This window comes from Acomys russatus, chromosome 1 (assembly GCF_903995435.1).
Source record: "Acomys russatus chromosome 1, mAcoRus1.1, whole genome shotgun sequence".
Classification (NCBI taxonomy): Eukaryota; Metazoa; Chordata; class Mammalia; order Rodentia; family Muridae; genus Acomys; species Acomys russatus.
In genome coordinates, this window is record NC_067137.1 from 57,449,860 (window position 1) to 57,594,038 (window position 144,179).

A 144,179-nucleotide genomic window follows, 5' to 3' on the forward strand; every position below is an offset into this window, starting at 1 on the left:
AATAGCATTGAGGACAGGGCTCTATGCCAGCTAGAATTTTGTATACCAGGACACACAGCTTAATTTTCTACGCACGGTAAGCTGAGATAGTTTTTTATATTTTCAAATAGTTGGTAAGATAGATTAAAAAAAGTATGCTCCTAGGACCACTGTAATAACATGCCACAAGTTAGACAAAAGAAATATATTCTCTTAGATTTGCAGGTGCTAGAAGGCCCAAATCAAGTTGTCAGCAGGGCTAAGCTCCCATGACCCAGAAAGCAGAACTGGTAAACTAGACTTGTTTCTGCCAAGCTTTTGGCAGTGGCTGTCATCCCACGGCTTTATGTTGTGGATTATTATTCCTCTCTGCCTTTGTCTTCACACAGTATTTTCATCTCTGTGTGCCCATATCTTTAAATGATGCTTTCCTGCTGTTATGAGGACACTAGCCATTTGTTGTAGTACCACTTTGTTCACTGTTTTAACCTGATTACATCTTTAGAGACTTTGTTTCCAAAGTGCCCCATTTCTGGGTGCAGGTCTAAGACTGTGTCATACCTTTTAAGGGGTGTAAGCCAATCAGTAACAATCATATTTCATTTCATAACAATCATAACATATAAAAATCATATGAACTTCACTTTCAGTATTTGTAAATATGGTATACATTCCACAATTATTAATTAAAATATTGCATATAGGGAAACTAGGGACATAATTCAGTTGGTATAATGCTTTCTTATGATGCAGAATTCCGTGGATTCTATCCCCAGCACTATTTAAGCAGGGTATGTGAGGGGTTCACCTATAATTCTAGCACCTGGATGTTGGAGGCAAGAGGATTAAAATTCAAAGTCATCCTTGGCAACATAGAGAGTTTGAAGCCAGCCTGAGCTACATGATACCCCCTTTCTTTGCTGTCTGACTATCTGTCCATCCATCTGTCCACCCACCCACCACCCATCCATCCATCAATCCTTTATCTATCTATCTATCTATCTATCTATCTATCTATCTATCTATCTTACAGACTCTCACTTATTTTCTCTCTGATCCTTACTAGGAAAGTTTCCTGACACCTGTTTTATATCACCATTCCTCAAGTTCTGAGAAAGTACAAATTAGATTTAGCTGTTGCTACTGAGAGTACATGCTGCTCTTAGATGAAGACATATTATTGCGTGATACTCAAGGGAGCATGAACTAGAGAAGCCAGGTGAATCAAATGAAGACTTTCTTCATGCTCCCTGCCCTCTGTGTATAATGAATCAGCATTTATTAAGTGAGTTTAAAAATAGTAACAGCAGCAAAATCACATCTGAGATGCTGAGAACCTGGTAGTTACTTAATTCATGGAACTGAATGTCTCAACAGTCAGAGCAGTCCCACAATCTCTCACAGGGGACAATCATTGGGTGCCACAGCAGTCCCAATCCAGTGAGGGAAGCCTGGAAAGTTTCTGGGGAGCCTGTGGCCCTTGGTCCATGATGAAAGCTTGGAAACACTAGTTAGGATGTCAGTGAAGGAATCAGCAGCAGTGGCAACAACAAGGCAAATCAACTTGGAGGCAAGAGGGAAGGACAAGCAAGCAAAAGGCAAGAGGATCTTCCTTTTTTCCATGTTATTTTTCATCTGGGCTGTTGCCAGAAGATGCCGCCTGTGTAGGTGCTCCCACATCAATCAAGACAGTCAGAACAGTAATTCTTCAGGTATGGCCTCCTACTCAGGCAGTTCTTCTAATTTACATGTTGACTTTAGAACCAACCATAACACCCAGTGAAGTCAAAGAACAACCCAGGCCATCATGCAATGCACGAAAAATATGTGGTGACGCTTGTGTAAACAAACCTATTGCACTTCAGTCATGAATGCCTAACCATACAATTCGGCATAGTGAACGACACTGTGTATACACAACACATTAGTAATAAGAGGCTATGACTGGCTTACATATTTACTACATCATCCTTTAGTGATTATTTTAGGATGCTTCCTTATTCTTATATAAAAATAGTTACTGTAAAACAGTGTGCTATGTTACTCCAGCAAAAGCCTCATCTGTCTTTCATTTATCTCTTCTCTTGACTGCATCAAGTCCACATGATGTGATTGACCTAAACTACGCTTTATTTTCTTAGTCTGTATAATCAATCTTCCCACACTGTGGATAAAATGCCCTATTTGGCTTAACGTAACCGAATGAGGGGTTTCTGGATGGTCTGAGCAAACATTAATTCAAAGTCAGGTGGGTGGTTTGAGGCGTGCCTGGCGGTGCCTGTGATGCAGCACGTGATCGTATTGAAGCCTTGGTTCTGAACAGGTGGCAATGAATGCTGCCTGAAGCACTCTCATCATGCTTGAGACTACTACATGCTGTGAGGTGCAGTGCTTTTTACTATACACAACAAGTTTTTTGCTATCACACAAATACGATTCTGGGAGCTGGAGCAATGATTCTTTCTACGGCCCGAGTTTTACTCCCAGCACCCATGCTGAGTGGTTCCTAACAACTGTAACTCCAGCTCGAAGGGATATGATGCCTCTGGCCTCCAAGGGCACCTCAGTCCAACGCTCATACAAATACACCCACATACACATAATTAAGAAATAAACATAAATCTTTCAAAAAGAAACATAATGTTTATATTATGGAAAACAAAGACCATTCAAATATCAGCTGGTGTATCTTTGTACTGTGTTGTGTTAGAATGTTCAGTTTTGAAATTACTGTTTGGGTAGCATACTTTAGGTTTACATTAAAAAATTGTGAAGTGAATTTTGCCTTGGGATTTGGACAGAATCTCCAACAATTTCTAATACAGCCTGAAATGTGCTTCTGCCTCTTGGCATTTATGTGATCAGCATGTTGAGCACGCACTAATGGTCATAAAATCTGAATCGATCAACTCTAAACAGTTGAACACAAAAAATATTCAGGAACATCCACTTTGTTAGTATGCAAACTTGCTTTTCCCTTTGAACAACAGTAAAATTATACGCATTGCAAATAATTGTTTTAAAATAATTTCTTGAATAGATGAATGTAAGTTTTTCTTTTGGCTAAAAGTAGAACTCTGTCATTCTGAATTATTTGGTATGTACATCATTAGAATTCTTAAGGTTTTCACAGTACCCTATATTTTTACATTTTTACCATGGGTGCATGAGTGATCAGGGTCTTCCACATCCTGGACAGCATTTGGTGATGTCACTTTTCATCTTAGGTGTCTGGTAGGTTTGTAGTGACACTTCACTGTGCCTTGTTTTAGATGGATGGCATTGTTCGCATTCTCATTTGCATTTGTGAGTTTTCATCATGGATACTTTCACTTATACCACTGCCTGTTTCACGAATTTTTATTTATTTTACCTTTTTTTTTTTTAATGAGAAAAATAAATCTTTATTTTAAGTTGCTTCTTCAGGTAATTTGATTACAACAATGACAAAGTAACTCATGCATGAAAATATTGATTAAATGATACTCATAGATTATAGTCATCAAAGCAAATGTGTTTTCTTTAGCATTACCTCCTCCCACCCCACCCCCACCCCAATCTCATTCTCTTGGTTGTTCCCTTGCTCTAGAGCTTTTGGAATTTTAAAAATAGTACCAGTCTTAGACATGCTTTGAGGTGACAATTAGTATGATAATTAAAGACGAGGTCCTGACCCTGAGAGGGAGTGGGGACATGAGAAGAGTTGAAAGAGGAGAGAATGGAAAAAAAGAAAAGGAAAACGAAAGAAAAAAAAGAGTAATTGTTCATGATCAAGACCTTAGGACCTATGGAAGGACAAATGAAAAGGAAATAGTTTTGGCTCTTATCCTACATTTTCCATTGAAATATATAGCAATGAAGGTAAGTGTGGAGAAATGAGGAAGACAAGAAAGTGGCCTCTGCTGGAGATGATCCTACACTGAGTGGGAAGAGACTAGGAGCTTACTGATTTTAATTGCTACTATAATTTCAAGGGATAACTATGTCACTGGAGAAAGAACAATCATATCTGAGATCCTTTGTTTCTTCCAACAATGTGCCAGCAGCCATACTTAAACATGGCATCTGAGCCGGTATAGGACTTTCTCACTACTGTGTCTCACAGGGAAAAAAATCTCTGGATCAGCAGGCACACAGGTTCCCACATTAAATAGTATTAACAGATATTTTACAATGCTATTTTTATTAAGTTTGAGAATTGTTTTTATTACTTTTTAAGACTTGGGACTTTTGTCAGATCCAGGGTTTGCAAGTTTTTCCTGCCAAGCTTCAGCTCATCTCTTCATCTGCTTGTTTGGCTCTTTCACAGAGCAGAAGGATTTTGGAAACCAATTTATTTATGTTTCTTACTGGGCAAACTTTATTGTCAAGTCTAGGAAATAGCTTTATATTTTTACTGAAGTCTTGAGTTCTTTTTGAGTTACTCTTGGCCTCAAGTGCTTAAAGTTTAGAGCAAACTTTGCCTTTTGCCTTTGGACACCTACTTGCCCCACATTACTGCTGGGGAGATTCTCCACCCAATAATCACTTTGCATTTTGTAAACAGCTGTGCTCTTTTGTGTGGCTGTATTTTGTGTGGTTCTGCATTCTGTTTTTTTGAACTAAGTCGCCATTTTCTCACTAATGCTAGGCAATCTTGATTATTATTACATCCTATGTTGAACAGATATTTCTCACCTTGTTCTTTTTAAAACTTGTTTTACAATTTATTGCCTTTTTATATTAAATCTTAGAATAATTCTATCTGTATTTACAAATGGTCCTGCTAGAATTTTTGCATGAGTTTTGTTAAACCTGTATACTGAGAAGTCTGTGAGCCAGGATATAATTATTTGTAACCTTCTCTGTTGTGTCATACATTCCAAATGATACTCATTATGTCACAGATACCACAAACCATGTGCATATGTGCACATGAGACGTGTGTGTGTGTGTGTGTGTGTGTGTGTGTTGGTGGGGGGAGGGAGGGAGGGAGGGAGGGAGGGAGAGAGAGAGAGAGAGAGAGAGAGAGAGAGAGAGAGAGAGAGAGAGAGAGAGAGAGATGGAGTTTTACTTGTTTCAATGTCTTTCTGCAGAAAGGATTATGTACAAACAACCCAGTGAGGGCAGGCTTGGGAGCCCTGATGACAAATTGCTAGATAAAACCTTAGTATACTGACAGTTTGACATGGTTATTTTGATGGAGGGAATTTAGTGCAGATCAACTAAAACAAAATGTCTCTTATTGGCAACTTGTGTTAGGGTATCTCTATGTGACTTCTAGTCCACATTTGTATGAGAGGGAATCCTTTCATAAGGATTTGGTTTTGGTTTCTGTTTATCTTGTTGTCCACCTAAGATATTGTTTAGTTTTAAAACATAGGTAATACTTTCATAATGGTTGAAATAGAAAATCATATATAGGAAATATATTAATCTGCTTCCATCTGACCTGCCCACAACTATTCAATGCTATCCCCAAACAAGTCACTGTTTTTGGATTTTTAAATAATTCCAAAGAGTGATCAGCAAATACATCTCTCACATAACACACTTACACTGGAACCTTGTAATAAAAGTTTGCACGTGAATTCTAGTTTGATTTTTGGCTTATTATTCTGTATTTGGCCAAAGATCTCAATCTGCTTCAGTTTTTAATTAAGGCAGTTTATATTTATGTATCATGGAAGACTTAAGTTAAAACATTTTAAAAAGTCAGTTTTTGGTTTGTAATTTTTTTCTTACTCCAGGATTCTAAATAACAATAATAAATATTTCAGTTTAAATTTGGTATTCAAAGAAGGGTCTTCTTCCCTAGTTCTGAAGAAGTCTCTGAACAGGAGCACAGAAGGAGCTCATTCACGACCACACTGTCAGTCTGTGTAGACCCAGAGATAGAACAGATGTCCATCACTGGGCTGCCCACTGCACACACCACATGAGATGATTCAGATGAACTGTCACAAGGGATAAACCCCATTGGAAAGCTTCTTCTCCTCCTCCTCATTCTTCTTCTTCTTCTTCTTCTTCTTCTTCTTCTTCTTCTTCTTCTTCTTCTTCTTCTTCTTCTTCTTCCTCTTCTTCTTCCCTCTTCTTCTTCTTCTTCTTCCTCTTCCTCTTTCCTCTTCTCTTCCTCTTCTCTTCTTCTTCTTCTTCTTCTTTCTTCTTCTTCTTCTTCTTCTTCTTCTTCTTCTTCTTCTTCTTCTTCTTCTTCTTCTTCTTTCTTCTTCTTCTTCAACTGTCTCAACTCTCTGCATGTCACCCGACCTATCCTTTATAAATGAGGATTTCTTCCTTTTTGCTGATGGCTTTAAGTTCTTAGTTGTTTCTGCTCTGTTGGCATCTGTGTAGTCCGTGACTAATTTTTAAAGCCTAGGCTGAACTAATATCTTGTCAACTAGAATGAGGAAGTGAGTAATTGGAAGTTTTACTAAGAATGAAACCTCTTTATTTTGCTATGCTTATTATACACAATAGTCTAAAATTTCTTAATTTCTCTTGTTAAATTAATTTTTTCTCATTATCTTCTTCATGTAATGTTTAATTTAAGTAGATAGTCTTATGTTTTTATACAGGAAAAAACGTTAGCATGCCCTTCAAACAACTTTTAAGGTTGTGCTTGGCTCATATTGTAGTCGTCTGACCCCTAGTGGTGACAGGAAACATCTGCACCAGGCTCATCGTAGGAACAGTTTGACAGCATTTTCTAAAGGGAGTTTCAGAGAGTGAATTACTTTTCCAAAATTCTGTGTCCTTGCTGGTTTTAGCAATCATTTCAGGGCTTCACTTACAAACACAATGTTTCAGAAAGCTGTTTTGTTATTTGTGAGAACCTGACCATGCATCTCTTATATGAACACTCCTGTGTTTTTGTTGTTCTTGAATGGTGCATTCCAGTCGGTTTTGGCAGTGGAGTTAGACTTCGAGCTGGGTGAGATTTTTGTTGTCTGACATTTAGAGTCCCCTAGTCAGGTTGGTCACAGAGTGAATCTGTAAAGTGAGTCATCAGAAATTGAGCTAGCAGTGTTCAGACCAGGAGGGCCTGAAGCATGGCAGAGGGGTACAGGCTGGTCTGGAGTCTTTGTAGGTGGCAGATGAAGTTGTGTTGTAGGGAGGCCAAGGGCTCCATGGAGGCCAGGCTTTGTGAGGGAGGAAACAACTGCAAGACTTACACATGTGATGTATTCATTGTAAATCACAAAATAAGGAACACATTCCCCAGCCTATAGACTACAGTGTGGATGTACTTACTATTGTGCAACCAATAGATGCTATTTTTAGGGACAGACAGACACACACACACACACACACACACACACACTCACACAGATGCACACAGATATATACACTCAAGCACGTATACATTCACAGGAACACATTTTTAGAAATGGGTTTATACCACGCATGTTATTTCAAAACTTGATATATAATAAAAAGACCACATTGGACATCATTGCATGCCAGTATATTTTTATTGCCTGTTCCTTCTCTAGTGTTTTCTTTTTTCTTTCCCCTTTCTTTCTTTCTTTCTTTCTTTCTTTCTTTCTTTCTTTCTTTCTTTCTTTCTTTACAGGGATTCTCTGGTTAGCTTTGGCTGTCCTGGGCTCACTTTGTAGACCAGGCTGGCCTTGAACTCACAGAGATCTACCTGCCTCTACCTCCCCAAGTGCTGGGGTTACAGGCGTGCACCACTGAGCCTGCTAGTACTTTCATTTAATGACATAACCTAATTTATTAGCTGCCTTCAATTAATTATATATGTTTTATATGTAAACAATGTTATGATGAGATCTTTAACATATGAATACTGACTTATACAAGTACGTCTGTGGAATAAATTTTGCTATAGTGAAATACTTTTGGTCAAAGCTTATACGTAGTTAAGAAACATATATTTCCTTTTTTACATATGAATGTGTTGTGTGTACATGTGTATATTCATGTTCCTGTGTGTGAGGGCAAATGTGGATGCTGTGTGTGATATTTTCCTCAGATGCCTTTCATCTTACATGTTGAGACAGGATCTCTCCCTGAACCCTGAGTTTCAGCTGGTTTGGAAAGCCAATTTTTTTCAGGGCATTCCCTGTCTCTGGCTCCAATTGCCTGGGGTTACAGGTGAATCAGTCATGAAGTCAGCATTCATGTGGATCAGGGTACCTGGCTCAAATCCCTGTGGTTACAAGACAAGAGCTTTACCTGAAAGGCATCTCTGCATCCCTAAAAATGCATTTTTAAAGCTACCCATGGCTTCTCACATTGTTTTCCTGATACTTAGGAGGCTGAGAAAGATGCTTGCTCTGATCATCAGGGCAGCCAGGGTTACAGAGTGAGTTCCATAAATAAATAAATAGGGGAGGCCTGGTGGAACTCAGAAGAAGGATAACAGGTCACCAAGAAGGGACTCAATACCCTATGAGCATTTACAGGGGGAGGAGGTCCCCCTCAGTCACAGACATATGGGAGGGGAGTAGGGGGGAAGCGGGAGGGAGGGAGGAATGGGAGAATACAAGGGATGGGATAACTATTGAGATGTAATATGAATAAATTAATAAAAAAAGAAGTTAAACAAACAAATAAATAAGTAAACAAATAAGCAAACAAACAAAGATAGCCTCTTTTGAAAAACATGATGTTCAGTTCAACCATAAACTTTATCCTATTTCCTCTCCCAAAGGCAGGCCTGTGTGTCCTCCCAGCCCCTTCCTCTATGCCAAACCTCTTTGGTTTTGTGGACTATAGCTTGGTTATTATTTATTTAATGGCTAATATCCAGATATAAGCAAATACATTCTATATTCATGTTTTGGGGTTTGGGTATCCTCACTCAGGATGATTTTTTTCTACCATACATTTGCCTGCAGATTTCATGATGTTCTTTTAGAGTTGAGTTGGGTGGGAGTGATAAGAATGGAAGGATCAGATGGGAAGGGGGAACAGAGATGGGATTGAGGGACAGAATGAGAGAAAGAGCCAGCTGGCATGGAAGAGCATTTGGGGAGCATTTGAAAGGTGGTTGGAAGCTGAGTGTAGTGAAAATTTCCAATAATATAGACAGGAGACTGTAATGAAGACTCCAATTAATGAAGGACCCATATTGGCTATATTTTGTCACTAAATGAAGCTTCCTGTGGCAGGACTAGGTTTCATGCAATTGAGTTGTTGGCCAAAAGGTCCCATGGAACTCCTCAAACAACACAAGCTATTTCCAGGATAATAGGTTGCTTTCCATGAGGCTCTATTGCAGAAGACAACACCCACACAACTAATCCAATATGGAGATATTGAACTAGTGCCTATATAGAACCTTCACTCTCATGTTCTAGTCTCTATGACATGGAAAGGTACTATCCACAGGCTACCAAAACAAAAAAATTAAACACCAAACCAACCACAAAACCTTTGATCTACAATCTGTACTGCCAGTAAAATATACTAGGGTAATAGTGGCACAAATCTTGTGGGAGTGAAGAAAAGATACCAGATTTGACTTAAGGCCTTCTCCATGGTGAGATGGAACCCATATCTGACACTTTGTGGGTGACCAAACATCAGAGTCTAGATAGCCCAGACACCTAGCATAAATCAAATACTATTGGTCTAAAAACAAAAAAATTAATAATAAAGAAACTTCTAATGATACTTTGCTATGCTCACAGACTGGTGCCTTAAATGACCATCATCAGAGAGGCTTCCTCCTGCTGCAGATGGAAACAAATATAGGAATACATCACTGACACACAGAAAGAGACCTTGGAACACACAGCTCTAAATATACATATACAGTATGTATATGTAGATACATAATGTCCTTTGCATATACATATATGCTTTTAGTTTAGAACTTTTATGGACCTCCTGAATGTGAAAATGAGGGGTGTCTGATTTTTGTACCTTCTCTTCGAACTCTTCTATTTTTCTGTTGTCTTATCTTGTTCAACTTTAATATGATAGTTTTCATTTTATCTTGCTTTATTTTGTTTAAAAATGAAATGAAACACTTAAAAAATAAGAAAAAGAAAAAGAAAGAAAGAAAGAAAAACTATGCTGTGTGTCCCTGTGAGTGTTCTCTGGTCTCTTTCTTGGTATAGATTTGATGCTTTCCCTTACTGTTTTCTTCATGTCTGGTGAAGCTCTTGCCTTCTTTCTGCTGGCTTCCTTCCTGCTTGTCTTTACATTTCCTGAAGCCTCCATCACCAGGTGTCTTCCAAGTACCCACTAAGCCTGTCACTTATCCTGTTTCTCACATTCTTTTTCTCGGGGCTATAAGGTTGTCTCCCTTGCCCCCTAAGCCATGTTTTCCAAAGTCTATATAACATGAGTCTTCATGATCAGTGGAAAGATGGCTCATTGTTACATTGTCCCATGCACTACTGCAACGTCTTAGGCAAGTGTGTGTTCTATAGACACAGAACCCAGTGCAGCTTGTTAAAAGTTCCAAGAAAATCTGCAATAGTAAAATCTGCTTGCTGTTGCTTTCAGCAGCATATCTCAAAATCATTTTTACATCTCCTTTTCTATTATCCTGTAATGCTTATACATGCATATATGTATGTACATACACACCTACATATTGCACATATTCATATAAATGTATAAGCAGCCATGCCGATGAGACTTCATGTGTGTACTTTCTCTGATGTCTCAAGGAAACAGTCTCACAGTTTCCTTACATTTTTTATGCACGAGTACAATGGTCATATTGACCAGCCCTACCTCCCTACCTTCTCTTACCCACTGCTATTTCTTTTTCCAACTAGCCCTTTTCTGTTCTTTTTATCTTGTTGGTGAACTAGTATTTTTTTCATTAAGTCATTACTTTATTTATTCACTTTACATCCTGCTCCTACCCGCCTCCCTCCTCTCCACCTTTCGCCCTCCCCTACCTTATTCCTCGGGAAAGGGGAGTCCTCCTCCCTCCCTACACACTTCACCTCATCAAGCCACATCAGGAATGAGTTCATCCTCTTCTCTTGTGGCCAGGCAAACTAGTCCCATCAGAGAGAAGGGATCGAAAAGCAGGCAAGAATCCATGTTAGAGACAGCCCCTGCTTGCTTTCTTTACTAGTTGACGCACATGAAGCTTGAGATTCCCATCAGATACATCTATGTAGAGGACCTAGGTCCTGTCCATGGATGGTCCTTGGTTGCTGACTCAGACACCACAAATGCTTCTGGGCCCTGGTTAGTTGGCTCTGCCGTTCTTCTTTTGCAGCTCTTGATGACCCAGTATTTTACATCAGGGTTGTTTACAGGAGCATTACACCATATCAGAGTCTACATCACTGAAGAAAAGCTCTCTCCTTCCTCCTCCAGCAACCATTAACCAATAACAATCTTCAGGGATTGGTGGGGTCTCATGAACTCTTCCCACATCTATAACGGTGTGGGCAGATCCAGTTCTGTGCAGATCTTGTGTAGGTAATTTCAGGAGTTGTGAGTTCCAGAGTACAATGACTATGCCATTCCCAGAAGTCAGTCATTACAATTTTTTAAAATCATCATTTAAATTCCCTCCAAATCTTCCTCCTCCTCTGATTACATAAGATATAGAATATACTGGCCTTTTTGTTCCTATTGGTGATTTAGCTGGTCTGGCAAAAATTCTCTCTCTCTCTCTCTCTCTCTCTCTCTCTCTCTCTCTCTCTCTCTCTCTCTCTCTCTCCCTCCCTCCCTCCCTCCCTTCCTCCCTCCCTCCCCCCAACTACATTCCTTGAGCTTCATTATTCAGTCTCTTGTGCATGTTGATTCAAAAGCTGTCACACTTTGGCAGAACCTTTTATTGTACTTTTTGCCTGTTTGTTTTCAAGACAGGATTCCACTCTTTGTCCCAGGCTGCTCTCAAACGTTGATCCTGCTGCCTCAGTCTTCCTTGTACTGGAGTTATGGGCACACATCATAGTTTCTAGCACTTGATTATGTTCCTTATCATAGACCCACTTTTAATGTTTTCTGATTAACCTTGATGAAGTATAACTTCAATGGTCTAGCATCCAAGTGCCTCCACAATGTCCCTTCTGCTCACCTCATACTTACATAGGAATAATTCCTTCAAATATTCCTGCCCTGGATCCCAGTCACCTGTAATCTGCTCTGAAGACCTGCTGGCACCTCCCCTCATCTGTCCTGTGTTTTGGCACCAGCTATATTGTTTTTGTTTTCTGTATACATTTAGTAGCATTTTACTTTATGAGTTTCCCTCTGCACATTTTTATTACAATTAACAGAAAAATACTACCAGCTAATGAGTTAATTTGACCTAATCTCTTGTTTCTACTTCATGTCTTTCTTCACTGTTACTCCCAGTGGTAATCCGGAATAGTACAGATGTCCGGAAATGCATTGCTCTTTACCCTTGAGAGTATCTGGATCCTTTAGAAACTGAAACCAGTAACCATACTTACCTCTTCAGCCAACTTAATCAGAAGAAATTCACATTAGAACAAGGCACAATGATGATGACAACTCTTGAGAAAACATCTCAAAATACTTGAAGATTCTGAAGCACAAGGAACTTCTGAGGAAATCGTTGACTTGACTGAACAACTTTATGGCCACTTATGCTTAGATTCCTGTCTAAGGAAACAATAATGACATTTTGTTACTGAGGCTTTTGGTTTAATGGTATATTTACATTTATAATTGATACACAAAGCTCTTATAACTTTTCTTGTCTTACATGAGGTCCCAGGAGCTCTCCTATTTGTACTTTCCTTGTGGTATCTGGGGATTCAGACAGTTTATGGAAATCTGATAGCTAAGAGGAAGACTATTTATTCAAGAAGTGGAAAGAAGGCAGACAAGAGAAGCAATAACAACTTTTCTGTAAGTTGGGGATTATCTAAAGATAATGCAGAACTCAAGTATGAGATCCAGGATCTCACATCTATCTGATTGAACATACAGGAGTAGGATAGAGTAGAGGGAGAAGCTAATTGTCCAAATGTTTATTGCTTAGTGTCTTATTCTCTGATACTTTTTGTAATTAATTTTTAAAAGGATATCTGTCATTTTTTGTTCTCATTGGTGGAGCTTTTCTTATAGAATATTTACAGTATTTTTGAATTACTGTGTTGTCATCGTTTGTTACTTCTGAAAGGCACCGACTTTCTTAAAAAGACTCTTCTGTGTTTGTTCAAACATATGTTTCCATCATAATTCCCTGAAGAAGTTAGACTCTGCCAGACCTTGATTGCTAATCTGTGAGAGAAATCCTAGGCTAGACAATACCGGTTATCAACTGTTAGAGACAGCTTGATAAAGATAAGAGCTAGGAAATAAAGTTGAAGGTTGGGGAAATCTAACAGCAAAGGAAATGGGTTGAAAGGTCATGGTCTCGTGTTTTTAGAGATAAGAGTCGAAAAAACATCAGCCTAGGCCCAGGCTCTTAGATGGAAAATTATCGATCTTTTTTGCTTGATGCTTGCCTAGGGAGAATATTGTTTTGAATGTTTTAGGAAAATTTTAATGTTTTTTAAATTTTATTTTTAAAACTCTTCCATGAATTTTAAAAATCTCAACTATTCCATTAAATCACCAGATCATATTGCTGAAGTATGCCTAAGTTTCAATGTGCTGGCATCTTTGTCTTCATTCTATATACATAAAGAAATTACATGAGGGCACACACACACACACACACACACACACACACACACACACACGCACACACACACCGGCAAGTTAGAGATGGTATTGAAACACACACACACACACACACACACACACACACACACACACACACACACACACACACCCCTGCAAGTTAGAGATGGTATTGAAATCTGCAAGAGTCTTTAGATATTGTGGGTGCTAGAGTGATAGCTCAGTGGTTAAGAGCATGGACTATTCTTGCAACGGACCCAGGTTCAATTCCCACCACCCACATGGTGGCTCATCACTTTCTATAACTACAGTTCCAGGTGAGCCAATACCTTCTTCTGGCCTCTGTGGGCACGAGGCACACAGGTTAGCACAGATATTCAGGAAAAACATCTATTCTCATGAAAGAAAGAAAGAAAGAAAGAAAGGAAGAAAGAAAGAAAGAAAGAGAAAGAACCAGAGTTTTACCACTCACAAGCAGTGGTAGAAAGCACTGTTTCCTAATCCTTTATCTGCAGAACTTGTTTCTACATGTGAGAATAAGATGGCAGAGAAATTCAATTTCTCTTTCTCTGTCATCATTCCATCTTCTCGGTGCTTTTTCCTGAACTAGAGTTATATAAAAATCAATCCTATTACCTGGTGGTATGGGCCATCCAGCATTAAACAAAATGTCATTAAAGGGAATAGTGGCCTTTAAAGGGCTTTTTATTGATTTTCAATGGTTTTTACTACTGTCCTTAGGCTCCCAGACAACATTATCTCTTCCTATTGAAAATTGCACTTTTTGTTCTTAAGCAGAACTTGCCTAGCACAAGGAAACTTCTGGAATCAGTCCTGATATAAAAAAATATACTGTGGAACTCATAGGTATGGTACATTTTGGATACACAATAATGGCCAAAAAAAGTGATGGGGAAAGGAAGAGGAGGTGGAAGAAAGCTGAAACTGAGACAAAGACAGCTGTTGGAAGAAGTGCTAATTAGAGCTACAGCTCACTAATACGTGTAGAGCAGAGTGGCTTGCCTGAGACTCTGAGAGCTTACCTTCATTAGAAGACTGTGCCCAGCACCAATCATCTATGGGTGCTTAAGGAAGACAAACTTAACTTGAAGTGCTCGTGAGCCCTGGGAAGATAGAACAGCTATGGTCCTGGTTCTTCTCTGTTCTGCTCTGAGAATCTTTGAAGAAGTGGACGAGGAAAGGAGAAGCATTTCACTTCTATCTGGAGACCATTAATATGCCATAGACACTGCTGGGCCATTGATCCCTTATGAACACCCTCAGGATGATGGAGGTCTGAGACCAGAATTGACAGAGGAAACTGGGCATGTGGACTGCAGATCTGTGAGTACTTGTTCTGAACCACACCACCCCTTTCCAAAGCATTCCAAGGATGTGCATCTATCATTGGATCATTTGTTTGATTCAGGACATAGCAAGATGAAGAGATCATTTAAATGGCACATGTGGAAATTTTAGAAGGCTATCAAATATAGAATACAAACTCTATACAAAAAAGTTGACAATTGTGAAGACTTTGAATGCTCCAAACATAAACAATACATGCCTGATCAGCATACATTGTATGCAGGTATTGAAATGACATACTATTACTTGCAAATATACATGAACGAATATGTTTCTCTCTGTCTCTGCTTGTCTCTGTCTCTGCATATATGATTGAAAAAGCTGAAGGCTTGTGTTATTCTATGTCCTTAAGAATTTGGATTGTGAGGATGGAGTTATTCTTGCACACACAGTCCTATTGTGATTTCTCATTTATAGCCTATGTCATGAAACATATAGAGCAGATATGTCCTTTATGACCCAATCCCAGCCTTCCTTGTCTTTCCTACAAAGATGCTCCTGTATCTAGATTAACTGTCATTCCCCTTCTATACATTGCCAGAAAACATTTATAGTCCATTTTCTTGTTTGCAGAAACTACCTGTTTTAGTCTTACATGACAGAATAGGGAGAAGGAATATGTATGTGGCAGGAAGATGGAGTGAGAGAGGAGAAAGTTCTCTGTCTTTTCTTATATGAGTTCTAATTTCACCCAAAGGGGCTCTATCCTCATGATAAAGGAAGAGGGAAAGGAACAACATGGGGAAGAGATAAACCAGAGGGGAGAGGGTATATAATCCTTTTTATAAGGCAATGGCCTTAACACCCATGAACAAATTATCTTGCAAAAGTCTCATCTAATACCATTAGAGGGGTTTAAGTTCTCAACATATGAGTTCTGGGGCACAATAGTGGTAAATTTGGGCAGGATAGAGGTGCATATATTTGATCATTTTAGTGAGGAAATTAGTCAGTAGCATACACCTAAGTAGTATGAACAGCTTTATTGCCTTTTGTGGTGCAGATGTAGATGGTAAGTGCTCTTAGGTGTGGTGGTTCAATCCCTCCATGAACCCTAAGGCTCTCATTAATGATTTCAGGCACCTGAAGGCTAGGTCTGAGTCACAACATGTGAACGTCTCTGAGTCTCTTCCCCTTTGATTGACCTGAGATAAATTGTTCTATCCGTGTGCTTGCTCACTCAGCAAACTAGCCAGCTAGAGAATACATAGGCACGTACACTTGGACCACTTTGAAATAAGTCTTCAAGGTCATTGAAAGACAATGAGTCAACTTCTTTATACTACTATTGTTTCTTCCACTCCAGTACAATGAGATTCCTCACTGAAACAGCTCTAGGTAAAACTCTGGGACTTTAAAAGTCCAACTTAAGGCCAATCCCTTTCCTATTGCTTTTTGGGTTAAAATTGGTTCAGATAGATGAAATGTTAATAGGTTGAGACTGGCTTAAAATCTTCTGGCAGATTTCAGAGTGTGTTCCCCTTTTTAGTGGCTCCATCCTTTTCCCTTGGAGTGCTTTTAAGAACTCAGAGAAATTTTTGGAAGGCCTAAAGGAGGATTCCTCATGGTGTTCCAGCCACAGAAAAGGACTAAAGGTGACTAATTACTGTTGAGAGAGGGAGAACTAGTATTTCCCAGGAATCAGCCCCCTAATTGGTTATACAGAACAATGTGGTCTACACTGAAAACCTACACATGCAAGTAACACTAAATGGACTCAGTGAGTTGTATTAATATATCTATGTACATGTGTGTTTATTTAATATAAATATAAATGAATAAAAACTTATGCACATATATTGTTTTTTCTTTAATTTATTTATTTGCTTTACTTACTGATTGCAAGCCCTTCCCTTCCTTCCTCCTAGTACTAACCCTCTTACCCACATTCCCCTTTCCATTCTTACCAGAGAAAAGAGCTCCCCACCTCCAATCCCCACCCTCTACTCCTGCCTCTCCATTCCCACTCATTCACTTAGGTTCATAATTCAGTCTTTGTGAGCCCCTATGGGCCTAGGTTAGTTGTCTGTGTTGATCTTCTTGGCCCCTTTGGGTCCTTCTATCCTTCTCTTGACTTTCCCACATGATTCTTAGATCTCTGTCTAATGTTTGTTTGTGGATCTCAGCATCTGTTTCGATCCACTACTGGGTTGAGCCTCTTAGAGGACAGTTGGGTTGACTCATGTCTGCAAGCATAGCAGAATATTAATAATAGTAACAGGGACTGGCTTCGTGAGTCTCAAGTTGGGCCAGTAATTGATTGGCCATTTCTTCAAACTCTGCTAAATCTGTATCCCCACTCATCTTGAAGGCAGGGTAAATTTTCAGTCAAAAGTTTTATGAGTGGGTTGATATACCCCTCCCTCCATTGGAAATCCTGACTGGCTAGAGGGGGTGACCATTTCAGTCTCCATATGCTTTGCTGCTAGGAGTTTCAGGAACAGTTGCCTCCTATCCTTCCAGATACCTACCCTGCACAGGTCTCTAGCTTGTCCCAAAGATCTTTATCCATCTCTGTCCTAGCCCTACTGCCTCCCAACCCCACTTTGCTTTCCCTACACCTGGTCCCTACCCTCATTCCCCTCCACCTGCCTCTCCCATCCAGTTCCCTATTTCCATTTATTTCTGATATACATTTTATTTCCTCTTCTGAATGAGGTTCAAGCTTCCTCCTTTGGGTCCTCCTTGTTACTTATTTTCTTTGGGTCTGTGGATTGTGGGTCTGTACTCTGTGGCTAATATCTAGTTATAAGTGAGTACATACCATGTGTGTCTTTTTGGGTATGGGTTACAGAATGATCTTTTCTAGTTCCATTTATTTGTCCACAAATTTCACGATTTCCTTGTTTTTAGTGGCTGAGTAGTATTCCATTGTATAAATGTAACACAGTTTCTTTATCCATTCTTTAGTTGAGGGACATCAAGGTTCTTTCCAGTTTCTAGCTATTACGAATAAATCTACTATGAACATAATTGAGCAAATGTCCTTGTTGTATGGTGGAGCATCTTTTGGGTGTATGTCCAGAAGTGATATAGTTGGGTCTTGAGATAGAACTGTTTCCAATTTTGTGAGAAAGTGCCAGATTGTGTTCCAAGTTGTACAAGTTTGAACTCTCACCAGCAGTGGAGGAGTGTTCTCTTTTCTCCACATCCTTGCCCCATGTGCTGTCAATTGAGGTTTTGATCTTAGCCATTCTGACGGGTGTAAGATGCAATCTCAGAGCTGTTTTTCTTTGTATTTCTCTGATGGCTAATGACTTTGAGCATTTCTTTAAATGCTTCTCAGCCACTCGAGATTCCTCTGTTGAGTATTCTCAGTTTAGCTCTGTACTTCATTTTTAAATTGGATTATCTGGTTTGTTGGTATTTAATATCTTGATCTCCTTATATATTTTGGATATTAGCCCTCTGCTGGATGAAAGGTTGATTCAGATATTTTCCCTATCTGTAGGCTGCTGTTTGATTTGTTGACAGTGTCCTTTGCCTTACAGAAGATTTTTGGTTTCATGAGGTCTCATTTCTTAATTATTGATCTTAATTTTAGTCCCTGAGCTGTTGGTGTTTGGTTTGGAAAGTTGTCTCCCGTACCAATATGTTCAAGGTTATTCCCCACTTTCTCTTGTATTAGATTTAGTGTATCAAGTTTTATGTTGAGGTATCTGATCCCCTTGTCCTTGAGATTTGTGCAGGGTGATAGATAAGAATGTGTTTGAATTCAAAATACAAAAAAATAAAAAAAATACAAAGTACAAAATACATAAAAAGGAGGCCCTGAGTTTGAGAGGGTCGGCAGGGGTGAATGTGTTGGAGGGGGGTTACACGGAGAAGGGGGAGGGAGGAAGAAGGGAATAAATAATGTAATTATATTTTGATTAAAATAAAATTTAAAAAACAATGGTCTTTCATGTATAGAATACTCTCAAGATGCGATTGTTTGCTATGGATTAGTTGGTTTCTGAACTTTGGACTTCTGCTGCTCACAAGTTTGACCTTTGCAGTAAAGCTGTCAGGTCCAGGCTCACTCTAGTTTCTTAGTTATGCACAAAGATATTCTTCCCTGAGCCTCAGTGACCCAGGAGCACTAAAGCTACAGAGCCAGACCCTGGCCATCTGAAATCAATTCTTTTTTCCTTCTGAGAATGCATTAAATTTATAAACATCTATTTTCAAAGAAAAATGCATTTATGAGAACATATTCTGGGATGTGGGATGAATACCTGTTTGTTCAAGTCTCCTTATGTGTCTTTTAATTCTCCTCAATCACTTTTCTCCTAGGCTTTGAATATATTTTGCTGTTTATATTTAACATTACATCACTTAAGTTGAGTTGTCTCCCAGCACTAGGGAGGCAGAGGCAGGTGGATCACTGTGAGTTCGAGGACAGCCTGGTCTACAAAGTGAGTACAGGACAGCCAAGGCTAACACAAAGAGACCCTGTCTCAAAAAACAAAACAAACAAACAAAAAAATTGAGTTGTCTCTTCCATTTTGTTTTCTTACTTCTATTTGTTTAAATATACTTTTTTGAGACTAAAAAAAACAAAAACAAAAACAAAAACAACAACAACAAAAAAAAAAAAACAAAAAACTCATGTGTCTCCAAACTATCTCATGTTTTCCTCAGTTCTATTTTCCCCAGTCCACAAAGACACACCTGGAAAAAGAGCACCCATATTCTTTCCAACTTGAATAACATCTTTTCTTGATTCTAACTTACATTAACTTAGATGCCTTTTATTTTTAAAGTTTGCATTCCATTTGCATTGTACTATGTTTTTGTCTTGATTTCATCCCTTTGAAAATGCCATCTCTTATTTATATTTATTTTTCTCTATTGAGGTTGAATCCTTTTCATACGAGCCAAATAATGGCGTTTTAGTACTGGTCAGCAAACACCACGTGTGAGAAGCTGCTGCTGACATATCTTCATTGGCCATATTTGCTAAACCAGAGGTTGAGGAGGATGATTCTTCAGATTTTGATTCTTTTTTGAAAACAAGTTCACAAAGGAAAGCTTTGATTACTCGTTATTCACCACATCTTTCTTTTTTCTTCTTTTAAAATATATTTTATTAATTTATTCATATTACATCTCAATTGTTATTCCATCCCTTGTATCCTCCCATTCCTCCATCCCTCCCATTTTCCCCTTACTCCCTCCCCTATGACTGTGACTGAGGGGGACCTCCTCCTTCTTTATATGCTAATAGGGTATCAAGTCTCTTCTTGGTAGCCTGCTATCCTTCCTCTGAGTGCCACCAGACTTCCCCATCCAGGGGATATGGTCAAATATGGGACACCAGAGTTCGTGTGAAAGTTAGTCCCCACTCTCCACTCAATTATGAAGAATGTCCTGTCCATTGGCTAGATCTGGGTAGGGGTTCGAAGTTTACTGCACGTGGGAATGCAAACTTGTATAGCCACTTTGGAAATCTCTGGCGCTATCTAAGAAAACTGGGAATAAGGCTTCCTCAAGACCCAGCTATTCCACTCCTTGGAATATACTCAGAAGATGCTCCAGCACACAACAAGGACATATGCTCAACCATGTTCATAGCAGCCTTATTCATAATAGCCAGAACATGGAAATGGCCTAAGTGTCCCTCAGTAGAAGAATGGATAAAGAAACTGTGGTACATTTACACTATGGAATACTACTCAGCTATTAAAAACAAGGACTTTCTGAAATTTGTGGACAAATGGATTGAGCTAGAAATGATCATAATGAGTGACTTAACCCAGAAGCAGAAAGAGTCAAATGGTATATACTCACTTATATCTGGACAATAGCCCAAGGGGTATGTCCCATGAAAGCCTTGACTTACCTGGAAACTGAGACAGAGGGGAGCACACATGCTACTGGGACTCTAGGTGAGAGAAGCATGGGAGAATGGGGAAATAGAAGGATCCAGGGGGTCCTAGAAACCTACAAGACGAACACCACATGTTTCTTGATGGGCATGCCTGTGCTCAAGGTTTTCCTGACTTTAAACATGCTACACTCAGAATTTTGTCCCAGTTCTCCTTACAATGTGTAATATTAGCATTTAGCATAAAGTTTATATATTCATAATGATTAAGTTAACATGCAAAATTTGATCAGATCATATGTCTATTAACCAAAACCTTTATTTCAGTGATTTATAATTACTCATAACATATTAATTGTCATTTTGATAGTCCCTTGAGATTGAAATTAGGTTTGAAAATCTTTGCATAAAGTAAAAATAATATCTTAATATTTTTCATAACCTCAAAACTACATTTGAGTACTAATATTATAATGTTTCTCTATTATTCTAGTAGCTATTTAACCTCTTAAAGTGATGCTACCATTTAATGTCATTTTTTTAAAAACTAAGGTATTGTTAGGAAAGAGAATGTGTCCATTTCACTATTAAAGGCCTTATCAAAGCAATTAGTATTTCACCAGACTAATATGACTCATGGCACCAGCCACACGAGGGTGTCAGGTTCATCTCCAAATTCAAGATTAGCAGGACGCCCTCAGTTCACCGAGCACTGCTATCTCAATGGTTATGTTTTAGGAATTAAGAACCTGCTCACTCCACATGCACAGAAGCAGAAGTCATTAGACTATGGGGCCTAGAATATCAGAATCCAGCAGTGTTAGCCATGTTATTTTACAGGAAAAACCACAGAGTTTCTAGAGTCCAGTGACTCAGGCCAGGTTCATAATACTGGCATGGAAGACAGAAAGAAGTGTTTCAAATGGGAGATTTGAGTAGTTCTAGCACATTATAGGAATCTTAATTTGTAGTAGCTCTGCCGAAGGTGAGCCCTAAGTCACTAATTTGTCTTTTACTATCTCTTAACTCTTCACTTCTATTTTTATCTGCCATCCTTACATATAGATTTGGGCAAATGTTTTGGTATAATGAGCAACTAAGTGAATACTCTTGTGTGCACTAGTGGCTAATGACGTGCATCATAGTTTGGCAAGGGCAAGTAACTTAGTCTCCATCTATCAAGGGCACTGGAGTGGTAAGATTACATGTAGAAGGCTGGTTGGTGGTAGTGCACACCTTTAATCTCAGCACTCGGGAGGCAGAGGCAGGTGGATCACTGTGAGTTCAAGGCCAGCCTGGTCTACAAAGCTAGTCCAGGATAGCCAAGGCTACACAGAAAGACCCTGTCTTGAAAAAAAAAAAAAAAAAAACAAATCAAAACAACAACAACAAAAAAGACCACATCTAGAGAAAATAGAGTTTGATTTACCATTGAGAAAATAGTGTTTGATTTAGCATTGGAGGACCTGAGTTTACATTTTTGCTAAAAATCAGTAAATAATATTCTGTTCCATTGTTAGTGATATGTTAATTAATTTATTTACTTTATATCCCAGTTGTAGCCCCCTCTGTCCTCTCCTCCCAGTCTCATCCTCCTTCCCTCTTCTTCCTCATTTATCCCTCAGAAAAGGGGAGCCGCCCTATCTATCCACCCCAGCCCATTGAGTCTCATCAGGACTGAGTTTGTCCTCTTCCCCTGTGGCCTGGCAAGGCAGTCCTGTCAGGGGGAAGTGACTGAAAAGCAGGCTACAGATTCCATGTCAGCAGACCCTGCTCTCCTTACTACTGGATCCAGTGACTAGGGAAGCCTGAGCTGCCCATTGGCTACATCTATGTAGAGGACTGGAATCCAATCCATGCATGGTCCTCGGTTAGTGCTTAAAACTCCACAGGCCCCTCTGGGCCCCCTCATTATTTGACTCTGTTGGTCTTCTTGTGGAGCTCTTGTCACCTCTACGTCCTTTTATCTCTCTCCCCACTTTTTCACTAGACTTCCTATGCTTTGACTAGTGTTTGGCTGTCTCTTTATCTGTTTCAAACCACTGCTGGGTGGAACCTTTCAGAGGACAACTCTGTTAGGATCCTGTCTGCAAGCTTAGTAGCCTATCATTAATAGTCATGGGTTGGTTCTCTTTCAAGGGGTTGGATATTTCCTCAGTCTCTGCCCTATCTTTTATAACTTTGACTTTTTCTTTCCAATTTATAGCCACTTGATCTCCTTCAGCTGTCTTATTGCTCTAGCTAGAACTTCAAGTAGTATATGCAATAGCTACAGAGAGAGTGGAAAGCTGTTTTTAATTTTGTTCTCAATTTCAGTGGAATTGTTTTGACTTTCTCTTCAATTAATTTGACTCTAGCTAGAGGCTTGCTGTATAATGTCTTTATCATGTTGGATTTTGTCAAAGGCTTTTTTAGTGTCTAATGAGGTAATCATCTGTTTTTTTTTTTTTCTCTCAGTTTGTATAGTTGATCACATTGACTGAATTTTATCTGTTGAACTATCCCTGCATCTCTGGGATGAAGCCTACTTGATGATGGTGGATGATCTTTTTCATGTGTTCTTGGATTAAATTTTCCAGTTTTTAATTAAGAATTTTTGCATCTATGTTTATGAGGGAAATTGATCTGTAATTATCTTTCTCTGTTGAATCTTTGTGTGGTTTGGGTATTAGGTATGCTTCTTCTGTCTCTATTTTGTAGAATAATTTGAATAGTATTGGTATTAGAACTTCTTCAAAAGTCAAGTAGAATCCTGCACTAAAACTATCTGGCCCTGGGTCTTTTTGGTTGGCAGACTTTTAATGACTGCTTCCATTTCCTTAGGAGGTATATGTTTATTTAAATTGTGTATATAATCTTGATTTAACTTTGGTAAGTGGTATCTATAAAGAAAACTGTCAATTTTTTTATATTTTTCAATTCTGTGGAATACAGGTTTTTAAAGTATGACATAATGATTTTGGATTTCCTTGGAATTTGTTGTTAAATCCTCCCTTTTGTTTCTGATTTTGTTAATTTGCATATTCTTTTTCTGTCTTTTAGGGAGTTTAGAAAAGAGTTTGTCTATTTTGTTGATTTTCCTAAAGAACCAACTCTTTGTTTCATTGACTCTTTTTATTGTTCTCTTTGTTACTATTTTATTGATTTCAGTGCTTTGATTATTTCCTGGAGTCTACTGCTCTTGGGTGTGCTTCCTTTTTTCCCCCTAGAGCTTTCAGGTGTGCTGTTAAGTTCTAGTATATGGTCTCTCAATTTCTTTACGTAGGCATTAAAACCTGTGGACTTTCTCTTAGCATCACTTTTCTTGTGTCTCATAAGTTTGGGTATGTTTTACATTCATTTTCATTGAATTCTAGGAACTCTTTTACTTCTTTCTGGACTCAATTTTCATTTAGTAGAGAATTATTCAGTTTCCATAGTTTTGTAGGTTTTCTATTGTTGAAATCCAATTTTAATCTACAGTGGGCTGATAGCATGCAGGAAGTTATTTAAATTTTCTTATATCTGTTGAGACTTGTTTTGTGATGAGTGTGTGGCCAATTTTTGGAAAAAGTTCCATGAGATGCTGAGAAAAGGTATATTCTTCTGCATTTAGGTTAAATGCTCCGTGAATGTCTGTCAGTCAATTTAAGTTTATAATGTCTTTTAGCTGCAGTACTTCTCTGTTTAGTTTTCATATTGATGACCTGTCTATTGGTAAGAGTGGGGTATTGAAATCTTTTACTAGCAGTGTGTGAGGATAGATGTGTGGTTTAAGCTTTATTCTTATTTCCTTGATAAAGATGCTTGCCTTGAGTTTAGACATAGATGTGAAGAACTGAAATGTCATCTTGGTGGGTATTTCCTTTTTTGAATATGAAGTGTCTTTCCATGTCTTTTTTGATTGATTTTGGTTTGAAGTCTATTTTGTTAGATATTAGAATGACTACAGTGGCTTGCTTCTTAGGTTCATTTGCTTGGAAAATCTTTCCAATTCTTTACTCTCAGGTTATGCCTATCTTTGATGCTGAGGTATGTTTCTTGTATATAGCAGAAGGGTGGATTCTTTTTTGCATTTATTCTATTAGTCTGTTTTTTCATTGGAGAATTGAGTCAATTGATATTGAGAGATGTCAATAATGCTTATTCAGTCCTGTTATTTTGTCGTTATTGTTGGTGAGGTGTGTGTGTGTGTGTGTGTGTGTGTGTGTGTGTGTGTGTGTGTAATTCCCTTCTTTTGGTTTTGTTGATGTGAGATTATTTCCTGTGTTTTTATGGGTGTACTTAACCTCTGTTTGTTGGAATTTTCTTTCTGGTATCTTGTATAAGGCTCTGTTTATACATAGATATTGTTTAAATTTTACTTCATAATGAAATATTTTGTTTTATCCATCTATGATAATTGAAAGTTTTGCTGGGTATAGTAGTCTGGGTTGAAATTTGTTGTCTCTTAGAGTCTGCAGGACTTCTCTCCAGGCCCTTCTGGCTCTTAGAGTTTCCCTTCAGAGGTTGGGTGTAATTCAAATAGGCCTATCTTTATATGTACTTGCTCTCTTTTTCCTTGTAGCTTTTAATATGCTTTTTTTTGTTCTTCATGTTTAATGTTTTGGTTATTCTGTGGTAAGGGGACTTCCTTTTCTGGTCCAATATATTTGGTGTTATGAAAGCTACTTGTACCTTTATAGTCATATTCTTTAGATTAGGAAAAATTCTATTATTTTGTTAAAAATATTTTTTCTGGGATTTTGATCTGGGATTGTTTTCCTTCTTCTATTCCTATTATTTTTAGGTTTAGTCTTTTCATAGTGTCCTAGATTTCCTGGATGTTTTATGTCAAGATTTTTTTTATATTTAATGTTTTATTGACCAATATATCTGTTTCTTCTATCATACCACCAGTGCCTGAAAGTCTTTCTTCCATCTCTTGTATTCTGTTAGTGATGCGTGTGCCTGTAGTTCTTGTTCACCTACCTAGATTTTTCATTTTCAGAATTCTCTCAGTTTGTGTTTTCTTTATTGCATCTGTTTCCGTTTTCAGGTCTTGGACAAATTTTTTCAGGCTTTTCAACAGCTTGTTCTACTTTGACTTTCTTTTGGGACTTTATTCATTTCCTCCAAATTTTTGTTTGCCTTTTCTTCAATTTCTTTAAGGGATGTATTCATTTCTTTCTAAAGACCTCTATGACCTTCATAAAGTTTGTTTTAGGATTGTTTTCTTGTGCTTCAGCTGTGTTGGAATGCTCCTGGCTTGCTGTAGTACCATAGCTGCTTTCTGGTGGTGACATACTGGCTTGCCTTTTGTTTATTGTTGTTTTATGCTGGCCTCTATGCATGTGGGTTTGCAGTGACTATAGGTCTAGGTGTCCATATATGAGTTTATTTTTGTTAGATGGATGTTTTATTCATTAGTTTCTGTTACTTCTCTGGGGTTATGGACAGAGTGGCCTGTGGTTGAGCAACAGGTCTCTACCTAAGTAGGAGTTGGACTTATAATGGCCCAGGTGGCCTGGCCTATGCTAGAGTGGAGGGGCCAGGCCATGGTGACTAGGAGGAAACAACTTTAGGTAGGATGTGTAGTCACTGAAAGAGTGGGAAAAGTTTTTAGGTGTGTGGCTAACCTGGAGTTCTGGAAGACAGTGTGGCCTCTGCTGAAGGAGGGGGTGCCTCCATCAGAGTTAGACACCCAAATTATGGTGATAAAAAAGAGGAGAAGTGGTTGGGAGTAAAGTGTGTAGGCACTGAGAGTGTAGGAGCAATCTGTGGGCAGGCAGCCTACCTAGAGTTCTGCCAGCCCATATGGCTTCTGGTCAAGCAGGTAACCTTCATGGATGATATCTTAAGAAGGAATCAAAATCAATGTTCTAAAACTATTCTGAGAAAAGGACAATGCATGGGGAATTGGTGCCTGAAATTTTATTCAGGAATGCACAGATATCATATAAAAACAATTTCATGGTATTCATGTAAATTAGAGGTTTATAAAGGTAGCTGGGGTTGAAGGGTACTTATCACTGAGAATTTTGAGCATCTTAATTTCTCATTGAGCTTCTTCAAACAGGACATCCTTTCAGTACATCGAGAGTCTTTTAGAAACAGACAGAACAGGGTTATGCTGTCCTCAGCAAAAGACAATTAGGTCAAAACTCTAGCACTGTCCTCTATCCCAGAGTGTTTCATTTCTCATCGTTCACTCTTAAGTGAATACACAGTGTGGCATTTATATAAAGCAAAAGATGAGTAATTTGACATTGAAGTGAAGTGTGGTTAAATGAGATAGAGTTGGTAGAAAGATCTCTTTTCAAAATCAAGTTGGAGTTCATGAATTGTTCGGTGAAAAATAAGTGGAAAGAAAATGATTGTTTAGGCCCATGACTTAGAATAGATTTGATGAAGAAAGACCTTGAATGTCTTTCTTGGAGGTGGAGACAGAACTGGACTAGAACATTTCACTCTAGTTCTTTCCTGGGCTTGGCAGTCTATAATTAAATACTGTGAAGGTGGGCTTTTAATGTGAGTATTTCTGTAGAATAAGTAAAAATCTCCTGAGTATTTTAATGTGCTGTCAGTAATCATCTCAGTAACAAAGGAGGTCAGTGATGACTTTCACAACAGAAGAGGGAAAGCAAGGTAAAGTAAAGAAATTGGAGCCAGAAAAGCACAAAAGTAAGTACAGCACTGCATGTGCCCTCTGTGATACAGGGCAGCACGTTTCAAACTGTCAACATGGAACATTCATGGAGGCCTGAAAAGTTTGCCGTTTTCTTACCTTTTCTTTCATGCATATGTATGATTGTGGTATGCATGCACATGTGTACTTGTGTGTGTTCATGCATGTAGAATCTAGATGTTGATGCTGGGTGTCTTTCCTGATGGTTCTTCACCTTATTCTTAGGCAGGGTCTCTTACTTGAACCCTGGGAATACTCTGGGAATCCCTTATCTTTGCTTCCTATGTACTGGTTTTCCTGGCTGGCTAGCATGCTGGTCAAGCATTTACATAGATACTGGGTATCTAAAATCTGGTCCTCATGCTTGCTATGGCAAGCAACTTAATCTCCTCAACATCAAGTTTGCATTTCTAACAAACTCACAGCTTAGGGCTGATGTGCCCAGTTTAAGGACCACACTTTGAGTTCATCATGCTTGAGCATTAAGAAGAGACTTAGGAAAGTCATTTAATACCTTCTGGTATTGACTTTAAAGTTCTTTCAGTTTGTTTAGCAAATTGAGAGTGACTTTTAGACCATTATCAAGCTTTAAATTAAGTTCCTGCTTGAAGACAAGCAGGAAGGGTTAGGCACCCTTCTGAGCAGGGAGAGCCTGAAACGTTATTAAAGAGCATCACAGCTGTGTTGTTTCCAGGCTTTGCACAGTAATAGTGGCCAAAGTGGTGGGCACAGTGCAGGGGACTTTAACACGGTTCCTAGTCAAGTGACGTTGAACAACACTGACTTGAGCTCCATAGTTATTTTCCACGCTGTTCTTTAAAAATTTTTAAAATTATATTCCTTTTTAACATATACATTTATATTCTAACACATAAATAAAATAAACTACACACAACAGGAAGAACCACAAAACAACCAGGAATTATATATATGTTACATTCCTAGTGATTTTGCTATTTGTATTTGGCAGCCTTGAAGGAAACATCTTTCCTATCTTGGTGAGTCTATAATTCAGAATGAAAATCAATATCTATCATATCTTTTATTTATCAACTTATAACATCTATCTAGATGTAAAAACAATTTAAGCCCTAAACAACTAAGCTTAATTGTAAAACTAAATCAGAGATTTGAGAAGGAATAAAATTAATTATCTGAGTAGACAGGAATTGCAGGTTAAGAACTTCCAAAATGAGAAATGGCAGAGACAGTTTGCTGCCTGAACAGTCACCCAAAACGCTCTATAATGTTGGAGCATCATCTTCAGCCTTCTGGGCCAATATATTTGACAGACATATTTGTGAGGCAGGACGGCTGAGGACTTGTTTACCCTGTCTTAGTAGAGTTTAGCCATTGACTCTGCCTGCATCTAAGCTTGTCCATTTTTAGGCAGAGTTCTGTCTGTGGCAGAAGTGAGGACATTTTCCCCAGTGGCTTCTTTGCTAAGTTTGAAGCCAGCTCCATTAAAGAGGCTCTTTGATGATGGTGGTGTTCTTTGAGGTAGGCTGGGTGTTGCCAGGAATTAACCTGTCTTGTTGTCAAGCTAGTTGTTAGTTGATCAAATCATGGTCATGACAATTACTAGTCTATTCTTATCACAAGAATATATATCCTAGGTCTAACAGATATGTACGAGTCTATAGATATATAAGATAAAATTTTTAGGTAAGGTCTTCAAAAGCCTCAGAGACCTACAGAATACGGCATTTAAAGATGTTTTTATTATTCCATGTTCTTCTAAATAATGTCTGTGCTGTCAAAGCACTGTCCTGTAAACACCATCTTTTCCCATTGGTGTTATAGGGGCCAATTAATTATGAATGCTTTCAGCTAGCTACAAAAATTAAAAAATTTTCACCAACAGTAGGCTAATGAAAAGGTATTTGTTTTCATCTCCTAAAAAGAGCTCTGAGAGTAGGTGGCTGCTTGGTTGATTCAGTGGCTCAGGGAACCCAGAGGTACTTTCTATACAGATTTCTTGATTTTTCTCTTGAGTTGACAGCCCCATGTTGGTGACCTAGCATATAGGCTTCCTTGGAGGATGTTGCATGTGATAGTGGTGATAAAGTGTGTATTCTGTATTTACAGTGTGAATATACTGGTGATGTCGCTTAGTTGTTTTTGCCCATGGTAGGAAACTTTATAGACATTGATCCTAATCACCTTGGCTTCTTATGCCTATATGTGAGAGCTTCCAACATACTGATCTGGGGTCTGAGGTAAGTGGTAGGAAGATAGGGACAAATCCTGCCTTAATACTTCAGGCTTTTGTCAATTTTATCAAGATTTAGTATATTTTCTTGATTAGTTGCTTGGTTTTTGTTGTATGCCATTAAAATGTTTTTTAGGACTTAAACTCTAAAGTAACATTTTTAGCACATGAACGGCTATGTTGATGGTGTGAGATAAATAGTGCCCACACCAATACTTCATTAGCTAATTTATAGTCTGTATATTTTTAATGCTCCCTGTTCTTTTATACTAGCTAAATTAGAGTGAGATCACTGAAGTCGTAGATAGTAGAAGTAGCTGAGAAAAATCAACTTCCTGAGACAGACATCTCTAAACAAAGAGCTAGTTCTAGCAAATATGCCTTTAGGTAGTATATTGCAAGGCATATTTCAACAGTTTTGGCACATAGTACACAGATTTAGGAAGAAATCTATTTTGTGGTTGCAGGACACTGCATAAGCATAAAGTTCACTTAAATTTGTGACAAAAATGTTCTAAGTCTCCTAAAATTTATATATGTTTTATTTCTAAGAAAGGTGATTCCTAATTCATTGCTTTATATTTCAAAAAATTTATCCATTTCAATCAATTTAACTTAAAATTTCCATTATCTGCTATTTAATCAAGTCTGCATAAGAAATTTTGAGCTGAATAATTTATTTTTGAGCTGGTGTGGAAACCGGTGAGTGACATAGATGAAAGTAATATATTTGAATATAACTCTTGGGGCAATTTAATATTAAAAGATCATTTTCATTAAAAATAAGGATACACTGCATTCTGGCTTCGTAAAACTCCCAGAGAGAATTTGGTTACAAGCAACAGACTACCCAAGAACTGTTTGGATTAAATGGGACATGGAAATAACTAGGTGCCTTGTTATGAGCAGATGGAGACATGACTGTGTTCAACTATCACTGCTGGAGAGTGCTGTAAGGTGTGCCTCTGTGCAAGTCTTTGTCCCTTTGCATCCACAGGAGATGGGTTCCAACATGCACTAGTCCCTTGTAAAAATGAGATTCTAAAGTGTTTCTGTGCAATTTGTGTACATTTTCCTTGTGGCTTTCTATCACTGTGATACTACTCACATCTAAATATCAGGTATTTATTGTGAATACAATGAAACCATTTGTCATATTGTATTTTTGAGGGAGTAGTGTCAAGAAAAAGTCTGTACCTCTTCAATATAGACAAATATTTTCTTCCAAATATTCTTTCTCTGATATTGGCTGGAGAATGCAGAGTCTGCTGATTAGGAGGGCTCAGTTGTCTGTATTTCTGAAGGTCAGGCTGATGTTTTTGTTCCTTATACTCAATAGATCAATTTTTATGATGTTCACCATGAGATAGATACAGCCACTCACCGAGAAGGCCAAATGTGGGAGATCTAGACACCAGAGTTTGTCAGATTTGTCACTGTAGAAAGAGAGTGAGATGAGAATAAAGGCAAATTATCAAGTTGTCTATGAACACTCATTCTTCTCCTATGAGCAATGTTTCTTCTGCAGAAAAATTATGACTTCAAAGCAATATAATAATCTCTATGTTAAGATATAGGGACTCTATTTCATTCTTGGTAGTTCCTCCTGGATAGTTTTCATAATGAACAAAACCATTTACTTCTCTTCATAAAGGAGATAGAGAAGCAGCATGGCCACGTCTTGTCCATATCCATTTGTGTCTGCAGCTCTCATGTCTAAGCTACATATTGAGAATTGCAAAAGAAGTTGATCTATGAACTTATCAGAATTACCTAAGTATTTGTTACTTGTTAGTAGAAATTGGTTTTGAAATCTTTTGACCTTTGAAGAGCACTGTCGCCTGCCTCTTAGGTGACTACCACCTGCTTTTCTGCAGCTGCTGTCTTTGCTCTAGCTGCTGGCTGTTTCATATGATTTTTTTCTGCTACAGGCATTCCTACAGATTCTCCCTGATGTCCAGAGGTTGCTCTGCTAGTATTTGTATGTCTCTTCTTAAAGTTATTATCTTTGTATATTCATGCTGCCATAACAAAAAACCTTGAACTGCATTGGTTATGCCTCTGAGTTGTGAAAGCTGGGCCACCCAATGTCAAGCTGCTTTTGGAATCAGTTCTTGGTGGTATGGCTATCTTCCTGCTGTTTTTTTTTTAACACAATGCAGAGAAGAATCTTAGGTTTTTCCTTTTCTTCTCATATGAGCTATAATCCTTTCAAGGAGCATTCCCTCTCATTTACTTACCAATACCAAAGTCCTTACCTTCAAAGCTAATGCTGGAGGTAGGGTTTCAACATTTGAGTTTAAGGGCATTGTAAACATTTAGTTTATAGCAGTCACAAATTAGGAGACTGATACATTTTCAAGCAATTATGATTAGTGTGGGGGAAGCAAGCCACTGACATCATAAATTAGGTCTCAGGAAAAAAAAAATCATCTTCGCATTGGGTGACTTCTCCAGGGAAATCTAGGCTAATCTTTATTTCTTTTCTTAAGCGACGTTCTATCGATCTGTTATTATTAATGATGTTTTGGTGATGCCTGCCAATATGTAAACGGAATCACCTGGATGCGATCTGGATCTCTTGGAAGGTGAGTCTCCTCCAGATTTCTGTTGTCATAAGGAGAAGTGAGTATGTTGTACATCATGAGGTTCTTTGAGAGTTCAGACTCTTTTAACTGTGAGGACAGGGGAAATGTCATGGAGCACTATCTAGTTTGCAGCTTGAGTGACCAGCCACAGTAGACATGGCGAGATAGTACAATGGTGGCAAGTTAGGATTATTCTAGGCAGTTTAGGCTGAACTTCAGAACACCAGAGAAGTGGTTCTGAAGTTGGAGAATTGAGGGAGAAGTGTGACGAGTGCCTGGGACATTCCAGAGTTGTAGAGCTTTGGTTTCTTAGGTTACATTACCTCATGGTTTCTCTTCCAGAGCTTTGATTTCTTTAAACATCAGTTCCTTGCTGATGCAATATGTCTTTAGAGCTGCTGAGGAGACTGCAACTATGTCAGTGCCTGATCTGTTGCTTTCCATGCCTGCTGCTTGACCACTCATACAGATGCCAGGCTCCTTAGCAACTACACTAGTCAGTACAGTTAGGTGGCCCAATGTAAGTACCAGTAATCCTAGACAAACACTGTGTCACTGAATCTACTCCTGCCCAAGAAACTCAATTTACATGAAGTCATATTTCATGTGCTAGTCTTTGACTTCAATCATTTACCCAGTGTTATTTTTTTGAGATTTATTTATTGTCTAGTTGTATATTATTGTTTTGTTTGATTTCAATACCTTATAATTTAGTTCATTTAATTAAAAGTTTATTTGTGTGTGTGTGTTTGTGTGTGTGTGTGTGTGTGTGTGTGTGTGTGTGTGTGTGTGTGTGCGCACATGCTCACATGTGCCCATGTGTGTTCAGCTGTGTATAGCAGTCAGGCCACTTTGCTATTATGTGAATTCTAATGATCAAACTCAGATCATCAGGCTTGGTGAAGCATCCTTACCAATAATCCCTCTTGTCAGCTTCCCTTATCAATTTTTTTTGTGTACATGTGAAAATACCTACACTTTGCCTTCCTCTTTTCCCACTTTTGGGCGTTGAAAGTGATGAGCTATAGATTCACTAATGTCTTTTCATTGTTCACACATGGAAGAATTTCTTGAAGATGTATGGCTAAGAGGGACCATGGGGTCAAGGGGAGGCCTATGCAGACTCTTCTGTGTACTTTTATCTTACGTGAGTTCCTCTTGGTACACTTTCCATGCCTTAGTTTGTAAACCCAAACAGGCAAGCACAAAGTTAATGTTGCTGTGTCTTTCTCTTGTATTCTTTCTGATTATTAATAAGTTTTAGCATCCTTTTGTTTGCTTAGGGAATCAGTGAGTGAGAAAACCATTGTTAACTTTTGTCACAGCTACAGGGACAGCATTTTTCCAAGTAGTTCATCAGAACATATTTTTTGTGTACTTCAGGGTCATTTTATTATATATATATAAATATAAACTGTTGATGTAAAGTGTCTTTCATTATATCTTATTGCTTGTAATTTTAGTTTTAATTTTCTATAAATTTTCTTTTTGATTTTGAGATTATAATAAAATTATATAATTTTTCTCTTTCCTTTTATCCTTCCAAACCATCCCATACACCTCTCCTTATTCTTCTTCATATTAATGGCATTTTCTTTTATTAATTTTTATTGCATGCATATATATATGTGCATGTATATACATATACATTCCTAAATGTAAGCTGCTCAGTCTGTATAATGTTACTTGTCTGTGTGTTTTCAGGGATGACCATTTGTTATTGAATAAACAAGGATGTACTCTTTGCATATGGTTGAGGCCTCAGAGACCTTTCCTTGCTCACTTTGGCACATCTATTTCTATTATCCATATTTAGCTCCTGTTAGGGCAGTCACACATTGGTGAGGCTTATTAGCGTAGCTTCTGACATTACTAGGAGACACAATCTCACAGAAAATTCTCTGGTCCTTCAGCTCTTACAGTCTTTCTGCCTCCTTTTCCACATTGTTCCCTGAGCCTTACATGTGGGAGTGGTTTGTCTGTATATCCACTGGGTAGTGGGCTCTGCATTTTGATTGGTTGTAGTTTTCTGTAGTGGTCTTGTAGAAAAGTTTCCTTGATGAGAGCCAGGCACTGCACTTAACTGTGAGTATAAAGACAAATATTTAGACTAGTTAGGGAATTTTCTGGTTTAGTTTGTAGGTTGTAGGTTCTCAGTTAGATCTATGACTTCAATAGCCTGGGTAGTTAGCTAGATTTCCAGTAATAGTGATGATGTCTCTCTTGTTGACATGATCCAATTAGAGAGTTGTTAGTTACTGTCAATGTATGTGTACCACCATTGTGCCCTTAGGGTTGACTAACCTGGTCATGGATATGGCATAGATGTGGGTAGAAATTTTGGGTGTTTCTTCCATTTGGGAGCTTGCTAGTACCTTCTGGTACTATAAAAGCCAGTCATCAGGGAGGAGGCCATCAAGTCAACTCCATCTAAGAGGTCTCTGGGCTCTGTTACTGAGGTAAATGGTGTCTTCAGCAATAGAAACTTAACTTTTACCTCTGGAAAGAAACTAAGGTCAGCACAAATCCACTATATGTTTTGGCCAACAACTCAAGAAAGTGTTTCTTATGTTTCATATTTTTTACAGTGGTATTTTGTTCTTAGAGGGCATATCAAGATAGGAAAATGTTTTCTTCAAGGCTGCCAAATACAAATAGTCAAAACACTATGATTGTAACATTTATATAATTCCTGATTGTTTGTGGTTCTTCTTGCTCTATGTAGTTTATTTTATATATGTATAATAATATAAATGTATATGTAAAAAATAAAAAATTAATAAAAAAGAAAACAAAAACCTATGTATATATAATACGTGTATTATAAGATTTTTCAAGGTAAACCCAGGCCTATTTCTTGAATGAGAGTATGTCTATGACTCCTCTGCATGTTTGTTGTTGGTGTATAGAAAGTGTATTAATTTGTACACATGATTCTTCATGATGAATTTATTATTTTTAGATTTTTTTTCTGTTAGAATTTCTGAGATGTCTAATGTATTATACCATATCACCTCACTTGAGCTTGCACGGGTCTAGTGCGTGTTGTCACAACCACTGTAAGTTAATAGGTACATCAAAACACCAAAACCAAAGACCAAAAAAAAAAAAAAACAAAAAAAAACAAAACCCAAACCAAAAACACCCAATGCCTCTTTATAGTAATCCAAAGCCTCTGACTCTTACAATCTTTCCTCTTTCTCTTTCCTGATGAGAATGCCCATGCTAAATGTGGGCAGCACCATTCTATATGTGTGTGGGGGGGGGGTGTCTCAGACTAAGTGAAAAGGAGGAAGGAAGCTGAATAACAGTGCTTATTGCTTATTCCTCTCTGCTTCCTGACTGTGGATGCAATCTGAGTAGCAGCCTCATGCCTTAAGATGGATTTCTTTTTGTCACAACAAACAATAAAGGTAATTAATGCAAGTAGCAAGGTTTACACTATGATATATTTTATACTTGGACTATTGTATTATTATTATTAACATTTTAATCTCTGTGTCTATCTCTGCCTGTACCCCCCGCCCCCGTGTGTGTGTGTGTGTGTGTGTGTGTGTGTGTGTGTGTGTGTGTGTGTATGTGTGTATGAATGTGGGCACATGTGCGCTGTGGTACATATGAGAAGGGCAGAGGACAACCTCATGTGTAGGCACTTTTTCTCCTTGCTCAAGACTGTGCCTTGTTATTTTTCTCCACTAAGTATGCTGGTCTGGCTGGTCCAGGACTTTCTGAATGATTTTCTGGCACTACCCATTGTTCATAGGAACATAGGATGTACATGCTACAACACCTGGTTTTCCATGGTTTCTGGGGATTTGAACAGGTCTTCATGTTTGTACAAATGCTTTACCAACTGGTCCATCACCGTAACAAATATATATATATATATGCTGCAATAGTTGTTAAGACCCCTGGGATTTCAGCAAAATAAAGATTTTCTCATGTGAATACTTCCATCACTCTTCCTCTAGGCTACATCTATTCTACATCTTCTAAGACTCATGCAGAATTATAACAGAAGATGGGCTTTGAATGAGCAACACAAAAAAGTAATCATGCACCTCATGTGATTTTTACCTGAAAACTGGCATTATATTATTTTACTTGTATTGAACCCAACAAAAACATGCAGTAACTTTTAATCTAATGTTTAATTCCTATATAAATAATTTGATGTAATAAGGTATTTTCATTTCATGAAGTTAAAACTCTTGATTCTTCTTTCTATTTACCTAGAGAGAAAATAACTCTAATATGCAATTTGCTACTATTTTTGTGTTGATGATTCATAGTTTTAAAAATACTTTATAAACAATTTCTGAGGATTTTTATTATTGTTCATAAAATTATCTTAGAAAGTTGTTAATGAGCAAGGGTGGTTCAGAGTGATTTGAATATCATCCATTAAAAACTCAAGCGGAACTGGTTCAAGTAAGGTCTTCCAATTTTTGATTTGGAAGAGAATTATAGACCAAATATTTCATAAAAGTTTGAGTTGATTTTCTTGCCCCGGGGAGCATAGTGTTTTCTGCAAGTAACATTTACATAAATATACATTAGAAATAGCATCTGTGTTAAGTCTGACTATGCCTTCTATCTATAAATTTGAAGCAAGCATAAGCATGTATAAAATTTCAGATGTGTTATGTAAGAATAAAGCATCCTGGAAGAACTGACTTATTTCAGAAATGTCACTTACCATCACCCAGGATGTTTAGGACCTATTTTGAATATTTTATTCTACCTATTAATTCATCCTTTGAAATGTTTGTCTTTGAACAAGGGCAAACTCTCATTGGGCTTTATGAATCATTCAAATGGTATGTTTGAGGTGATACTTCCATTGACACTTGAAAAAGGCACTGTTTTATCTTTCCATCAGGGTAAAGGAAGAGTAGAAAATCACATTCTCATTCTCACAGTATTGACACCAGGACCTCAGACTTGCATTGGCAGAGGGCAGAGCCTGCTCCTCCAAGATCATAAACTTAATGAAGGTAAGCAAAGAACAGCATGCTCAGTTCCAGGAACAGGTGGGATGCAGCAAGATACTGCTTTTGATTCTGTGTGTGAACTTCAAGCACTGTGGGCATGCAGCTATCAATGCATATTTATTTAATACATTTTGAAAGCAGGGATTATCACAAAACTGTTACATAACTAACCTAAAATTTCACCTCTTTAACTATGAGTACTAAAATGATACAGAATTTGTTAACTATGCTTATTGAGATTAGCTCAGAATTATGTTTCCATGCCATATTTTATGACAATTGTGACCTATATTGATGCCAGAAACACCCACAGTTAATTACCTTAGGCCTTGACCCAGGCAGTCTTGGTGTTCCTGTCAGCATGAATAACTCTCTACTGTTTTCTTTCAGACCTTATGTCCCGGATATCTATTTTTCATGAGCCATTGACTTTAGAAAATGTGTAGATATAACTCCCTTTTCTACTCCTTAAAACGAAACTAAAATAAAGCCTTGAAATTTGTGTAACTGAGATAGTGTTCATGGAATAGGAAGGTATGTTGCACATTACTGGAAGAGAAAGCTAAGTATCAAATCAGGCCCAAACCCTTCGATCTACAGTGATTATCTGTCTTCACGATATGTGGGTGCAATAGCAGAACAAAACTTATAGGAATAATCAATTAATACTTCAGAGGATTTAAGGCCATCTTCATGAGAGGAAACCCATGCATGAGATTGCTGAGGTAGCCAAGAACCTGAGAATAGATTGTCCATGGACCCAGGGGAGAATCAGATAATATTGTTCTGCTAAAGGAACGACCAGTAATGGCTCCTAGACACATTCCATTGTGCTCATATGTCAGAACATGGTCCAGGAATAGGGCTGTGCGAGGACAACTCTGAGCGACTGAGAACATTTCAAGAAAACAAGACAAGAACCTTGTGACCTCAGCTTCTTCAAAGCACGGGATTCTTTTGGGGATGTGTCTTCATGCCCCTCCCAGGTATAGAAGACAGGAATGGATTTGTTTCAGATTACTCGTTGCCACTTGCTATTGTTATTCACAATGTTTACAGCCTGAACTCACTTGAACTTTACTCATATGACCCTTTCTAAATCCTCAAAGTATAGATTGTCTGATGCTCTAAATAAAGTTGGCTATTGCATGTGACTTTAGTCCACTTTGTTCATCAGCTCTATTCTCTCAGGTTCTACCATCCGTAGAGAGGTGATCATCATCAGAGAAGCCTCCTCCTAAAGTACATGGGAACAAATACAGAGACTCACGGTTGTACAATATACAATGTACAATATACAATGTACAGAGAATGAGAAACTTTGGAGCATTCATTTCTAAAGGGAATGGCTCCATCAAATTCTTCCTCTCAGGGCTCAGAAAACTCCGTAGAGGAGGAAGAAGAAAGAGTGTAGGAGTCAATGGCTGTACTAGTTTGCCTTCCCACCAGCAATGAAGGAGTGTTCCTCTTTCTCCACATCCTTGCCAGCATGTGGTGTCACTTAGATTTTTTTCTTAGCCATTCTGATGGGTGTAAGATGGAATCTCAGTGTTGTTTTGATTTGCATTTCTCTGATGACTAAGGAGGTTGAACATTTCTTTAAGTGTTTCTCAGCCATTTGATATTCCTCTGTTGAGAATTCTGATTAGTTCTGAGCCCCATTTCTCAATTGGGTTATTTGGTTTTGTGGTGTTTAGCTTCTTGAGTTCTTTATATATTTTGGATATTAGACCTTTGTCAGATGTATGGTTGGTGAAGATGTTTTCCCAGTTTGTAGGGTGTTGCTTTGTTCTGTTGACAGTGTTTACTGCCTTACAGAAGCTTTTGGAAATCTATCTGGCACTTTCTCAGAAAAATGGGATTAAGGCTTTCTCAAGACCCAGCTATTTCACTCCTTGGAATATACCCAGAAAATGCTCTACTACACAACAGGGACAAATGCTCAACCATGTTCATAGCTGCATTATTCATAATAGCCAGAACATGGAAACAGCCTAAGTGTCCCTCAGTAGAAGAATGGATAAAGAAACTGTGGTACACCTACACTATGGAATACTACTCAGCTATTAAAAACAAGGAATTCCTGAAATTTGTGGACAACTGGACTGAACTGGAAATGATAATAATGAGTGAGTTCACCCAGAAGCAAAAAGAGTCAAATGGTATATACTCACTTATACAGAGACACTAGCCCAAGGGATATGTCCCATGAAAGTCTTCACTTACCAAGAAAGTGGGTCAGAGGGGAGGACATCTTATTGGGACTTTAGGTGAGAAAATCATGGGAGAATGGGGAAATAGAAGGATCCAGAGGGTCCTAGAAACCTACAAGTAGAACATTATGATAGGCAGAGTTGGGCCCAGGGGTCCCGCTCAAACTAAGGCACCAGCCAAGGACAATACAGGCGGTAAACTTTAAACCCCTTCCCAGATCTAGCCAATGGACACAACATTCTCCACAGTTGAGTGGAGAGTGGGGTATGACTTTCACACGAACTCTGGTGCCTCACATTTGACCATGTCCCCTGGAGGGGGAGACCTGGTGGCACTCAGAGGAAGGACAGCAGGTTACCAAGAAGAGACTTGATACCCTATGAGAATATATAGGGGAAGGAAATCTCCCTCAGGAACAGTCATAGGGGAGGGGAATAATGGGAAAATGGGGGGGGGGGAGGAATGGGAGGATACAAGGGATGGGATAAACATTGAGATGTAACAAGAATAAATTAATAAAAAAAAATTTAAAAAAAAGAAAAGAAAAAGAAAAAATTCTTAGCATCATGAGAGATGCTATAGTATAATTTTAAAAATACTACAGAAAAGATGCTTTTCCTGGACTTTGTGTTATGCACACCACACACACATGCATGCGTGCACACACACATTGTATTCATTGTAATCTAATTTATATTTGGAGTATTCTGACATAGGCCATATACCTTCAATTATTTAGAATAAAATCTTTGAAAGTAGGTTTGTGTCTTCCCAATCTCAATCTCAATATTGCATACAATAAGAGCACTCTTAGGAGACCTTGGCTAGTAAGTAACTAGAATGGAGATCAGCCCTTCTCCATGCCAGGCCAGGTTTCAGGGTAAGTGGAGGTATCAGTGATGAATCAGAGTAGCAACTCAGGGAACATGAATAAAGTTGGAGCACTGCAAAAATACTTTAGTAAAAAGATGCTGCCCCAGGCTTGTCTGGCTTAACTAGGGATGGAGAGTTGTCATTTGTGTGAAGAGGGAAATCAGAACTCTCAATTCCTCCAACATAGGTAGTTTAATTGCCTTGCCACCACCATTAATGGCTTTGAAATAGGAGAAGAAAGATCTGTGTACTAGAAATCACAGCAAAACTCTGGAGGAAGAGTTCATTCAGGTTAGATTTATTCTGGCAGCTGCAGGACTGATACCAGTCCTTCCTTCTTTCTTAGTCACAGTGTCTTATTTTGCTCATCACAGCAATAAACCTAATCAAATACCCATTACACTAATCTTCCTTGTGATGAGAACTGGAGATAGAAACTGGTTGGGAAGTTTTAGGAGACATGGAAAAGGAGAACTCTTGTCATTGATTAAAGACAAAAATGGTTTTGATCCTGTCCTAGGTGGAGGCAGGAAATGCCATAGTGTTTGGGCCCCGAATTTCTTGTCTAATTTATTATCTTTCTTCTCCTTTCACACAGCTGCCTCGAAACTCTATGTAATATGTGACTGAAACTCTGGTCCAGATGCTCATCCCTTTGGTGAACAGCATTAGAATTTGTTCTATGAATCCTTACGGTAGAATTGAGCTATATGTCTCACAATATCAGCAGTAATGTTATTAATTTCTGGACCATGTGTACTTGGCCACTGTCTTAATTGTATCTCCTCTTGTTTACAGTTGATGTATACTTAGAAAGTTCACTTGCAGTCTAATTCCAAGAGTTGAGTTCCCTTGGTCACCTTCCAAGGCTTGAAAGTCAGCCAGAATGGAGACTCTAAATCTTCACTGCAATTTCAGACTATCTGCTAACTGATTTTAGGGTGTCAACTCTTTTTTTTTTTAATTTTTTTTAATCTTTTTTTTTATTAATTTATTCTTGTTACATCTCAATGTTTATCCCAACCCTTGTATCCTCCCATTCCCCCCCCCCCCATTTTCCCATTATTCCCCTCCCCTATGACTGTTCCTGGGGGGGATTACCTCTCCCTATATATTCTCATAGGGTATCAAGTCTCTTCTTGGCTACCTGCTGTCCTTCCTCTGAGTGCCACCAGGTCTCCCCCTCCAGGGGACATGGTCAAATGTGAGGCACCAGAGTACGTGCGAAAGTCATATCACACTCTCCACTCAACTGTGGAGAATATTCTGACCATTGGCTAGATCTGGGAAGGGGTTTAAAGTTTACCGCCTGTATTGTCCTTGGCTGGTGCCTTAGTTTGAGAGGGACCCTGGGCCCAAATCTGCCTATCATATTGTTCTACTTGTAGATTTCTAGGACCCTCTGTATCCTTTTATTTTACTATTCTCCCATGCGTCTCTCATTTAGAGTCCCAATAGGATGCCTTCCCCTCTGTCCCAGTTTCCTGGTAAGTGAAGGCTTTTGTGGGACATGCCCCTTGGGCTAGTATGCAGATATAAGTGAGTATATACCATTTGATTCTTTCTGCTTCTGGGTTAACTCACTCATTATGATCATTTCTAGCTCAATCCATTTATCCACAAATTTTGGGAATTCCTTGTTTTTAATAGCTGAGTAGTATTCCATAGTGTATATGTACCACAGTTTCTTTATCCACTCTTCTACTGAGGGACACTTAGGCTGTTTCCATGTTCTGGCTATTATGAATAAGGCTGCTATGAACATGGTTGAGCAAAGTTTCTTGTTGTGTGCTGGAGCATCTTCTGGGTATATTCCAAGGAGTGGAATAGCTGGGTCTTGAGGAAGCCCTATTCCCATTTTTCTGAGATAGCACCAGATAGATTTCCAAAGTGGCTGTACTAGTTTGCTTTCCCACCAGCAATGAAGGAGTGTTCCTCTCTCCCCACATCCTCGCCAGCATGTGGTGTCGCTTGAGTTTTTGATCTTAGCCATTCTGATGGGTGTAAGATGGAATCTCAGAGTTGTTTTGATTTGCATTTCCCTGATGACTAAGGAGGTTGAGCATTTCTTTAAGTGTTTCTCAGCCATTTGATACTCCTCTGTTGAGAATTCTCTGTTTAGTTCCAAGCCCCATTTTTCAATTGGGTTATTTGGTATTGGCACAGGAGACAACTTCCTGAACAGAACACCAACGGCCCAGGCCTTAATGTCAACCATTAATAAATGGGACCTCATGAGGCTAAGAAGCTTCTGTAAGGCAGGAGACACTGTCAAGAGAACAAAGCAACAGCCTACAGACTGGGAAAAAATCTTCACCAACCCTACATCTGACAAAGGTCTAATATCCAAAATATATAAAGAACTCAAGAAATTAAACACCACCAAACCAAATAACCCAATTGAGAAATGGGTGTCAACTCTTAACAGGGAAATGGCAGATAGCTTGGAGGCCACTGACGATGGACTTCACTTCCCACTTTCCTGGCAGCACTAGAAAAGGAAGCATTAGCTTTTTGCCCTGCCCTCCCCACCCCCTTAGGGGTTAATGTCATCTGAAAAGATGGAGTTGTTGTCATAGATTTTTTGAACCTTCTTTCTCCTGGTAAAATTAAAAAAAGACAATTCCTTTATTAATGAAACCAAGAACTAATGAAAGGGAACTCCAAATTATCTAGTCACACTTATAGCTAGAAAATGCAGTCAATAAAAATTAAGCATATTTACTATGTGTAGTTTTCAGGAAAGTTTTTCCTTGAATATAAACAAGAGAAGTAAGGATAGAGAAAAGATCCTCAGTTTGAAAGCATGAAGAAGAAAAATGTAGGATGTAGATGTCAGCGTTGCTTCTCAACCTCTGATGGCATCTTTAGTGAGGAAAAGTTAATTTGTCAATGCTATTATTTTTGGATTTCTGTTCTCTGTGAACAAAGGCCTGGAGGATGTGTGTATAGCTCAAGCACTTGTGTCAGACTTGGTCTCTAAATGTTTTGTAGCTTCTTCCATCAAATAGTAGATGACTCCAAAGGTATATGAATGGACAGAAAAAAAATTACTGATCTGCCAATAGAACATCTGACCAGACAGCTGTGATCCAGTAATGACGCTGTGTTAAGTCACTGATACTTCACAGTTGTACATCAGACATTAATAGTGGCAGCTAAAGTACTATAGTTGTTTTCTTTCAAAATTCAGTTATGTAAATGTGTTTTTGTTTTAATCCGAAATGTGGTATATAGGACTTCCTTAGTTTTCCACAGCTGCTAGCTGATAATTGCCTCATGTGGGGGCATGGTATTTGCCAGCTGAGATAGTCCATCTCTGAGAACTCTAGAAGGATATATATATCCTTCTAGATCTTTCTTCTTCATACTTCCAAACTGAGGATCTTTTCCTGAGCTGATAGGATTAAATCAAGTTTCAGATGGAAAAGACACCAAGAAGGGAGAAGGCTAGAAGCACTTTCTTATTTACCCACTCTTTCTTTCTCTTTCCTTCTCTTGTTTATATTCAAGGAATGCCTATGTTAGTTGCTATGTACCATAAGGGGAAAATTCTCTGAAGAAGGTTAATGAATGCACTGATGGCAGCATAGTTCCTAAGAAGGTAGCTGCTGCTCTTCTCCCTTGAAGATATCTGAAGTGCCGACTGTGTCTTGTTTGCTGCATCTAAAGCTACCAGGATTGATATCCTTATTCCTCCATGTCTCATTCATTGCTTTAGAGTGACCACAACCTGAAATTAAATTCCTAATTGTCTCTATTTACGGTAGCTTGAAAACATCTTGCTGAAAATTAGCTGTAGCGGCCCCTTGAGATGAAACACAGATGTGAGAAGGGTTTATGCCATGAAATGAAGAGGGACCCTAGATCTAGGTACAGTGGTAACATGCTACAGTTACTGTTAGTGCCTCACATTGATTGAAACTACTGAACACTAGAGAACAAGAAAATGTAGTTCCATGCAAGATGAAATAGAGCAGAGAATATTTGGAAATAGTTTGATAATAGTTGACCACCATGATATTATAATATGAATACTCCCATCTAACGTTACATCTACTTCTATACAAATTTAAAGGATCACATATGAAACAATGTAAAAATTCATTTGTTTCCATAATATTTTTGCTAGAAATTAGTTGTTACCAAGTATAAACATGACTATGAAACAACAGCCAGAGCTTAGTTTCTTTCCTTAATATTTACTTTAGATTAAATAGTGTCTGCATTTAAGATGGGGATAGATTTATCATGAGTCAAAAAGTATAAAAACATGTAAAGTTCTTGGTATGAATGTTTTTTTAATTAATTTATTCATGTTACATCTTGATTGTTAGCCCTTCCCCTGTTTCCTCCCATTCTTCCCTCCCTCCCACTTCCCCCCTTCTTCCCTCCCCTATGTCTGTGATTGAGGGAGACCTCTTCCCCCTATATATGCTCTTAGAATATTGAGTCTCTTCTTGGTAACTTGCTATCCTTCCTCTGAGTGCCACCAGGCCTCCCCATCCAGGGGACGTGGTCAGAAAAGGGGCACCGGAGTTCGTGTGAGAGTCAGATCTCACTCTCCACTCAGTGGTGGAGAATATGATTGTTGGTTAGGTCTTGGTAGGGATTCGAAGTTTAATGCCTATATTCTCCTTGGCTGGTGCCTTAGTTTGAGGAGGACCCCAGGACCCAGATCTGCCTGTCATAAAGTTCTTCTTGTAGGTTTCCAGGACCCTGTGGGTCCTACTATTTCCTTATTCTTCCATGTTACTCTCGCCTAAAGTCTCAATAGGATGTCTTCTCCTCTGACCCACTTTCCTGGTAAGTAAAGTTTTTCATGGTACGTATCCCTTGGACTAGTGTTTTGATATAAGTGAGTATATACCATTTGTCTCTTTTTGCTTCTGGGTGAACTCACTCATTATAATAATTTCTACATCAATCCATTTGTCCACAAATTTCGGGAATTCCTTGTTTTTAATAGCTGAGTAGTATTCCATCGTGTAAATGTACCACAGTTTCTTAGTCCATTCTTCTACTGAGGGACACTTAGGCTGTTTCCATGTTCTGGCTAGTATGTATAAAGCAGCTATGAACATGGTTGAGCATATGTCCCTGTTGTGTGGTAGGGCATTTTCTGGGTATATTCCAAGGATTGGGATAGCTGGGTATGAATGTTTATTACACAAATTTTTTATGCAAAGCCTTGGTTTGTTAGTTGTGCTAAAATGATGTCACAAGTGATATAATGACTCCCAGTGAATTTTTAAGTGAATGATTAGCCTTGATACCACTGAATTGCTGAATAGTAATAGAACAAAAATAGAAACAATACACTTCTCTCCTGTCCTTTCTGTCATTCTTCAATTTGTTTCTCTATGAAAGCCACACTATGGAAGCATCATATTTGAAGAGAAATTCAGATTTATTGTAGGCCAGAAGAATTAACAATGTAACGTCCATAATTGTGAGATTCTATGCCCGGGAAAAGGACTTAAAGGTGTTATGAATAGCAAGATGGTGAACAAGAGGGGCAAAAATTTTGTTCTGAATGCAAACCTCATTATTCCTGCTCATTTTTCTTTCATCAAAGGTCAGTGATTGTGTTTCCCAAGATCAGTAAAAGCACAGCATCTATTCTGAAAGTGTTCACTTGAAAATTTGACATTTAGGTGGTACAGATCATGTAGTATGGAAGATTTTATAATCTTGTACAAGTTTTCATTCTTTGGTTTATTTGTTCTATACAATCTTTTGGCTTTTAGATGATATCTTGGTACGTTGAAACTTTAGAATTGATTGGTATGGATACACTCAGATAAAGAAAACAGTTTTTTTGTTACTTGCTTAATTAACTTTACACGTTTCTTATTTTAGGATGGCTTTTCATTTATAGGAAAATTGCAAAGATAGTATGGAGAGTGCTTCCAGACCCCAGCGTCACCAGTATATTACAGTTTGTAGACTCTTCGTACTCAGTGGACCAGTGTTGGCCCAATTTTTGTAATTAAGCCCACGTGTTTCTCAAGTTCCTTTAGTTAATATGTTTCTGTTTCAGCATCCAAACTTGGATTACATTTAGATATCTTGTCCCATCGAGGCCTACCTATTTTGTCTTTGACAGCTCCCTAGACCTTCAGTTTTTTTTTGTTTTTGTTTTTGTTTTTGTTTTTTTTTTTATTTTATATAACAATGGCAGTTCTAATGAGTTTTGGTGAAATATTTTGTAGATGTGTTTAATCGGAATTTAGTTGATGTTTTCTTCAAAGACAATAATTAGGTTTAGAGAGGTGGACCCACTTAAATTTCCATTATAATAATTTGATGTGATGTGAGGGCCTGATTTTTAACTGATTACGTGAATCTAACCTTGGTCACTTGGCTGAGGTTGTGTTCGTCTGGCTTCCCCATTATAACATTTTCCCTTTTCTGTAGTCTTTGGAATGAAGTTTCTATGCACAAACCAAACTTTAGCAGTGGGAGCTGCCACATGATCCACTGTGGAGTAAATAGCTAAAAGAATATAAGTCACAGTCTAGTGGTACTGCAAGCCTATGATTTATTGCCACAATATTCACAAAGACAAAGGTACAGGATAAACTTTGGTGTCTATCAATACAATAGATAAATAGCTGAGAAAATGTAATATATGTTATTATTCTTTAAAGAATTAAATCTTCATAATTGCATCAACATGAGTGATCCTGGAGGATATTTTCTTATGTGAAATAAGTCAGGCATAGAAAGATAAGTGAATCTATTCCTCAAGTTAATGCCTCAATTGTCACTCACAGGATATTTTTAATTCACTGTTATAGAATTTTGTATATAGATACAAAACAAATTCTAGATACAGTGGTATAGAATTCAAATGTAAGATTATTCTTCACACACATTATATATATACATATATATATATATAAATTATATATGTGTACTCTAATATGAGTTATTGGACCCATATAACTCAATTATAATACAAGATTTACTTCCAGTGCTTTGAAAGTGCTATATCAAGCTGTTTAGGAGAATAAGTTATACCAATGAAATGTTAGTAGATTAAGTCATGGTCATGTCAATTTCTAGTCTACTTTTATCGCAAGAATATACATTTTAGATGCAGCAGATAGATATGACTCTAAAGAAATATGAGGTCTTCAAAAACCCCAGAGACATGCAGAATATGGCATTTAAAATGTTTTTATTACTTTAAAGATTCATTGACAGTGAGATATGTTAACTCCTGACAATACCCAGCCTACCTCAAAGAGGATGATGAGCATTAAAGAACCTCCTTATGGAGATGGGTTCAAATGTGGCAAACTAGCCACTGGGCAAAAGAACCTCATTTGTACCAGAGACAGAATTTTGCCTAAGAAAGGGGGGGGGGGGCGCAAGCTTGAATGCAGGCAAAGTCGACAGTCAAAGTCTGCCAAGACAGGGTAAGCAAGTCATCAAAAATTCCTGCCTCACAAATATGTCTGTCAGATATATTGGGCCAGAAGTCTGAAGAAGATGCTCCAACATTATAGAGTTTTGGGTGACTATTCAGATAGAAAAGTGTCTCTGTCATCTTCTAACCTGCACTCCCGGCATACTCTGATCATCAAGTTTATTCCTTCTCAAGTCTCTGAGGGAGTTGAAGCCCAGGTAGCTTAGTTTTACAATGAAGTTTAATTGTTTAGGGGTTAAGATGTTTTTAGATCTAGATAGGTGTTCTAAGTTGATAATGAAAATATGTGATGGAGATTGATTTACATTCAGAAATTTAGATGCACCAAGATTGGAAAGATGTCTTCTTGAAGGCTGTCAAATACAAATAGCCAAAACACTAAGAATGTAACATTTATATAATTCCTGATTGTGTTATGGTTCTTCTTGCTATAGGTAATCTAATATATATATATATATGTGTGTGTGTGTGTGTGTGTGTGTGTGTGTGCATGCGTGTGTGTGTGTAATAATATAAATGTATATGTAAAAAAAGAGACTTGTAAAATTGAAAAAAGAATAAATATAAAAAAGAAAGATAAATGTGCATATTATCACTTATAAGTGACTTCTGAAAATTTTGTTTTCAAATATGGGTGGAGAAAGTGACAGGAGAATTAGTTGGTACAAATGTGCAGTAGGAATGTAGAAACACTTGTTATTTCTATAGCACAGGATTTTTGGATGTTCCCAACTCAAAGACGCAATAAATATTTCTGCTAGCAATTACATTTATATGGATATGGTCATTAAGCATTGTACGTGGGTATCAAAATATGCTATACTCCATTAATTTGTACAACTATAAGTCAATGAAAAACAAAAACAAGAAAGAAATGCTCCATACTTTATCTTCTTGAAGATAGAATACCAACATATTGGGAGCTTTAGTTTTTTATCATTTCAAATATATACTTAGTTGAAAACTATGAGCTTTCATCTATAAATAAAGGCTTAAAAATCTCAGTACTATTATTTTAAGTTGAACTGTTTTGTCATATCCCCAAACTTCAGGTAATTTTCCAAGACATACTATCTAGAGGGCATTGATTTGAAAACTCCACAGATTTTTATGCATCATTAAAGTTGATCAATCTTTTTTCCAAGTCAGTATCATGTATATTTAATAATGCAATGGGTTATTTGATACAATATTTACATCTCCAACCCGCTTGAGTGAAGAGAAAAATCTCATGCAGTGATATTTTCCCATTTCTCTAGTAGAGCTGCAGGCTGTACATTTTCATTTCTTCATGCACTTCATACACTTGAAAGAGATTAACTTTTCACTGTTGATGCAGTCTGATTTTTTTTTTATGGGATAGAACTCTCTGGCAGAAAAGTGGTTTTCCTCTTCAACTTGCAGGTCTTTGGATATCCATCACAATTTCCCTCATACTCCACGGGTATCACTCTGACCATCTCAGCCAGAAATCCTGATGTAATCAATTCAGTCTGCAGGGAATTATTTGAATCAAAACCATTAGGAGTTTCTAAATGGGCCTCAAGGGTGGCCTTGGATGGTTGTGTTCACAGGCGAGTTTCCATCAGTAATTGAATCTTTCATTCTTGGCACTGTACAAGCAACACTTGTCATGCCAGGTCACTGCAAGCTTTGGAGTTTATCTATGAAACAAAACTCAGTAGAAAGCACAAACTTTACTTTGGCAATAAAGGTTATGGAATATTGAGCTTTTTATTTGCAATTTATATTTTTTGCTTGAACAAAATTCAGAGCTACACTATCAATTTAGTTTTTCTAAATATTAGCCTTATAAATTTATTTTATTTATGTATAGATATCCACATTTCTCCATCGTCTTCTTCACCTATGTCTTCATCTATCTCTGAAATGTTTATATAACTGATACATAGAATTGAAGGAAATTGTTGCAAACACTGAAACAACAGTATTAGGCCAAAGTGAGGACATTCATAGAATATCCACTGGTAACTTAGTTTTAAATTTTATTTTATCAGATTGTACTTGGAGTTGTTTCAGAAAATATTTAAGGCATATCCAAATATGTTCAGTAAGTAAGAGGAAATGTATAACCAAATAAGGTTAAATAGAGTGTGGTCATCATGAGGCTCTGCAGGCTTTCTTACAGCTAGTCAAAGAAAGGAAAGAACCAAAACTTTTTATGGTTTTATTTGTTATTAAATCCCCAAACACAATTGCTGCTGAAACATTCATTAACCCCATGTAAGCTGTCAAATATTCCACACACATGTTCTCACAGAGGAAATCACAGTCTTAACAGAGCACACCGTACTGTCAATGGTTCATTATGATAAGAGCTATGTAAAATGATAGCATCACACTGGGCAGCAATTCAATAAAACTTACACCCCTTAGGAACCTAAGATATTTTGGGCATACAGTTCAATACAGGGACAGAACTCGAAGACAGAGAGTAATAGCTGGGCTGATGTACCTCCCTGAGAGAAAGCTCAACACATATTTTTCTCAAACATTACTCTGATGCCGAATGGTTGTGATTTTGCACAGTTTGACCAGTCCCATCTTCATCCCCATGTTCAGGCCAAGGGCATTCCTTTCTATCTGCTGTTCTCTCACCATTCAGACAACCAGGCTTTTTGTTGTTGCTGTTTTTTGTTTTGCTTTGTTTTGGTTTTTGTTTACCTCTTCCATGCCTCTTGTATAGTTGTCTCCTTGGATCCTAAATTTCTATATCAGCCTGTCATTCCCGGAGATAAACTTTCTACTCCTGCAGTTATGACCTGTACAGAGACCCTATAACTTAAACAACCAAGCAAAACTTGATGATATCTCTCTCTCCTCTTTACAACTTCTCAACATTTCCCTGGAACTCTCAGAATAAAATTCCCAGCCCTAACCCAGTGGATCACATAAAGCAATACCTATCATCTCCTACCTACTTCTAACCTATTTATGTCTACTCATCTTCACCATTTTAATTCCAGTCACACAGATTTGGGGGCCATATCTTTGTCTCTACCAAGACCTTGATAGTTGTAGTAATTAATTGTTACAGAACCATATTGTAGCTCCCACATTGCAATCACTTGGCTACTGTGTAATTGTATAGTTATAATCACTTTTCATCATGAAGAGTAAGTTTCACATAGCAAGGAAGTACATATTTCTAGCTCACTATTAGATTTTTCTAATGTAGTATACTACCAGGCATGGTGTGCAGGCATGATATACATTTAAAACATAAATGAATGAGTAATGGGACAAATGAGATGATTATTCTCAATCCATCACCAGCTCTGAGTCATTATAGTGAATTAGTATAGTCATATCCAATTTTACCTATTTCCCTGTTTTTAGACTTTATATGGGATGTAATAGGGAAAAACCTTTATTGCTCTGTGTGCAAGCAGTCATGTCATTCACTTAATTATCATTAAGTTCTGACCTTTTAGGTTCTCAACTCCATCTTAGGGTGGCTTTAAACTCATGACAATCCTCCTAGTTCTGTCTTCTGTGTGAAAGAATTATAGTTGTGTGCACTCAATCTGGTTAGGCATTTCTTTTAAGTATAGTCATAAATATTATATATCTTTATTGAGCTGGTCCTGGTGGCACAAGCCTGTAATTTCAAAGATTTGATAGGCAGAGGCAAGAAGATACAAAATTCAAAGCCTGCTGGCCTACAGGATAGTCCAGGAAATTTAGTAAGATAATCTCAAAAGAAAAAAAAAAACAAACAGGAGTAAGGATATAGTTCAGTGATAGAGAGATTACTTGTTATGTTTGAGATCCTATGTTCAGCCTCTATAGTGTGAATGTGTGTATACATATATTGTCTATATGTACATATGTACAACCACATGTCTGTACCTATACATACTTTAATGTGCCATTCTCCATGCTATATCATTTACAGATGCAAATGAGCCAGTCCTCCTAAAGCGGTTATCTGATACTTATTTGGGAAGACAAGTGAACAGATACAGTGGCAGAAGTAACTATTTGTTATGTTCCATAAAAAGAAAATTTCAAAAGGATGACCTATTTTTACTTTCTTGAGGAATGACATACAGAAGTATGGAATGGTTATCAATGTATTTGTTAACAGGAAACACCATGAAATTAATCTTAGACTGCCTTTCACATTCATTACCTTAGCTTGTTGGTGTAGAATTTTATAGAGATAGAAATGATGTAAAGATGTTAGTTTTATCTGGGACCAACGATTGTACAATTGGGATTTGGCTGAATTAATCCAGCATTTCAGTGAATGGTAAGGACAGGACAAACTTGGAGGCAGAATGAAGTTCTTTGTTGGGCTGATGGGTAGCATCATACACTTAGCAGCTTGGAGAGGCTGTGATTGTTGTGAGTCAAAGACTGTGAAAAGATGAGGGCAGGATACAAAGTACATTTTCCCCCAAGATGTTATTAAAATCCAAAAAGTGTAAAATCTTGTGATATTAACATTGATTGTCAATTTGATAGGATATGGCGGCATCTAGAAAATAAAGCTTTGGGCCAACCTCTGAGCCAGTTTCAAGACTGGGACAAGCCACCCAAACAGTAGGTACAACCACAGCCTGACTGAATGAAAAGGAGCATTGCCATTTGTTTCTCTTTCCTTCCTAATGGCAGATGCAATATGACCAGCTGCTTCATGCACTGGCCACCATGCCTTCCCTGACATGACATATTCTACCTTCAAATTGTGAGCCAAAATACTTCCTTCTGAAATAGTTTGTCCTGTATTTTGTCACAATGAGAAAATTGGTTACTAAATTTTAGTAGAAGAATAGTTAACGTTTCAGAGATTATTTCATATAAATCCTATGACCATCTGGGCCTAAGGGTCACTCTGATTCTTTCTTGCAAGTCTTGCATCTGGATATATTTCTGTTCTGGGACTGTTACAACATATTTGGGTGTCTAACGAGGTCTCTAAGAATTTGACATAAACCTAATACTTTAAAATCACAATGAAATGTCATCTCATCCCCATGGGAATGGCTATTATAAAAAGATTGAAGGTGTCAGGTTCTGTAAGGATGGGAAAAAATTAAGTTGTCACTGTTGATGGGATTGTTTGCTGGTATAGTTATTTTGGAACACCATATGGATATGTCTCAGAAACTTGGGAGTAGAAATAGCTTACGATTAGTCCAACTATTGGTATACATATATATATCTAAACACAGTTAACCTGGTTTGTCACAGACACAGTGATATTTCCAAAGTTGTTGCATCACTATTCACAATATTTAAGAAGCACAAAGAAAGGGTCCCACGCTTGCATATGTAGAAAATTAAATGACATTCATCTATTAAAAAGTGAAATCCTGTACGTTGTGGTAACATAAATCATTATATAAATCAGAAGTCATTATATGAAGTGAAACAAACCAGCCACAGGAATACAACTTATGTGTGATGTCATTCATGTGTGAATTCCAAGTGCACTGGTATAGAATCTGAGTCCAGAAGGATGGTAACTAGTGTCTATAGAGAGTCCAGGGGAGGGAGAGTCCAACTATGGCTATATAAAGTAACATAGAGTAAGAAGTTCCCATGTGGAATTGTACAGTACAATACTAGAAGAAAGGCTGTTGATGATTCAACTATGAAGAAATGATGGTTGAGTATATATCTATATCTGTATATATCTTCAAATATTATACTATGTTTCTGAATATTATATGGTACCTCATGAGTTTGAATATTTGTTTTAATATAAGAGAAGTGTATGAGAGGATTTGGAAGGAGAAAAAAGAGGGAGAAATGATGCAATTATTTTGTAGCCTCAAATAATCAAAGAAATGATTAAAAATGAAAAGCAGACGTACTATAATATAGGGGAAAACTAGAAATGTGTTTAAAAGACATTAACTTTTCTATTTTGGCTTCTGAGGAGTCCCTCCTGGGAGTGAGTGGTGTGCTCATGTGTTCCAAGAAGAGACACTCAGATGAGGAAACTGCTTGGTGCTAGATCAAATGCATGATGGAGACCTTTGCTCAATATACGCAGAAGGATGAGGTGGCTGCTTCAGGAAGATGTGAATTTATGAGATGCCTGGAGAGCAGCATAGGCCACATCTGAGGACACTGGGTGCCTGTAATTCACAGCCATGTTGATAGATGATTTAGTATTCTTTAGGAATATGTGACATACATGTCCTTTATGGTGTGAAAACAGAGCATTTCAGATACTAATTTCCCACTAAGAAGGTTGTTTGAAAAATAAGTATGATTCAGACAAAACGTTGATATTCAGTGATATATAGTAGGAATAACCAATGGTGATAGAGCAGTTGCTATTTGGGGATAGAGATAAGCTCTAAGAAGAGCATGAAATTATTCTTTCTATTACAGATGAGAGTAAATGAAGCATCACAAGGGCTGCTAGGTATCACATATCCTGCAACTATAAAGTAGTAAGACAGGGTTTCACACTCAGGCTCAAAAGCCTTTAGTGAGTGGTGAATTCTGGTGATAGTCAATGCCAGCTTTTGTCTTGATCATTTTCTTTATTCTTTTCCCTCTAGCTTAGACCTCCACATAACACCAATGTGTACCTAGCTCATGTTCTTAGGAATGCTACAGACATTGGCACTTCATTAGTGTGATGCAGATGTGATGGGCAGGTGTCTGTGACACTTAGAAGGAAAACTTATTGTTCTTTTTTTAGCGAAGGTTTGTGGCTTGGATTCTGGGTAGGGAGTGAGGAAAAAAGATAAATCTGAATGTTTTTCATGTTTTTGTTTTGTTGTTTGCTTTAGTGAACTCTGCATCTTTCCCAGGGGTTGGTGGTGACTCAAAGAGAAGTGGTGATTTTGAGTATAACAAAGAAACATACATATGGTTCTCTACTCCTGACATCTAGTAATGATGAACTGGAATTAGAATTGTATTTGTTTATTATTTAATGTCGCTTCAACCTTGTCACTGTTGATATATGAGCTGGGTAATCTTTTGTCAGGGGATGCTGTCCTATGCATTCTGTAATGCAGCATTGGAAGATTCTAGGCCCCACATCCAGTATGATCCTCTGATATTACCATAATGAATGGGGTGTAACATACATGTATAGTCACATACACATGTTTTTATATATTATGTATGATGAGAAAAAGTTAGAAAACTACTATGCCATATAATTAACATAGATCTATTATCCTACATGAACAGCATATTTACAAGGACACTCCCACCGAAAGAGATAAGCTAGATGCTGAAAATATAGACAGAAAATAGCTATTTAGTGAAAAGCAATTTGCCAAAAAATAATGTTAATTTATTTTTTTGTCTTTCATCCAGTTTCTCTAGGTTGTTGGCATGACATTGCTGGCTTATTTTCACTTAACAATTTTTTTTCAAAGCCAAAATAAAAATTATATTTTATTTAGTTTTGGATTTAGTATTTAAAATTTTGTTCATAAGTGCTAAAATTGCCACACACCAATCTGGACCTATCTACAGTGCTGCGGCCTCTTCTCATTAGCTCTTAGTATCTGTGATGTCTCCTTTGCCAGGCACCATGGTGATGGTTTGGAATTGCCTTTGGTGACATCTCCTGGACAAAAGCCATGGAAGAAACAAAAAAGAAGACCCCTATCTCACAGTAGTTCAAGAACTAATCAAAGTGCAGCTCTGAATGTCTACAGCGGCTTTCAATATTCATAATTCTCTTTTGGATTCATACCTCTTTCAGACAGCTCAGCCATGAAAAGCTAACGTTTCCTCTTTACTAGAGAAGAATTATGTGACCTCTATGGAAAACATATTTTAAGAAAATGAGTGTTGTCTGTAATCATCATTAGTAGAGAAACAATATTAAAATTTGATGTTATTTCCTCCTAGGAGTTTATTATGCATTACACACTAATGGCACCATACTATAAAACATAATTTAGTATTCTGCTAGTTAAAAGTTTAAAACTTAGCTTTATATCATAGACTAGTTTCTTTGACATTTATAATCCTTAAAACTTAGCTGAGGGGAATTGGTGTTGGATTAATTATCACAAAGGAATTCAGCATCATCCTTTTGTGCAAGAGAATGAAATCACTTAAGCAAGGGGTGTTCTTCCCCTTCACAGCCATGCTGATTGCTGGTGCTCAAGGACGACCTATGGTCTTTCCCTGACTTGATTTGTGTTTCATAAATATCACTTGGGCAGTGTGGCAGGTGGACACAGGCTGTACAGGGCAGCTAGTATGAAAATTGCAATACCACCGGCTCCCAGGAAGGGATTGACCTGGTTAAAAACACTGACTGATGGAGGGAAAATGATGGATTGAAGAAATAACCAGGGTTATAGTCATCAATAGTCTGTGGTTGGCAGCTTGAGAAAAAGGAAAGTTAGAAGAAAAGAAAGAGGGATGATAGGATGTCTGGGCTGGAGAAGTTGGCTTGGGTAGATGGCTATTTAGAAAGTGACTGATATCACAGAATGGATGGACTCACATGGAGGCAATGTGCAGGGTGAGAGACAAAAGTCTCAGCCTCTCAGGTACTGCTGGGCTGACCTTGTGGCTAATCCAGAATGTCATTCCAGCTCTCCTTTCTATATTGAGAGTGCCCATCCCCCAATCCAGACATGTCTGTGATCCAATTTGTCCTCCTCACAGAAGGTGACATCCATGGGACCTTTCACTTCCTTTATGACAGACTTTTCTTTATGACCCATATATGGCTTTTCCTTCTCTTTCATTTCATTGGGGCCATTTTTCTCTTATAATACACTGTGGAAAGAGGTTCATAAACTGGTTCAACTCATCAGGAGATCCTTAATGCTTATCTTGATGCTTGTTTGGTCTTTGAGATGCTTTGTGCTTTCTTAATCTAGTATATTTATTCTCTAAACGCCAGTTAGTGGGCCCAGAGAGCGTGGCACCCTTTCCAGTTGATACTTACTTATTTAGTACAGGTGGATAAACCACTTTTGTATTCATGTAAATAGTCAGTTGGCCTGTTTCTTGTGGCTGGCGGTGAGCCAACACAGCATGATAGTGAATATGTGGAAGGCCAGATATGCTCTCTTCATGTCTGAGACATAAAACAGAGAAAAAGAGAAGAGTTCCCCAAATCCCTTTCAAGCTCATTTCCCAGATAATTAGGAGGCACACCTGCTAAGGTTTCTAGCTCCACCCAGTATCATCAAGCCAGGAACAAGGCATTTAGAAATGGGCCTCCTGGAGACACTTAAGATCCAAACTAGAGAAAAGATGCTCTTCTATTTCGAGTGTGGGTTATGTTTGAGTTGTTTTCCTGGAAACACTTTGGCCTTTGGCCTTTAAAAGCTTAGTAGCTAGTATAGGCACCAAGCTAAGTCTGCAGCAAAATAGTTTTGTTTACTATAATCATCCCTTCCCTGAGAGGAAGTGAGACAATTTCAGGATTGGAGGTTTTGGAATTGAGCACACTGAAAGGGACTCACATTCCATAAGCACCTTCACACACAGCTGACACAGAAGTTACTTCATTTATCTTTGTTATTTGACATCTGTACCACAAGTGAAACACTGCGACTTCATTTTCATACCCAAGAAAAGGAAAGATCAGAGTCCTGGCCCTTGTGAGTGACAGAGCTCAGACTGTTAAAATCCTGTGCTCCTGTCTGTGAGCCCTTAATATCAACAGAAAGCCATCCAATGAGAGGCCAGTTGCAAATTTTGTCTTAAGAAAACTGGTTTGATTCTATCACTATGAACTTGTTTATTTTAGAATTATTAACACATGGGACAAGGACTCAACCTCTGGGTCTTCAGGTTGGAGACTGGCTCAAGCCTTGGGTGATGTAAAGGACGAGGGTTCTGTTCTGACAGGTTAAGAATCTTATGTAGGTGAGAGGGTAATTGACTTTTCAGTTTGGTGATCTGTGAATTTAGGCTTTAGCTGTTTGGTAAAAGCCTACTTATCTTTAACCTCATGAGTTAGTAGCTGACATATTTTTAACTAGGCTTCAGGCTGTTTGGGAAAAGACAAATACTTAGCTTTTTATTGACTGGTGTCAAAAAAAGCCACTTGCCCACAAGGTTTGCCATACCCAGTCCAAGCTGTTGCAATCTCTGTAGTCCGAAGGAGAATCTTGACATCTGTCAGGTGATTGCAATGATACCAAGAGCACCTGCAGTTGCTTTACTATGAAGAGACTTTTTCCATCTCATTGTGTTTTATTGAATCTTTGATCTGCACCTTCTTCATCTACTTCATGGACACTTCTCTAAATTCAGTATTCATATATGTGAAGGGTCTTACAGTGTAAAACTGTGCCAATCACAGAAATGTAGGAAGAGATAAAAAAAATTTCCAAAATGTTGGGGGATTAAAAATATTTCTTTATTATCTAAGAGTTCCATCTCTAAATTAAGCTGCCCAAGGTGCTGAAGGCAGATGAAAACATCCTGTTCTCAGTATCCCCTACTTTGTTAGAAGTAGGAATGTCGCCTCAATTCATTTTCAAAACACTATGAGTGTAACATTTATGTAATTCCTGATTGTTTCATGATTCTTCTTGCTGCAGGTAGTTTATTGTACATGTGTGTAATAGTATAAATGTACATGCAAAAAAGAAAAATAATTAAAAGATAAAAGTAAAGGATAATATTTTTTTAAAAAGAAGTAGGTGTTTGTCTCTGCTGGTAATGCTTTAGAAATCAAGCCAGACACAGAAAAGTGAATGTCTCAGGACAATGCAATAAGAGACCCCTGATGAGATATGCACACGGAAGCCCTGGCTGGTTAGCCCATTCCCTTCAACTAGTTCAGTGATAACTCTATTATTTCAATTTTAGTTTCTTTAATATTTTCCAGGATACTCTGCAGTCAAGTATGGGCCATGGAGATTGAACATCAATATTAATTTTCAGGTCTGGTAACCCAGCATGAGTAATATTGCAGGTAATTAGAAGACACAGCAGCTTGACATAGAGGAACTGCTCACTGATATTACAGATAACTAATTTGGGAAAGGAGTGCGAGTCATGTGGATTCCAACTGCAGACTATCTGGAGGGGTATGAGACCTGATGGGGTCTTTGAGGTATGAATAGACTTTGGGCAGAGAAGCAGGAGAGTAGGCCTCAGGAAAGTATAGTCACATGATCAAAGACGAGAGAACTTTCAATTTGCAGGACTGGATAGTTAGTTATAATTTTGGATGGAGAAATGAGGTCACTAAAAGGAAATCACAGACCACAGTAGATAGTTTTCAGAGTTATATTTCTGATTTTGAGAACCTATATTTGATTAATTTCTCTTCTGCTGCATTATTTCTAGGCGGCACCTTGTGTGCACGCTTGTGTGTCTCTGTGCCCCCGTCCAGGTGTGTGTGCATATGTATGTGTGTTTTGCTTGTGAATACAGTATTTCCTGCATGCTGGGCAGGCACGTTACCATGGTGACTCTGAACTTGTCATTCTACTCCTTTAGCCTGCTGAGTAATTCTGTCCCCTGTAATTGTCTATACTAAACTTTAAATGATTATATGTCACTCCTGTTATTTGTATTGCTTTATCTTAAGACAGCTCATGCCCATTTTAGGACCTGTAGTGGTCAAGGTTCTTGAGAACTAATAGAATGAACTTATATTGAACAGGAATCTATTAGGCTGGCCTACATGATATGGTTTAGGAAGTTTAACACCGGCTACTTTATTCTGGAGAGGCTCAGAATCTGGTGGTTTCTCATTCAATGAAAGTGGGCACCTCATTAGGACTAGTCTAGTGTTAAAGACCTAGAGGATTTCTGGAGAGCCATTGGTCATAAGTGCACATTTGGAAGCTTGAGGCTGAATCCCAATGTCAGTGAAGAAAAAGTAGTAGCAGCAACTGTGCCAGCAACAAAGAGGGGGAACTTTCCATTGAGAGTGAATCAAATAAAAAGCTAATGCTTTTCTTCAATTTCCTTTGTCTGGGCTGCCACTAGGAAGTGCCAACAACATTTAGAGTGACTCTTCCCAATTTAAATAGTATGTTCAAGAAAATCGCTTATAGGAATGCCCAGCATTCCACCTTTTAGTTGCTTGAGATTCAGGCAAATTGACAACCAAAACTGACCACCACGGACACCATCAGTTCTTACTCGTCTTGTTGAAGCCAAACTGGAAACCTCATTTCCACTTTTGCTATCCCTCATGCTTCCCACACAATAGCTAGAGCTGCCATTCAACAATAGAAAACTTCAGGCTAAAGAGATGACTCAGTTAGTAAAGATGCTGCCGCTGACACTGATATCCCAAATTGGATCCTCCAGGACCCACGTGGTGGAAATAGAGAACTGACTCAGCTGATCGTCACACAAGGGCTAGGGCAGGCGCATTCTTACCTCCTTAAATAAGTAAACTTAATTAAAAAAAAAATAGAAACATAAAAGATTCTTTTACTCTATTGCTTGAAGCATTATGTGGGTTCCTATTACTGATATTTAAAATAATTCATTGAACCAGATGCAGAGGCTTTAATCCTAGCACTTGGGAGGCAGAGGCAGATGTACCTCTGTGAGTTCTAGGATGGCTTTGTTTGCTTAGTGAGTTCCAGGTCAGCTAAGGCTACACAGTGTCTCACTCTCAACAAAAATGAAAACAAGTAAACAAACAACAACAAAATGAAAAACAACAAAACTAATTTAATGAGTGTCTCAAATATTTTATATTGGGAAATTTTAAAATTATAATTATAATATAAGAGGGAAGAACAGAACACTCCTGAAAGCACTTCCTTTGGTGGGGCCTGAACCACAAATTTCTGCCTGTCACAAACATCTACTATTAACAATGACAATAACAGCTTGCCATCACTGGCCACTGCTTCATAGACAGCCAGTACGGCCATAGGCACATGTGGAACTTCAAATTCCTTTCTCTGGGCCATGTGGCTTTATTCCTATCCCATGGAAAGTCTCCTCTTTCCTCTACCTTGTCCCATCTCCTTTCTTTCCCAAGATTCTCTCTGTTCAAAGCTCATGGAGCCTTCACTCCGTACCTTCCTTCTGCTTTGCCCAGGTATATTTATTCAACCAACCAGGGAGGCAAGGTTCAGAGCAGTAACAAGGTCTTGCAAGCCAGCAATTAACATCAGAATACATCAGACCAATCTTCAACAATTCCTTTTTTTCTGTATAAATAAAAATGCCATTTAAAAATAATATACAGTAAGGACAGCAAGTAGCCAAGAAGAGACTTGATACCCTATGAGAATATATAGGGGGACGTAATCCCCCTCAGGAACAGTCATAGGGGAGGGGAATAATGGGAAAATGGGGGGGGGGAGGAATGGGAGGATACAAGGGATGGGATAAACATTGAGATGTAACAAGAATAAATTAATAAAAAAATAAAAAAATAAAATAAAAAAAATTAAAAAAAAATAAATAAATAAAAAAAGAAAAATTATAAAAATCAACAGACAAGATTTATATACATAATGTCTAGCCAAAAGGTATTTGGAAACTTTAAAGAAAATATTTATTCTATCTTGGTGAGTCTAAAATTCTGAACCTAAATCGATCTGTATCTCATCTCTATCAGCCCAAAAACATCTATCTAGACCTAAAAAGGTCTTAACTTCTAAACAACTAAGATTAATTGTAAAACTAAATTGTCTGGTCTTCAACCCCATCAGAGACTTGAGAAGAAATAAAATTAATTATCTGAGTGAACAGGAAGTGCAGGTTAGCAGCTTCCAAAATAAAAAATGACAAACTTTGGTTTCTGGATAGCCACCAAAACTTTCTATAACTCTGGAGCATCATCTTAAGCCTTCTTCCCCAGTATATTTGAGAAACGTATTTGTGAGGCAGGAACTACTGAAGATTTGCTTACCCTGTCTTTGCAGAGTTTGGCAGTCAACTTAGCCTGTATCCAAGCTTGCCCATTTCAGGCAGAATTCTGTGTATGGCAGAAACTAAGAGATTTTTGTCTAGTGGCTTGTTTGTCACATTTGCAGCCATCTCCAAAAGTAGGTTCTTAGATGCTCATCATCTTCTTTGAGGTAGGCTGTGGGTTCTTCCTGGAGTTGACTTGTCTTATTGTCAAAGAATCCTTAAAGTAATAAAAACATCTTTAAGTGATATTTTCTGTAGGTCTCTGAGGTTTTTGAAGGACACTTATTTATTAATTTTTATATAACATACAGAATCATATCTATCTGTTCAACTTAGCATGTATATTCCTATGATAAAATAGAGTAGTATCTGGCACATACACATGTGTGTCTATGTATAAAAGATAGCCTTAAATTTGAATTCTATACCAATGTAATAAAATAACTTTTTTGTGATTAACAATTAAAGCTTTAAGTTGAAGAGTAGATTCAATAATCTACCTTTTGTATTATTCCTATAAGATATTTCTATATTCCCACTTCTTTCTTTTCAACCATCTTCTCTTTAACGAGGAAGAAAGATAGAGAAATGAAAAAGAGAAATCGGTGAGTCTAACTTCATTTTCTTTTTGAATAAGACCATTAATAACTTGTAACAAACCCCTTTAAAAGAACTAGCATCTATTATCAAAGAAAACAACCAAAATCTAGCCACCCGCTTTAATTGAATTGGATGTAATTCTCTTAAGGTTGTTTTCTGATTTTGGGGCATAGAATACCTTTTGAGGGACCCAAAGAATTTTGAGAAAAAAAATGGTTAAACAAGCTATCAATAATATTTGTGGTTCAATCTCTAAGTGTTGAGAAATTCCAGGCTAATAGAAATCATGTTTTGAGAAGTCTGAAGTACTGGACCAATTGAGATCATCAGCTTTCTTCAAAGCTGTCCTAGGAACAGGCTCTGATGAGGAACTGGAATCCCAGCACTTGAGGCTAGAACATGCAAGATTCACAGGTCAATTAAGGTTGGTTCTCTGTTCTTTGTATGAGCAGAGGAAAGACATCTGTAAATTTTCATTTATAAAATGTACTAATAAGTCATGGGGATTCTGTAACCAACAAGAAGCATTGGCTATGCATAGACATTTGTGGGTCAACCACTCTCATAACCACTCCTATTAGTGGGATTTGCAATATAAGTTACTTGCTTGTTCTGCAGTTTGAATTCATGTAGGTATAGACTGACTTAGGTTAGCAGTCTCTCTTTCATCCAGGCCTATTTCATTTTGACCTCTTTCAAAGAGTATATATATATAATATTACCATTACCAGAATATATACAATCATTATCTAATTGAAATCAAAACAAGATTGTATAGCTCTAAATGTCCTTCTCTTGGCTCTATGGTGCCTAATGTATAGGCCAGGCCATTACCTCTTTCCCAAGAGAGCACTTCCTATTTTAAAGACAGGACAGTTGCCCTGAGCAATAGAAAAGTCATTATGTCAGAGACAGGTGGCTGACGGTCACCCAAAATTCTGTATAACATTGGAGCATCATCTTCAGCTTTCTGGCCCAACATATCTGACAGATATATTTGTGAGGCAGGAACTATTGAGGACTTGCTTACTCTATCTTGTCAGACTTTGGCCATTAACTCTGCCTGTATCCAAGCTTGCCCATTTTAGGCAGAATTCTGTTTGTGGTAGAAATGAGGACATTTTTCCCAGTGGCTTGTTTGCCACATTTGAAGTCATCTCCACAAGGAGGTTCTTTGATGCTCGTCATGTTCTTTGAGGTAGGCTGGGTGTTGCCAAGAGTTAACCTGTATCATTTTAAGTGTATCTTTGGAACAATAAAAACATCTTTAAATGCCATAATCTATATGTGTCTGAGGTTTTTGAAGACCTTATCTAACTGACATCTTCTCATTTGGGAAGCTGCTAATCTGCACTCCCTGTATACTCAGATAATTAATTTTATTCCTTCTCAAATCTCAGATGGGGTTGAAGACCAGATAGTTTAGTTTTACAATTAAGCTTAGTTGTTTAGAAGTTAAGATGTTTTTTGGTCTAGACAGGTGTTTTAAGTTGATAATGATAAGATATAATAGAGATTGATTTACATTCAGAATTTTAGACTCGCCAAGATAGGAAAGATTTTTTTTCAAGGCTTCCAAATACAAATAGCCAAAACATTATGAATGTAACATATATTTATAATTCCTGATAGTATCATTGTTCTTCTTGTTGTAGGTAGTTTATTATATACATGTGTAATAATATAAATGTATATGTAAGGATATTTAATAAAATTGTTTAAAAATAGGCATTATGTTTTAGAAAACTTTATATAAACTCCCATTTAATTTTAGAGTTTAAACATACCCTAGGCACCTGGGTTTTTATATTTGTTGTGGCTATTTTCATCTCACCTATTCTCTTCATATGGGATTGATGCTTCTGTCTTTTAAACATATTACTTGTAGATTTTGAGCTACTGGGCTGTAACTAGTTGGCCTTGTACTTTGTCACCTGTAAGTCCCCTGTGTCTCTTTGCACCTGGTCCCTGTCTCATGTTTAGAGGGGTAAGCTGGCTGCAGAGCAGTGTGACACCTCAACTCAGTCATGATACAAAAGCTTTTGACATGGGAGGCATGCAGCTGGCTTATTTGTCTCCCAGCCTAACCTTGGGTCCTTACATTGACCAACAGAACATATCTCTTAGGCCAAATTGCCTATTGGCACCAGTTTTTCCAAGGATGCCCCACTTTTAAGGAGATTGGCTGGCCTTTTTGGAGTACTGTGACATCATTTCTTCTTACATAAACCTAAGATTGATGTGTATCCATCTTTTAGATCAGTAAGAACATATCATTATCTATTATTAAGAAAAAAGAACTTACATAGTAATTTTAAGGAAAAATTTGTCATTTTGAATCTTACACTGTCTTTGTAAGTAGCTTATCAGCAGAGGGTCATTCCCTGACTTACTGTGTAGAACAGGCTAGTCTAGAATTTATAGAGATCCACCTGTCTCTGTCTCCATTGTGTTAGATTAAGGGCGTGTGCCACCACTGGTTTGCTCAAATATTTCATCTCAATTCTAGTAAAAAAAAAATCTTAAAAAATCTCATGTTTTAGTAATGTCAAACAACAAAAATATCCTATTTCCCACTATAGGCTAAAAAAAATCTTTCAAACAAAGGAACAAGAAAATTCCAAGTTTTGGGTCGGTTGTGCCAATTTAAGCATCAACAAATGAGCCTTGTCCATCAACCCTTGGAATTTAGTTGTTGCTAAACTGCGTCAGTGAGCCCTTTCCAGAAAGTCTTGACAAACATCTTGCAGAGCTCTAAATTCCAGCTGCTGTAACTCTATGGAGAAGAGTACTGTTCCTCCTTCCTTTCTTATTGCCTGTAACGTAGCATTGCATCTCTCTGCTTTCTCCCTAGACTTTCCTAGAGAAGGCATGGCGATCCATGATCACAACTGTCCAGATGCAGGACAAAAACAGCCAAAAAAAAAAAAAAAGCCAAAACATCTCCAAGGGCCCTCTGTCATGGTGCCCTTCAGTCTATGTGGAGTTTTAGGTCTAGCTCTGTCTACAAGGCTGCCTGCATCCCAGTTTCACCTCTCCAACCTGGAACATGTTCACAACCATTGCTGCTCTGTGAGAGTCGAGCCTGCAGGCAGCTTGGAGCAGTGCCTACGAAATGATCTGGCTTTTAGATTTAAGTGTGTTAGGCTAGTGTGCAAACCTAGAAAAGTTTGGGATAAAAGAAAAAAAAAAGGCTGGGTGTGGTGGCATACATTTTTAATCCCAGCAGAGGTGGGTGGACCACTGTGAGTTTGCAGCCAGCCTCATCTACAAAGTGAGTCCAGGACAGCCACAGCTACACAGAGAAACCCTGTCATGAACCCCCCCAAGAACAAAACAAACAAACAAAAAGCCCAAACAAACAAACAAACAAAAAAACAAAAAAACCAAACCAACCAAACCACCTTGCTGAGAAACCATTCTTCCTCTCCTCTGTCTTTCCAATAACTAAAGTTTGGGAAACAGCTTGTGTTTCCTGGGCAGGCTTGGTAGGATCAGTTAGAGCCAGTTAAGTCTGTTTCCTGTTTGCCCTCAGTAGGTTTTAAGCTTGGATTATCTCTTGGGGAACTATTTCCCATGTTAAGCTATGATAAAATATGATTTTTAAGGGTGTAGATACTTGAACTTAGCTGGGTGCCAATATGTTGCTGTCAGTTTAAGGGTAAGTTCTAATAAATGTTTATTATTAGGCTATAATTACTATTACAATGGCAGTATTTTCTGGATCTGGATACAGTCACTTTTTTTTTTTAACAAATATTAGAAACATTTAGTCAACTTTCAATGACAATGAACATCAATATCCCAAGCAAACAACCAAAAACCTACACAAGCCTCCTTAAGGGAAATGCGATATTGTTATCTTAAGGTTGCTTCTGGCTGATTTTGGACAAATAGGGGACCAAATAAAATTGGGAAAAATATATCAGACCAATCTCCAACACATTGTTCTTTTAACATTATGTAGTTATTTCTGCATACCATTTATCCTAAGTATGTGATAGTAAGGTACCAAAGTGATAGGAGACAGGAGGGTCCGATACAAGCACTTTATTTTCTATAGTATATGGGCCATATGTGCTTTGTATATTGCCTACATTGATGAGACGAATCTGCCTATGCACATTGTCAGTAGGCTAGTTCATACACACTAGAAATGGGATAGTTGTTCTGAATTGAACTCTAACCAGTATAATTCAGACAGAGATTCTGAATGAAAGTGGGAGTCACTGGCCTTAGTAATATGTAAAACCCTCCAGCTAAGCAGGAAGATGTGAAGGCATGGAAAAAGCAGGAGACATTAAGGGGGTAGGCAGCAGCACCAGAACTCTTGGATACAAGCCTGAATACGTGACTGGAGGAGAAGAATAAAATCTGCAATGATTCGCTGTCACTGACTCCACTCCTTTTACAATCTGTTGCCTGGAGATTAAGTGAAAGAGAGATCTCTAGGATATTAATACACTGTCTTCTCAGATGCTTTTCTCTCTGAAAAGAAAAAAACCTTACAAATTTAGTTCCTGTTTGTGCTCATTGACATTTGTGGCAATGAGCAGTGTGAGTTGCAGTTACAATAGTAGGTTCATCACTTGGGGCAAATGTACTGCTCTGGTAATGGAGGAGAGCTTGCATGTGTAAAGATCGAAGGTTTAAGGATGTCTTTTCAGTGTTACTGAAACGTTTGTTATTGAAAGAAATAGTTCTCAACTCCAAGGAATAAAAGACTTGATTTATTCTGGAGACATATGAGTTTCCATGGCCGGGGAACATATATGAAGTCTTCCAGAATCAAGACAAGCATCCATAGATATGCCCACACACCAATCTGACTTAGGCTCTTCTGTCCCAAACTGACGATTAGAAGTTAGTGGGATACAGATGCTGGAGGATAATAAATAAACTTGCAGAAATGGCAGCTGCTTGTCATATGTATCTGTGATATCTTAAACTCCCCACCAGCTTTCTGGCTGACCTCTAGCCCCAGTGAGTCACAAAGTCCATTTTGTTATGTCAGTTTCTGGGAGGGAGAGAGGAAACTACATTTGTGTGCAATTCTGTGTTCCTTACAGCCCGTGGAGGTTTAATTATCATTGCTCTCTTCCATTCCCTCCCCCCATTTTGAAACAGATCGTATTTATTTCAATAAGTCTATATTAAATCTGTAAGAAAATGGCATTATATCACTGATGGAACTAATTTGTCTTCTTTTAGAGCAAAGAGATTTCTTGGCACTCACAGATTCATACTCAATGCTTTTCTGGCATTTGACAGATTGTATTCCTTGCAACTTCTTTACTGTTTTAGAAAAAGATATCCTTTATTATCTTCTGATGGTATTTATCAGAAAATGACATTTACATTTAAATAAATTTAACCCTTTTAACCAAAAATGCCCAGCAGACTCTTCAACTCCTTTTATTCTTATGCCAATCCTACTGGTATCTCAGTTTCCCCGCTAGTTGTCATCCATTAGTTGGGGGTTAAGGCTTCACCCAGACTCAGGGTTTGCTTTTGGGCTCACCCATCCTCTAGATTTGCTTTCCTTCTGTGTCATCCTAAGGTGTTTCCATACTTAATCTTGCTAATTATAACTGAGTACTGGCAAAGCCTGGCTCTAAAACAATTTGAAAGGTAACAGCACACTTGACAATAATTTTATTGTTGTTGGAGACATCCCAGGCAATGAATTTTTACTTATATGTCAATTATAAAATTACATGTCCCTATAAATAGACAAAACAAATCTCTTAGAATTAACTGCTATGTAAGAAAATAATATGGAAATATATCAATTGCACATCATGTCTTTTTATTATTATTTGATTTAATTGGGATGTGTGTGCCATTTATCTTCACACTGGGGCCATGAAATAATGGGAAAAGAAGTCTAATTCTGGCTCGCTCCAAAAACTTTTATGCCAATGGGTTGTGGGCTACCATTGTTTCTAGCAATAGTACATGATATTTCCCTCAAAGCAATCTTAGTAATTTGGGGTTTTCAGATCAAAATTTAAAAAGTATGTATAAAAGTGTGAAAATTTGCAATATATATTCTAGGTTGTTATTTCTTATTACTGCTGTTTGGATATGGGTAGACTTTTGTATTTAATAAGCCAAAATGTGTAAGTTTCATTAGTGCACAAGGGACTTTAATTTATCAGCTTTCAGCTAGATATAACTTATTTTAATAATACATTTTAGTGATAATATTTTCTCTGAAATTATGGCCATACCTGGTGTTACTTGAAAGTAATTTAGCTTTGTTCCCGTTTTATATAAATTAATATAAAGTAAGTCATAAAAATCTTTCCTGATGATGTTGTAGTTATTGCATTTCTATTTCCTTCTCTTATACAATATTCTCCTACAAAAGCCACAGACAGTGTCTCCTCTCTTTTCCCACATTCCAGTGTTCAGGATAAGTAGGGGATAACGCTTAGCTACCCACATTGCCTGTGAGTTAACTCATCTATGGTTTTTATGTTCTGCTTGATGGGTTGAAAGACCTCAGAGGGGTAGAATGTGGACCAGGCAGTTGGACACATGGCAAGACATGCACATTAATCTGTGACCATGCCAAAATGTTTGTGAACACTGTATCATAAGAAATAATATAGAACTAACTTTATAATTGATTTGTTCAGGTTGTTCTGGTGATTTCTAAGAAGCACCAACCTCAGTTATAAAATTATAATTGTGCTGTGGTTATATGAAAAGTCTGTTAATATTTCATTGGTAGCTTGTGATGGTGTTTTAAAATTAGATTTATATTTGACAGCAATTAAATGCCACAATGTGCTGGCTGCATAATAGAATAAGGGCTCTAAAATTATTTCTAGCCAATGATCATATAATCTTGTCTTAGGCACATGAATTTTCTTCCTTTTTTAAACTATAGACTATTGAATAGTCTCATTATTACTGCCCATAAATTCTTCCCTGATGAGATCTGTTTTATAGATATAGGATCAATAGTCCTTGAGCACATTTGCAGCTGTATACTGCCAAATATTGTTCATTAATAGCCTTAAAGGAATCAGTGCATTTTGCTAGAAGCAAAGATAATGAGCCATTGATTATCTCTGCACAGCACAATTCATGCTCTATTTTATTTTTAATGCAACATTAAATTAATTTGTAAAAGATCAGAAGCATTGCTGTATTTCCAAGCTGTGATTAAACAGCTATTGAACTTTTCTCAGAGGACATTAATCAATTCTCATCTCCTCTAAACTCGAGTGTTTAGAAATCAGATGAGTATTACCTGTACTTCTTGAGGATCATCAATCCTGGAAGAGAAAGCATCCTTACGGAGCTCAGCTGAGGGGATGGGGTGTGTGGAGAGGGTCTTCCCAAGGTCAGTCTGTGGAACTGTTGTAGATCAGTGAGTGGGACAGAAATGTTACTAGAACTTTACCCGACAGCACTGTGAAGAGTTTATAGATCTTTGTCATAGAAGATCTGGAATATTTGTGTATTTGTACTTTGGACCATTGTGTAATTTAATTTTCACCGAGCTTTATCTTAATAATGAGATTTTGATTGATACTTTAAGGTCATCACTTTATTTTTTTTTTCTTAATTTATTCTTGTTACATCTCAATGTTTATCCCATCCCTTGTATCCTCCCATTCCTCCCCCCCCCATTTTCCCATTATTCCCCTCCCCTATGACTGTTCCTGAGGGGGATTACGTCCCCCTATATATTCTCATAGGGTATCAAGTCTCTTCTTGGCTACTTGCTGTCCTTCCTCTGAGTGCCACCAGGTCTCCCCCTCCAGGGGACATGGTCAAATGTGAGGCACCAGAGTACGTGAGAAAGTCGTATCACACTCTCCACTCAACTGTGGAGAATATTCTGACCATTGGCTAGATCTGGGAAGGGGTTTAAAGTTTACCTCCTGTATTGTCCTTGGCTGGTGCCTTAGTTTGAGCGGGACGCCTGGGCCCAAATCTGCCTATCATATTGTTCTACTTGTAGATTTCTAGGACCCTCTGGATCCTTTTATTTTGCTGTTCTCCCATGCGTCTCATTGTGGAGAAGAGCCTAAGCTACTAAGTGGTTTTAGGCATGTAGACTGACCTCAGAAGAAAATGACTGATGGATGAGGAGAATAAAGTAGCTGGCAGTAGAGCCAGAGGGAGAGAGCACAGGAAAGTAAACAGAAGAAGATCCTGTAAGGCTGCAGATGTTGTGATCTGATCTTGGAATACTTGGCTATGGAGTGCTTGTAGGGGAGACAGACTTGCATCTGGAAGGTATGGAGTGAGAAAAAAGATTTACAGGGACTAAAAACACTGAACAGAAATTATCTTGTAGAAGCAGGAGAATGTCCAAATAGAACTTACTATCTACAGATTAGAGATGACCAGCAAAACAGGTGTATTACTGCTTCAGCAAAAGGCATTGGGGTCTAAACAATTGTCAAAGCCACAAAATGATTACATGAAACACCCAGTCCTAGAAATTCAGTGGGGCAGTAAGGGAGAAACTACAAGCATGTGTCATGCTTATCCATGTTTATCAAAATGAAACAGGTATCTTGCTCAAAAGGTGGAAGGAATTTCAAAGCCTCCCTCATCTCTTACTAGGATTTCCCACATGTGCTTGATTGGATTAGATGGCAGGAACATCGATGGGATTTTAAGGAGAGAAATGTCTTTAACTGGTAGTACAAAGAATGCCTGTGAAAGCTTATGGAGGTTGACCCTGTAAGTGGGTGGTATAGTCATTTGTTGATTTGTTGATGCTGTCTGATGATAAATGACAGAAATCACCTCTATCCCCTCTACCTATGGATTATGGATTAACTTGATGTCTCAGTTGATATTTTCAAGTCTTTCTCTGGTGTATATTTATGTCTTTTTGTTCTTCATTTCTTCTTTCTCATAGGTTGTATTCACTCTGGATATTTGGGTGGGGAAAAATGTCTTTTAGCTTGACATATTTTGGGTTATTAGAGACCAGTGATAAGAGAGATCAGAGCCATGTGTGAAATAGTAGGAAGAAACAAAGGGACCATACACTGATTCCATAAAGCTGTTGACATGGCTGACAACAGGTGAATGGTACTGAGCATCTGCGTACTGGTGAAGATTTGTGGGTGCTTTGAGGGAGTAGGGAAATCGAAATAAAGGGAAGCAAGGATTTGATAAAGGCAAAATAAGCTGTAGCAAAATGTTTTATCTAGCTTCTGCAGAAGATATTTAACCAAGTTAAGAATACCCCAGCTATGATGGAAAGCTAAATCCTGACTGTATAAAGTTGGGTTTGGCTTTGTATTGTAGGTCATAACACAGACTTCAGTAGCTAAAACTTGGCTAAAATCTACAGACAGCATGCTGAGAAAAGAAGAAGCAGTGAAGGTGTCCTGGGAGCTGTCCAATCCCAATTGGTCCAGCATTCGAGTCCTGTGTGGGACTCCCACACAGGACTCGAATTCAGCGTGGAATTTCTCAACATTTAGAAATCGTCCACAAATGCTATTCCTCTCTTATTTAACCTTTTCTCCAAATTTATTTGGGCCCCTACAAAGGTATTATTCATCCCAAATCAGCCAGAAGAAACCTTATGAGAAAGACCTCCGTTTCCTTTAAGGGGGGTCAGGTAGGTTTTTGGTTGCTTTCTTGAGCTATAGAGGGTTATTTTCAATGGGATTTGCTTATACGTTATTATTTGTCTTATTTAGAGAGAAAACAAGGTTGGACTCAGGGATGTCTCTCTTTTCCTTTATCTCCTATCTTAGCTTTGGAGATAAAGGTTGAAAATAAAGAAGGGGGGATATAGAAATATATAGGGATGATAGAACTAAAAGAAGATTAGTGAATCTAATCCTATCTAATCCTCAACTTAATGCCTCAAGTGTCACTCACAAGGTTATTTTTAATTCACTGGTATAGAATTTTGTATATAGATGCAAATTATGCTTAATTTTCTATACAGTGGTATAGAATTCAATGTAAGTTTATTCTTCACACACATTAGATATATTTCTACTCTAATATGAGGAATTGTACCCATACAACTCAATTGTATTATAAGATTTACTTCCAGTACTTTGACAGTGCTATTTCAGATTTTTTAGGATAAATAAGTTATACAAGTTAATTTTTAGTTGATCAAATCATGGTCATATCCATTACTAATCTATTTTTATCCCAAGAATATACATCTTAGGAGCAACAGATAGCTATAATTCTGTAGTAAGATAAGGTAAAATAGTTAGACAAGGTCTTCAAAAAACCTCAGAGACATACAGAATGTGTATAAAGCCACGTACTTACTCACCATTGAACGAAATAAAGATTACTATTCTTTCTGTGCCAGATAGAGAAATATACTATTTAGAGAAAATTGGCAGTGCCAAGTGAGTATTTTCATGGATATGCATACAGACTAAGGGATCCTTAGTCACTTTAGGAAAGGCTTCTCTCTCGGTATTCCTTGCATTCCTAGAAAAATATGGACGTTTTAGCACCATAGGAAGACTATAATCCACACTCTTGCCAGGTCTGTCCCTGGCAAATCCATCGCACGGGCACTGTTTTACTGCTGTTTTATAAGTCCCTCATGCCATGGAGTAAGGAATTGTTTTCTTAGTTTTACAGATGGAGAACTGAACTAAGGAAGTTTCCAAAGTCATTTAACAAACTACATCCTGGTTTTGATCCGAGGCCTCTTTCTAGTGAGATCTCTAGTTGCTAGCCTTTCCCAAATGTTATAAAAATGTCTCCACTCTCTCAGACATCATTCTACGAAGACCATAACCAAGAAAATATCATAACATAGCCTTCCCCAGGTAGCCTTGGGTTCAAACATTGGCTATGTCATGTATTAACTTAAAATACTTAAGTTTCTTTGTTTATTCTTTTTAAATGAAGGCAGCACCTAGTCCAATTTTAACAAGTGTCAAGAGAGATAAAGAATGTCACCTTCCCAGGACAGTAATGGCACCTAATGGGTTGCCCACAAGTGCTTAAACTGATCACTTTGTGGACAACAGAGATGCCTGAAAGACAAGATAGTTTCTGCAACAACATAGCCTAAAGTATAGATCATTTTAAAAATACACATCATTCATTTGAGCATTTCTCTAAACTGTAAGGGTTTTAGTAAAAGTATCTATTTTGGCATTTTTTAGCTATTATTTGGAAGCAGAGATTGTTTGAAGTGCTACAGAGCTTTCCATGGGAATCTGATTATTTGTTTTACACCTCAACTGAAATAAGTTGTTATTAGACTTCTGCTTAAGTTAGCTGAATTAATTCCACTTTAATTCAAGTTTATCTTTGCAGTGGAAAATGACAGGCATTATTGAGTTCTGTTTCACATTTAATAAGAAACACACACTTCTCATCCTTATGGGAGAAATTTAACACACTGCAGAGCCTGTCAAAATTCAATTCAAGGTTGAATGACTAATGCATCAAAGTCAACTCCACATTCTATTGGAGATAAAGCTGGTTCCCATTTCTTATCAACTAGATGGGGATGCTACGCAGATCTTAGGAAGCAAAGGTTTAAAATTTCAGGCTCTGGAAAGTCACAAGACGTATTTTAGGGGGATTTTAGTAAAAGATATTGCTGAAAGAAATGAATCAGTAAATGGATCAAGGGAGGGAAGGGGAAGGAGAAGGGATGGAGGGAATGACAGAGACAGACCAAATTGCACATTTGGTTCTTGATACAAGTTCACTTTTCATGGGCTTTGAATTAAAGAAGAAGCTCTGCATAACCCAGAGCTGAGGGGTAGCATTGTTTGTAAGGCTCTGATATTTCACTGATACTGTTTTACTATCTATTTAGTTGTATATGTGTGCATGTTCGTGTAGGTATATACACATATGTATATGCATGTGTATGCAAAAGCACAAGCAAGGGGATACTTTTGGCCCTGGAACATCTGACTCATTTAACATTCCTCAAGAAACTGCTAGATATTGTATATGCTGGTCATATAGGAGTGAATAAAACTTTTTTTTAAAAGTCCTTACTCTATGGACTTTAGGTGAGTGAGAATGATAGTAACAAAATAGTGTTTTGCACTATATGTCAGCCACTTGTGAGAAATGTGTGAACAAGCAAAGCATTCACAAAGAAAAGAACCATAGTGGAAAGTACAACTGCATTGAAATAATGCTGATGTAAGCCAGGAAGTTATTTGATGCATTGAATTTTAAGCAGAGGCCCCGAGGTTCAGCACTTGTCAAGTTGGTAAAGCATCAGTAAGGTCAAGCTGAGTGAGTAGTAGGTGAGACAAGATGGCGAGATAACAAAGGTGCTGACTTGTTCGTTTTTTGCAAGAACTCTAGAACTCTGACTCTTAGTCCCTCTCTGGTTCTGAGTGAAGTGGGGGACCATTGGAGTATATTGCAGGACGGTTATTCCTCTAGCTGTGATGTTAAAAATGACCACAAGGAGTTTAGGTGTGTTTAAAGTTTTCAATTTACCTAACTTAAGAGAACTAAAAACAAAATGTCTCTAATCTTCTAGTCTCTGGCCTATGGAAGCTGTATTCGTGAGAAACAAGACCCTGTCATTGCGCAAGAACAGATAACTTCTTAGAATGTTAGGATATAATTGCCTGATCTTGTACATTTTTAATGAAACTATTGTTTATGCGATATAATGATCACAATTCTAACTACTGTTTCTGTAAACAAACCTCGCTTGCTCAAGAAAACCAGAACATATGTTTGCTAAGAACTTGCTTGTGATTACACTTAGGATATGTGTTTGCATCTAGCTTTGTAGTTTGAGTTTTATAAATTCCTAACTAATGTAAGTTGGGGCTAACCCTTGAGAATACTGAATCTCAGATACAGTCTTGGATAAGTCTCTTTGTTAAAATTTACTTTTGAACAGACTGGTCAATATCTGAATGACCCCACACCCGTAATAGAAGCTGCCGTACCTAGTGTTATAAATTTGGCACTCTTCCAGCCTGACTTTCAGTGACTCAGCAGCAGCAGCTTAAGTCATCACTCATCACTGCCAGGTGCTGCATATTTCCAGTGTCACTAGGAGTAGCATAATGGCATGGGTCCCTTTAAAAGCCACCCCCTATCCAATCTCCTCTCTCTCTCTCTCTCTCTCTCTCTCTCTCTCTCTCTCTCTCTCTCTCTGTTTTTTTTGAGACAGGGTTTCTCTGTGTAGGAGCACAGGCTGTCCAGGAACTTGCTTTGTAGACCAGGCTGAACTCGAACTCATAGAGATCCAATTGCCTCTGTTTCCCCAGAGCTGGGATTAAAGGTGTGTACTTCTAAGCCTAGGCTTTCCCCCAAACCAACAAAAGGTACTCACTCCACTTTATCCTAATACCCAGTGAGACTGGCATGAAGGGTGGTGTTTGATGATAATGCTGTTGATGACATCTGGCCACAGCAGTGAGGGTGGACATAGGTGGAGGACAAGTTAACTGGAACAAAGGAGGCCAGTACTGTGAGACCAAGTTAATTACAGGATGCTTAATACTTCCAAGGCTGCTACCTGACGAGGAGACAGGCTAATGTGACTGTAGAAATAATTGCTGCTAAATCCTAGTGCTTAGTGTCATTGACTTTAAGAGTGCACCAGGGACCCTCACAGAGGGTGATGAGAGGAGACAGGTTAGAATTTTACTTTTGGTGGTTATATCTATAACTATTCTCACAAATCATTTGCCTGGATAGTACTGAAACCAAGAATCAATACATCCCTAAACATCCACGAAATGCCCTCTTCAACCAATATACCCAATCTTTTTTTCTTTTTTTTGAAAACAGGTCCCCCTCCCCAATTATATTTCCTGGTTATGGTTCCCCTACTCCTTCTAGTTCCTCCCCACCTCCCTTTGCATCCAGATCCACCCTTTTTTTTATCTCTCATTAGAAAACAAATAAGCTTCAAGGAATAATAAAATTAAATGGGATAAAACAAATGTGAACACATGGAATTGTACAGAACAAAGAGAACCTAGGAGAAGGCACAAAAAACAAAGACCCACTCATGCCACGGACCGGCTCAGTCGGGGATAGGTCCTTGGGATTGGGAGTTCTCAAAGCGTCGGTGGGCAGAGATAAGGTGTGCGACAAACAGACACAACCACACAGATGAGTGCGTCTGAGTGTATTTTGCAGCTAAGCAGTCTAAGTTTTTAAACATTCATTTCAAAAGCAGGGTGGGGTTTGCAGTTACATTTTGCCACAGAGAAGATTCAAGGAAGTCAGTGAGCAATCAAGCATACACAGTACAGGTACAGAATGCAAAGTTATTGTGTTGTCATATTTTGAACTACAATTTTGAATGTAACAAATACAGGGTATAGAACTCACAGCAAATATGTCATCACTTCCAATTAAAAAAAAAAAAAGAATAACTCCAATACATTATGGGACAAGGAAACCTCAAAGCCATTGAGTTCAATTTTTTTGTAGGCCATATACACCTGCACATGGAACCTACCCTTAAGAGTAGTTTGTTTCATCAGTGAATCTCCATTAGAGAAGACAAAATTTTCATTTGAGAGTGGTTACCAATTGGAGATTACTCCTGGGTTGGGGATGGGGACATGTGTTTACTTCTTTCAAGTCTAGTACCTCACCTAATACAGTCCTGTGAAGGCTCTGTGAATGTTGCCTCAGTCCCTGTGAGTTCAATGTGTGCTCATGTTGTTGATTTAGAGGGCCTTGGATCTTTTTGGTGTCATCCATCCCCTCTTGTTTTTTCACTTTTTCCATCTTTACTTCTCCATGGTTCCCTGAACCCTGAGGGGAAGAATCTGATGGGTCTCTCTCTCATATATATATATATATATATATATATATATATATATACATATATATATATATGTGTGTGTGTGTGTGTGTGTGTGTGTGTGTGTGTATGCATGTATGTATATAATAGTATTGACTAGTAGCATTTGGTTACACACACACACACACACACACACACACACATACACACACACAGAGAAATATTGGTTTTACCCTAGGTTCCTGGGCTATCTAGTGTTGTCTTTTTGGTCACCCAAGCATCCAGTATGGATTTCATCCAGTGAAGTGGGCCTTTAGTAAATCAGATATTGGCTAGTTACTCCCACAAGTTTTGTACCATTGTGTAGTAGCATGTTTTGTAGACAAGAAAAATTGTAGATTAAAGGGTTTATGACTGGGTAGGTGTTTCTGTTTTCATTAAGTAGTATGTAAAGTTCCTTTCTGTACCAGACATCTTAGAACATAGGGGTGAAGGCTCTATATAGGCACTGTCTTGACAACTCCATGTTTAATGTGTTGTGTAGGTGTTGACTTCTATAATGGAGCATGACATCAGTTTGTTGAGAGAAACCTATAGTCTTAACAACAACTTGGGTTGTTTTACGATTCCCATGGGAGCTCATTTGCCAACAATTCAAGTAGATGTAACAAAATTCTGATATTGATAGCTTCATTTGGTGTCAATAGATAGCCTGTTGTGCCTTTCTCTTCCCTAATATTCAGTTATTTAATTTAGATTTCCTTAATATATGGTGTATACCCAAGAGTTGTATAGCTGGATCTTGAGGTAGATCAAATCCTATTTTACTGAGGAAGTGATACACTGGTTTCTATTATGGTGGTACCAGCTTTCACTCCCACCAGCAGTGGATAAGTGTTTGCCTTACTCCACATTGTTTGAGTTGTTTATATATTTTATATATTAGCCCTCTGTCACATGTGTAGTTGGTAAAACCCTTTTTCTCGCTCTGTAGGCTGCTGCTCTGTCTGAATAAAAGTGTTCTTTGCTGAAGAGAAGACTCTCAGTTTCTTGAAGTCCCATGTATTAATTATTGATATTAGTATCTGTGCTAACAGTGTTCTATTCAGAAAGTCTTCCCATGTGCTCATGAGTTCAAAGTTATTCCCACTTTTTCTTCTGTCAGGTTCAGTGTATCTCTTTTTATGTTGCTCTTTTTGATATATTTGGAGTTGAGTTTTGAGCAGGTTGAAAAGTATGGATTTATTTGAACTTTTTACATCCAGCCATCCATTTGCACCACTTGTTGAAGATGCTTGTTTGTTTCCAGTGTGTATTTCTAGGTTCTTTATAAAAATCAAGAGTTCAGAGATGTGTGTCTTCTATCACTGTGTCCGTTTTTGTGCCAGCACCATGATGTTTTTATTTACTGTAGCTCCTTAGTACAACTGGAAATCAGAGCTGGTGATACTTTTGATTGATGATGACGATGATGATGACGGTGATGATGATGATGATTAGGGCTTGTTTTAACTATCCTGCTTTTCTGCATGTTTTCATGTAAAACTGAAGATTGTCTTTTCAGGATCTGTGAAGAATTGTATTGGTATTTTGATGAGAATTGCATTGAATCTCTAGATCGCTTTTTGTAAGATGGCCATTTTTACTTAATATGATTGATCTGTGAGTATAGGAGGTATTTCCATCTTATTACGCTTTAATTTTTTTCTTAGGTGTCTTAGTATTTTATCATATAAGCCTTTTGCTTGCTTGATTAGAGTTACCCCCATGATGTTTTATATTATTTAAGGCTATTGTGGAAAGTGTTGTTGCCTTCTCAGTTTGTTTGCAATTTTTATATAGAAGGATTTCTGATTTTTGTGAATTAATTTCCTATCTAGTTATTCAGTTGAAAGTATGTGTCTGATGTTAGAATTTTCAAATGGATTTTAGGGTCTCTTATGTATTTCATCTTATGCCCTTCAGAATGGCTAAGATAAAAAACAGAATGGACAGCATATGTGGCGAGGACATGGAGAAAGGGAAACACTCCTCCATTGTTGATGGGAGTGAAAACTAGTACAAATCTGGAAATCAATCTGGTGCTTTCTCAGGAAATTGGGAGTAGCTGTACCTCAATTCCCAGCTATACTACTACTGGGCATATACTCAAAGGATGCTCCACCATACAATAGGACATTTTCTCAACTATGATCATAGCTGCTTTAATCTTAATAGCCAGAAGCCAGAAATAGTAGAAAGAACCTAGATGTCCATCAATCGAAGAATAGATAAAGGAACGGTGGTACATTTACACAATGGTATACTACTCACCTATTAAAAGGAAAGAAATCATGAAAATTTCAAACAAATGGATGGAACTAGAAAAGATCATCCTGAGTGAGGTAACTCAGGCCCATGTACTCACTTTTAAGTGGATTTTAGCCATATAGTACAGGAGTAACTTACTATAATGCACAGACCCAAAAAAGATAAACTGTAGTGAATGTAAACATATTTTTCTTTTGATCCCAACAGTGGGATAGAAAACAGACTTGTGAAAGAACAGGCCATGTTTGTCCACTAGAAGAGGAACCACTAGTGTCTCGATATAAGTGAGTATATACCATTTAACTCTTTCTGCTTCTGGGTTAACTCACTCATTATGATAATTTCTACCTCAATCCATTTGTCCACAAATTTCGGAAATTCCTTGTTTTTAATAGCTGAGTAGTATTCCATAGTATAAATGTACCACAGTTTCTTTATCCATTCTTCTATTGAGGGACACGTAGGCTGTTTCCATGTTCTGGCTATTATGAATCAGGCAGCTTTGAACATGGTTGAGCATATGTCCCTGTTGTGTGGTAGAGCATCTTCTGGGTATATTACAAGGAGTGAAATAGCTGGGTCTTGAGGAAGCCCTATTCCCAGTTTTCTGAGAAAGCCCCAGATAGCTTTCCAAAGTGGTTGTACTAGTTTGCATTCCCACCAGCAATGAAAGAGTGTTCCCCTCTCTCCACATCCTAGCCAGCATACGTCTCCATGAAAAACTTTACCTACAAGGAAAGTGGGTCAAAGGGGAGGATATCCTATTGAGACTTTAGGTGAGAGAAGCCTGGAAGAATGAGGAAATAGAAGGATCCAGAGGGTCCTGGAAAACTACAAGAGGAACTGTATGACAGGTGGATCTGGGTCCTGGGGTCCTCCTCAAACGATGGCACCAGCCAAGGAAAATATAGGCAGTAAACTTTGAACCCCTACCCAGACTAGCTGATGGACAGGACATTCTCCACCGTTAAGTGGAGAAGGAGATCTGACTTTCACACAAACTCTGGTGCCTCATATTTGACCATGTCCCCTGGATGGGGAGGCCTGGTGGCACTCAGAGGAAGGATAACAGGTCACCAAGAAGAGACTTGGTACCCTATGAGCATATACAGGGGGAGGAGGTCTTCCTCAGTCACAGACATAGGAGAGGGGAGTAGGGGGGGAAGCAGGAGGGAGAGAGGAATGGGAGGATACAAGGGATGGGCTAACAATTGAGATGTAATATGAATAAATTAATTTTTAAAAAAGAAGAGGAACCACTCCTTTTGGGGGACTTGGTCTTTGACAGCTGAAAAACATCCTAGTATGGGACTCTGAGAGGTATATAAATATATATGTCCAAAACAAGAGGCTGGGCCTTAGGAGTCTTTGCATCCTTTCCTATCGTTTGGCTATTTATTGCTCCACTTTGAGAAAGAAGTGTCCAGAGAATGCTTTGAGGTACTTGGTTCTGGCTGCTGCTCTGGGTCCCAGTTACGGCAGTTACAGTCACCTTTGCTGAATTGCTGGGTCTGCTAGAATCCTGTTGACTATGCCAGTGGAATTGCTCCAGGAACTGAGTCTAAGAAGGTCTACTTCTGCTCCCATTTACCTCTTTTCTCTCCTATCTAGGATAGGTGTATTGGAAGGGAGGTATAAGCACTAAAGAACTCCAAATAAAAGAGGTTTGAAAAAGTTTAAAGCCTACAATAAGTAACAAGGAGGAGCCAAGGGAGAACACTTAAATCTCACTCAGAAAGGGAAATAGAACAGATAGAAGTAATGGTTGAACAGGAAACAAGATAGGAGAGGGAGTGTAGAGAGATATGAGGGTGGAAATCAGACATGGGAGAAACGGGATGGGAAAACAGAAGACCTGTAGAGAAAAGACAAAATTTGGGCAGTGTCATTTCTGTAACAAGTTGGGGACATAAGTCAGGGTAGGCTCCTGGAAGCATATGAGTGGGACTCTAGTAGAGACTCCTACTAGCAGGGTCTAGAAATTGAAAAGAACTCACCCCAACTAAGTAAGATTCCTAGTAGATGGAAGGAACACCAATCCACCACAAAAACTTTGAGCCGATAGAGTAGATAGAACAGAAATTGAGGGAATGTCCAGCCAATGCTGGACCCAACCAAGACCCACCCAATGGGAGGTAGCCTACCCTTGACATTATTAATGATACTCTGTTATGTTTACAGATAGGAGCCTAGCAGAGTTATCATCTGAGAGGCTCCACCCAGCAGCTCTTTGAAACCTATGCTAAGAGTCACAGTCAAACTTTGAGCAATGCTAGGGCGTCTCGTGGAAAAGTCAGGGGAAGGACAAAAGGGCCTAGAGGTGACAGGAGCTCCACAAGAATACCAATAGAGCCAACTAACCAGAACCCAGAAGGGCTTGCTGAGACTGAAGCACCAATCAAGATCCGTTCATGGACTGGACCTAGGCCCCAACACAGATGGAGCTTATGGGCAGCTCAGACTTTATGTGGATTCTCTAATAATGGGAGCAGAGGCTGTCTCTGACATGGACTCTGTCAACAGCTTTTTGATCATTTCTCCTTGGTGGGACTGCCTTTTCTGGCCACAGGGGAAAAGGTCATGCTCAGTCCTGATGCAACTTGATGAAAAGGAGTGGATAGGAAGGCAGGGTTCTGCTTTTCTGAGGAATAGGAGATGGGGAAAGGAGAAGAGGGAGCGAGGGTGGGACTGGGAGGAGAGGAGGGATTGTAGTACAGCCAGGATGTAAAGTGAACAAACAAAAACAAAAACAAGCCAAAAACTGGGTATCATCAACAACAGAAAATTTACAAAGTCACAGAAACCAAACAACTTTCTACAGAATATAAAGTGGGTCTACAGAAATTAAAGATTTTCTAGAATTGAATGCAAATGAATACACAACACACCGAAACTCATGGGACACAATGAAAGTAGTTCTAAGTGGCTTGTTAAATGCTTACATTAAAAAAAAGGAGATATCTCATATTACTATCTTAAAAGTATACCCGAAAGCCACAGAAGAAAACTAAAAAGATCTCAACAAAAATGAATAGATCATAATAAATAAACTCAGGGATAAAACTATTAAAATAAAAACAACAAGAAAATACAAATAATTCATGAATCAATGTCGGGCTTTCCACAAATCAAGAATTGGTTCTTTGTGGTAATTATTAATATTAGCAAACTTTTTCCCAAGTTAATTAAAAGTTAAACAGAGAAGATCTAAATTAACAAAATTAAAAATAAATAGGAGGCTTAACAGCAGACATCAAGGAAATCCGCAGCCTCATAAGGACATATTTTAAAAATTTGTACTCATCAAATTGGAAAATCTAAAAGAAATGGATGACTGTCTTGATACAATTAATAAAGTTAAATTAATATTAGTTAAATAATTTAAACAGAAGTATAATGCCTAGCAAAATAAAAGGAGCAATTTAAAGTTTAACAACCAAAACAAACAAATAAAATAGCCCAGGGCCAGATGGTTTTAGTGCAGACATTCAAAGACTTAATTCCAATACTCCTCAAGCTCCTCAAATTATTCCAAAAATAGAAAGACAAGGAATATTGCCCCATCCATTTTATGAGGCCACAGTTACTCTGGTACCCAAACCACATATAGACTCAACAAAGGAAGAGTATTACAGATCAATTTCCCTCCAAAAATCCTCAACAACACACTTGAAACCAAATCAAAAAATATATCAAGATCATCCACTATGATCAAGTTTGCTTCATCCTGGAGGTACAGTGACAGTTCAACATATGTAGGACAATAAATGTAATACACCATAGACACACAGACACACAGATACATACACACACACACACACACACACACACACACAAACACACACAGACTGAATTAAAAAAAACATGATCCTCTTGTTGTTGCAGAAAAGGTCTTTGACAAAATCCAACACCCTTTCATGATAAAATTCCTGGAGATATTTGAAACAGAAGGAATATAATAAAGACAGTTTATAGCAAGCTTATAGCCAACAACAATTTAAATGGAAAGAAACTCAAAGAAATTTCACTGTTCAGGAATCTGCTTTGTCCTTGTTAATTGCCTCACAGATTGAGTATATTAAACATTCTCTTGACACTGTTCTTTTATATTCTTGTTTTTAGTAGATAATTCTTCATTTTAGAAGGAAAAACCTCAGCACATACATGAGAAATCTTAGTAAATATTTTATGTGAAAAGTTACATGGCCTTTAAAATCCTTGCATCATATAAAGTTACACTACAAATATAAGCCTATGTTTCAACAGTAAGTAAATGAAAACATTAAATTCACTTTTTGTGGGCAGAGAGCAATTAATGGAACACATGGAAAAGCTACAGTGGGAGCAGAGGCAAGGGCTTTTCCTTCCTCAAGCTCACAAAATCACTTTGGCACGTGTAAAGAAATCAGTGAACAACATTTGTTGAATAAGCAAATTATGTATTTTGCTCTCTCCTCCTAGATATTGATTTACTTGATGTCTCATGGAATATAATCAGAGCCGTATGTGTGTGATACTGAGTTTGGAAAAGTACCACCAGAGTTCACACAGTGAGTGTATGTTGGAAACTATGCTTCGCCCTTATTCAGAGTCTCTCAGTTGCCAATATGTGGTAGCTGAAGGGCTCTCTAACAGGACAAAGGATGGCAAACACCACACAGACAGCCTGCTTGTCCTGCTTTTTCCTCTTCTTTGTTGAACCAGTAGATTCCCTTATTTAAGAACTTCCATATTCCTAAAGCTCGTCACCAAGTCACCAAGGTCCATTCCCTTATATGCCCACATCTTTATGCCTCACTCATTTGTGAGGTTGATCACTGAGGTCCAGCTTCTACAACATTAACGTCCAGCAATCAAAATTCCCCATTTGTATGCTCTAGCTAATGTGTCCAATCAGGACTTATCAACTCATCCTAACACATTTTAGTATAGATCCCAACTCCTTCTCTTTACAAATCACTCCTGCAAAACTGTTTGCTGCTGTTTTTTCCAGATTCAGATTCTGTCTTGATTAATTGATTCTTTGCCTTGATTAATAAAGGGTTTCTTTGTATTGGAAACTGGTGTTTGGACGTGATCTGTGCCTAATTCAGGGTTCAGAAGGGAGCACCTTACAGTATTTGGGTCCCCTTTAGTAGCACCCTGTGATTCCCTTTCTGTTGGCATATTTTTATCTACTTTGTTTGGGTTCTTACACCTCTACCTCTCTTCCAACCCCCTAACACTAAGTAGGAGAGAAAGAATGTTAGAGGGGAAAAGGGATGTAGACCTCTTTAGACAAAACCAGCAAACAAACAGCAAACACAGCAGCACAGAGGAACCAGCAGCAGCAGGAAGAGCAGCAGCCACCGTCTTCCTTCAGGTGCACAGCCGATTTCTGGACTCTGGCATTCATACCCACTCAGAGTCCTCAGAATTAAACCATCTGGAGTAGGCAAAGATCACACCCCTCTCAGAGCATGAGACAATCATAGTTAACAGCTACGGACAAACTAAGGCAATTTCATATCCCACACTTGGGATTAAACAAAAACATGTTTACATACATAACTGAATTTTAGAGAAACCAACACTTCCACTGCACATTTGCTTTCCATAGTTGACTGTTAGAGGATCTGGCTTCTGTAGAGTCAGTGGACTCATAGCTTCTGTGAACTCATGATTTTCATATCCTGAATAGAAGATGGAATTTTACAGTCTGTCTCCTGCTCTTGTATTCTTTTGTTTTATTTTCTGTAATGTTCCTTAGATTTTAGGGAAATGATGTAAATGTGTTAGCTAGTGTTGAACCCTCAACTGTCCTTTATTCTCAACATTATGCACAGTCTTGGATCTTTGCTCTTACTTTCATTCACTGGAAGGAGAGGCTGTTTAAGATTGACAGTAACCTTTGTCTGTGAACTTATATGTCAAGCTTTAGGGAGTGATTTGATGCCATGTTGCTTATCTGTCCTAATGCCTTTTCACTTAATTATAGGTTATTTATTAATAAAGAAAAAGAGATATTTTTTCCAAAATGAAGAATATGTTAATTTATTTCTCAGGAGAAATAAAAAAGATTAAAAAAATGACAAAATTCCCAATTTTAACCTTTAAATATCCATTACCAATGAATGCAGTCAAGTTTTTCATTTTCTTTTCTTTTCTTTTTTTTTTTTCTTTCTGGAGTTAAGTGGAAAAAAAAGAGCATCAAGCAATGGCAAAGAAAGGAAGTGATAGTGACAGACATGATGCAGTCAGAATAGACACTGATACTTACTGTGGGAATTTTGAGCTTGAAGGAATGACTGCAGGTGAAGATGGCCATGATGGGGTGGGGGAGGGGATATTCAGGGAGGCTTCACATCTCTCCATTTCCTGTAATTTATATTTTTGGTAACGGAACAAAACACAAAAACTAGCATGTTAATCATTTTGATTAACATGAATGAAAGCTGGTGAAGGAGGGATAAACCTGTGTTTGTTATGATCCTAAGGGATGGGGAACAGTCTTGCAAGAGAACAGGTGATGTTAATCCACTAGAAGACACACCACTTTGTGCGGGACCTTGACTGTTGCCAGCTGAAAATATCCATGAACAGACTATGGGAGGGGATATATAAATGAGCCCAAAACTGGAGGCGGGGCCTTTGGAGACTTGGGATAGTTTTGGCTGTTTATCACTCTACTTTGAGAAGTTCCTAAAGAGAACCACTTGAAGAAAGGCTTCAGGGCTCCTGGCTCCTGCTGAGGTTCTGGGTTCTGGTAACTGCAAGTTCCAGCAGAAGAAATCTTGCTGATCATGCCAGGAGAATCATTCCTCAGAACTGATATCCTTATGGTTTCATTATTGTATTCTTTAATCTTCTTTTCATATTGTTTAGGTTAGTCAGGTCATAAGTGAGGTACTCTCAGTTAATACGTTCATAATAAAATATTTTGTTAAGAAAATTGAGCCTACAAGCTAGAACGAAAGGAAACAATTTATAGTAACTGAAATACAAATACTCCTGCCCCTCTTTTTCTTCAAATATTTAGAGATGAACTTCAATTTAGTATAGAACTTTGAAAAAGAAAGAAAAAAGAAAAGAAACAGAAAGATACCACTTCATATATTAGGGGGGCAAATGGGTTGACATTTATAAATTTTTCAGAAAATTCACAACTTCCCCTCTCTTGTCAAAAGTTCCAAGAGAACATTTCTTTTTAAAATATTTTTTATTATTTTTCTTTTTTTACATATATATTTATATTGTTATACACATATATATATATATAATAAACTGCCTACAGCAAGAAGAACTATAAAACAATCAGGAATTATATACATGTTACATTCATAATGTTTTGGATATTTGTATTTGGCAACCTTGAATAAAACATATTTCCTATCTTGGTGAGTCTAAAATTCTGAATGTAAATCAATATCTATCATATCTCATCTTTATCAACTTAAAACATCTATCTAGACCTAAAAACATCTTAACCCCTAAACAACTAAGCTTAACTGTAAAACTAAACTATCTGGTCTTCAACCCCATCAGAGACTTGAGAAGTAATAAAATTAATTATCTGAGTAGACAGGAAGTGCAGGTTAGCAGCTTCCATAATGAGAAGACGGCAGAAACAGATTGCTGCATGAATAGTGACCCATAACTCTCTATAATGTTGGAGCATCATCTTCAGCCATCTGGCCCAATATATCTGACAGACATATTTATTCTCTATTGAGAACTTGCTTAGCCTGTCTTGGCCAAGTTTAGTCATCGACTCTGCCTGCATCCCAAGCTTGCCCATTTATAGGCAGAATTCCAACAGGACATTTCAGCTATTGCAGAGATCCATCTTATTAGCAAAGTTGTTTTCTTAAGGCTCAACAAAGATTGCATGGTAAGTCACAAAAGCACTACATAAGTAAAGTTAATTGCAATTGAACACTTTTGTGCACTTTCACAGGATGTCTAATAAAAAAATTTTATGTTTTACTATTAAATTTTAATGGGATTGACTACTTGCTTATTTACTTTAAAAATAGCTTAATTGCCTAAATGCAGAGAGTACCCTCTTTTGTTGGTTTTCTTTGAGTTTTTGAGAAAAGGTTTTTCCATGTAGCCCAGACTGACTTTGAATTCATGCTTCTTCTGTCTACACCTTAGGCATGCTGGGATTACTGGTGTAAACCACTGTAGAGAGTATTCTTGATCCACTTAAGTTAATTTGAGATCTGAGGTTGCTTGTGACACCATATCCAAGTCTTATCTTAAAAGATCAGGACCTTTGAGTGCAAGGAAAATGAATTATTTGGATGTAATTTGATGTTATTAAAGGGAAAGGGTACCATAAAGACAAAATAGCTGTGTCTGCTGAAAAGGACAGAAGAGTGATAACTTGTTCTGTGCAGTTCTTTTTGCCAACATTATCTGACTTAGCTCTCTGCTGACCTTGGCCATTTCCCTCTGTTTAAATAGAATCTATGATGCAGTACTCCTATTCTTAATTTGCATTTTATATTTTCAATCCTAGTTGTAAATTTTATTTATTTAATCACTTTATGTCTGATCTCAGCTCCTTCCTTCCTCTTCTCCCAGTCTGCCCTCACCCCCCTCCCAGTACTCTCCTTCTCAGAAAAGGGGAGGCTTCTGAGGGGTACCAACCCACTCTGGCAGCTTAAGTCACAGTAGGACTAAGTGCTTCTTCTCACACTGAGGCCAGACAAAGCAGCCCACTAGGCAAAAGGGATCAAAGAGTGGCAACAAAGTCAAAGATAGCCCTTACTCCCATTGATGGGGGACCCACATGGTGACCTTGTTGCATATCTGGTATGTATATGTAGGGAGTTAGATACAGCCCAAGCAAGCTCTTTGATTGGTGGTTCAGTCTCTTTGAGCCCCCATGTGCCCAGATTGGATTACTCTGCAGGTCTTGTGGTGTTCTCGATTCTTCCTCTTCCTCTTCCATAAAACTCCCCAGGCTCGGCCTATTGTTTAACTGTGGGTCTCTGCATCTGTTACCATGTACTGCTGTGTGAAGCCTCTCAGAAGGCAGTTATGCTAGCCTCCTGTCTGCAAGCATAGCAGAATATCAGCAACAGTGTCAAGGGTTGGCTCTCTTCCATGGGGTGGGTCTCAAGTTGGGTCAGTAATTGGTTTGCCATTTCCTCAATCTCTGCTCCATCTTTATCCCTACACTTCTTGTGGCAAGATTAATTTGGGGTGAAGGTTTTATGGGTTCATTGGTATCACCCTCCGCCCACTAGTTGTTCCATGTGGCTATAGGAGGTTGCGAGTTCAGGCACCATGTCCCTTTCTCTTAGGGATGTCAGCTAGAGTCACCCCCATAGACTTCCAGGGGCCTCCCTGTCCCAGAGATGTGTCCCTACCAATTTCCATTGTTTTTCCAGGTCCTTTCCTGTCCCACCCCACCTCCCACCCCTACTCTCCCCACACCTCATCCCTGCTTTTATTACCTTCCCCACCCCCTCTCTCACACAGCAATGCTTATATCATGACTGAGTGCATCCTCCTCTTCCCCTGTGGCCTTTTTAATACTATTGCTTGGTATAAGTCATCAGCTTATGCAAGACCCAGCTATTGCTTTTATCTTCTTTATTCCTTGTGTGCTCTCTATTTCTTTTTTTTTTTAATGCCAATACCATGTCATTTTTATTTTTTATTAAATGTTTTACATATAAATTTATATTATTACACATATAATATTGTTTTCTCATACATTACATCCCCACTGCAGTTTTCCCTCCCTCCACTCCTCCCAGTCCCTCCTGCTATGTCCCCTCTCCCCTCTCTCCCAGATCAACTCCACCTCTGCTCTCTACCCTCTCTCTGCTATCAACTACCAATAACTCTCAGCCAGAGTTAGCTTCTGGTGAGCCCTTCCTCAACCTATGCTGGAATGCTCTCTGGCTTGACCTTGTTAGGTCTTACATAGATAGCTACAAATGCTATGAGTTCATAAGTGCAATAGCCTTGTTGTGTTCAGAAGATGCTAATTTGAAGAAGTCTATTTGGACTTACAGTCTTTCACTGACTCTTCTGTGATGATCCCTGAGCCTTGCAGGCAGGGAATAATGTATATGTTTCATTTGGGGCTAAGTGATCCATAGTCACTTATCTTTTGCACTTTGACCCCACTCTAGTAAGATTCTTAGATGAAGGGTGACAGCTTCACTAATCTATGGATATAAAAAGTATTTAGAAGGCATTTCTGAAGCCAAGTACATTTATAAAAATAACAGTAGTAGGTTTTCCCTTAAGTCATCTGGCATCTCCATCCACAGATTCTTTGTAAAGTTTATAAACAAGTTGTGAGTTCCTTTTTATGATATAGGCCCTAAATCTGTTGGTTAATGCCATAACATTCATGGCAACAGTAGATATATCTTTCCTGGCCAGTCATCATTGTAGCTCGCAGGGCTAATTGGCTAGGTAAGACTGTTGCTGAGTTTTCTCCCTCCGAAACTTGCATAGCACCTTCTTAGTACTGTGAAGAACCACTAGCAAGGAAGGCCCTTCCAGGCCAGTACCAGCTTGCTTTCTCCTGGTCCTGTGGCTGAAGTCTGTGATGTCTTCACCAATAGGGTTTTATAGTCAAGTGTTGGTGGCAACTGAGAATGATGGCAATTGCCTGTATTGATTGGGGCTCCAGTGACCAACAGCTCAAACAAAAGGTATCCTATACCTGGCACTAAACTTTTTATTTGATAGCCTATGGCTTCTGACAAAAACATGACCCCACATGACCGGGGCTATAAAGTTCATTGTACAATTGGAAGGTCTCAGAAACTTCACTCCAATTATAAACCCAGAATTAATTCTGACTATACGGGAGGCAGAAGCACAAAGTACAAGACTAGAAAATATACATCACCAAAATCATTAGAGAGTGACCAGCACAAACAATGACCGGAGATATTGAACATATATTTAAATAATCAATTTTACATATACCATATTATGTAACTAATCTCTTCACTCAAAAATTTAAAACTATAAGGTAGTCACTAACAGTTTGGAAACCAGGTTTATTTGAGAGGTTTGCTTTAATCAGGCTTAAGAGAAGAGAGACTGTTCATAGTCTGGACCATTTTAGTATATATCTTTTTTTCTTTTCTTTTCTTTCTTTCTTTTTCTTTTTCTTTTCCATTTTTCCCCTCTATGGAGCAAGGGATCTGAGTTATGTTTATTAGGACTTCTGTAGAAGTAGTTAAAATGTTTTTCTATCTTTAAAATCACAAATGAGGATGGTATTTGTCATGCAAGATTAAAGTAAGAATATTTAGGGTTTTGTCATCTTGTTTTACTTTTGGGCATGTGTATATATGTAAGGGAGCTGAGTCTTTATTTTTATTTGTATTTTGAGCTTAATATTGGCACGAGTTCAGAAAGCCAGTGTGAATAATTTCTTACCAGCTAATTCTTAACATATTTACATACTCTGAGGGGCAACAAAACTCTGTCCCTCCAATTAAGAACACTTTGCTTCTCTCCCTGATTGCTGTAGAAATAAAATCCTTGAGGCTTCAGAAAATAAGACAGGATCTTATGTAGGAGGACATGTCTTACTCAGAAGTCAGCTGAGACATTCATATTTCTCTTTCCAGTTCTACTTTATCATTTGCCTCATGGGGAATGAGCTAGCTGTTCATCTAAAATAAAAGTTAATAATGTGGGCAAAGACAGATGGCTAATCATCCACTGTACCCTGTGGATACACACACACACACACACACACACACACACACACACAGAGAGAGAGAGAGAGAGAGAGAGAGAGAGAGAGAGAGAGAGAGAGAGAGGAGGAGAGAGAGAGAGAGAGAGAGAAGGAATTTCCCCAGATAAGGAATTGATAAACCAAAGTATGGATACCACCAATGTTTTATTGACATTAAGAAAATATGAGTGAGAGATTACTTACAAGACTAGAAATAACTCAAAGACAGCTGCGTCACCAAAGCCCTGTATCACCAGCATGGGTAACAGTTAATGAAACCTGGAATATACTGCACAGCCCTCAGGAAGCTCAACAGCTTGAAGAGAGCCTTTCCATGTTGCTTCATTGGTCTGGCCCTCTTCTAGGCAGCTGAGGCAGTCTTGTTTCTTCTAGGCAGTTTGTGTAGCTAGTCTCTGTTGCTTTAAGGCTGTTTGGCTGGTCCCTGCTTCTTCCAGGCAGTTGGGATTGTCTGAAAGTCTTAGCAGTCTATATTGTCTTATAGAGTCACAGTCATCTGTCTGTACAGTTTATATACTCTTGGGGAAGGAGGGACCAAATAATCTGGTCAGTTCCAGGGACTTCCTGAAATTTTGAGTTGTTTGTTTTCTTTCTTTTTTAAAATTGTATTTTTTATTTAATTTATTCAGATTACATCTCAATTGTTATCCCATCCCTTGTATCCTCCTCTCCCTCCCTATCTCCCACTTTTACCCTATTCCCCTCCCCCTCTGTGACCAAGGGGGACCTCTTCCCCTACTATATGGTCATAAGCTTTCAAGTCTCATCTTGGTAGCCTGCTTATTCTTTCTCTGAGTGCCACCAGGCCTCCCCACCATGGAGAAGTGGTCAAATATGGGGCACCAGAGTTCAGGTCTGAGTCAGTCCTTGCTCTCCACTCAACTGTGGGGAATGTCCTGTCCATTGGCTAGATCTGAGTAGGGGTTTGATGTTTACTGCATGTATTGTCCTTGGTTGGTGCAGTAGTTTGAGCAGAATCCCTGGGCCCAGATCCACCCATCATGATATTCTTCTTTTAGGTTTCTAGGACCCTCTGGATCCTTCTATTTCCCCATTCTCCCATACTTCCCTCACCTAGAGTCCCAATAGGATGTCCTCACAACTACCCCAATCTCCTGGTAAGTGAAGACTTTCATAAGACATGCCCCTTGGGCTAGTGTCCAGTTATAAGTAAGTCTTTCTGCTTCTGGGTTAACTCACTCAGTATTATCATTTCTAGTTCCATCCATTTTGTCCACAAATTTGGGAAATTCCTTGTTTTTAATAGCTGAGTAGTATTCCATAGTGTAAATGTACCACAGTTTCTTTATCCATTTCTCTACTGAGGGACATTTAGCTTGTTTCCAGGTTCTGGCTATTATGAATAAGGCCATTATGAATATGTTGAACATATGTCCTTGTTGTGTCGTGGAGCATCTTCTGGGTATATTCCAAGGAGTGGAAGAGCTGAGTCTTGAGGAAGCCCTATTCCCAGTTTTCTGAGAAAGTGACAGATAGATTTCCAAAGTGGTTGTACTAGTTTGCATTCCCAACAGCAATGAAAGAGTGCTTCCCTTTTTCCACATCCTCACCAGCATGTGCTGTCACTTCAGTTTTTGATCTTAGCCATTTCTAATGGGTATAAGATGGAATCTCAGAGTCATTTTGATTTGCATTTCTCTGATGTCTAAAGACATTGAGAATTTCTTTAAGTGTTTCTCAGCCATTTGCTATTCCTGTGTTGAGAATTCTCTGTTTAGTTCTGAGCCCCATTTCTTTATTGGGTTTTTGGGTTTGGTGGTGTTTAATTTCTTGAGTTCTTTATATATTTTGGATATTAGACCTTTGTCATATTTAGGGTTGGTGAAGATCTTTTCCCTGTCTGTAGGTTGTCTCTTTGTTCTGTTGACAGTGTCTTCTGCCTTACAGAAGCTTCTCAACCTCATGAGGTGCCATTTATTGATTGCTAACCTTAAGCCCTGGCATGTTGGTGTTCTGTTCAGGAAGTTGTCTCCTGTGCCAATGTGTTCCAGGCTCTTCCTCACTTTTTCTTCTAACCGATTTAGTGTTTCTGGTTTTATGTTGAGGTCTTTGATCCACTTGGACTTGAGTTTTGTGCATGGTGATAAGTATGGGTCTACTTACATTTTTCTACATGTAGACATCCAGTTAGACCAGCACCATTTGTTGAAGATGCTAGCCATTTTCCATTGAATAGATTTGGATTCTTTGTCAAAAATCAAGTGACCATATGCATATGTATTCATTTCTCGGTCTTTGATTCTATTCCATTGATCAACCGGCCTATTGCTGTGCCAGTACCATGCTGTTTTAATTACTCAAGCTGCTTTAATTACAGCTTGAGATCAGGTATGGAGATTTCTCCGGAGGATCTTTTATTGTACAAGATTATTTTAGCTATTCTGGGTTTTTTGTTTCCTATATGAAGTTGAGAATTGATCTTTCAATATCTTTAAAAAATTGTGTAAGTATTTTGATAGGGATTGCATTGAACTGATGTGTGCTTTAAGCTTTGTTAATAGTTATTTTACAAATGTGGGTACCCATGTATTGAGAGCATAGATGTCCAGAATTGTGATTTCATCTTGGTTGACTTTACATTTGATGAGTATGAAGTGTCCTTCTTCATCCCTTTTGATTAATTTTGGTTGAAAATCTATTTTATTAGATATTAAAATGGCTACATCAGCTTTCTTCTTGTGACCATTTGCTTCGAATATTTTCCAGCCTTTTACTCTGAGGTAATGTCTATCCTTGTGTCTGAGATGTGTTTCTTGAATTCAGAAGAATGTTGGATCTTGTTTATGCATCCATTCAGTTAGTCTGTGTCTTTTTTTTTTTTTTTTTTTGAGAATTGAGACCATTGATGTTGAGAGATATTAATGACCAGTGACTGCTAAGTCCCTTAATTTGATGTTGACCACAGTAGAGAATTTGAGTGGTCGTGTGTTTGTGATGGTGTATTTGTATATTTCCTTTGTAGTTTTGGTTGTATCTTGTCCCTTTGGGGTTGAGTTTTTCATCTAGTAACTTCTGTAAAGCCAGATTTGTGAATAGGTAATGTTTGAATTTGTTTTTTTCATGGAATATTTTGTCTTCCCTGTCAATGGTTATTGATAGTTTGCTGGGCATAGTAGTCTGGCCTGGCATCTGTGGTCTCTGAGCATTTGCAGGACCTCTGTCCAGACCCTTCTGACTTTTATGGTCTCTGCTGAGAAGTCAGGTGTAATTCTGATAGGTTTGTCATTATATGTTACTTGGCCCTTTTCCCGTGCTGCTTTTAATAGTTTTTCTTTGTTCTGTATATTTTGTGTTTTGATTATTATATATTGGGGAGTTTTTCTTTTCTGGTCTATTCTATTCAGTGTTCTGTAGGCCTCTTGTATGTTTATAACCATCTCTTTCTTTAAATTTGGGAAATTTCCTGGTGTTGGGTGGAAGGAGTCCGAGGACAGATCCACTCGTTTCCCTAAGATTTCCAGCAGCCAGGAGCTCTGATGTTTCACTGACAGGATGCTCTCAGTCCCATTTACCAAGTTCGTGCTGCCGAGCAAGGCCACAGCTCCAAGCTTGCAGGCAGCCTGGTCTACCTTCCTCCATGTGCCTCTGACTGGCAGGAGGTCAGACCCGCCCGTGAGGGTCTCTCTAAGCCAGTGATCTCCAGCTTCTCTGATCTGTGGCTCCCTGTAGTGTCTTGGGTCTCAGACTGTGCTCTGAGTCTGGTCAAAGTGTCCACAGCCTTCTGGGCCACTGTGTGACACCTGTGCTTTCTATGGACTGGTGCATGGCAGATAGAGGGGGTGTGAGGATAGATCCACCCGTTTCCCCAAGATTTCCCTAGGCCAGCAGCTCTGATGCTTTACTGCCATAATGATTTCAGGCCCATTTATTGAATTCGCACTGTTGAGCAAGGCCACAGCTCCCAGCTTGCAGGGAGGCTCTGGACCAGGCTGTGCTTTCATTCTTAATGAGCTCCTGCAGAAAGGAATGTTCCAATCTGGGAGGAAACTGTTACCAAACAAAAGGGTGAAGATAATTTGAATACTTACTGATTTTTATAATGCACTTTGTAGCACAGGGGTTCCTGAATATACTCTGGAGAAACTGTTCCTATGAGTCATCAGCACTTCCTCTGGTGCCCATTTCAAAAACGGTGCTATTGTGAAGGCTACACTATGCTAAGCACACAAATGATTATTTATTAGTTAATTCCCCTTTCGGGAGAATTATTGCCTAAGTGCCAAACAGTATGATTGCCAAGGAGATTCTTTTCAGCCTTTTCAACCTGTTCATTGAGTTCCTTTGATTTTTTTTTTTTTAAACATGAAGTTCTAAATTTAATTTCAGTACATCTAGGGAAAAGACTCTGATGTAAAGCAAAAAGCTACCAGAAAGTGAAAAACTTGGTTTCTTCAAAGACTGTAAAATAAATTTAAATTCAATTTCATTAAAACTCAGTGAATGCCTGCAGGGAGGATACACTGTGCTAGGCACTGGAATTAGAAATACACAGATGTTCAAAAAGTTCTCAGAGTTAATTGATGATGAATTGGGTGGAGAAAAGTCAGAGTCATGTAGATTGTACCCTTTTGAAGACTGTGCTTGCTTTGATAAATGCTCATAATAGTCTTTAACCTGACTGAAAACTTTTAGGGAACATGAGGAGAAGAGAAGTCAGTATCCTTTGAGCTTTAGCTTTGGATTGAAGGGATACTCATTACATCAAGATATGGCTTAAATAACCAAGGAGGAGTTAAAAAAAAAAAAGCTGAAATTAGCTTTTAGAAGGCCATTCCCACCATTTGTAAACGTCAACACTGAAGATTTAGAGTAATTTACTTTTAAATGCCATTCTAGCCATTCTAAGAGATGACAGTACCAGTGGCTTTTCCTCTTACATCATTAGGAACCATGGAAACCTAAAAAAGTAGTTAGAGAAAGGTCAGAACTGTGGGGATTTCTCCACCTAAATGCCTCCACAGCCACAGGACTTTTCTCATAGAGTGTGAGATGCAAATAAGCTTTTTTTTTTAATTTTATTTTTTTAAATTTTTTATTATTAATTTATTCTTGTTAGATCTCAATGGTTATCCCATCCCTTGTGTCCTCCCATTCTTCCCTCCCTCCCATTTTCCCCTTATTCCCCTCCCCTATGACTGTTCCTGAGGGGGATTACCTCCCCCTGTATATGCTCATAGGGTATCAAGTCTCTTCTCGGTAACCTGCTGTCCTTCCTCTGAGTGCCACCAGGTCTCCCCCTCCAGGGGACATGGTCCAATGTGAGGCACCAGAGTACGTGAGAAAGTCATTTCCCACTCTCCACTCAAGTGTGGAGACTGTTCTGACCATTGGATAGATCTGGGTAGGGGTTTAAAGTTTACCACCTGTATTGTCTTTGGCTGGTGCCTTAGTTTGAGCGGGACCCCTGGGCCCAAATCTATGAATCCACACACATATGGCCACTTGATTTTTGACAAAGAAGCCAAATCCATTCAATGGAAAAAGGATAGCATCTTCAACAAATGGTGCTGGTCTAACTGGAGGTCTATGTGTAAAAAAATGCAACTGCACCCATATTTGTTACCTTGCACAAAACTCAAATCCAAGTGGATTAAAGACCTCAGCATAAAACCAGAGACACTAAGTCACTTAGAAGAAAAAATGGGGAAGAGCCTGGAACATATTGGCACAGGAGACAATTTCCTGAACAGAACACCAACAGCCCAGGCCTTAATGTCAACAATTAATAAATGGGACCTCATGAGGCTGAGAAGCTTCTGTAGGGCTGGAGACACTGTCAAGAGAACAAAGAGACAACCTACAGACTGGGAAAAGATCTTCACCAACCCTACATCTGACAAAGGTCTAATATCCAAAATATATAAAGAACTCAAGAAGCTAAACACCACCAAACTAAATAACCCAATTGGGAAATGGGGCTTGGAACTAAACAGAGAATTCTCAACAGAGGAATATCAAATGGCTGAGAAACACTTAAACAAATAGGCTTTTCTTGCTAGTGTTAAAGAAAGGAAGACAACAAAATGAATTTTCCTGAAGACAGGCAGCTGGTCTATGGCTGAGGGATACAGGTGTCTGTATCAGGTTTCCAACACTAAAGCAGCCCCTCAGTGTATCATTTGATTCTGTAGATGCTTTAAAACAACAATCTTCATGCTAACTTTGCACCAGTATCCTTAATTGAACAGAATTCCGTCCCCCCCCCCCCCACGGCATTTTTTGTTGAATAGTAGCTGGCAAAATGTTTGAGGTCTGTTTCTAAACTCTAGTTGGCTTAGTTCTTCTCTTGGTCTGTCCTTCCGTCTACCCCAAGCTGTCTTAACTGCCATAATTTAGAATTAACTTTTGGTATGCCAGAGACCTATTTTTCTGTAAGTATTTTTCTTTAATGTATTTTTCAGTATTTTAAGTCCATATTTGTTTAGAATTGGGTTGACAATAAAAAAACACTGAGATTTTAACTGGATGTCAATTAGAATGATAGAGCATTTGAAGCTATCTCAAAATTTACACTATTGTGTTTTCTCATCTACAGACATAAAACATTCCCCATCCATATAAATCTGTTTTCTTTTTACCAAGAATATATTCAATACAGAAACCTATATAACTTCCTTTGGATTTATTTCTAGTATTTGATTGATATTTTATACTGTTATAAAGGGAAGAATTTTTTAAAATCCATTTTTATTCCTCTCATATGAAAATGATGAAAATATTATTTGTTTTTAGATAAAAATTTGAATAAATAGACTCCCCTAAATTGATGTACTAGTTCTCATATATTGCCTATAGACTATTTTAAACTTTTAAAATAATACATTTAAATTGAAATACAATTGTATAACTTCCTGTCCTGGTACTCCTTCTAGACCCTCCCTCCAGGTCCTGCCATGTGTTCTCCTTTCAACCTCATCCCTGTGCCCTCCTCAAATCGATAGCCTCTTTTTCTTGGATTATTACTGCTACATATATATGTAGCATATATATATATATATACATACATATATAGGTAAAAACTGCTGAATCCATTTTTTTTGTTTGTGTGCACACGGTTTTAAGGTTGGCCACATCAGTATCCAACTGAAGAGCTCATTCCTGGAAGAACTTAATTTTTCCTATCTCAGTAATCATTAGTTGCCTGTCGTTCTTTGTCTAAGGATGAGAACTCCTGGGATTTGCAACCTTCTCTTTTACCATATCTATTGATATGATATTGTTATTTGTTTCATTCATATATCATATCATATTGTTGCTCAGGTCCTACTTATTCGATCTAACTTTGTAACAATGTAGGGCCTAGAACCAGACTAGACTGGCCTTAAACATCTATCTTCTAGGAGGTGAGGTCAAAAGCATGAATCACTACTGATTTCTTTTGTTGTTGTTGTTGCTGTTGTTGTTTGTTTGTTTGTTTTTCCTTCCAAAGAACATAGAATATTTTAATCACTGCTGGCTTCTACTGGTGTTTGCATTTTCCAGTATCCTGGGAATTTGTGCTACCTTTGCTGGGTCCAAGTACTGTGTTCGGTTCTTTCTCTTTCCTTCTTGGCTTGCTCTTTTGCCAGTAATTGCCTATGGGCACTGAGGCCTGTATAATAAATATGTGTCAGGTTAGTCTATGGGAAATATTGAAGAAAGTTTGATGAACTGAGTAGCTTTAGAAAAGAAAGTATAAAAAGGAAAGGGGAAGGAATTGCTTCTGTGCTTCAATCTATGGAAATACTGAGGGCAGCTGTGATTAACACAAAATTTGATGAATACTGTAATTGGGTATACATATTTTCTATACTAGTTGTCAAAATGATTAAGGTTCATTTCATACCATAAAAGTATTCATGGAGTTTCTGAAAACTTATAGGATTAGTTAAACTTTGAAATAGATTGCCAAAGATCACAATGATATTCTGTTCTTAATGAGCATGCATTCAACCAATATCCAGTAACTTTTGTATGCCAAGCACAGCTCTGGGAGCCTGAAATGCAGTAATGAAAAAAGTAGATAGAAATCTCTGAAATAATAAACACAACAAATAGGTTAATTCTTTTATACAGAAGTTAATAAGAGATACAGAAAGGGCATGGGGATTGGGAATCCTGGGAAGGATACAAAGTACAATTTTAGATAAAATAGCCAAAGCAGGTTTTATTGAGAAGGTCACAGTCAAGCAAAGACTCAAGAAGAGCATTGCAGAGTGGAAGCAACCAGTATAAGGGGAAGGCAGGAGCCTACCTAGCATGTTCAGGGGCAGATGCAAGAACCAGTATGGCTCAGGCACAATGACAAGAAACAGCAGAGTAAAAGGCAATGTTTTTGTGGTTGTGGCTCTAAGATATGCAGTGCCATGTGCACTCTTCTCAATTAAATAGAAGTTTATGTATATTTGCATCAAAGGACTGATATGCTCTGGTTCCTGTTTGAAGGAAACACTTCCCATGTTGCGTTGGGGTGAAACTGTAGTGGCGCAAGGTAGAAATGCAAAGACCATTCGAGAGGCTCTTGATATAATTTTGGCAGTTCCAAATGGGTCACAATTTTTGTTGGTGAGAGGTTTCACCATTTCTGGGAAATAGCACCACAAAATTGGTATCTTAAACCAATTAATTCTTCTGTGGGTTGGCTATGTGGTTCTTCTGATGAGGTCTTCTATATTCATTCATATGTCTGTTCCACACTGGAATGGTGGCTTCCACATTTGAGTAGGGCATCATTGTTCCCCTTCACTCAGCCCTTTATCCACTAGTATCCTAGGACCCATGCAAGGTTGCTGTGATTTGCATATGAGTTAGCTCTAAAGGCTCTGCTTGGTCCCCAGTTGGTGGTAAATTTGAGAAGTATAGCATCAGCAAGCCTCTGGTTTTGTCAACAGGATTTCCTTTGATGAATTCAGATTGAACTGAGATGAGGACCAGTTGGAGGAAGTACGGTGCTGAAGTGTGTCTCTGAAGAATACTCCATGTGATGTTCTTTCTCACCATGTAATAAGCTAATCAAAAATTGAAGCCTCTTCTAAATGTGAGATGAAATAGATTGTCTCCTGAATTGATTATGTCATGTATTTTATCACAGTGATGAATAGCTAATACAGAGAGATATGGGTGTTGTAAACACTTCCTCAGAGGCATACAATACCCCAACTTCAGAATTATGTTATTCAAAACAAGTGCAGTGTAGACATAGATGACAGGAAAATTAACAATCTTATCTCCTTTAAAATGTTTTACTCAGTTAATTTTGTTGTATATGTATGGGCACTTTGCCTGCATGTATGTCTGTGTACAACGTGTGTGTGTCTGGTCCCCAGGGATGTCAGAAGAGCATATTGGATCCTTTGGAACTGGAATGGTTGTGAACTACTGAGTAAAGATTGACAATTTGTAGACTCAATTTTCTTAACCAGAATATTTTATTAACAACTTAGTGACTGAGCCTATGTCAATTACAACCCAATTAACCAAAACAGTAGGAAGTGAGGATTAATGGACACAATAACAAAACCTTAAGGATATCAGTTCCAAGGAATGATTCTTCACTGGAACCTGGGGTAACCAGACCCCAGAGCCTCAGCAGGAGCCAGAGCTCTGAAGTCTTCCTTCTAGCGTTTTTTTCTAGGAGCGTCTTGAAGGGTAGTGATGAACAGCCAAATCTATCCCAAGTCTTCAATCCCTGCCGTGCCAGTTCTAGGCTCATTTATATATCTCCTCCCAGAGTCTGTTCACGGGATCTTTTTCAGCTGGCAGCAATTAAGCTCCTGCACGAGGTAGTTGCTCTTCTAGTGAATTAACATCACCTGTTCTCTCAAGAGACCGTTCTGATCCCACACTTGGGATCCTAAAGAACAGGTTTCTTTCCAACAATTGAACTTGGGCCCTGCAAGAGCAACAAGTGTTCTTAACCTCTAAGCTATCTTTCCACCTCTAGATACCACCTCTACATGGAAAGGATAGCAAAATTATGAAAACAGGCTTAAAAACAGAATAGAAAAAATGGTATCTCTCTCTCTGTGTCTCTCTCTGTGTCTGTCTCTCTGTGTCTCTGTCTCTCTGTCTCTGTCTCTGTCTCTCTGTCTCTGTCTCTGTCTCTGTCTCTGTCTCTCTCTCTCTCTCTCTCTCTCTCTCTCTCTCTCTCTCTCTCTCTCACACACACACACACACACACACACACACACACACACATATATATGAGGGCAAAAAGAGGATCCAAGGACAATTTGAGATTTTTGGCTTAAGCATTAGGCAAGGAGTTTCAATGAACCAAAGTTGAGGAAACTAGTGAATTGTTATAATATAGAAGATACCCTGTGAGCATATACAGGGGGAGGAAGTCCCCCTCAGTCACGGTCAGAGGGGAGGGGAGTAAAGGGAAAATGGGAGGGAGGGATGAATGGGAGGATACAAGGGAAGGGATAACCATTGAGATGTAATTTGAATAAATTAATAAAATAAAATAAAAATGAAAAAAGAAGAGCTGGAGCTGATCCAAGATGGTGGTGCCGATTATGCATTGTGTCTATGTGGCAGGATGGAGCCTAGAGATCGAGCTGGGACCTAGAGACCACAAACCTGGAGAGCTCTAGGTGAGAGGGGCGCACATGGTGCAGAGCACAGGTGAGTGTGTCTTCCAGTCCTCCAACTGGTGAATAGAGGATGGGTGCCCAGTCCCCAGAGACTGGCTGCATACTTGACTGTGAGCTGTAGCTGTGCTTTATCACGGACTCTGTATCTGGGACTGAACTGTGGGCAATGAAGTGACAGCATCTGGATCTGCTGGTCCAGGATAGAGCCCAGGATCTGACCCCAGACCACTCCGCACCAGTCCACAGAAAGCCCTAACGTCCTGTGGCCACAGGTCAGATCTCCAAATCCCAGTACAGAATACGGGGTGGTACTTGCATGAGTCTAAGAACAGCTTGCTCTACAAAGTGAGTCCAGGACAGCCAGGACTACATTCCTGGCCAGCCCAGTATTCAAAGTGAGTGCAGGACAGCCAAGATGACACAGAGAAACCCTGTCTCAAAAAACCAAAAAGAAAGAACATCTGGCTTTGGTATGAACTGTTACTTTCTGGATGTTGACCAGCTCTAATTGAGCAAACTTCCTACAGGATCTTGTTGAAGATGTACTGTTTGTTATTCAGATGAATTAATCCCTGATTATGGAATTCCTGATTTGATTCAAATAGTTTTAAATGTTAAAGTTAGTTTATGGCTACAATAAATACCTTTGTGGACCTCCAGATGCCTCACTAATGATAGCCTTGTAGCAGATTTGTGGCTTCAGATAAACCTCCACTCCAGATGGCACCACGAATCCTGGTATTTCACCATAATTATAGGTAAGTTTGTTTAAACTTTCCATGTACCCAAGTTGGAATGAAGCTACCTAGAGATGTCTGAATTTACTCTGTTTCTTAGAATGAAAGACAGATAAAATTATTGTCCTGAACTCAATATGAACTAAGAGATAGCTGGTTAATGTATAGTTAGGTCACTACTGATTGATAAGTTGTCTTTCTGCTAACTTTTAGACCTTACCACTCTGAACTCACTGTGAACTTATGTAATGGATATTTAGATGTTTAGATTTAAAATATGTAACCTGTTGTATTTTAGAATTCATCTGTTTTCGTGATTAATTGCCTTTTTTCAATTGTGAGGTAATATCCTTTTCTCAGAAGTATAAGTTAGGTCATCTACAATAAATGGTGCTGAAACTGGAAAGCTTCACTTCAGTTGAAGTTAAGATGTCTGACTTCATCCACCTTTTCTCCTGAACCTTTTCTCTTGATTGTATGTGTTGAGATTGGGAAACCTGACTTCAATTGAAGTCGAGATGCCTAATTTCATCCACCTTTTCTCTTGAATGTATGTGTGTGAGTGGTTTATTTTTTATCTCTTTCTTATTTCCCTGTAGATTCCCTGTAGATTATTTAGCAGACTCAGGGCCACCAGCCTTCTAAGGCTAATAAGCCTAAGTTTACATTGGCTTATTGGATATCTCTACAAGGAGGCCTAGCTGCACATCAAAGAGCCTCCTTTCATGACCCCTGTGCAGTCTTTAGCCAGAAGCCACTTTTACAGCCTTAGCCATAGGAAAATTGTGGTCAGTTTAAGTTTTCCTCCTTGGCCACAGTACAGCCAGTTCCTAGAGAAGATACCCTGGGCTCCCTTCCCTTCTTTCTTCTTTCAATCCTGATCAGTTGTCTGAGCCAACAGCTCTGGAGACCCAAGAGATGAAGCAAACTGGAAGGGCATCTGCATCCAGCCCCAGAGAACTACCCTGGATATCTTCAGAACCACAGCCAGGCATTAACACTTTCTTAGATCATGTTGAGCTCCAGGAGCTGTGTTGATGGTGGGGGCCAAATTGATCTGAGAGGCCTGTGCTGTCACCTGAAGCCATGGTGACATTCTGGACTGGGCTGCCATCTGAGGTGATGTGAATGTCTGAGAGATGCCACCTGAACCATGGTAACATCTGGGCTCATGCTGCCACTGGGGGCCATGTCTAGGTCTATAGTCCTGGTGCATCTGGGGTCTGTGTTGATGTCTGAGGCCTGTGTTACCACCAAAGGCCAAGTGGATATTTATAGTCAGTGCTACCACCTAAGGACAATGTTGGTGTCTGAGCACTATGATGAGTTCACTGTGCCCCTCTCCTGGGTAGCACAATAGAGCTGGCCCTGGTGGCATCACTCTGAGAGATCTGGCCCTGCTTCTCTCTGAGGCAGGGTGGGAGAGGTGGTGTGATGTTAGCATGGGAAAACTGGCCCTGGTAGTATGGGTATGGGAGAGCTGGCCATGGGGTCATGGGTGAAGGAAATCTGGTCCTAATGGTGTGTGGATGGGATACGTGGCCTCTTTGGTGAGGATGCAGAAGACCTGGCAGGCTGACCAACACACCTATCACCCAGGTGCAGATCCTGAGCTTTGATCTGTACCACCCCAACATAAGTAATTGTGGTATATAAAGAGGCATGTCCTGCAAAACCAAAGCTGCAGGATGCCCATGACTCAGGGAAACAGCAGGATATTAGAGAAGAGTGTCATTTAGGATTCAGTATTAATGGTTGCAGAAGTTAGAGACCTTGAACCAGACAAATGACTCATTGCAATGAACATTTGTAAGCTGTTTGGACCAAAGGATATAACTGTGTGACACACCATGACACACTGCAACTTCTAAGATGAGATTTTTTTTAATTTTGTAAAAAAAATTAATTTTCTTTTTGGGGGAAGTTACAAGGGTGGGATGCAGATAAGGGAGGATTAGGAAATAAATGGGTCTGGGGTGCATGGTGTGAAATTCACAAAGAATCAATAAGAAATATTTATGTAACCCGCCCAGACACAAAGTATAGAGTCCAAGGAAGTTTATAAGTAAGTATAGTGGGCACAGAGAAAGAGCACCATTGTTTTAAAATGTGAGCCCACTGAAGGTAAAGACAGTTTCTTGGGCATAGACAGGAAGAGATTAGTAATAACACAAGAAGCTTCCAGGATAAGGAGTTACGTGGGGCTTATTAGAAGATCTATGTTATTCAGAGTGGTAGAAGAGCCCTAGGAAAGACTGATAGAAGCTCTTTTCCTTTGTGAATCTAGGGACTATAATAAAAACCAAACCAAAATAAAACCAAACCAAAAAAACTGTGAGTGGAAAAACTCTACTTCCACATTGGGCCTGAATATAGGGTAGTAGCTTTGAGTCTTTAAAACTAATGACAACCCACAACTTAAACACAGTTCCTTATATATCAGTGAAATTCATTGTCCTCCAGTAACAAAAAGACCATATGTATCAAGGGATAGGAGAGAGAGAGAGAGAGAGAGAGAGAGAGAGAGAGAGAGAGAGAGAGAGAGAGAGAGAGAGAAGAGAGCACTAAGAGGCATACATATTCATGATTTGTCCTTCGTTAAATAATCCTTAACTCCTGTGAATATTACCAACTATCCATTTTTTTTTTTTTTTTAGGTCAAGGACTATGATGATGATGAAGAACAGTTACTCCCCTTCCTGGGCCACATTCTTTTATGCAGTTTACAAATAGGATGGTAAAGAGTCAGAACATAATGAAGCTTGTTTGACAGTCTACCCAAGTTAGGGAGTTGTACTCTATGACCTTTGAAAGTTAATTTTCATCTCAAGATTTTACATTCTAATTATGTCTGATGGACTATTTAAATAAATGATGGTTTTTCTATTAGGAAAGGAAATTGACTAGAATTCATTTTATTTTAGCTTCAAAAAATTAAAAGTAGGTCAACTCTTAATTATCCAGGGTAATAGGGAACATCTTGGATGGATTATTTCAAACCACAGGTAATTAAGAAAATGTGCAAATTAGGCACTGATTCATAACGTTCATTAAAATTTACATTTAAACTACTACTTAAGCAGCATACATTTGTAGATGAGCAAATCACCATGGCAAAAACAATTTTAAGATAGATATAGACATTTTTAAATAAAACATAGAGTTAAAAATACCAGCAAAGAATAGACAACTGTAGGTATTTTGTGCTATAAGATTCCATGTATTTACTTAGAGTGCCCCAAGACATTTGACAGATATTATCATTTCCTTTTTGAGAAGCCAAAGGAGCCATCAAGATAAGTGTTTTATCCATCGAAAATATCCTATTTAGTTTGAGGCTGAGTCCTGCCCCACATATTATGGCCTGTTAAATCATTTCCTTCTTACTAAGAAATACTGCTATGTAATTCCTTGTACCAGCACAAAGGCCAGGACAAGTGAAAATGAGGAACTTGAGATGTAGTCATAATGTGACAGTAACCAGCCACAGACCCAAAATTTAATACCTGTCCTGTATCACCTTTAGGTTTTTGTGTTTGTTTGTTTAGATGATGCCCAAACAATATATATTATTGCCGTTGATTGTCTTATAGAAGTAGAAGGTAAATCCTTATTGTTGAAGACACCATGAATTTCAGACTCAGGACTTGGAAGAATCGAGCTGAATGTGACCCAAGAGCATCCTGCTTGAGGGCTAGCTTTCATAGTACCAGAAGGTGCTATCCAGGGTGCTGAGGGAGAGAAGCGAGCAGTAGTCATATCTGCACTTTTTTTGTGTGTGTGAATCAGATCAGTGTATTGTTCAACTCTTCTCAGAGAAGTTTCTTCCTGTCATAAATGTTAATTAACACAAAAAATGCACAACTTGACAATGGTCAGAAAGTGAGAGACTTTGAGACACTTACTCCTAAATGGAAAGTCCTTATTACTGAGCTCTTCAAGGATCAAGGTGGCAGAAAGGTTGTCAGAACAAGTGGTAATGGTTGACTTCAAGAAACTTGCAGACACAGTAGAACTACTACACACATGAACTCACAGAGATTGTCACGGCATGCACAATACTTGCACAAGTTCAAACCAGACAGAAATCCTGTCCCTGAGAAGTTTACACAAAATCTCAACCCTAACAAAGAACCTGTTTGTGATTCAGACTTACTGGGAAAAAAAAAAAAGGAATCAGTTCTATTTAATAGAGTGTCACTGGGTATATCAACCACATTCCAGTACAGGTCTCATGACCAGAAGTAGTTAGTTAGCCAATTAAAAATGTAAAATGAACTCTCTCTCTCTCTCTCTCTCTCTCTCTCTCTCTCTCTCTCTCTCTCTCTGTCTCTCTTCTCTCTCTCTCTCTCTCTCTCTCTCCTGTCTCTCTCCTCTCTCTTCTCTTCTCCGCCTCTCTCTCTCTCTCTCTCTCTCTCTCTCTCTCTCTCTCTCTGTCTCTCTGTCTCTCTCTCTCTCTCTCTCTCTCTCTCTCTCTCTCTCTGTCTCTCTCTCTCTTCTCCCTCCACCCCTTCTCTCTCTCGCCCCTCTCTCTGTTTTGTTTCATTTATTTATCTATTTAATTCATTTTATTGTACTTTTTGTTTTTATTTTCAATTCTTTATGGGGAGCAAGAAAGCACATGGTTGGATAGATAAGGAGGTGGAAATAATCTGGGAACAATTGCAGTAGGAAAAATAATATGTTCAAACTATACTGTATTAAAAAACAGTCCCTACACAGCTGTGAGACTTAGAAACCACAACATGTCAAAATAACCCTAAGAGTGCAATAGTGGCTCTGGGTCTATATCTCTTTTCCCTCTTCTTCTGTGCTTTTCTCAACTTACATCCAGCCAGTCTTAAGCACACACTAATGTGAAAATGTAAATAATTCAATGGGAACTAGGAGATAGGAGTCTCCTTTCTCATATAGCTTCTTATAGAATCTCTAGGGTAACTGTCCTCACTCGCCTTTAAGAAAAGGTATTACTTTATTGCCATGTATTGGCCCATTTCTATTTTCCTTTTTTCCTATCCCCAGTCTTGAGTTCCTTAGTGGTATCACTTTTAATAAATAAATTTCCAGATAGAAGACATCATTTTAGACCACATTGAGGGAAGGGACATGGGCAAAGCAAGTTGCATGTTAAAGCACCTATGTGAAAGTGTATAACATAAGCATTTGGGGTATTACTATTATAATGTACATGCTATCAATTAGCTTCATTTTAGAAACCAGCACTTCACATGAAGATGTTTGCACATGTTCTACACCTTTAGAAATGTGTGCTGTTTCATGAAGATTTTATGTCTAGCCACACCCTTTCTACTCCCACTCAAAGGAACTTATTTATGAAAGACAGGAAGAGTCGAAAGACCTTTATTTGAGAATATTCTTAAATTTATCACAAATTACAGATAGAAGCAATTCTAGTGCTTTGTCATTAATAACTTGCTTTTCTTTTTCAGTGCAGGGGATCAAACTTAGGGACTCAGTAATGCTGAGCAAGCTCTACATTGCCTAGGGTGGCTTCAAACTCATTCTATAGTCCAGAGAAACCTTAAAGCTGCGAATCTTTCTTTTGAGTAGCTAACAGTATAGACCTGTTCCACCAGGCCCAACTACTAAGTTTCTTTTAATAACTGGCAACTGATGATAATACCAAGGTGTGTTGTGACACTGCTTTTATGGTGTTAGCCAGTAGATCCAGATTTAAAATCTGAAACTTAAGGCTAATCATTTTCAACAAACAGTGTATGTTATTTATTTTTAAGTGGTTACAACCTTGACTAGAGAACACAGCTGAATATTTTATCATTTTGCTTCTTATACAAAAGCAGTTGGAGGATCAGAAGGACTTTATATATCTATGTGATTTTCCTCCAAATTAGATTGTAGTTAAACATATCATGCTAACACTGATCCCTTAATTTTTCAAAAATACAACATGATGTAGGAAGAAGTAAAAGTACAGCCTGTGGTCAGCTTTATCAACTTCCTGTAAATGTAAATTGTTCAAAAGCAACCACATCAAAAAGACTGAGCACAAATTTGTAGGGAAGAGTCGTGGGTGGCAGTCAATGAAGTAGTATATGTATGGAGAAGCAATGCCCTCATGGGCAAAGGAAGGATCAGAGAGGTCTGTCAACATTATAGAGAACCTGATTATATCATGAAGACCTAAAGCCTCTCATCTTCTCCTTTGGAGAGTTTTTGCTATTTGGTTTCACCTAATCACTTTGACATGATACACTGGTCAATACCAGCTATTCTAGCTATTTCTTCAGGTAGATAGTGGTACATTTTAGTAGCCACTCTAGGTAAATTCTCTTGTAGTTTTCCATGGGATACTAGGCACTCATGGGACGAATCTCTGACTCTGAAGATGTAAACTCTATTGTTCTTCTTTTATTGAACATAGATTCTTTTTCCTAAAATACCTATTGGAGAATTCTTTATGTATGTGCCCCATTTTTTCATTGAGTTATTTTATTGATATCTAGGTTTTTGAGTTATTTATATATCTATCAGATGTGTAGTTAGCAAAAATCTCTTCCTATTCTGTAGCTGATGCTGCTTTGCCTATATAACATTGTTCTTTGCCGTACAGAAGTTTTTATTTTGCTTGTTTCTTTGTTTTTAGTCTCACAATGTCCCATTTATTAATTGTTGAATTAACTTAGTGTCTGTGCTAATGGAGTTATGGTCAGAAAGACTTTTCCTGTGCCAATGTGTTCAAGGTTATTCCCAACTTTCTCTTCTATCAGATTCAGTGTATCTGGGTTTACACTGAGGTATTTGCATAATTTGGAGTTGAATTTTGTGAAGGGTTATAGACATGGATTTATTTGGAATCTTCAACATCCATCCATCCAGATTCACCAGCCCCATTTGTTGAAAATGCTGTCATTTGCTCAGTGTATAATTCTGGCTTTAAAAAAAAATCAATAATCAAGTGCCCATAGATGTGTGTCTTCAATTTAATCTTATTGATTGACATGTCTGTTTTTGTGCCAATATGATTCTGCTTTTTAAACTATAGCTATGTACTATATCTTGAAATCAGGAATGGTGATACCTCCAACAGTTTTCTAAAAATTCAGAATTTTTTTTTAACTACACTGGGTTTTTGGTGTTTCCATATGAAGTGTAGATAGTCCTTTCAAGATCTGTGAAGGATTGTGTTGGAGTTTGGGTGGGGATTGTATTGAGTCTGTAAATTGTTTTTTTGTAGGATGCCCATTTTTACTATAGTTATCCTACTGATTCAAGAGCATGGGATACCTTTCCATTTTCTGATATCTTCTTCAATTTCTTTCTTCATTATCTTGACTGTTTTTATTATATAAGTCTTCTACTTGTTTGTCTAGAGTTACCCTAAGATATTCTCTGTAAAAGGTGGTGTTTTTCTGATTTCTTTCTCAGTCTGTTTGCCCTTTGTATATAGGACAGCTACTGATTTTTGTGAGCCAATTTATATCCAGTTGTGTTGCTCAAAAATGTTTATAAGTCGTAGGAGTTTTCTAGTTGAATATTTATAGTCTTTTATGTATAAAACCTTATCATATGCAAATAAAGATACTTCGACTTCTTTATTTACTGTTTTTACCCCCTTCATCTCTTTCAATTGTTTTATTGCTTGAGCTAAAACCCTAAATACTGTATTACTAGCTATGGAGATAGCGGAAAACCTTATCTTGTTACTGATTTTAGTGAAAATGATTTTCTCCCTTTAGGTTAATGTTGGCTATGAGATTTCTTTAAATAAATTGCCTCTATTATGTTGAAGTATATCCCTTGTATCCCTAATCTCTCCAGGACTCTAATCATGAAAGGGCGTTAGATTTTTGTCAATTGCTTCTTCTGAATCTAATAAGATGATAATATCATTTTTGTCTTCAGTTTCTTTATCTGATGGATTGTACTTTTTATATTATATAGGTTGAACCATCTCTGAATCCCTGGGACTACTTGATCATGGTGAATGATCTTTTCTGTGTGTTCTTGAATTCTCTTTGCAAGTATTTTATTGAGTTTTTTTCAATCTATGTTTATAAGGGAAATTGTTCTGTGATTCTCTTTATTTGTTGGATCACTAGGTACTTTGGGTATTGTGATAATAGTTACCTCATAAAGTGAATTGGGCAATGTTCCTTTTTCTTTCTATTTTATGGAATAATTTGGTGAGTATTGGCATTAAGTTGTTGAATGTTGGGTTGACTTCTGTATAAAAATGATCTGGCCCTGGGCTTTTCTCAGTTGGGAGATTTTTAATGACTGCTTCTATTTCACTGGATATTATGATCTTGTCTAAATTGCTTATGTAATCTTCATTTAACTTTAGTATGTGGTATATTTTGAGAAATTTGACATTTCTTTTAGACTTTCTAATTTGGTGGGGTATAGATTTTCAAGCATGTCTTTATGAGTCTCTGCATGTTGTTGTTTTTTGCCATTATGCCCCCCCCTTAATCTCTAAGTTTGTTGACTTGGATTTTCTCTTGCTGCCTTTTAGTTAATTTGGATAAAGAATTGTCAGTATTATTGATTTTCTCAAAGTACCAACTCTTTGTTTCATTGATTATTTGTATTCTTTTTGCTGATATCTTTTTCTATTTTTATGACTTTCTGTCCTGAGTTTGATTATTTCTTATGTGGCTGTGATTTCTTCTTTTTTCTCTACAACAGTGGTTCTCAACTTTCCTAATGCTGCCACTCTTTAATACAGTTCCTCATGTTGTGGTGATGTCTAATCATAAAATTGTGTTTGTTGCTACTTCATAATTATAATTTTCTACAGTTATGAATCATAATGTAGTGGTCTTAGGCAACTTCTCTGAAAGGGATGTTTGTTCCCCTTCTTATAGGGGTCAGGAGCTACATGTTGAGAACCACTGTTCTAGAGCTTACAAGACTATTGTTAAGTCACTAATATGAGAACTCTCTATTTTTAAAAAGTAGGTACTCAGTGCTATAAACTTCCCCCTTAGAACTCCTTTCATTGTGCTCCATAAATGTATATATGTTATGTATCCTTTTCATTCAATTTCAGGAATTCTTTAACTTTTTTCTTAATTTATGTCTTGCCCAATTTTACACTCAGTAGACAATTGCCTCAGAGGTTTCTAAACTTTTCATTTCCAAATTTTCCTCAGTTTTGATTTCCTTTATTAAATGTATTTACATTTTCAGGTCTTGACCTATTATATTCATTCCCTCCATTGTTTTGTTTGTTTATTTTCAAAGATTTTTTAAAAGGGCTTCATCCATTTTCTCTTTAAGGAGCACTATCATATGCATTTTGCTATTTTAAGGTATTTCTCTTGTGCTTCAGCTACATTGAAATTCTCAGGGCCTGCTATGGTAGTGTGACTGGCTACTAGTGGAACCATATTGTTTTTTTTTTTGTTTTGTTTTGTTTTGTTTTGTTTTGTTTTTTTTAATGTGCCCTCTGGCATCTGGGTTTGGAGAAAATGTAATTCTAGATGCTAAGTTCAGCTCTTGTTTTTGTTGGGTGGGCATTTTGTTCCTTGGTTTTTATTGTCTTCTCTGGTTCTTGGGAAGGTATGGTGGCTGTGTGTTGCCTGGTCAAGAATTCTTCAGCAATCCTGCAATGCATGCATGGCCAGTAGAGTTTCTGAGCTGATATTTGGGAATCAGGATGGACTAGGAGAAGAGACCCTAAGGTGTCTACAGCAAATGCAAAAATAAGGGTGTTCCATTGGAGTCAGGTATGCTTCATCCTCTGGGAATGGGGGCAGAGAATGTGGTGAGGCAAAAGCAGATAGTCTCCTACAGAGTTGATATGATACTGGGAGACTGGGTATGGAAGCGAGGAGTGAGAGTGAGGACGTTAAGTTTACCTACCTGCTCTGCTGGCCTAATTGCTTCTCTGGCAGGCATGGCTGAGGAATTTCCAGTGAAGACTCGCTGGAACTGGGCCTGGACAAACAAGATAAGTGGGGAGCAAGGTTGGAAGAGAAGATCTAGAAGATCTGCTGGAGATGATATTAGACAGTAGGGAAAGAAGTGTAGTAGCTGAGGCTGGTGGTCTACTACAGAGATGGAGTAAGACTAGGGAAATAGATTTAGAAGAGATGAGGGAGAAGTGAGGATCCAAAGTTAGGTTGCCTGTTTCTTTGGCCAAAGAAACTTGCAGATTTCCTATGGTATTTGTTGAGTGGGGACTGGAATGAGCTGGAGGAAGGAGAGTAGGAGGTGAAGAACTTCATGATCCACTAGACATGAGGGCAAGCGGGAAGGGGAGGTATAGCCAGGTGTTAGCTACAGAGATGGGAATAAGATTGGGATATTGGACTGGGAGGATTACCACTTATGATAGTGCTCTCTTGAGCTGAAGTTAGCTTATCTGCTTCCCTGGCCATTATGGCCAGCATGCTCTCAGGGAATGCCTGCTGGAGTTTGGGGCTGAGATAATGGGACAAGCAGCAGAAAAGTGGGTTGGATTAGAAGATCTAAGTGATCTGTTGGAGATGGGGGCAAAGAGGCAGTAGAGCCAGGGAGGAGACTGGGGGATTGGATTTAAAGAAATGAAAGGGGAGGTGAAGATGGGCAGTTGGCTTACCTGGTTCATTGGCTAGAGCAGCCTGTTTATTTCTAGGGAACTCTATTTAGAGTCGGTGGCTGGTGGGTAGGTCTTAATATAGGGTGGGGGGTATGTAATGTAGGAAGGTGCTGAGGAGGTTATTAGATTTTTAGTCTATAAATTATGAGCCAAACTTCCTATATTTCAAAGTAGGCTCATCAAATCTCATCAAATTTACATAATATTATCCTCTCATAAATTAATTTTGATCACACCAAAATGCAAATGTTCAAGCTCCAAGACAGATTCCAGCAGTCCATGCACTCCATGTATGTTATATAGGCATTTGGTAACAATGCCTGTCAGAAGATGAGGGGCCTTGATGATGTACTTAGGACTAAGGTAAATGTGCAGAGCCCATTCACATATGAACACGTTGTTCCGTAAATCCACAGCCAATGCAGATTTATGAGAGTCATTATTCTGTTCTACAGGCTGCTTCTCCATTGAATGTAATGAGCTGAAGTAGGTTAACAGTTCGTTTTAATCTCCTTGTGCCTGGAAACCAAGCACTCCCAGGAATCACAGAACACATGTCCTTCTCTTGTTCTAAAATTCAAAGGTGACTTCCTGACAAATAAATCTTTCTCGAGAACAGTGACACAGAGAATGAGTTTGAAGACATTTTTTTTTAGTGCATCCATTGAATGTTATACACAACAGCTACCTGTTGCAGAGCAGAGAGGTAATTTGTCAAACCAAAGATCCATGGAAGATTTGCTTTAATTGATATCAGTTCCTCCACACCTGGCTAGTGCATTGAGTTTCTTATTGATTCTCTCACCCACATAATTCCTTTAATATTTAGAGGAAACACTTGCAAGCAATCTATTTGTGGCCTTTCACATAAATCTCAAGTCATTTCTAACATGGCTTAATCAAAATTAAAATCACCTTAAATGAAAATCTGCCAAGCAAATGATAAGTTGGAATCCTACAGCATGACTCTTATATATGGAAGGTTCACTGATGAGATGTGAATATCTCAGCAAAGTACTGCCAATATTCAATATCTCCCTCCTTGCCTCTCTCCTTCTGTCCCCTATCTCATGTGTGTCCAAGGCTCCTGTAATCACTGGACCTTCTAGGTTTCAGGAACACACGGAAGTTATTACAAGGACCAAAACCACGTCAACACAATTATCCAAAGAGTAGAATTCATTGTATATCTTCCAACTTCCAATCTTTGAGTTATTTCCAATTTGAACAGTTTTTTTCAGAAATGACTTGCATGTATATAAATAACATACAAACTTTTCTATATAACAAAGATGTGAATGGTCTTGAGGCTATTGCTACTGATATCTTACATGTTTCCTAGCTTTCCCTATAACCATATATGTACTTCAAGTTTTTTAAGTCCAACACACACACACACATACACATATACACATATATATGTGTGTATATGTGAATGTACAGTGTGTGTGTGTGTGTGTGTGTGTGTGTGTGTGTGTGTGTGTGTGTGTGTACATTGTCCTCGCCACAATTACATTCTGTTTAGAGGTCTCCTTGATCAAAGAGAATTTAAAGAATCACATTTTGACTTAGGACTAGATTTTGGTATGGTCAGGACTTGTTAGTAGCTCTCACCTTATTTCCAGGGACTTACCCTTATCATTCACCTGTCACAGGTACCCTCTCTAAATGTCCTTCTATGGTTCACATCTTGGTTTCCATTGGTTTGAGCTGCTTCTTCACAGCTTATAAATGCTAGTTCTTATTGGGTCAGAGGGAAATTTATTTTTGGCTTATAGTCAAATATTTTTGTTGTGGGTACTTATCTGCATGTGTGATTATACATTCCCTCTAAGAAAGAGATTTGATCCTTACCTGCTCATTGCACTTTCTTTCAAAGAACTGGTTTGGGCACTCCTTCTTACTCTATTCTTTAGACTTATCTTACGCTGATGTATCTGAAATACCTGAGTGTTTTAGGGGAGAGTTACTCAACCTCCAAACTTAACTGCTAGCTAACTCCATTTTGGACATGATGGTGCTAACACCAGGGAATTGTGCATCAGAATCAAGGGTATTACAATATAGCAAATAAATTGAGGTAAAAACAAGTTGAATTAAAAAAAACCTACTGAATAAAAAATAGTTTCTTAGTCCTTAAGGCTAGTAATTAAAGTACTTTTAATTAGAGGAAGGCAGAGATCTATGAAAATTTACTTTAAAAATTAGAATTATCTGAGCCTTTGAGCCAAGATCTTTAGAAACTGATGGCAACCACTTTTTATTATGATTAATTTTGCTTCAGAACTTGTGTATTACTCTTTCTTCATATTTGAATATCATTAGCAGTGCAAGGATCAACCATAATTACTATAAAATTTTCATCATAAATAAAATGAAAAAAAAAACACCCATTATTTTCTTCCTAGAATAATTGAACAAAAGATTAAAAGAAATAGTGAGTGGAATAAAGAAACATGTTAAAAAATATTAAAATAAGTATATGTAAGTGGGAAATGAAAACTATTAGGTTGGTGAGGATTTGAAAATTGCAGGTAATATATCTAATTACTGTTTTTAAAGTATTTGGTGTCTAAGGATTTTATGTAATTGTCTTAATATTTATGTTACAATAATTAAAAAAAAAAAAAGCAAGAGATCACCGGTAAGAATGAGCCTTGCTGTGGTTGTTTGATTGGAATGGCCCCCATAAACTCATATGTTTGAATGCTTGGCCCATAGGAAATGGCACTATAAGGAGGTGTGGCCTTGTTGGAGGAAGTGTATCACTGTGGAGGCAGGCTCTGAGATCATATATGCTCAAGCTATTTCTAGTGTGACACAGTCTTCTGGTCTCCTGCTGCCTGCAGATCAAGATGTAGAACTCTTAGCTCCTCCAGTAACATGTCTTCTCCCTGAAATTTCTTGAATCAAACCCCTATAGTTCAAATCATGCTCAGCACTGCTGTCTGCCATACTTCTTAACGTCCCATTAAGCCCCACTTTAAGCATTTTACTGCTTTCTTACTCTAAAGTCCCCGAATCTATAGTACTCCAAATAAAAGCATGGCCAAGTCTATCACAGCAATACCCTAGGCTCTGGTACCAACTTCTGTCTTAGTTATGGTTTCCATTGCTGTTAAGAGACATCATAACTAAAGCAACTCTTATAAAGAAAAACATTTAATTGAGGCTGGCTTACAGTCTAAGGGGTTTAGTCCATCAGCATCATGGCTGGAAATATGGCAGCACGTGGTGGGGCCTACACAAACTGATGCATCAACCAAGACAGTGCATGAAGAGTACCTCAACATCCTGTGCAGATATAGCTGATGGACAGCTCATTCTCCATGTGTGTGTGGAGGGGTGGTAGAGGGGACTCCCTTTGTCATGAACTCTGGTGCCTGTGATTTGATCACTGCCCCTTTGGTAGGGCAGCCTTGTGAACATACAGAAGAAGAGGATGCAAACTGCCATGATGAGACCTTATAGACTGTGATCAGATGGTTGGAGAGGAGTCCCCCTCCCTCTGTCAGAGGTCTAGAGGAGGGGAATAGGCCAGAAAAGGGAGGGAGGTTCAGAACGAGAATATAAGAGTGAAGGGATAACAGTCTGGATGTAATGTGAATAAATTATAATAAATAAATTTAAAAAAAAGAAATAAGAGTTGTAGATTAGTATTAGGCTCAGGAACCAGGTATATATCTGTGGGAGAGTATACTTGGGAATTTGAAGTATTTAAATATTCTTAGCTAAGAATATCTTAGTTTTTAGAGACAAAGTTTCTTTGTGTAACCTTGGCTGTCCTGAACTTGTTTTGTAGACTAGGTTGGCCTTGAACTCACAGTGATCCACCTGCCTCTGCCTCCCTGAGTGTTGGGATTAAAGGTGGTCACCACCACACTGGCTTAAGTGACTTCTTAAACTAAGAATCATCAGGGTTGTTTCATGCACATTTGAGGAGAAGTACAGGAATTCAGGCTTTTATTTTGATAGGGTTTGTTGTTGTTGTTGTTGTTTGCTTGTTTTTGTCAAACAGTTCTTTCTCTGTCCTCCTGCTCCAGGTTTCCTCTGGAGAAGCTATAGAATCTATATTAATGAACTCAGAGAAAAGATGGGAAAGCTTACTTATTGTCATGCACATGATAAACTATTATTCTAGGTAAGTTATGCTAACTCACATTCACCAAGTAGCATGTGTTTTTCACTGTCTGAAGGAGCTATTTTTTCATAACAGCTTAGGAAATGTGGCTATATAATCCCTATTTTATGGGTAGGAAAAAGTTAATTGAAGTTCAATTATCTCACACAATATACAAGAAGAACTTAGTAGAGAACAGAGAACAGATTTGAACATAAGGTGTCTGATCCCATGGTTGCTGTTGAACACTATCCATCTCCTTCCTTCCTTCCTTCCTTCCTTCCTTCCTTCCTTCTTTCCTTCCTTCCTTCCCTTTCCTTCTCCTTCCTTCCTTCCCTCCTTCCTTCCTTCCTTCATTCAGTTCATTCATTCTTCTCTCTCTCTCTCTCTCTCTCTCTCTCTCTCTCTCTCTCTCTCTCTCTCTCTGTGTGTGTGTGTGTACTTGCAGAGACCAAGAGTTCACATTGTGTGTCTTCCTCTATTCGTCTCCAGTTTGATTTTTGTGCAATGTTACTCAATGAACCTGGAACGCATGAATTCAACCAGGTTGCCTGGTCACTCTCGAGAGATCTGTATGCATGTGTCCACCACTACAAAGTCCAGGGCTGGAGTCCACAAGTTCACAGCTGCCTTGCTTTTTTTTTTTTTTAACTTTGATCCTGGGACTCAGAACTCAGGTCTTCACACTCGGCTGATAAGCACTTTTTTAAAAAATCAATTGAGTCCTTTTCTCAGCTCCAATATTGTGTTATTGAAAAAAGGAAGCACTGAGCATCCCATAAAATGGTCCCTGGGATGTACCTTGTTGTTGTGGGTTCCTTCTCTTGCTATTGCCCACCAATCAGGAGAGGCTAACTTCAAAACAATTCCTCAGTAGTAATTTTCCTAAAGGAAATATCCTTGAACCAGCAAATGCACCAGCTTTCCTGTGTCAGGTAGGAAAGCCCCTGTGGAAACTACAGAGCTCTTGGGCCTCACACAGTGAGAACACCACAGTGATGTTCAGTCTTGGAGGGACTTTCGTGAGAGCTGTGTGCCTCTCACAATGTTGGTTCCTAGTGAAGACTATTTCACCTTTCAGGGGGGATTATTTAGCATTTGTGGTTTCAAATAAATAATTTTGAGACTGAGCTGTGACATTTGTTTCCCTCTTGACCTGAATTGACATGGTTCTATATCTCTGGTCTTTGGATGCTTGGTCTGGCACTGTGTGCATGAGACTGGCAGTACTGGCTGCAACTGCTATAAACACAACCTGTTCTGTATGTTCAAAGATGTTTTGGTGGGTTCATGGTATTAATGGTAATTAGTTTGACATTAGTAGAATGAACTATTAAATGAAAGTTATATTCTATCCCAGACAGTGTAAATTTTGATCATTAAAAAACTGGTCAGCAATTTAGCAACTAAATTTTTAGAATGACTATTTGATGATACTGTTTATATGCTTGGGGTAAAGCATGCTTCCTAATATAGATCAAGGACTGGGATTTAGGCCTATATGGAAAAACAAAAACAAACAAACAAAAACCACTTGCCTTATAGAAACTGACCACAGTAGTTCTAGAAGGTCCCAGTGATCACTAGAACTCTATTGTGTACGCAAGCAGGAGCCTGTAGTACCACGCTTGCACTTTTTTCCCTGTTGATCCAAGAATCATCTTTATTTTCTTTATTGGCTTCTGAGGCCACTGAGAGGGAAGGTGAAGAATGGATTTCATGTATCTATCATGTACCAACTTTGATCCTCAGGAGGGCATATAATTCCCATGATGAACACTTATTTTCTCTTTCTTCTGAGACTTGGGACTTAGGGACCATAGTGGCTTCCTAAGAACCCCGTAATTGGTGGAGGAGGGCAAAAGGGAAGGAGAAAGGGAGAAAGGGTGGAAGGGAGGGATGGTTCACAAAGTTCTGTGCCTCAGTATTCCTTATCTGATAACAAAGGCCTGGAAGATTCTTGGAAAACCACTGGTCAATATTCCATGTTGGAAACAGCAGACTAAATGAAATCTTCCTGCAAGAGTGAAGGCCAAGGAGATCTCTGAGTGCAAGGCCAGCCTGGTATACAAAGCAAGTTCCAGGACAGCCTGAGCTACACAAAGACACAGTGTCTTGAAAAACAACAATGCAGAGTCAAGGCCAAGCAATCAAAAGTCAAAAAGTTTTCTTCTCCCAAGGCCTCTTATTTGGGCTGCTACCAGAAGATGATGCTCAAACTTAAGGTGGATTTTGCCTCATCAATTAAGATAATCAAGACATCCCCTCACAAATATGCCCCAGACCAATATAATAGAGTATTATACATAGTATCTGTATAATATAATGTGGCGCTCTTATCCAAGGTAACTCTTAGTTGTATCAAGTTGACAATGACCATCACAATACACTTGCTTCCTATAAGGTTGTCTTATTGGGGTAGGAAGATGTGCAAAAATAGAGTTAGAAGCCTAATGTTTAATTACTAGCATAACAATAAGTAGAGTTTTGGGGATAGTTTCATTGAGTAAGAGAACACTGACTAAACAGAACTATGGATCCTATGTCCTCTAAATTCCCTGTTGAGGAGTGTAACTGGGGATGGAATTAGATATAAACAACAAAGATTTATCCTTTAAAGTGTTCTGAAAGCAGGCTATCCTTTGGCCTCCTCAGTGTTTGAAATTTCCCTACTTTGATAGTAGCCACATGTATAACCGTAGGTGACAGCTGAGGAAGCAAAGGACAGTTTTAGAAATTTCATATATATTTGAAGTCTTTGCTCAAAGGTATAAACTCTGATAGTAGGCTTGAAATTTCAAGACATGGTTTGTTAAAGAAGTTTTAAGTGAACAAATAACTGATAACTTATTAGTTTAGAAAAAGCCACAAAAAAAATACTATTTCAATTTTTTCTCCTAGGGAAGATGTTGGAATTCTTCCCCTAAATATCTATTAGGTACCTAATTGTCATAGAATTTTCATAATTTGCTTGTATGCTTAAAGTAAAATCTTTATATTCTTTCTATATAATTCCACATAATTAATAGCATGGTCAATGAGCTTTTTCTGGGACAATGGTGAAAACTTTCAGTTGTTTCTAGGGGCTGAGAAAAGTACCTGATAGTTAATCCTTAGTGCTTCCAGGCTACCAGCTGAGAAGCATCCTTGTATAATCTCTGTACATCCTTGTACAAATCTTTCCCTGCTGCATCTTCTTTGTATCTACTGCTGGGTGACATTTGTGTTCTTGAATATGAATTCAATTGATTTATAGTTTCTTGTTAATTCTACCCTTCTGTGGTTAGACCTGCTAATGAGGTGGCCTCAGCACTGACCTGCATTTAAAAATCTTTTAAATGTATTATAATTTATTCAGATTGCATCCGATTGTTATCTTCCCATTCCCACTTTATCTCCCTCTTTTTTCCTATTCCTTTATGGTGGGGGACCTCCTCCCCCACCATATGACCACAGCCTATCAGGTCTCATCTGCATCAGGTTGCCTTCTCTCCTTTCATACAACAGTATCAGAAATGAGTAGTGGTTTAATTAATGGTTTAGTTTTATAATATTGAAAAGGCCAGGTTTTGTATTATCAATAACATACCACAGTAGAAACTAAATTAGAAGGAATAGATTGATAACAAAAACTGTCATGAGGCAAAGAAGGCCAGATGAAAAGCCATCCAAAAAGCTGTGATGAATGGGGACAGGAGATGAATGCTATGGAAGATTATGGAAAAGAGTCACGAAGACCTAGAGTAGTGGAGCAGAGCTTATCCCGGGCACAAACACTCTGTCCAAACGTCATGTCATCTATCTTTGGGGATGTTGGGGTCATTGGGTACATAGGGATAGCGGATCACATAGTATCTGTAGCCAGAGGCATTGTACCTGTGTCTTAAATGTAAACTATTTAAGTTTGCTTTCTGATTTGTCATGAATGCCTTATTTTATATAAATGAAATGGAAAGAGGCATGTCCTACGTAAATATTGCTAGAATGATGAAGATAGTTCTTCTTATTTGAATTCTAGATACAAGACAGAAATATTAAGACTCTGTGAGGAAAGCACTGGGAGGGAGTTGGCCACCTGGCCTTTTCTAGGTCAGATTAGTTTGTTTCCTGTCCCTGTGCTATTGATAGACCTTGTAACACTCAAGGATGATTGGATTAGAGCAAAACTAATAAAAACCAGGCTCAGTGCTTCACACCCGTAATTACAGCACTTAGAGAGGCAGAGGCAGGTGGATCTCTGTGAGTTCGGGGCCAGCCTGGTATACAGAATGAGTCCAGGACAACAGAGAAACCATGGCTCTAAACCCTGTCGCCCAAATAAGAAAGAAAGAAAATGTCCAATACACATGTTTTGAAGAAACAATTCCTGAAAGCCTCCTTTCAAAGTCAAAGTTGGCTTCAGCTGTCAACCTGACAGAAATTTAAGAGTTACACAGGAAGAGGCAGTCTCAATTGAAAAATTACTCCAGCAGACTGTGGGACATTTTTAAAATTGTAATTGACAAAGGAGATCACAGCCCACTGTAGGCAGTGTCATTCCTAGGCAGTGCTTAAGAAAAGGTGCTAGGCAAGCCAGAGAGAACAAGCCAATAAGCAAGCTTCCTCTATGGTTTCTGCTTTAGTCTCTGCGTTCCTGCTTTGAGCTCCTGCCTTGGCTTCCATTGGTGATGGATTGTAACTCCATGAAATAAACCCTCTCCTCATTTGCTTTTGATTATGGTATTTATCACTACAAAGGAACACCAAACTAGGCCTGTCCTTCCAAAAGCAGGTAAAAACAAAACAAACAAATAAACAAAACCTACCTTAGATAAATCTATAATAAATTGTCAAAAATCAAATGTGAAGCAAAGCAAAAGCATCTTGAAATTAGACAGAAAAGCAAAGTATTGGGTTTCGGAGGGCAATGATGCAAAGACTGTAATGCCTCATCAAAGACACAGAAGCTGAAGTGCAGTGGTGCATTTGAAAAAGGCTCCACATGGAGTAGTAGACTTCTCAAAGGAAAAACATGCAATGACTACTCCTGTCACCAGGCTACAGCAGACATGGAAGCTTCTGGAGATTGTTCCATTGTCCTTTGTATCTGCTAGGCTGTGCCAGTTGTGTTCTCCTTTGATTAGTGGTACTAATCAAATGGAAAAACTAATTTTACCAAAATGATAAATGACTGGTGGACGCTGACTTGCTTCATTTGTTTCCTTCTATTTCTTCCAATACATGCTTTTATGAAAATATTCATTTGTTTTTGTTTTGTTTAGATGCATTTTCAGTTCTATTTCCTTCCTTGCTTTCTTATAAAGAATTTTGTTTTCATTCTTGCTAACTTCCTTTAGGTCCCTAGTGTTCTGAGGTCTGCTGCTCTTAAAGTAATTTCACTTTCCCCAGCATCCCAGGAGCCTTTTCTTTCTTTGCTCCTTCTGCTTCAGTTACTCTTTTTATATCCCCCTTTCAGTTTTTTTACTTTCTTCTTAGAATTTAAGCCTGAACCAGTAATGGAAATAATTTCTTCTTTACTGTGTCTTTTCTTACTTTGGGAGAAAATAAAATCTCTCTCTCTATGAATATGAATAAGAACAAGAAAGAAAAGATGCATACTTCAAAGCATTCAGGCAATTAATGCAGGAGAGCAGTATGTCTATGGTCAGGAAGCAAAGTAAACAATGCATCATTCTGAAACTTTTAGTAGATGATACTGAACAAAAGGAGGGGCACTAAACACTCAGGATATTACTGAATCTCTTTTCTTAACAAAAGTATCATAGTCTTGTCATTAAGAAATACTATTTTGAGCTAGAAATGATCATAATGAGTGAGTTAACCCAGAAGCAGAAAGAATCAAATGGTATATACTCACTTATATCTGCATACTAGCCCAAGGGGCATGTCCCACGAAAGCCTTCACTTACCAGGAAACTGGGACAGAGGGGAGGGCATCGTATTGGGACTCTAAATGAGAGACGCATGGGAGAATAGCAAAATAAAAGGATACAGAGGGTCCTAGAAATCTACAAGTAGAACAATATGATAGGCAGATTTGGGCCCAGGGGTCCCACTCAAACTAAGGCACCAGCCAAGGACAATACAGGCGGTAAACTTTAAATCCCTTCCCAGATCTAGCCAATGGTCAGAATATTTTCCACAGTTGAGTGGAGAGTGTGATATGACTTTCTCACGTACTCTGGTGCCTCACATTTGACCATGTCCCTTGGAGGGGGAGACCTGGTGGCACTCAGAGGAAGGAGAGCAGGTTGCCAAGAAGAGACTTGATACCCTATGAGAATATACAGGGGGAGGTAATCCCCCTCAGGAACAGTCATAGGGGAGGGGAATAATGGGAAAATGGGGGGGGGGAGGGAGGAATGGGAGGATACAAGGGATGGGATAAACATTGAGATGTAACAAGAATAAATTAATAATAAAAAATAAAAATTAAAAAAAATACTATTTTGTTTTATGTTGTGTATTTTTTTGCCACATCACCTCTGGTTTTAAAATATATTACTTCTTTAATGAAATCTGTTTAGAGTGGATATGCTAAAAACAGAGAATTTATATAACAAGAATTTTGTTTAATCAGGTTACTTTTGTATCATAAGTAAAGCATGCAAATTTAATCGACAGTAAGCACACTTCATTTTCCATTATGATAAGCTTCCCTTTTGACTTACTAGATTTCATGAGATTGGCTACAATGAATTTCAAAGCACTCTAAAAGATTCACAGGTAATAAAAGCTTAGCATTATATGGCTGGCATTTGATTGTGCTGCATTTTCTTGATTCACTATACAGAAATGTTGGGAGACAATCAGACTTCAGTGGTTTTACTTGGACAGTCATTGGTTAATTTTCAGTGTATTTTCTATCAGCTGGGCTGATAGCCAGTACCACATGATTAGTGCCACCATGAGTAATGAACAAAAAGTGAAAATTTTCACTCTATTTACACAAATTCTTTAGAGAACCGGGAACCTTCTGTGTGGCAGGTGTATGTGTACACCAAATTTGCAAACTGCTATGAAGAAGTGGATTTCTCATGCTAATTTCTGTTAATGTTAAGAGCCATTTGGCAGAATTTCACATCTAACTTGTAGAAACAAAAGACCATAGCTGAATGATAGAATAAGACAATAGTTGATATGTTTGCAGATTGGGAACAGAGGAAGCAAAATTTAAGTCAGAGGTGAGATAGCTTTCAAGGACTTACTTCTGTGACCTTCTTTGGTTAGCCAGATACTACTTCCAAAGGGCCTCATAGACTTTAAATGAGCTGGGAGCCAAGTGGTCAAGGTATGAGCCTATGGGGTATATTTTAGATTCAAATATAATATTTTGTTCCTGATCCCTGAGTCTCACGTTGCTGAAATGGGTCTCAGCAGATTGGTCTGGCTGCTGCTTGCTTCTGGACAGGAATGGATGAACCTCAAGATCAGAGGTCTCCTCTCTTTTTCTCTCAGGGGCAGCTAGAGCAATTCAGGCTTGAGGCTTGTGGCTTGGGCACAGAGTCAGGCTCCCATCCTCTCCAGGGGAATGAGGGTTACAGTAAGCTCCTTTTCAGAATGAGACTGCAGGTCTCAATAGGAATTGGAGATTTGGGAACCCCACAATGTCACAGCTCTTTGGACTATCTACTTCCTACCTTGTCCAGCACAGCAGGGGATGTGGACAGATGCCTGGAACCTATAGGCATACAGGGTGAGATCCAAGCTTAGTGGGTGCTTCCCGAGTAGCCTGACTTGCCCAGATGAAGGAGGTGATTCCTAGCACTGACTAGGGGCTAGAAAGTCTGGAAGCCCGGTATGTCTCAGGAGATCTTCTTTTCCCAGAAAGATGAGTGTAAGACAGTCATATGAAGTGAGGAACCATGGCAACTAGACTTGAGAATTAGGGATTTATAAACCCTGGGCAGTGAGGGTGACTTGTCTGATTCACTAGGGCTAAGAATGTCAGGATACTTCATCTATATATAGTGGTACAGTGTCTCAGTAACAAGGGTCCTTTACCACAGGAAGGAAAACTGTACTTAATTATCCCATGTGTAAGGGGATGGCACCTAAACCTAATTAAGGACCATTTGCTGGAGGCTAAGCTCTCACTATGGGGTGGGGTACTTCCTGGCATTCCCTGTGCTTATTATCAGGAAAGAATCAGGCCTGTATTTTCTTTTAGGACTACATGACTCCCTTACAAGATCTGCAGTTACCAGATCAGGTGGAGTGAGAACCCTGCTGAGAAAGGAAATCCAGTTCTTTGTATATCGAGCTCAAAATTGGCTATATGGAGATGTACTTCAACTTTAAGCAGCAGAGTCCCATAGTAGTCTAGTAGTCCCTTAGCTATGAGCCACTGTAGGAAAAAAGTTACACACTTGCAACATACAATGGTAGGGGTATAAATTCTCATTCTAAAATAGAGAAACAAGGAAAAACTGGTCAAAGCAAGACTGAAGTTCACTGGAACAGACAAAAATGTGTTTGGGGTTTGATATAAACTCAAGTAGACTTGAATAAAGCTTCCCTGTAGTCCAGGTGCCTATAGCATATATGGGCTCATTCTTGGCCTGGCTCTATTTGGTCGTTGTAGTTTTCCTTAGATATTTTGTATTCCTGAGATCTCAGATATCCTATAATATACCTTTGAGGTTATGATTCACAGTTAGAACCTTGCAAATAGCCTGCATGAGGGAATTTTTGAAAGGAATTTGATATTGCTACACTTTACTTCGCCTCACTGGTATGTCTTTGGACTCTTGGTTATATCTTCCATAATCCTAAAACCAAAACTATTGTGTTTTTCATGCCTGCTTAATTATAACTAAATAGATGATACCAAATTCTGCTTTGAGCTTGAGAAATACTCCACCCACCTCGAACCATGGCTACAATGTCCTTTTTAGTTCTTGGACAGCTAAATATAACCCTGTCTGACAGTGCAACCTTGAAGCTAACTCTGTTGAGGCATTCTTTTCCAAGGAAATTCATTTGCTTTAAAGCATTAGAGTGCTGTGTGGGAGGGGTCTTACCCTCTAGGCACTTGTCCTTTAATAGGAACAATTTCTGACAGTTTTAGCCATTTTGTATAGGCTTGCTTTGTCCTCATTAAGCATATACTTTCTGGGGCATTTCTCTGCTCTGCTTTTTGCTTTTAATTCTTCCTGTAAGCCTTGTGAAATGCCAACAAACAATAGCCACGCCATAGCCTGAATGCTATTCTGTCTTGAAATTTCTTTGGCTTAATTTCTTTTGACTTCAACCTCACTTGATTTTCAAGATATGAGTACAGCTTTGACAAATTCTTTACCAGAATTTAACATGAACGGCCTCTAGCTCAATTTCCAGTAGAGTCCTTATTTCCACTTAAAACTTTATAAGCTACATCTCCACATTTCTACTGTCTTTGCTTCTTACCAGAACCACATCACACTCTGCTTATAGCAGTTTACAGCCATCTAAACCGTATACAGACACTTCTACTTTCTTCTCACAAGGCCAAATCAAAGGCCTAAATCTCACATGGTCAGGTTTAAGTATAGCAATGGGTTCAGATGTACTCTGATTGAGTCAGAAGTACTTTATTTAATCATGGCAGAAAGACACAGTTGTAGATGTGTCTCTGTCTGTGGGGGAAGAAGTATGATCAAAGCTCTTCACATGGTGCCTGACCAGGAAGCAAGCGGAAAGGGCAGGGTTGTGTGTAGCTTTTAAAGCCCAGTGTTAAGATTGAAGATGAGATGGCATGCAATAGATAGGAATATGGAGAGATTTACTGTAGAAGCATGGGAGAGCTGGAAGTGGGGAAGTGAGGGAGGGAAGCCCTAGGAAAATAGAGATAGAAAGACAGGAGAGAGAGAGAAAGAGAGAGAGAGAGAGAGAGAGAGAGAGAGAGAGAGAGAGAGAGAGAGAGAGAGAGAGAGAGAGGCCAGATTTTTTTCTCTGAAAGAGTTCCTGCTGATAGAGCTAGAGAAAGGGCTTAGAGCTTATAAGCACTTGCTACTCTCACAGAGGAAACAGGTTTGTTTTCCAGTCCCCACACTGACTCTTTACCACATTTAACTCTGGCTCCAGGGGATTTAATAGCATCTTCTGGCACCTTTGGATACCAGAAATCCACGTGGTTTACATATATATATACATACATAGTCATCTAACTTTATGTTCTCTCTCACATAGACCCATAAAACACAAACATGCAATAGGACCAAAGAAAAGACCAATAAGGCACAAATGCCAAATGCAATAAAGTGAAAGAAAAAGCCCACAAGTTGTTTTTATATCAGAGATACAGGCATGGCTCAACATATATATATGTTGATAAACGTAATCCACTATAAAAACAAAATGAAAAACAAAAACCACATGATCATCTCATTAGATACCAAAAATATTTTTGACAAAATCTACTAACTTTTGGGAGAATAAAGGTTTGTGTGTCCACAGATCTTCAGGAAAGCTAGGCGTGTTAAGCACCTAGGATTGTCCTTTAAAAGGGAAGGATATATAACTTGTTTTTTCAGAATTGAAAATTGGAGTTGATTAATAGCCAGTATGCTGGGCCAGGTCATAGCAAGGCCCTACAATTAGGACCTGGGGTAGCTAATAATCCTTACATTATTTGTATAGACAGGGGCTCCCACAAGCTCTCACAACCAGGTATAAGGACCAGAGATACCTAATTGTCTAAATGACCCTTACATTACATATATAACCACGAACTCTTGCAAGCTCCCCCAACTAGAACCAGAGGTGGTTAATATCCAAAATGATCTCTATGCTATCTATATGATCAAGGCCAGGCCAGATCTTTCCTTATCCCTTAAGCTAGTACAGGTAACCTATCTTTACAACACATCTTTTTGGAAGAAATAATATCTGAATTACAACTTGACATAATTGTGCTTTCCTGTACACTGAGGATTGTATTACATCAAGAAACTTTCCCCCTAAATTATATTGTGTTTAAATATGGTGACAGTAAAATACTTCACATCATACTCTAGAATTTTGGTCCATCTTTGTGGACTAAATCAGGTTGAACTGATTTTTACCCTTCCCTCTGTGCAGATCATTTTCCTGCCTGCTGTGATATAGGCAGGAACCCCTCACAACTCCCAACTCATAATAAATTTTATGAAGAGTCTAAAGATACAAGGGACATACCTCAATACAATAAAGAAAATATACAAAAAGCTCATAGGCAGCATCAAACTAAAGGGAGAGAAACTCAAAGCAATTTCACTAAAATGAGGGACAAGATAAGGCTGTCCACTCTCTTCATACCTGTTCAATATAGTATTTAAAGTTTTAGCTAGAGAAATAAGACTATGGAAGGAGGTTAAGAGGCTACAAAAAGGAAAAGAAGTCAAGTTATGTTTATTTGCAGATGACATGATTTTGTATATTAAAGACTCCACCAGGAATCTTCTATACCTAATAAACACTTTCAACAAAATAGCAGGATATAAAATTAACACAAAAAATCAGTAACCATTCTGTATACAAATATCAAATGGACTGATAAGTAAGTCAGAGAAAAATACCTCTTATCATAGCCTTAAAAAATATCCTGGGGAAGCAATAACCAAACAAGTGAAAGACTTTATGATAAAAACCTTAAGACACTAGAGAAAGTAATTAAAGAAGATATTAGAATATTGAAAGTTCTCCCATGCTCATGGATCGGTAGAGTTAATATAGTGAAAATGACTATCTTACTAAAGTCAGTCTACAGATTTAATGCAATCCCTATCAGCATTCCAACACAATTCTCAGAAAGGAAAAAAAAAAAAAAAACCAAAATACTTCAGTTTTATATGGAAACACAAAAAATCTAGGATAGTTAAAACAATCATAAATAATAAAAGAACTTCTTGGAGGGAGGCATCACTATTCCCAGTTCTAAATTGTACAAGAAAGCTATAGAGAGAAGAGCATCATAGTATTGGCATGAAAACACATACATTTATCAATCTCACGCTCAACACTCAGAAACAATTTCACACACATAGGGACACCTGATCTTTGACAAAGAAGCCAAAAATACACACTGGCAAAAAAGATTCCATCTTCAAAGAATGTTGCTGGTCACAGTGGATAGCCGCATGTAGAAGAATGCAAATAGATTCTCTATTATCACTCTGCACAAAACTCAACTCCAATGGATCAAGAACATCAACATTAAGATGAGGCTCTGAATCTGATAAAAAAAAACTATGTGGGGAATAGTCTTGAACTCATCGGCACAGGAAAGGATTTTTTTTTAATCAGGAATTTGATAACATAGGCCCTAAGACCAACAATAAGCGGAAATTCACGAAACTGAGAATTTTTTGTAAGGCAAAGGGCAATATCATTTGAGCCAATTAGCAGCCTACGAGATGGAGAAAATGTTTACCAAGTTTCCTTTTGATAGAGGTTTACTATCTAGAACTAAAAGAATGAAAGCAAAACAACTTGAACATCAGGAAAACAAATAATCCAATTAACAAAAAAGAAGTATAAAAATAAGGAGAAAGTCCTCTAAAGATTGAAACATAAATGGCTAAGAAACACTTAAGGAAATGTTGAACATCCTTAGCCATCAGGGATATACAAGTAAAAACTACTTTGCAATTTCACCTTATACCAGCCACAAAAGCTGAGATCAATAAAACAAATGACAGCTCATGCTGCTAAAGATGTCGAGGAAGGGAAATGTGTATTCATTGCTTGTGGAAGTGCAACCTGGGGTAGTTACTATGGAAACCAGTGTGGTGGCTCCTCAAAGAGCTGAGACTCAAAACACTTTTTAAATGCTTACTTCCATATGGCCTGTGAGGGTGATGTAGAGGACGAATAAAAACAGCTTTTTCAATCAGAAGCACTGAAGATTCCCAAGCTTGGCCCTTCTTCTAAATAATTGCTGGTGAATTACTGTACTTATTTTGAAAAGTAGTTATTCTGTGCCTCGTATTTGGAGATATTAATGAGTACTTTGGTCACTTTGAGACTCAAATGAACTTTAACACTCCCCTAATCTATTTTTTCCCATTTTTTTTTTCAGCTCTGCCACACAACATTGCTTTTACTCTGATAGGCAGGTGCAAACCGATGCTAGTGCCAGGCATCTGCCATTGCATGTCGATCATCCTCCCACCTAAAGATATATTCCTCACCACAATGAATCAGGAAAGAGCTTTAAATAAAAAAAAGTCTTAGTTTTAGCTTTGACAACACTTCCCAACTGTATTAGTCAGGGTTCTCTAGAGTAGCCGACTTATAGAGTCATTCTCTTGCTATGTAAATAGAAAGGGATTTATGTGAATGACTTAGAGGCTATGGACAACAGCTACTGATATTAAAACAATATCAATTGTACATTAGAGGATATTTTACTTAAGTACATGGGTAACAGCTCTGATTGAGAAGTTCTGTTGAAAGCGGACACACAAGTTACATCTTTAAATAGGGGACATGATAAAACAGCTGTGGCACCTGTTCTGAAAGAATTAGTGGAAATAAAAATAATGGCAGTTGCATCATCAGAGATGTTTCTTTGTAACCAATTAGGTAGAAATAGTTACTTTAAAAATACACTTGCTTCTCTTAATCTGTCAGGGTATTAAAAACCCTAAAGAAATGGTATTTCCTTCTCGGAATCTTATGCGGAAAGAAGGAAGAAGGTACCAACCAGGGGAGAATTTGTTTCCTATAAAGAGATTTCAAACAGCTCTGTCTTAGGTATAATTATTAGTCCTGTGATGAAATACCACATCTAAAGCAACTTGAGGAGTAAGGGACTTATTTCACTCACAGTTCCATATAACAGCTCATTATCAAAAGCAATGAGGATAGGAATTCAAGCAGGCAGAATTCTGGAGGCAGGAGATGATGTAGAGGCCATCAAGGACTGCTCCTTACTGGTTTACTCTTCATGACATGCTTAGCTTGCTTTCTTATAGAACCCAGTGCCACCAGCACAGGGAGAGCATAACCTAGAATGGGCTTATCCCTCACTTATAAGTCATTAATCAAGGAAATGCTTTACAAGCTTGTCTACAGCCCAATATTATAGGGGGCATTGTCTCACTTGAGACTCCTTCCTTTCTGACAATTCTAGCTTGTGTCAAAGCTAGCCAGTACAAGCTCTAAACGCTTTTCAGACTAACTTATAGGATGGGACTGAAGTACAGACAATGATGGGCCAGTAGTCAATGGGACTACACCTTGATTAGGAATGTTGAGATGTGCACATCTTTGGCCCTCTGTGTAGAAGAATGTTAATGCAGAACATGGATGTTCTGGCAAGAGATCACATCCAAAGACCTTCTGGGTCATTGTGTTCCACCTGGCAAGAGATCACATCCAAGGATCTTCTAGGTCTGTGTGATCTGGCTGGGATACAAACATGCCTTTAATCCAGGAGACAGTGGCAAACTGATCTGAGTTCAAGGACAGTCTGATATAGAGCAAGAATCAAGTAAAGAAAAGCTTAGATCCTCAGCTGGGACTTTAGAGAACATAGGACCCATATTTCTGTTTAATCACGATCTTTTACTCAATGGAACTATCCCCAAAATCTACTTATTGTTTTACTTCTAATTAAACATTAGGCTTCTAAATCTCTGGGCTGAGAGAAGCTGGATTAAATAAATCAGCTGGAAGAGGAGTTTGAGCCAGAACAGCTGAGTTGAACCAGCCAGCCCAGAGCTCAGAAAGAACAAATAAGGGTGAGCTTATTAAACAGTAAGTATCAGAGGCTGAACACATTCTAGGCCTAGGTCAGATTGTGCAGAGGCTAGAAGCTTCCAGGACTAGGCCTAGGTCAGCAGAAGGAGGTAGTAAACCTCCCAGACAACAATTGAACCAGGAGAATAAAAGTTACCAACCTCAATGTTGTTGGTAAGAAACCCAATGTGATTGAAGAAGAAGAAAGCCCACAAATGTTGCCGAAGCAGAGGACATGACAAAAAGCAGCAGAAGAGGAGAAATTTACCTGGGATCATTTCCAGAGGAAGATTCAGTTCTTTGAGTTCAGCTGGATGCCCAGAGAGACTCTGAAGACCTCAGAGCTGTGGGAGCCTCAAGCCCAGAGAAGGAGCCTCTCAGACAGTAAATGACAGCAAGCCAGCCCAAAAGACAATTTTAATTATATAAGACTGACTTTTTCCTGCATTAACAATGGGAAACTCCATTTAAGACCCCCAAAAGCAAGGATAGGATTTGAGGCTATAGAACAGTTGCTTGGTAAAGCCACTGCAGTAATCACTGTAATTGCAACCAATGGAATAACCCTCTCTACTGTCAATTGCAATTTTACATTTTGCATCTCAAAAAACGGTTGAAAAATAGCTGTATAAGAAGAAAAATTATCTACAATAATACAAAAGCTTGAGAGACAAGGGCTAGAAAAACTAAGAGCACAGAAAATGCTTAGTTGTGAACCTATGGTAACTAATGAAATTGATGGTCAAGGTAGATAGCCCATTGATAACGGATAAGAAGCCTGGCTCAATGGACTGAAGGGCAGCTTCCTGGTATGGAGCTGGGCTATAGATATATTTTGTTGAAAAAAACATGTTATGTTTTAGGTTAGGGAAAAAAGTAGAAGTCTACCAAACAACATTTAAAAATAAATTCCTGATTGTTTTAAATGTGAAAATCACACTAAACACATCTTGCTGTTTAGTTATGCATTATGTTTTTGTAGCTTGATAGGAAAATTTTCATTGTGATTAAAATAATTAACAAAAAATCAACTTGTATTTCCAATGAATTATGTATTGAGGTGCTTGAAGTAGAGATGGATTGGGAAAGCCTACAGCCCTGGGCTAAGCTCAACCCGTTGTCTTTATTTTTTTTTTAGTAGTTCTCAATAACAAAAAATATTATTGAGGAGCAGTATGGATCAAGTGAAAGACAAAGTAGAGTCCTGGTAGATTCTATTCTTGAGAACGTACCAAGCAAAATATGATTTAAATTCACAGACAGTCTCTGAAGTACATTTAACTTAGCTGATTATGACAACTGAGCTTCAAGAGCTGAGTTCATAAACATGAGGGAGTTCTGATGTCACCTGGCTCTGCCCTCTTAAGTCCTTCTATCTCCTTGATGCAATTAGTCTTGATCAGTTACAAAAGGATAAAGCCATTTCAGTCCAGCTGCTTCTAACAGTTAAAGTGCACTGCTTGCAAATTCAACCAGAGTGCAGTGTTTTACCTGGCAGCCTGATCCATTCACTTACAAATATTATAAAGTCAGAATTCTCAAATCAAGTCTCTATGGAATTCTGTTTTAAGGACCCAAAGCAGATAAGTTAACAGGTGCAAACATCAGGGGCTTTGTGCCTTTTATTTTCTAATCATTGCCGGTAACTACTGAGCAACTTTTAGGAGGCCTCATGAGTTAGAAAAATTCCAAGTAGATTTAACATGTTGAGGTGAGGCCAGTGAGAGGACTCAGTTTGTAAAGCTGGAAGCCCGAGTTTGATACCCTGGGACCCATGCAAAGGAGGAAGGCAAGAACTGACTCCACATGTGTACTCCACAGAATACATACACACAGAAAAATAAGGAGATAAATGCTGAAATATGGATCTTCTAGATCAGCTTATGCTTATATTGTTACTTTTTGAGAAATAAGAATTAATGTTTGGAGGGAAATTTCATAACTGAATTCTGAACCAGAACCCTAGTTGTCCTTGACATTAAGCATTCCAGTTTCAACAATTCCCATATAATGAATATTATGGAGATGGCTTCAAATGAATTAATTTTTGATAATTCATCTATGCCAGGAGATACCATGTTTAGTAGTAGTTGCTTAATTATTTGTAAATTTTTGTAATTGAATGCTGGAGTGATTTTTGTTAGTGTTTTTTCTCTTTATTTTATTTATTATTTAAGTGATTTATTCAGATTACATCTCAATTGTTATCCCCTCACTCGTATCTTCCTGTTCCCCCTCCCTACCTTCTTTTTTACTCTATTCCCCTACCCTAGGTCTGTGACAGAAGGGAACTTCCTCCCCCACCAGATGACCAACAGCCTAACAGGCCTCATCCTGGTAACCTGCTTACCCTTCCTCTGATTGAGACTCCAGGTGAGAGAAGTATGGGAGAATGGGGAAATAGAAGGATCCAGAGGTTCCCAGAATCCTACAAGAACATCATCAAGGCTCGTGGATCTGAACCCGAGGGGGGGGGTTGCTCAAACTAGTGTCCCAATAAAGGACAATGCATGCAGTAAACCTAGAACCCCCTATTCTGTTATAGCCAATGGACAGCACATTCTTGTGTAGAGAGCGGTGACTGACTCTGACATGAAGTCTGGTGTCTCCTATTTGATTTTTGTTGTTATTTTTTAACAGAATCATATATTTTTCAATCAAAGTTTTCTTTTTAAAATCTATTTTTGCCTGTTCTTTCTCCCCATTCTTTCCCAGGATTGTCTTAGTCAGGGTTTTATTGCTATGAAGAGACACAAGAACCATGGCAACTCTTAGAAAAAAACATTAACTTGGGGCTTACTTACAGTTTCAGAGGTTTTACCTATTGTCATCAAGGAAGCTTGGTGGAAGGTAGGCAGACATTGTGCTAGAGAAGTAGCCAAGGGTTCCACATCTGGATCCTCACACAGCATGAAGAGAGACTATGGGCTTAGAATGGGCTTTTTGAAATGTCAAAGTCCATCTCAAGTGACACACTGCCTTCATCCTAATCCTTTCAAATAATACCACTCCCTAGTGACCAAGTATTTAAATCTATGAGCCACCAGAGACACTCCTATTCAAAAATACCACAAATACCATCAACTGAATATCATGAAATTATATGCTTTTCCCTTTGTTTTGTTGTCCTACTCTATCTACTTGGTGTACTTCAGAGTGGACCTTTTAGTATTGGTCATGGCACTTGGGAGGCACAGAGTCTATGTCCTATGACAAAGGTCCCAACACCTGGGGACAGAGCAGGTATCGTGAGTATGATGCCTTGTTGTTTCTCCTCTGGACTCTGCCTCAGAGGTACCAAAATTCCTACTTTGAGACTGTTTGAAAGAAACCTTACTACAAATAGTTATTTTGCTATTCCTTACTACTTTTGCTCTTAGAGGAGCAGTACTGGTCAAGTGGAAGGCAAAGGACAGAGCTGGTAGATTCTACCCTTGTCATAACATGCCTAATAGTAGCCTGATTTCTGGGATGTTTTATATATAGTCTTTTTGGTATTAGTTTTCTTCAGTTCTATTTCTAATACCTCATGAAACCAACTTTAGGGTATTGTATTTAGACAGTTCATGAAGCATGTCTGAATCCCAGTGGTGGATGTGGCTTGAGCTTTATCTAAATGTCACTGGATGTGACATTCTCCAAACAGATGCTTTTCCATCACTTCCCCACAGATCATAATAATCCTGCCATGCATTGAAAGGATGACTTCTCCATTTAGGAATCCAGACCCTAGTAGGTAATCAACTTTCATGTAGGCAGCGTGCCCTTGACATGTTTCAGTCCTTTAGCTACTGCTGGGTTCTTCTCCCTGATAATTTTCAGTATAGTCTCAAGGCTCTTCCTGACTATCCACTCATTCCTCTTTAACCTTAGTAAATATATTCCCAACAAATATGTCCATTTCTAAATGGGCTTTGGCATCTACTTTTGGGAGGACTTTAACTGACAAAATAGTTCATTACATAAAATAACTCATACCAACAAGGAACATGCATACACAGGCAAAACCACATGGCTTCTATGGACACAAACCACTAGTTTTCTACTGTTAGCAAGACAAATTATCTGAAAATTAGCTGGTTTAAAATTACCATGCTCTCAGTCTCCCAGAGCAGAGTGTGGGTGCTTTTTCTGTGGTCTCCAGTGCTCATCTGCAATCTCAAGGAAAGACTTAAAGCTTGAGTCTTTGAGACATGTGATGGAGGGAGCTGTCATAATTCAGACTCCTTTACTCATACACATGATTACTGATGCTTGCTGCTAGCTAAGGTCTCAGTTGAAGTTGTTGTCTGGCATACATGTAGTCTGATTTCTTCACACGTTATCAGGATAAACTCTGAGAGAGGTGAAGATCAAGGTAAAGAGTATGTACCAGTATGGAAGTCAAACATTCAAGAATTCATGAAGGTCCTCTCAGGTTCAGGGAGACAAGACATAGATTCCAGATATAGAGGGTGACAGAATTGTTGAGAAATACATATTACTAGGGATATTATTGAACACAATTTAGGGAAATGAAATTGGCTGCTTAAAATAATTTCTAGATAAGGTTCAGAAAATTAAATAATAAATTCCAGCTATACTAGAATTAGAACATATAGGAGAAGAACGTGAAATAACAGAAGTCTACACACATGTGGAAGGTGAACAACTCTCTACTCAGTGATAGGAGAAGAACGTGAAATAACAGAAGCCTACACACATGTGGAAAGTGAACAACTCTCTACTCAGTGATAACTGAGTCAGACAAGTTATAAGAAAGAAATTTGGGACTTCCTATAATTTAATAAATATGAAGGTAAAACATACCCAAATTATGGCACACAAGGAAAGCAGTGCTGAGAGTAACATTCATAGCACTAAGTAGCTTCATAAAGAGATTGGAAACATTTCATACAAGCAACTTAATGGCACATCTGGGAGGATCAATACAGTAAAAGTGGCCATCTTACTAAAAACAATATACAGATTCAATGCAATCTCTATCAAAATAGCAGCACATTTCTTTACAGGCCTTGAAAGATCAATTCTCAACTTCATATGGAAAAACAAAAAACCCAGAATAACTAAAAACAAACCCGTACAAATAAAAAATCTTCCTGAGGAATCTCCATCCCTGATCTCAAGGTATGCTACAGAGCAACTGTAATTAAACAGTATGGTACTCTATAGAAATAGACTGGATGATCAAAGGGATCAAATTGAAGACCCATAAATAAACATATATCTCCCTCAGAGTGCATACTAGGATGTTTATCAGTTGTCAAAGATCATACTCCCAAAAGAGGTGGTTCCTCTTTCAGTGAACAAGCATCAGCTGTTCTCTCACAAGCCTGTTTTCAGTGGAAAAACACTGCACACCCTCACACAAGTCTGTTTCACATCCTACATTTGGGATAAAAAAAAAACATGTTTATAACCATTGCACTTCCCATTGGTGGGGAAGCCCTAAGCATACACAGAGGAAGGCGATACAGGCTACCCAGATGAGACTTTACAGGCTGTGGTCATATGGTAGGGGAGCAGGTCCGGTTCTGTCACACTGGGGAGGGGAATAAGGTGGAAAAGGGATGGAGGGTGAGAATGGGAAGATATAAGTGAAAGGATAACAATTGGGATATAATCTGAATAAATTATAATAAATTAAAAAATAAAATGTAAAACATTCAGGGAACAAAATGGAAGACCTTAGATTAAGAGTACATTGATATAATGAGGAAAGTGATAATCCTCTCAAAATACAGCATGGAAATATGAAAATTCACAATAGCAAAGATAAATGTAACTTTAAAACATTTTAGTGTGTATCTCTGAAGAGGCAATAATTAAGATGACTCCAGTTTTCTTTCATGAATCAAACTGACATCAGATTTCTCAAAAGCAGCAATAGATATGAGAAGATAATAGAGGTGCCAGTCAGGTGATGACAGTTTGGGTCCTAGTATTTGGGAGGAACAAGAGCTGAGGGATTCAAGGCTTTTTTTCTGTCATTGTCAACTTTGTCTTTTACGTATTCATTCAGACATCAACCTATGACTAGAACTGTCTAGACTATAGAAAAAGACACCTTGGGTTGATTGAATGACCTGTGTGAAATGAAGCTGGCAAGGACATCTTTCCACCTTGTTGCATGTGATCTGGGGTCAGTCAGTAAGGTGGTGGAGCATTAGCCTGCTAGGCTATAGTTAGCCTAACAATTTAAGAGTCTCCCAAGGAAGCTATTCACCCAAGGGAGAACAAGTTTGGCCCAAGCTTCAAAAATTGGCACAAATATATATAAGTCAACATGTGTAGCAAATGCAAGAGAGACTGCTCAGAGCTTCCTCAAGGAGCTCCCTTAGTAAAGAGGCTACCAGGATGTAGCACTGAAAGGCCATCTGAAGGATGGAAGAGGTTAGTGAGGTGAGGGCTGGACAGGTGAAATCTGCTGATATTGAAGACTTTCTGCTCAGGTGTTAACTTTTAGACTAGCTCTGTGATATGAATTTTGTTATCATTCCTACTTTACAGATACTGAAATTGGTTTTGAGTGTTTAGAGTTATTCAGGGTATTCAGTTATTCAGCAGTACACTGGGAGCACAAACTGATACAATCTCTTCAAGTATCCTTTTTTCTTTGTTCTCATTACACAGTCTCCTTAGGGAAGGAAGAGAATGCCAGGCAGAAGAAACAATATATTCAAAGGTTTAGAAGTCGCCTAGAGGAACGCTAAAGACAGTGCTTCAGAAACAAGGGCTGTGGAGGAAAATCTTGTAATGAGGTCAGGTGAGAGAGACAGATAAGATAGCTGATGCATGGCTTTGTAGTTTATGTGAAGGACTTTCCCTGTTCAAGGTGAATTATAAGACACAAAGAGTTTTAAGCAGAGCTATCATAATGGGGGGGGGGGAATGATACAAATGGGCCATTCAAGGATCATACAAGAATTAATAGGAATCCAAGATGGCGGCGAGCAGTGTGGACCGTGTTTGGAGACTCCAGTGAACAATTCAGGGAATTGCACAGATTTCTGAGCCAGGAACACCGAGGTCCCCACACCATGGCAGCGGGAGTGCTCCACAGTTCAGAGGGACCAGGGTGCGGAGGACCTGTGTGCCCCTGCACATGGGAGGAGTGCAGATTTTCTCGGATTGGGGCAGCAGCGGCAGAGGCAGCAGCAGCAGCGGCACCAGCGTCAGCTGCGGCGGTGGCTGAGGTCTGCAGCTCTGAGCCTTCCTGTGGAGGAGATTGGTGTGGTGGCCGGTGGGAGTTGCTGAGGGAGAGGGGGCTCTGGGCAGGATTTGGGTCGCGTGGTGCCTTGGGACCCAGACTGGACTAGGCGGACAGTTCGGCTCCAGAGTCCTGGGTTCTCGCTCAGCTCAGCAAGCATTTCTGACTCAGCACAGCCACAGCTCTCCTGCTGTGGCACAGGCTGGAAGGAGCGCTCAGTTCCACCTTAGGCACCACCTCAGCTCAGTGGCAGCTCCCCTGCGGTGACACAGTCTGGGCAGAGTGCTCAGTTCCACCACCAGTGCTAACTCAATGAAGCCGCAGGACGGGTGGAGTGCTCAGTTCCACCGGAGGAGCAGACTCGGCCCAGCTGCAGTTCTCCTGCTTTGACGCAGGCTGGGCAGAGCACTCAGCTCCACCGGAGACTCTAGATTGGTGCAGCCCCAGTTCCCTTGCTGTGACACAGGCTGGGCGGAGAGCTCAGTTCCACCGGCTCTAAGACTCTGGTTGGACACAGTGTGCAAATTGAATCCAGAATTCCTGGCTGAACTTGGCGGATAGTTTGGGCCCTGAGTCAATAACTGACCACAGCACGCATTCGGGCCAAAAGCCCCTGGCTGAGCTTGGTGCGCAGTCCCAGCCCAAAAATTCTGGCTGAACCCTGTGTGCACTTTGGGCCCAGAATCCCTAGCAGAGCTCGGCAGACAGTTCAGGCCCTGAGAATCTAGCTGAGTTCAGCCTGTGGTTCAGGCGTAGTGTTCCTGGCTGGACTTGGTAGGGGACACAGAAGGCTGTGGATACCTTGGCCTGACCCAACACTCATTCAGAGACCCAGAACGATTGCAGGACCCACAGCACAGGGGAGCTGAACATCACTGGCTGTGAGAGTCCAAAACAACAGGGTTAACCTCCTAACATCCACACCAGTAAAGCATTAGAGCTCCCAGCCTAGGGAAATTGGGAGAAAACAAGTGAATCTATCATCAGACTCCCTCCATCCAACTCTGGAAGCTACCCAACAAAAACAAAGATGGCAAGATGTCTAAAGGACAGCGAAAAAGCATACGCAAAAAACACCAAAACAGCATGGCGTCTCCAGTTTCCACCTATCCTAAAGAAAACAACCCAGAGAACTCAAATACAACAGAATACAAGAAAATGACCTCAAATCCTTAGTAATGAGAATGGTAATGAAGGAAGCAAATAAAATTTATAATCAAATGCAGGAAGACACAAACAAACAGGTGAGAGACATAAAAGAAGCACAGAGGGTGGAACTGGAAAAATTGCAGGAAAATGCAAACAACCAGATGAAAGAAATAAATAAAAGAGTTCAAGCTCTGAAGACCTATAAAGAGGCAATGGAAGAAACTCAGGAATATACAAAAATACAGATGAAAGAAATCAAAAAATCAGTTCAAGATCTGAAAATGAAAATGGATTCAATGATAAACACACAGACAGAAGAAAAACGAGAACGTGAGACCTCAGAGAAGAAGGCAAGCAACACAGAGGTGAGCTTTTCTAACAGAATCCAAGAGATGGAAGAATGAATCTCAGGTCTAGAAGATACAATCACAAATCTTGAAGCAACCATTAAAAAAAAAATCCCAAATCTAAAAAACTCCTGACACAAAACATCCAAGAAATCAAGGACACCATGAAAAGAAGAAATCTGAGGATAATAGGTATTGAAGAAAGAGAAGATATCAGACTCCAAGGCCCAGAAATTGTTCTCAACAAAATCATAGAAGAAAATTTCCCCAATCTAAAGAAAGAGATGCCTATAAATATACAAGAAGCCTACAGAACACCAAATAGAATTGACCAGAAAAGAAAAACTGCCCACCACATAATAATCAAAACACAAAACATACAGAACAAAGAAAAAATATTAAAAGCTGCAAGGGAAAAGGGCCAAATAACATTTAATGGAAAACTTATCAGAATTACACCCGACTTCTCAGCAGAGACCATAAAAGCCAGAAGGGCCTTGACAGAAATCCTGCAAACCCTAAGAGACCACAGATGCCAGGCCAGACTACTTTACCCAGCAAAACTATCAATAACCATTGATGGAGAAAACAAAATATTCCATGACAAAAACAAATTCAAACAGTACCTATCCACAAATCCAGCTTTACAGAAGGTACTAGAAGGAAAACTCCATCGCAAAGGGTCAAGCTGCAACCAAAATCACTCAGGAAATAGATAACTATACCATGGCAAAAACACAACTACACAAATGCTTGACTGGAGCCAACATCAAAATTAAGACTCTTAACAGTCACTGGTCATTAATATCTCTCAACATCAATGGTCTCAATTCTCCAATAAAAAAACACAGACTAACTGAATGGGTGCATAAACAAGATCCAACATTCTTCTGCATTCAAGAAACACATCTCACCAATAATGATAGGCATTACCTCAAGGTAAAATGTTGGAAAAAAATATTCCAAGAAAATGGTCACAAGAAGCAAGCAGGCGTAGCCATTTTAGTATAAAACCAAATAGACTTTAAACCAAAATTAATCAAAAGGGATGAGGATGGACACTTCATACTCATCAAAAATAAAGTCAACCAAGATGACATCACAATTCTGAGCATCTATGTTCTCAATACAAGGGCACCCACATTTGTAAAAGATCTGCTAAAAAAGCTTGAACCACACATCGATCCCCACACAATAATAGTGGGAGACTTCAACACCCCACTCTCACTGAAGGATAAGTCATTGAAACAGAAACTAAGCCGAGAAATAACATCATTAACCAATGCCATGGGTCAAATGGATCTAACAGATATCTATAGAACCTTTCACCCAAACAAGAAAGAATATACCTTCTTCTCTGCACCCCATGGAACCTTCTCCAAAATTGATCACATCATAGGTCACAAAGCAAGCCTCAACAGATGCAAGAGGATTGAAATAATACCTTGTATCTTATCAGATCACCATGCTCTTAGGCTGCAATTCAACAACAACAGAAATAACAGAAAGCCTACACGTTTGTGGAAACTAAACAACTCTCTGCTAAATGACACCTGGGTCAGGGAAGAAATAAAGAAAGAAATCAAGGAGTTTCTGAAATTCAGTGAAAATGAAGAAACAACATACCCAAATTTGTGGGATACATTGAAAGCAGTGCTAAGAGGAAAATTCATAGCACTAAGTGCCTTTAAAAAGATATTGGAAACATCGCACATAAGCATCTTAATGACACAACTGGAAGCCCTAGAAAAAAAAGAAGCAGAAACACCCAAGAGGAGTAGACGCCTGGAAATAATCAAACTCAGGGGTGAAATTAACAAATTAGAAACTAAGAAAACAGTCCAAAGAATCAACAAAACCAAAAGCTGGTTCTTTGAGAAAATCAACAAGATAGACAGACTGTTAGCCAAACTAACTAAAAGGCAGAGAGACAGTATTGAAATCAACAAAATCAGAAATGAAAAGGGAGACATAACAACAGACACTGAAGAAATACAAAGAATCATAAGATCCTACCTTGAAGGCATATATGGCACAAAATTTGAAAATCTAAGGGAAATGGATGATTTTCTTGATCAATTTCACTTGCCAAAGTTGAGTGAAGAATAGATAAACAAGCTAAATAGTCCCATTTCCCCTACAGAAATAGAAGCAATCATTGATAGTCTCCCAACCAAAAACAGCCTAGGGAAAGATGGTTTCAGTGCAGAATTCTACCAGACCTTCAAGGGTGAGCTAAAACCGATACTCTTCAAGCTACTCAAAAAGATAGAAATGGATGGAACATTACCAAATTCATTCTATGAGGCCATAGTCTCATTGATACCTAAACCTCACAAAGACTCAACAAAGAAAGAGAATTTCAGACCAATTTCTCTTATGAACATCAATGCAAAAATACTAAATAAAATACTTGCAAAACGAATACAGGAACACATCAAAGATATCATTCATCATGACCAAGAAGGCTTCATTCCAGGCATGCAGGGATGGTCTAATATACGGAAATCCATCAATGTAATCCACCATATAAACAAACTGAAAATAAAAAACCACATGATCATCTCTTTAGATGCAGAGAAAGCATTTGATAACATTCAACACCCATTCATGTTTAAAGTTTTAGAGAGATCGGGGATACAAGGCACTTTCCTCAACATAATAAAGGCTATATACAGCAAGCCAATAGCAAAAATCAAGTAAATGGTGAGATACTCAAGGAAATTCCTCTAAAATCGGGAACAAGGCAAGGCTGCCCACTCTCTCCAAATCTCTTCAATATACTACTCGAAGTTCTAGCCAGAGCAATAACACAACAAAAGGAGATCTAGGGTATCCAAATGGGAAAGGAGGAAGTCAAACTATCCCTATTTGCAGATGATCTGATAGTGTACATAAGTGACCCTTCAAAATTCCACCAGAGAACTCCTACAACTGATAAACAACTTCAGCAAATTGGCTGGATACAAAATTAACTCAAAAAAGTCTGTAGCCTTCCTATACACAAATGACAAGTTTGCAGAGGAAGAAATTAGGAAAACCACATCCTTCACATTAGCCACAAGCAATATAAAATATCTAGGATTTACTCTAACTAAGCAAGTGAAGGACTTGTTTGAAAAAAATTCAAAACTCTGAAGAAAGAGATAGAAGATGACCTGAGAAGACAGAATGATCTTCCTTGCTCATGGATCGGAAGAATTAACATAGTAAAAATTGCCATCCTGCCAAAAGCAATCTACAGATTCAATGAATCCCTATCAAAATACCTACACATTTTTTAAAGACATTGAAAGTTTCAATTCTGAACTTCATATGGAAAACAAAAAACCCAGAATAGCTAAAACAATCTTGTACAATAAAAGGTGCTCTGGAGGAATCTCCATACCTGATCTCAAACTGTACTATAAAGCAATAGTAATTAAAACAGCATGGTACTGGCACAGCAACAGGCTGGTTGATCAGTGGAATTGAATCGAAGACCCAGATATGAATCCACACACATATGGTCACTTGATTTTTGACAAAGAAGCCAAATCCATTCAATGGAAAAAGGATAGCATCTTCAACAAATGGTGCTGGTCTAACTGGAGGTCTATGTGTAAAAAAATGCAAATGGACCTATATTTGTTACCTTGCACAAAACTCAAATCCAAGTGGATTAAAGACCTCAACATAAAACCAGAGACATTAAGTCACTTAGAAGAAAAAGTGGGGAAGAGCCTGGAACATATTGGCACAGGAGACAACTTCCTGAACAGAACACCAATGGCCCAGGCTTTAATGTCAACCATTAATAAATGACACCTCATGAGGCTGAGAAGCTTCTGTAAGGCAAGAGACACTGTCAAGA